At 41.7% G+C, this 142,802-nt stretch overlaps 8 protein-coding genes across 18 annotated transcripts; 3 read left to right on the forward strand and 5 right to left on the reverse strand.

The window, feature by feature from the left end:
* The first annotated feature begins 697 nt into the window (after nucleotides 1-697).
* On the forward strand, nucleotides 698-18,627 carry dqx1 (DEAQ box RNA-dependent ATPase 1). The gene is made up of 12 exons (XM_030434906.1): nucleotides 698-1,312; nucleotides 3,862-4,247; nucleotides 6,553-6,746; nucleotides 8,203-8,656; nucleotides 12,127-12,432; nucleotides 13,516-13,615; nucleotides 13,985-14,143; nucleotides 15,075-15,266; nucleotides 15,392-15,517; nucleotides 15,812-16,002; nucleotides 16,545-16,735; nucleotides 17,627-18,627. The coding sequence occupies exons 2-12, from the start codon at nucleotides 3,924-3,926 to the stop codon at nucleotides 17,832-17,834; spliced, it is 2,445 nt and encodes an 814-aa protein (XP_030290766.1). The 5' UTR covers nucleotides 698-1,312; nucleotides 3,862-3,923; the 3' UTR covers nucleotides 17,835-18,627.
* A 1,813-nt stretch (nucleotides 18,628-20,440) lies between these two features.
* Nucleotides 20,441-32,701, reverse strand: smyd1a (SET and MYND domain containing 1a). The gene is made up of 10 exons (XM_030434700.1): nucleotides 32,324-32,701; nucleotides 28,938-29,114; nucleotides 28,119-28,332; nucleotides 27,826-27,956; nucleotides 26,158-26,196; nucleotides 22,676-22,862; nucleotides 22,425-22,517; nucleotides 22,137-22,300; nucleotides 20,842-21,010; nucleotides 20,441-20,757 (listed from the first exon to the last, which is right to left on the reverse strand). The coding sequence occupies exons 1-10, from the start codon at nucleotides 32,458-32,460 to the stop codon at nucleotides 20,665-20,667; spliced, it is 1,404 nt and encodes a 467-aa protein (XP_030290560.1). The 5' UTR covers nucleotides 32,461-32,701; the 3' UTR covers nucleotides 20,441-20,664.
* Nucleotides 32,702-34,774: 2,073 nt separating this feature from the next.
* On the reverse strand, nucleotides 34,775-38,850 carry spra (sepiapterin reductase a). The gene is made up of 3 exons (XM_030434764.1): nucleotides 38,407-38,850; nucleotides 36,291-36,581; nucleotides 34,775-35,513 (listed from the first exon to the last, which is right to left on the reverse strand). Exons 1-3 carry the CDS (start codon nucleotides 38,732-38,734, stop codon nucleotides 35,323-35,325), a joined length of 810 nt encoding a protein of 269 aa, XP_030290624.1. The 5' UTR covers nucleotides 38,735-38,850; the 3' UTR covers nucleotides 34,775-35,322.
* A 5,881-nt stretch (nucleotides 38,851-44,731) lies between these two features.
* On the reverse strand, nucleotides 44,732-61,174 carry LOC115593325 (excitatory amino acid transporter 1-like). Its single transcript, XM_030436838.1, has 11 exons — nucleotides 61,046-61,174; nucleotides 60,614-60,814; nucleotides 58,584-58,726; nucleotides 58,355-58,492; nucleotides 55,044-55,248; nucleotides 54,910-54,952; nucleotides 53,542-53,822; nucleotides 53,214-53,447; nucleotides 51,422-51,616; nucleotides 51,193-51,327; nucleotides 44,732-45,868 (listed from the first exon to the last, which is right to left on the reverse strand). Exons 3-11 carry the CDS (start codon nucleotides 58,720-58,722, stop codon nucleotides 45,658-45,660), a joined length of 1,581 nt encoding a protein of 526 aa, XP_030292698.1. The 5' UTR covers nucleotides 58,723-58,726; nucleotides 60,614-60,814; nucleotides 61,046-61,174; the 3' UTR covers nucleotides 44,732-45,657.
* Nucleotides 61,175-66,660: 5,486 nt separating this feature from the next.
* On the forward strand, nucleotides 66,661-74,533 carry nadk2 (NAD kinase 2, mitochondrial). 10 transcript variants are annotated; one of them, XM_030436256.1, is made up of 14 exons: nucleotides 66,661-66,871; nucleotides 67,077-67,202; nucleotides 67,304-67,535; nucleotides 67,629-67,717; nucleotides 67,857-67,945; nucleotides 68,556-68,637; nucleotides 68,810-68,893; nucleotides 70,795-70,934; nucleotides 71,122-71,215; nucleotides 71,369-71,512; nucleotides 72,439-72,494; nucleotides 72,600-72,653; nucleotides 72,733-72,856; nucleotides 72,967-74,533. In XM_030436256.1, the coding sequence occupies exons 2-14, from the start codon at nucleotides 67,195-67,197 to the stop codon at nucleotides 73,103-73,105; spliced, it is 1,335 nt and encodes a 444-aa protein (XP_030292116.1). In that variant the 5' UTR covers nucleotides 66,661-66,871; nucleotides 67,077-67,194; the 3' UTR covers nucleotides 73,106-74,533. The 10 variants fall into 10 exon arrangements, with proteins under 10 accessions (XP_030292116.1, XP_030292115.1, XP_030292117.1 ...); XM_030436255.1 differs by having other exon boundaries at nucleotides 66,663-66,875; nucleotides 67,018-67,202; XM_030436257.1 differs by having other exon boundaries at nucleotides 66,663-66,875.
* Nucleotides 74,534-76,272: 1,739 nt separating this feature from the next.
* Nucleotides 76,273-82,640, reverse strand: skp2 (S-phase kinase-associated protein 2, E3 ubiquitin protein ligase). 2 transcript variants are annotated; one of them, XM_030434699.1, is made up of 10 exons: nucleotides 82,482-82,640; nucleotides 81,618-81,868; nucleotides 81,396-81,507; nucleotides 80,448-80,591; nucleotides 79,758-79,892; nucleotides 78,920-79,018; nucleotides 78,688-78,815; nucleotides 77,841-77,892; nucleotides 77,347-77,454; nucleotides 76,273-77,261 (listed from the first exon to the last, which is right to left on the reverse strand). In XM_030434699.1, the coding sequence occupies exons 2-10, from the start codon at nucleotides 81,865-81,867 to the stop codon at nucleotides 77,042-77,044; spliced, it is 1,248 nt and encodes a 415-aa protein (XP_030290559.1). In that variant the 5' UTR covers nucleotide 81,868; nucleotides 82,482-82,640; the 3' UTR covers nucleotides 76,273-77,041. The 2 variants fall into 2 exon arrangements, with proteins under 2 accessions (XP_030290559.1, XP_030290557.1); XM_030434697.1 differs by having other exon boundaries at nucleotides 81,396-81,510.
* Nucleotides 82,641-85,751: 3,111 nt separating this feature from the next.
* On the reverse strand, nucleotides 85,752-101,513 carry fpgs (folylpolyglutamate synthase). The gene is made up of 15 exons (XM_030436584.1): nucleotides 101,335-101,513; nucleotides 99,723-99,851; nucleotides 99,515-99,568; nucleotides 98,751-98,815; nucleotides 96,865-96,979; nucleotides 95,714-95,791; nucleotides 95,269-95,330; nucleotides 93,474-93,576; nucleotides 92,527-92,604; nucleotides 92,244-92,391; nucleotides 91,598-91,681; nucleotides 90,997-91,147; nucleotides 88,575-88,650; nucleotides 87,553-87,619; nucleotides 85,752-87,236 (listed from the first exon to the last, which is right to left on the reverse strand). The coding sequence occupies exons 1-15, from the start codon at nucleotides 101,479-101,481 to the stop codon at nucleotides 86,860-86,862; spliced, it is 1,734 nt and encodes a 577-aa protein (XP_030292444.1). The 5' UTR covers nucleotides 101,482-101,513; the 3' UTR covers nucleotides 85,752-86,859.
* A 2,306-nt stretch (nucleotides 101,514-103,819) lies between these two features.
* cdk9 (cyclin-dependent kinase 9 (CDC2-related kinase)) lies at nucleotides 103,820-109,723 on the forward strand. The gene is made up of 8 exons (XM_030436768.1): nucleotides 103,820-103,948; nucleotides 104,081-104,194; nucleotides 104,622-104,703; nucleotides 106,086-106,176; nucleotides 106,288-106,454; nucleotides 107,697-107,868; nucleotides 108,079-108,227; nucleotides 108,331-109,723. Exons 1-8 carry the CDS (start codon nucleotides 103,875-103,877, stop codon nucleotides 108,694-108,696), a joined length of 1,215 nt encoding a protein of 404 aa, XP_030292628.1. The 5' UTR covers nucleotides 103,820-103,874; the 3' UTR covers nucleotides 108,697-109,723.
* The last annotated feature ends 33,079 nt before the right edge of the window (nucleotides 109,724-142,802 follow it).

Here is a 142,802-nt window from a genome sequence, read left to right on the forward strand (position 1 = left end):
CATCATTCAGATCCCTTTATTACGGTAAGTTAAATGCACAATAACACTCTGTAGACACACTCCTTCACACAACATGTAACTTGGAATTATTAGCAAAATGCACATTAAGTATCAAAAGCAAAATTATACCGCAGGATAGCCACCGTATATATACTGTCGGGTATTTGGATTATCAATTGTTTGGTCAAATATTGAAGATTTTCCTCTGAAGTGTAGTGGAGCAGAAGTACAGTGGACAAACTGTACTAAAGCACAATTCTACCACTGCCACTATTAATGATTAGACCTGTGGTTTGCCTGGTATGACATATCAAAATGTCTGCCATGTATGAGGTCTGTATATAGATGATTATGTACATAATGCAATGACAATCTAAATAAAGCAAGTCCGTGTAAGCGCACAAAAGATGGGATTACAACAAAAGTCGACCCACTGACCTAAAGGATGATTGCTGTTGTTGTTATTGACTACAGTAATATGCAGGACACTCCTTTCATCAAACTACCAGTAGAACTTGGAACTAGATGCTCTGCTCAGAACTTCACTCTACCTCAATATTGTACATGAGACATTTAAAGTCTCCGGTCGTCAGTTTAACGTGTGTGATAACAGGTTGCTGCCTTGGGGTGGCGCTACAGCTCACACAAGGCTCCTATATTGGTATTATTACATAACTGTATGTCGCACTGGTTGGACTGACTTGATGCCAGTGCGGTACCACGTCCAAGATGTATGTAACTGATAAAGGTTTAACAGTAGTAAGCTGAGGATCATTACAGCGCGTTACTTGGATTGTAATAGAATGATTAAAGTTAATCTGTTGTTATGATATTTTTATATATATTTCTTAATATATTTTTATATTTTTATTTTTATAAATAAATAAAATGCAAAGATGTAACAAAAACTGTGATACATTTTATGTATAGAGAGCGTCTTGTCCGGTGCTCGTTGGATTAACATCTTAACAGATCTCAAATCAAATTCTGGGTTTTCCGAGGAGCCTTGAATGTAGCACGCGGTTTGACAGCTAGACAGCCAAACATGGCGACTGCTAGCTAAAGCAACCAGTCACCACCTTCGTCTTTTATTGTCATTGTCAGCGCACAGGAAACAGCCAGAGCCGGTAAAGATTCACGGACGGAGACTGTGAACGACTGTCGTTCACATTTAAAGCCTTTGCTGTTTTTATTCCGTCGTGGTCCGGTATGTGAAGGCGCTCCGTGAGCCACGCTATAAGGCAGACAACAGCGGAGTGAGGGCGGACTGTTGTGCCTGGCTTCTTCACCTGTCTGTTGACATGTTTCACAGGTAAGAGATCGGTCAGTTCTGCCCTGTGACATGTTGCTGCTGTACGTGCTCACTTCTCCGTCTCAGTGTTGTTGTTATTACGCCTTAGTACGCCAGCTGACACGTTGTTCGTAGCAGAACACAGACAGTACAAAGACATGAGAGATAAGAGGACAGCCAGTTGTACTGATGAGCTGAGCTCCTCTCTGAGAGGCCAGTTGTCACATCAGCCCGGACAGTCCCTCATATAACAGAGTGTATATTCAGGCCCAGACATTCATTTGATTAAAGAAAAAGTGTTTGAGCTTGAATTAATTGTGTAATAAATTATCTATCATAGTGATAATAAGAAAGACTTGTCGGTGATATAAAACCAGTCCACTGTCTTCCAAAGCATCCTTTGTTTTGTCGGAAGTGACCTGTACACGAAGCGGAGTTATGCCTCCACCCATGGGTGATTCATATGAGATAATCCTCTTCACTTCATACTCCTATCTCCGGACATAGCAAGGACACAAAATACTCACATTGTTATTATTGAAATGTGCATTTTAAGCTTGACATAGGTGCTACAGCACTGTCATAGGAGTTGGCCCTACAATTAATGTTGATGTCCCAGGAAAACAGTGGGCTGCATCTTTAATAGAAGTAGACTGGTACAGCTTTTTCAGGGATGATACTGATTTTTAGAAATCAAGGAAAGTGAAAACCTGTATTTTTGTTTGTAGTAAAAATCAAACTCTTTGTGTCAACATTTCAAACAAGTGCACTCTACTCAAGTACTGTTCTTAAGTACACTTTGCAGGTACTTTACTTGAGAATTTCCTTCTTTTTTTTTTTTTTTTTTTTTGCTACTTTACAATTCCTCTCCACTACATTCATTTGAAACATTTAGTTACTGTTTAATCTGAATCACTTTGCAGATTCAGATTAATCAGTGTTTACGGGCTGTTAGTGACATGTCACTGATCAGTTAGTGTTGTGTGTGACATTGTGTGAGAGGATGCTGCATCAGAGCCAAAGGAGCACATTTATAAATTAGGTTTTTGATTATGATTGATTGATTTGATTATTATTACCCAAAAAAAAACAACATCAACGATACTGATAATTGGAAACATGCTGAACTGATAATGGGTCAACCCCCAATCTTAAAAAAAGGTTAGTCGGGCTCACCATTGAGACAAAATTAGTAATTGAGCAAGAGGGTCCTTTTCTGTAACCTAAAGGTATATATCTACATAATTCCAGAGTTAGATTTTTTCCTAGTGTATTCATCTCTGCTGTCAGCTTATTAAATGTGAGTAGTTTGTGTTTTTTTCCTCCTCTATGACAGTAAACTAAATATCTTTCACCATTTTCTGAAATTTTATAGACGGAACAACTAATCGGTAAATAATCGATAGATTAAGTTGTAGCCCTAAGTGGCCATCGCTCTACTTCCTGTGTCTTTCCTGCTCGATAGTTGCTGAGACACGATATACTATTACGTGCACTCGTGTGAGGGATCAGCCTGCAGAACTGTCTGGGAACCTGCTGCTGTTAACCCACCCTGTTATTTAATATGTATTTTGCTATGAGTGTGATCTATTTCACATTGTCTGTGTAATTTAATACATCATTCTGTGGATCAGATCTTTTGATACTTGTCCAAGCACTGGTACCCGATGATACCCGCGTTTTGTCACAGATACTAAAGTGATGCTTGCTTTGAGAAACATAAATCAAATCTTTATGTGAGAACAATTAGATATCAGATTAAAGATTATGTCATTGAGACTACAAATCTGACCAGGCAATGAACAGATAGCTTTTGATTTCAGTGGTCTAGGGTAGGGGGTAGACACATTTAGTCTTACAAAACATATTTAGCTCTGAAACCCAGCCATATATTCCTTTTTATTTTGATTTTACACATCACAAAAATATTTTAATGCTTGATTTTTGTCCTACCAAAAAAAAGGTTCCCAAAAGCTGACACAAATGTTTCTCTATTGGATGTTCAGGAAATGCACCCGCTCAGTTACAAAATATATCAATATCAAGATATAAAATGACAAAGATTTCATTATTGTTATCAGTATTTCACCTGCGTTGTAGATGGCAAACCAATGAAGGAGAAGCTGTGTGTTTTCTTGGTGTTTATCAAATTTGCTGTCTTCCTCCAACACGAATAAATCAGCCTCTCCCAACAGTTCACGTCAGTTGCAGCTGCTGACACACACTCGGTGGCATCTGGGTGGAGAAAGCATTCCACAGTTAAATACCAAACATGCTGCAGGTTTCTGTGAAGGGTCCGTGTGGGGGGAGGAGAACATGTTGGTAGAGACAGGAGGCACTGTGGACTGAGATGATGTTTTCTTTGTTTTGTCTTGTTCCCAGCTGTTGCTTTATGACTTGTTGACTTTCGCTCGCTCTTCACTGTACTGTCAGCGCAGTGTCAGAGGCCAATTGGCACTGCGGGCAACTCATAACTTCAAAATCATTCCCAGTAAGGAATGCTGCTCAAACAATTTAGTCACAAAGTGTTTCTGATCACTACTGTCATTATTGTTGTTGCCTCTCTGCAGGTAGTCTCAGGCCTTTCTGTGAACCAGGCCCTCACTCCTTCCTCATCCCCGCCCCCCTGCTGATGATGTCATCGTCACCAGCAAAGCACTCCTCCACCTCCCTCTCCCCTGGGTCCCGGGTGCCACCCACGACGGACCTCGACTCCCTGTCCCTGTCCTCCCTGTCTGGAGATTTCGATGATGATGGAGGAGGGGAGGAGGAAGGGATGGGAGACCTAGAAGTGAACCCGTATGATGGTCTGCCCTTCTCTTCGCGCTACTACTCCTTGCTGGAAGACAGGCAGAAGTTGCCCGTGTGGAGGCTCAGGCAGAGTCTGCTGGAGCACCTGGAGAGCCACAACATGGTGCTGCTCAGTGCACCCAGTGGAGCTGGAAAGAGCACCCAGGTAACCAGGGACCAACAGGGCCAGCGGCAAAATAACATTTAGTGTAATAACCTGGATTTATGCAGGCCAAACTCTCACCAGTAGTGCTCTCAAATGGACAGTGTTGTTTCAACTATAGTAGCTTTAAGTAAATACATACAAAGGAAAACTGTAATATTTAGCCATGTTTTTAATACTATAAAATATTTACATGACATTGTTTGAAAGGGGCGCAGATGAGTGAAAATGGTGCATCCTTGTGCCCAGTGCTAGATGAATACTGATATGAAATAGAACGTAATGTACTTACATTTATTGAGTTGAATTTGTATTTTCATGTTACACAATAATAAGTGAGATTAATATTAGAATAATAGAATAGAATAATAATTAGCCAGTAGCCTAACTGTTCTGTGTATTGATAATCCATGACGCTGTCCGTGGCACTGAAGTAACAAGAGAGGTTCTTTCAGATTTCTCTTGGATCCCTAATGTTCTCTGAGCTGTAGAATATGTGGCTACACACTCAACTCTATACTATATTGTAGCCTATACTCTATAGAGTAGTGTCACCTTCATGATCAAAGTGAAAAAGGTTGTAATGTAGTTGGAAGAGCAGTCATAGCCTCTGCCACTATAGTATTTGAGGTGCAGTGTGACGTGCAGTATGTGCAGTATGGCAGTTGCCAAATGTGGAAGATGTTTCCATGCCACAGAAACCAGACATTAAAACAGATGAGGATTAACCAGGTTATTATAAGACAATTATAATGGGTTTATGTGTTGATCTTTCTTGTGTAAGTTTGGGTGTTTTGCCTTTACTTGACAGCGCACAGCAGAGAGTAAATAGGAGAGAAAGAGGGGGGGGTGACATACTACCCTGCCCTCTTGTGATCACTTGGTCAGTTAGCCGAGCTCAGTCACTCCACATGCATGCATTAATCTCTAAATACATAAAGATTTGCTTGTGTTCAAAGTGTTTTGATTAAAGACCAAGCTGATGGTTTGAGGGTGATACCGCTGACAGTGTCTAAGTGTTGGGGCCTTTCCCTGTGATGGCCTGGTTATCACTCCACCTGCTCCTCAGCTCCACTCCCCTCAGGCTAATGAATGACAGCATGAAAGCACTCCAGCAGAGTTGCACTGTTCTGCTGTAACCTGAACACTCATTTCATCAAGAAGCACTCTGAGCTCCCCTTTCCAGCACCCTCTTCTCTACCTGCACACTTAATGCTCGTGCCAAGTGTCGCTAAAGAAAACAAATAAAAACGAACACTTCTCACACTTTCTCCTTTTGGGTTTGAGCTGCTGGATAGTTATCATTGCGGTGACATAGACTTACACCCGCTGTTGTTCGGGCTCTGTCACTTTGACCTTTACACTTGTTACTGTTGCTAGCTGCGTATCTCACTTTTGCTGCCCTCACTCTCACTCAGAGTTGAATAAGAACAAAATTCAGATGTAATATTTATAACAACTGAAGCTACAGAGATAAGAGACTTTTATGCAGATCTGAATCCTATGAAGCTGTTCTTTATTCTGAAATTGAATCCACAGTGTCTTTGGTGTAAGTTTGACAATCAAGCCTGTATCTTTCACTGTCCTCATCATGAGATCTAATGCAGGCTTTGAGTTAATATTTATTCAAGGTCCATTGCAGGGCTGTGTATATTTGTTCCATCTGGTCATCCATGGATGGCAGTTTAGTCGCTTGCCCGCAGAGAACTTAATTTATTACCATAAGTCGTATGATCGACTTGTTTTCTTTTCTCTACATATTGTACCATAACCCTTTTTACCCACATTACCCACAATGCAACTGAGCCACTGAGCGACATCACCGGAGGCAATTTTTGAGATTACATGCAGCTTCCTCTGGAGTCACAAAAGGCTTTATACTACTTTTTATTATGTAGTAGTCCTCCCACTCAGCCGTAAACACAGTTTAACGTTGGAAACTGGCGGAGTGCCCTTTAAGATTGGTGAGAGGCACTTGGACAGTTGTTGGAAGTAGCAAGCTCTACTAACCAATACATTTTGTCTGTGGATTGAGAAAAGGGATGAGAGAGGGCTAAAGCAGCGCCCCAGTGATTGTGGATTCTAGACATCTTGACATTCTCCTGGTGTGAGTTTCACCACTCTGAACTTCCACTTTGAGTTGCCAATGAAAACTAAACATTGTAAGAAGTAAGAAATGTCTAAGACGTCTACGGTGTTCAGTAATGTACAACTATGTATCAGCTGTCGTGTCCCCAGTATTCTATAACTTTTCCCTCCTCTTGCTGACATCTGTCTTCCTTCTCTTCTTCCTCTGTTGTTCCTGCAGTTGCCACAGTGGTGTGTGGAGTATGCTTTGTCCTATGAGTTCTCTCAGGGCCTGGTGTGTTGCTCACAGCCCTACTCCGTGGCAGCAGTGAGTCTATCCATTCGTGTGGCTGATGAGATGGACCTCAGCCTGGGTATGGAGGTGGGCTACAGGGTGTCTCATGATGACAGCTGTACACCCGACACCCTGCTCAGGTCAGGATACATGGACAACAGACACTGGATAATAACATCCTAGTAATTTCCTCCTTAACTGACTTTCAGTTTCAGTTGTTTTTAACTATGGCAGCTACCAACAACAAATTCTCAATTTGTTTTTCTCCTTTAATCATTCACAGGAGAGGTCACTGAGATAAAGTAATGGTATAAATTGCTTTGAACTCTTTAATGGTGTCAAAACCACTTCCATTTCTTATTTCCTCTTTGCAGTGAAAACAGATATTATCTACATTATTAATTTACTGTCATTTCCATTAAAGTCAAATAATCAACATTTCATAAATACACAGTTGTCTTCATGGACCCAACCAACTCAATAAAACATTTACAAATAACATTCACAGCTCGCATTATTTTTATAAGCAATATTGTAAAAAGTGCCCAGTAAAAGTATAGATATCATCTCAAGTATTAGTTTGATTATAGTGAAAGTCATCCACACAAATAGTGACTGAGTGAAGATCTTGAATTATCTCACATTAAATGTCCTTGAAGTGACAACAAACACCTCTTCCCCTCATCCCCTTCTCCTCATTGAGACTATAATAGAAATGGATCACCAGTTAACCTTCCTTTTCCTGGCTGACCGTGTGCCTAGTGGCAGACTAAACTGTATGGTGATAATAAAGTTCATAGGTAAATGCTGCTGCTTCCATTATTCCTTATCCATCTCATTGTGCCATCAACATTTACTTCATAGTGAGTCACTGAAGCAGAAAAACTAGTCTGTTGCCAGTTTAGGTATCAAAAGTAAATTTTAGTTATACATTTACATGTATATACTGCATAATAGGTCACCCTTTTGAGTAGTGACTTTCAAGAAAAACCAGATCCCAGCACTGAAACCTTCAACTCACAACATCTCAAAAGCACCCAACCCCCAGATCGAGAACCAATGTATAAGGGGTCGGCCAATTATCAGATCCCACAATCTCTGACTCTGACTATTGTGATCAGTGTTTGTTTATATCTGATTGCGGAAATTGAATTAAAGATGTGTTGCTTTGGATCCGATGCAGCAATAAAGTTTAAACTGATTGAGTACAAGTACAGTAAATCATAAATAGATATCACTGCTCGGAAATGTGCTCTCCAAAACTGAAGAGAAAATAATGAAATTAGTCTGAATGATAATGAACTCTGTGTTCTCTGGTCCCTGCAGGTTGCTGTCCAGGGTGGCAAGTGGCCAAGTGTTATAGCAATGTACTCATTGACACTTGATCTCTGTGTGCTTTGCTGCGCTTGAATGATTATGTAAAGAATATACATCCATAGAAGTCGTAGCTTTAAGCCAATAGTCTTAAGTCATTTTGCAAGCCACTTCATTTCTTAATTATGAGTCAAAGCACATTATGACTCCTGGCTGCTGATTTCTGTGGGGTTTGGATACTGGCTCTTTCTTCAACTCTTGTTTCTTTTTTCCTCTCCCCAGGTTTGTCAGTGACACTCTCTTGCTGGAGGAAATGATGTCAGACCCTCTGCTGCATCAGTATGGTGTTGTGGTGTTGGACGAGCTCCAAGAGCGCACCGTGCCCACCGATGTGTTGTTGGGACTGCTGTGTGACGTCTGCCGACAGAGGCCAGATAATTTCCGAGTGGTTCTCCTCACTCACCCGACGCTGGCACCTCGCCTCTCTGCCTTCCTGGGACCATCAGTCCCTCACCTCTCTCTGGACAGCCTGCTCGCTGACCCCCCGACCAGAGACCAGGAAGATGGACACGAGGTGGAGGAGGACAGGAAGCCTCTTGCGATAAACAGGGTGGAGACGTTGTACCGGGAGCTTTCATCTGGGAAGGAACCAGTGGCTGCTGCCTCTCACATGGTGCTGGATCTGCACAGAAGAGGAGAGGAAGGAGACGTTATGGTGTTTTTGGCCAGTGCACAGGTACAAGTTTTGTACTTTCTTCAAAATATTTACACATACACCTTTAATGAATGAATGAATGAATGCTTTATTTCAAACATGTGGATAGTATATTACACTTGAAGCACTAGACGATAAAACCCTTTGTATGTTTGAAAACACAAGGGTTTCAAAAAAAATCATGATACTATTCAGTGAAGAGAGAAAACCGGACCACTGCTTTTGAAACTTCCAAGTATGGTGAAAAAAGTGTATGGTGAGATGTATAGGTTCTGCAGTCATTTCATGTTAAGATTTGTACTAAATTGAAACTGGAATGGGATTTTTCACAATTTTTTGACATTTTATGTAATGGAATCTAGAAAATAATCTTCAATTAAAAATGCACGGATGCAAGCTAAGGCCTAAGGTTAGAAATGTGCCATTAAAGTTCCTTTTTGGGTATGACATGAAAACATTTGCACACCTGGATTTTTTAACCTAGAATTTTGGGATTTTCCGCCATTTTTCTCTGCAGATCCTCTCAAGCTCTGTCAGGTTGGACAGGGACTGTTGATGGACAGCCATTTTCAGGGCTCTCCAGAGATGTTTGATTGAGTTCAAGTCAGGGCTCTGGCTTGGCCACTCAAGGACATTCACAGAGTTGTCCCTAAGCCACTCCTGCGTTGTCTTGGCTATGTGCAGGGTCATCGTCCTATTGGAAGGTGAACCTTCGGCCCAGTCTGAAGTCCTGAGCACTCAGGACCAGGTTTTCATTAGGGATACATCTGTACTTGTGCTCCGTTCAGCTTTCCTTCAATCCTGACCAGTCGCCCAATCCCTGCTGCTGAAAAACACCTGCAAAGCATGATGCCGCCACCACCATGCTTCAGCGTTGGGATGGTATTGGGCCGGTGATAACTATTGCCTGGTTTCCTCAAGACATGACGCTGAGAATGGCGACCAAACAGTTCAGTCTTGATTTCATCAGACCAGAGAATCGTGTCTCTCACAGTCTGAGTGTCCTTTAGGTGCTTTTTTGCAAACTCCAAGCTGAGGAGAGGCTTCTGTCTCGCCACTCACCCATAAAGCCCAGATCATTGGAGTGTTGCAGTGGTGGTTGTCCTTCTGGAAGTTTTTCTCATCTCCAAACAGGATCTCTGGGGCTCAGCCAGTGTGACCATCAGGTTTGGCTGGCCAGCAAGCTCTAGGAAGAGTCTAGTTGTTCCAGACTTCTTCCATTTAAGAAATATGGCGGTCACTGTGCTCTTGGGGACCTTCAGTTCAGCAGAACTTCTTTGGTAGCCTTCCCCAGATCTGTGCCTCGACATAATCTTGCCTCCGAGCTCTGCAGGCAGTTCCTTCAACCCCATGGCTTGGTTCTTGCTCTGATATACATTGTCAGCGGTGAGACCTCCTATAGAAAGATGTGTGCCTTTCCAAATCATGCCCAGTCTATTGAATTTACCACAGGTGGACCCCAGTCAAGTTGGAGAAACACCTCAAAGATGATCAAGAGAAATGGGAGACACCTGAACTAAATTTCAAGTGTCATAGTGTTGTTAGGTCTGGAGCTCTCTCAGGTTGCACGGGGATCAGGCATGAACAGCCCTTTTCAAGTCCAGCCACAAATTCTCTATTGGATTGAGGTCTGGGCTTTGACTCCTCCACTCCAGAACATTCCCCTTGTTGACTCTAAACCATTCCTGTGTAGCTTTCACTGCATTCTTCAGGTCGTTGGCTTGCTAGAAAATAAATCTTCTCCCAAGTCGTAGTTCTCTTTCAGACTGAATCTGGTTGTCCTCCAGGTTTTGCTTATATTTTGCTGCTTTTATTTTAGCCACTACCTTTACAAGCCTTCTGGGGCCTGCTGCTGAGAAGCATCCTCACAGCACAATACTGCCGCTACCATGATTTACGGTGGGGATGGTGTGTTTGTGGGGATGTGCGGTCTTTGGTGTCTGCCAAAAATAGCATCTTGTCTGATGGCCAAAAAGCTCCATATTGGTTTCATCAGAACAAAGACCCTTCTTCCAGTGGATCTTGGAGTCTCCCACATGTCTTTGGATGAACTCTAGTGGAGATTTAATGAGCTTTCAACTGTGGCTTTCTCTTTGCCACTCTCACATAAAGCTTTGACTGGTGTAGAACCCGGGCAACAATTGTTGAATGCAGAGTCTCTCCCATCTCAGCTGCTGAAGCTCTTAACTCCTTTAGAGTAGTTATTTGTGTCTTGGTGGCCTCCCTCACTAGTCTCCTTCTTGCATGGCCATTCAGTTTGTGTGGACAGCCTGCTCCAGGCAGATTTACACATGTGCCATATTCCTTCCATTTCTTTATGATGGATTTAACTGAACTCAAGGGGGAGGTTCAGTTACTTGGAAATCTTTTTGTATCCACCCCCTGACTTACGCTTTTCAATAACATTTTTACAAAGTTGCTTGGAGTGTTCTTTTGTCTTCATGGTGTAATTATAGTCAGGAACACTGATTAACCAGTGACTGGACCTTCAGACACAGGTGTCTTTATACCACAATCACTTGAGACACATTCACTGCACTCAGGTGATCTTCATTTCACTAATTGTGAGACAACTAGCACCCATTGGCTGGTATATACCGTATGAGTCCTATTGACAAAGTTCACCATGGAGTCCTATTGATAAGACCAAACTCCCATTTTAATCTGATAAATGTTGCAGCAGTCATCCAGGGTTTTATATTTCAAGGCTGTATTATTGTTGCCCTTTTTTCACTATGTGCCAAAATGCAAAATTAAGTTAGCAGTGCTGGACTGATTTTAAGTTCGACCAATTATTTAAAAAACAGAAGTCGAGCTACAGTAATAGATTTCACTTTCTTGTTGTAGGAAATGTTTCATTTTCCAAGTGAAACTGTCTTTTTGTATTTTGAACAAAGGGAATAACTGGTGAAACCAACATTCACTCTGTGGAGTGTTGTAGAGTTTCACCACCTTTTGTCTTATAGAGTGAAACCAGGACGGCTCAACCTGAGAGGCCTCTGGTTCACTACAGGTGTCTGGTGTCCCGCTTCACACACACGTACAGCACGTAGAGAACGCAGCATATTGGTCATGTGTTCTCTGTCTATGTGTAAATTCACATTCATATAAATGTACATATTGACCTGCAGTATTCCATGCGCATTTTCCTCCCTCTGTGTCAACATTACCACACCTCCTGGTCTCCACTGGGACAGAGCCTAGCGTGTGTGCCTGTGTTAGCTGAGGCTTCATTTGGAAGCCAAAGTCCTCTGTGATGACACTGATCTGTTCTGGTTAATCCTCAGTGAAGCGCGTGACCACACTCACACACACACACACACACACACACACACACACACACACACACACACACACACACACACACACACATACACACACAGTGTACTAACAGGACAAATAAAAGAGAAACACCTTTCAGGCCTCAGGTATGTGAAGAGTTTGAGAGTGGATGTAAACTGAGACATTCTCTGTCTTCCTTGACCATGTAGGAGACAGAGGAGTGTGTGGCACTGCTGGAGAAGGAGTGTGTAGCTCTGAGTCCTCAACTTGGTCCTCTCAGGATCCTCCCCCTCCATGCTGGACTGGATGGGCAGACCCAGCGGGTCTACGAATCTGATCCCGATGCTTCTACACTGAGGAAGAGCGACGGCTCCGAGGATGTGGACAGCTCGGTGCTGGGAGCTGGAGGTGCAGGGGTCAAAAGGAAGGTTATTATCACGGATAGCCTTGCTGAGGCTTCCTTCTCCCTGCCAGCTGTTCGCTATGTCATAGACACAGGCCGTCAACTCAAAACTGTGAGTTTGCGTTCACACATATCATGATTCAGTTATGGATTGTTTAAGGTCCAGTGTGTAGGATTTAGTGGAATCCAGCAGTGAGGTTGCAGAGTGGAACCAGCTAAATACCCCTCGCCTTAGCCTGCCCTACAGTGGCCTTAAAACACAACATCTGGAAAGCCCCTCTCTAGAACCAGTGTTCTGGGCCACTGTAGAAAGATGACAGTGAAACATGGCGGACTCTGTAGAGGAGGACACAATACCTCTGTTAATATGATTCATTCCAAGGGGCAGCTGTGGCTCAGGACATAGAGCAGTAGTCCACCAATCAGAAGGTCAATGGTTTGCTTCACAGCCCCTGCAGTCTACATGTTGACATGTCCTTCGGCAAAATACTGAGCCCCAAACTGTAGTAGGAATTCTACCAATAGCAGCGGTGTTGCCTGCCGCTGCTATTGGTAGGGGGGAAAGAAGAGAGTGTATAGAGGGCAAATAAACGCTACAAATAATCGATGTGAGTGACCACTAATCTGTGACATAAACCACATTTGGTTGATCCATGTTGATATAAAGACAGTATGTATTCCACATGATCCGACTGTTTTCTTCATCCTGGCTCCGGGCCTTAAAGTGCACGAGGGGCACTGGGACACGACAGCTGTCAATCAAAAACGATCGATAGATTCCCTTAGAGAAATTAACAATTATTTAGACAGGATTGGTAAAAGATAAACACGAATTTATGTTATTTTATCACTAAACAGTACAGTACAGTATATCGCTGTAAACACAGCTAGCAGTGTTTGCAGTTTTGATATAGATGTTCTTATCTGGCAGATGTTGGAGTGTCTGAGTTACATCACTACATTTGGTGTCCTCTTCAAGTAGCTGTCGAGAAAATGTTGTGTAGTTGTTCCCTCCAAAGGTGATATTTGACTTTCGCCTGTGCAAATTGAAATTTTCAGGTGAGTTTGAAATGGCTCATCACACCTCATAATTGAAGTTGAGTTATTGTTGAAAAACTAAGTTGTTCAGGCTTTCATGTAAAATCCTGACATTCCCATTTGTGACATTTTTTCTGACAATGATATTCTGCCACAGGTTTACAACCCACAAATAAGAGCAAACTCACAGGCGCTGAGCACAATCAGCAAACACCAGGCCGACATGCGAACCGAAAGGGTGAACAGCCATCTTCCTGGTAGGTCAAAGGTGTTTACCAGCTGCAGTAGTGCAGTGCAGACATTTCCTGTCTGATATTTGACAAGTCTGACTTTGGTGACTCCTAGTGCTACGAAGAATAGAGACAGGCAGCACTGCATGCCCAATGACTACTTCACATTTTTGCTTCGCACACATTTCGTGTCAACTCAGCTTGACAAAAACATTTTTAAAAATCCATATTACATTTCCATTTCAGGCACTTTACAGTTCAGCTACTATATTCAGTTGTTTATTGCTTTAGTTATTGGTGACATTTTTAAACAAAATGCTAGTAGGCAATCTAACAAATCCAGTCATTTTCTGTATCATGACTCTTTCCTACATGTGTTCCCCTCGTTCTCTTTAGGGCTTTGTCTCCGTCTTTACCCCCAGTCTCTATACGAGGAGGGGATGGGGGAGGCTCATTGTCCCGGGGTGGTGGAGGAAAACCTCAGCCACCTAGTGCTGCTGCTCAAGAGGCTCGATATTGCTGACATGGGACAGTGCAAGTTCCTGGACAGACCAGGTACCTTTATGAACTACTTTAAATAACATTGAGGATATAGGGACTGTGATGCCGCACAGAGTCATTCCGAAGCATATACTATATATATATAACTTTTTGTTGAACTGTATTGTACTGCAATTAACAAAAACTTAATGAACACTGTAGTTTTTTTTGACTCAGTACCACACACACTGTCCTGCTGTCACGAATACTCACTATAGCATGCAACCTAGTTGTAGGAACGGCTACCAATCAAAGTTTACTGTGTTACACCATCATCATATGATAGTTTTTAATCTTGTGTAGCCACAAATAGTTAGATTACCATCGCTATGCATCTTACAAACAGCTGTATGTAAAGAAGAAAAAGAGTATTAAAATGAAGTGGGATCAGAACAATCACACACATCTTTACGACAGGACTCCATTAGAGCTCTTACTGCTTTTGTCCACAGGATTTATCAGAATCAAAAAAATGAAAGTTCCTTGTAGTTGCTTTAAAAAGGGAAGGAATCATTTGGCTCTGGGCTGAGAGCCACAGACAGAGTTGGTAAAGCAGAATGAATTGATGGACGTACTAATTCATCGCTGGGTTTGGTCTTTTTTTCCTGGGATCGATTATAACAACAAAGAATAAGAAAAACCTCAGTTTGTTCAACACAGAGAGGGGTGCACTTTATCTGGTAAGGGTATGAAGAATCAGCTGTGCTGTAGAGTGTGTACTGTAGTCCATTGAGTAGTGTGTCTGCTGTTTGCTGTCCTTTTCCTCGGAAAATCTGCGCATCATTCCTTCATTGAAAGGACAGTGTGAATGGGGCTCTTGAATAACCGTGAATCACAGATGTGCACTACTGCAGTTTGCATCTCAGTGCCTCGCAGTTGGTTATATCAGCACTTCGAGGTGTTCTTACTCCTCCCTCTCACATCCGTATTTACTTGTCCTCCCCAGCCCCCGAGGCACTAATGCAGGCCCTGGAGGACCTGGACTACCTTGCAGCACTGGATGATGATGGGAACCTGTCAGAGGTGGGCATCATAATGTCAGAGCTGCCACTGGAGCCATCGCTGGCCAAAGCTCTGATTGCTTCCTGCGAGTACGACTGTGTGGATGAGCTGCTCACAATAGCTGCAATGCTCACAGGTAACACAAAACAGCACGTCATTTTACTGTAAACAAGACAATGCATAATGTGGTCATATGACATGTTTTCATCTTTCCTTATTTAATGTTAATGAACATTTGTTCTGATCTTTGTCTTGTGTCAGCTCCTTCCTGCTTTGTGACAGCAGAGGCCGGCAGAGAGGAGGCCGCTGTCACACACTGGAGACCTCTGATGCACACAGAGGGAGACCACATGACTCTCATCAATATTTATAACGCCTTCATAGAGCGTACGTACACTTCAGCCTCCATTACATAACTCCATTAGAAAGTCACTGGGCTCCCACTGATCAGCTCTAAGTTATTTCTTAAATCCTCAATGGACACTTCACATGTTTTTGATATTAGCATAAGCAAAAACAGTGGTTTGGATTTGGATGTGGAACGTGATAGAAAATTAAGCATATTGACAAATGACAATCAGTGGGAACTCTACAATAATGTCTATTGCAATGAATGGTGAGCTCTTATGAACACATAATGTATACATAAATTATTGATTGGTCTGTGTGTGGTATTTGCAGATAATCAGGACGAGGCATGGTGCATGACAAACTTCCTCAGTCACACGTCCTTACGATTGGCTTTGGTCATCAGGGCAGAGCTGCTGGAGGTTATGCAGCGAATAGAGCTTCCTGTTTCTCCTCCTGCCTTCGGATGTCAAGACAACTGCACGAACATCAAGCGTGCGCTCATCTCAGGCTTCTTCCTCAAAGTAAACAGCCTGTTCTCTGTTCTGTGTGATAAAAATGTAATCAGTTGTTGTTTCTTACCATCCCTTCTACATATGCCGTTATATTTATACTATATTATATTTGTTTCAATCTTGGAACTCCTCAACTATCATCTAACAATGATTCGGTCACTGGGGGCAACGGCAAATGTTTCAGTGCTTCCAGTGTGACCAGTGGGAGTCAAGACTTCCTCTTTGCTGTGCTAATCATTGTTTGAAAGAAGCAAAAGTGGAGTTGAACTTGAGAGATGACTCATCTCTATAAACAGATAACTGCATACATTTTTGTCAGATGAAAGCCAGTGGATTCTGAGATCATTTTGGTCCATGTGTCCATCCCATTTGCTCTCCATATAGACTGTTTACCTGCATGTAAACAGGTACTGCTCAGATTGGTTGGTCAATACGACTTGTGTGTCCATGTGTGTGTGGAGAAAAAAATAAGCTTTGTAATTCTGTTCTAGAGAAATACACCTCACACCTTCTCGCATATTGTCTCATTTGTTGTTGTGGTTCCTCTTAAGGTGGCTCACGATGTGGATGGCTCAGGCAACTATCTCCTGCTAACTCACCGTCATGTGGCTCACCTGCACCCCTTCTCCTCCTACCTGTGCCGCCAGCCGTGCCCCGACCCCCCCAGCTGGGTCCTCTACCACGAATTTACCATCTCCCGCGATAACTGCATCCGCATCGCTTCTGAAGTCCACCCACAGATGTGAGTCACGCTGTGAGATTTATCACAGATGGTTTTAGATGTGCAACTTAACATCCATTGGATTTTACACAGCACCTTCTTCTTTTTTTTTTCTCGACGATTTCCTTGCTCAAACACACAGATGACCAACAGTAGTCTTGTCTTGTCCGGTCATTGTGAAGCAGGACTGCATGCTAATTTTATCACTGCATTTTTTACTTAGATCATTAGTTTTGGTCACATTTTTAAATGTTAGTTTTAATCAGTACCTTTGCTATAGTTCCAACTTCTTCCAGTGTAAAGCAATTGGTAGTTTGTAAAGCTTTCAAAGTAGCTTCCCCAACACTGACAGTAGTGCAGCATCAAGCAGATGTATGATTCTAATGATGCTTTGAAGTCATTTAATTAAACTTGCCATTAAAACAGTAGTTATTTCATTAGTCTGTTCATACATCTTTCAGTTTTTATGAGTTGCCAAAACTGTAAAACATTTCATCATGGTTCAAGGTTATTGTATGTAGTTTTATTCTTGTTTTCGTAGTGCAAAAATGTATATTTTTCATCAAAAGTTTTCATTGACCATCTTATCAGTCACACTAGTTGGTCTGCAAAGAGTGCTCTCATGAACCTACGAGTCAGACTACCTGGTGGTGGTTGAGGGAGATGAAGCGGGCACTTCTTTTGAACTTTGGACAGAGCCAGACTGGCTGTTTCCTCCTGCTTTCAGTCTTTATGCTAAGCTAGGCTAATCGCCCCTGCACTCCAGTATTAGTAGAATGTGTTTTTTCCAAAAATATTCCTGTAATGAATTTTGCTGCCTCTGACAACCACTTCCGGGTCTTCAACTTTCTATTTTTTGTACATCAACAGCAATATGAAGCTGATATACTGTGAACGCATTCTCTGTTACAGGCTTGTGGAGCTGGCCCCTCAGTACTACCTGGGAAACCTGCCATCGAGTGATGGCAAAGAGCTGCTGATGGAACTGAGGCAGAATCTGGAGCCCCATTCATACGAACAGGACGGAGTTTCAGACGAGCACGGCAGGACTCACAGAGACACTGAGGGGATGGGAGAGACTCACAACCAGTCCAGCACTGAGCTCTGTGTTGTCCAATGAGAAGAAGACGTGACGGAGCATCTCAGGAGAAGACACTAAACACACAGCTGTCACTTTATTGCTTGATCTGAAATTGTGAGTTAGTCTGTGAAATCTCATCTGAGGTTTTTTCGATGTGTGATTCCAAATGGTCCTTGCCCGAAAACGCTAATGTACAGTAATGTAAACGTATCTTATATGCAGTGGCTTTGAAAAATATTCAAACCTCTTAATTTCATTTTCTCCCTGTTGTGCTTTGTATTGACTTAATTTAAAATGTTATTTAGAATATTTTCTTTATTTAATGAGGGATTTCTGTGTTTCTGTTTCGATAACTCTAAGTACATGTGTTATGATATATATTGTGTGTACAATGTTGGCACAATGCCACATCCATTGTAGCACAACAAAAACAGGAAAAAGTGACATGGATAGAATACTTGATCAAAGTATCAAGTTTTTGCTTAGATTTCTAAAAGCAATAAGCATTATTTCAGTGAGCAGAGACTGTTATTGGGTGACCTTTGACCTCTATGCAGATGCCCAGGAACAGATGCTGTTCAGGCTCTCAGGGCTCACTGTGATCTATGATGAGATGCTGTAGCAGTGATGCACAGAGCTTCTATTTTCAACTTTTTGATACTGTTTGTATGATGCATAGGTTTCCTGCTTTCTGCCGCCTTCTCTCCAATTTGTATACTTAATGGAAAAATCTGTATAAATTGTATTCTTATTGTCCTATTTAATAGGATACGTCTGTCTATACAGTACTTCAATACTTTAAATAAAAGTGTGATTTTTAATGTCTGAAATATCTCAGCTGAGTGACGTTTTACTTTACAGCTGCCCCGGGTAACTTCCCTGCAAATTCTCACATTCACTGTCGATAAAAGTGATAACTCTTGTATTCAAGACAATTTGAATATTTATTCCTGGTTTTGTCTAAGCCGAACTTGGTCATCAGGTGTATGATATGTTAAGAATATCCTTAGAGTTTAAGCACAGATAATAATTTCTCCGGGGAAAGTTTCTGTGAAACCATTGCATTTTAGTGAGGACTTTGCTCTTTTGGTTAAAGTTTTCTGTACATAAACAGATCTGTGTGCTTTGAAGCTGAACTTACTCTTGTCAGTATTATGAACTATGATGAACGCTGTCAGAGGTAAATAGTGCTGCACGCCATGAGTGAACTTTTTGTCCTTTCCAGTTTCAAAAAGCTCTTTTACAAACTGATTCGACCCATGCCAGAAACAAATCATTCCAATTCTGGTGTGCAGAAAAAGTGAATGCAGTTTGAGTCTATAACTGTTACACATTTAGATGCATCCTTTTCTCATTTGAAGAAATTCCATATAGGTTGACTTTGTAAGCAGCTCATAACGTTCCATATTTACATTTCATGTTAGGAAGAGACCTCTAACCACTGTAGAAATGAACATGTCTGCAGAGGGGGAAGTGAGGACAGGTATTGTACAGTATATGTGGGTAAGAGGTTGAGGACAGGTGGCTGGATTGAACAAGCGTAGGACTTTCATTCAGGAGACAGTTATTTAAAGTAACTGACAGTGAAGTTACATAATGTATGTGACTTACATAAGTTACTCATGTAATGTTGGTACATTTAAAGTTGAAGTAGCAGTAGTAAAGTAGTTATTATTAACAAAACAAGACTGTTTTCCTCAACCTAACCAAGTGGTTTTAGTGCCTAAACCTAAACAAGTAGTTTTAGTGCGTAATCCTAACTATTCACTATGAACAATGCTTTGACTGGGATGGAAATTTTGTACTTTGTGAAGAGAGATGTGAACTGAAGTCTTACACAGGAATGTTCAATGTAACTGTTTAACATGACCTGTAACCTGTGACCTTGTTTTAGGCTGTTTTATTATCTATGTCTGGTATTGAGTGACCACTGGAGCTCATCACTTCCTTCTCTGTGGAGTATTCCTTTAAGTGCGGGTCATAAATTAGAAACTAATTGAGTGAAAACACACCCACAAAGAGGGATATATACCATGCTTTTCTCTTCAGATATTGAGTCTTCACTTTGTAACAGACCTGCGTGTTGCTCTGTGAATGCTCCTCTTGTACAAGGTTAAAACCTTGTTTGAACCTTGAGCTGACTCCGATCGCCTTCCTCCAGTTCTAAATTATCGCAGAATTATTTCAACATTGACTTTACACAATTGTGTTGCCATTGTTAATCGAAAAAATATGGTTGCAGCTTCAAGTTTCTGTCAGCTGCTGTAGGTTATTCAATTCCCTCTTTGGTCTGCTGTGGCCACGACTCTTCACAGCACATGGCAGGAATTTAGTTTCACATTAGCCTGTCTTTTCAGGCTTGTAATTCCTGGCAGTTTGGAAAAAGGTTTGAACTGAACCTACTGTACATTTTTTTGCACAGAAATACAATTAATGGACAATAACACTGATTAATGTGCTCAATAAATAACAGAAGAAGAAGAAGAAGAAGAAGAAGAAGAAGAAGAAGAAGAATCCTAATAATATCTGCTTGGATGGAGGAGAGGGGTGGATGGACTCATCCACTCAGTATTATTAAACTCCTAGTCTGAGCCCCTTCTTGTCAGGAGTGCTTAATATTTGAATATAAGTAAGTGATAACAATGCATGTTGTATCTCCACTTTTATTGTAGGTACCGTACACACAGATACATGCAACCTTGTATCGTGAGACTGGATATTCAGAGACTCAGCACAGGGACTGGATGCAGTGCTTTAGAGGACATACATTATATGTTCATGTCAGTGCAGTTAGACATGTGTCAGAGCATCAACTTCATCGTCTTCAGTGGTGAAGGTGATTAATGCAGCGAAGAGGCCTGCGATCTTTTTATTTCTTCAGAGCAGCCTCCCTCATGGCGTGGTACTCATCCTCATTCTGCTTAAACATCTTCAGCTCAATCTCAGTCTGCCTGCGCATGGTCTGAGGGTTTAAAAGTGGTAAGTTAGACCATATAGAAAAAAAGAAAATCAGCAAAAAATGAAAGTTAACTCGTATATAACGTACCTCCAGGTCTCTGGTGATGGCGTGGTTGGGTCCATGAGTGACCATGAGGATGCGGTAGGCCTGGCAGATCATGCCGTGACCCGCCTCTATCTGCCCTGCATGCCAGTGGGTGACACCTGCCCGCATTATGGCCATGCCCAGCTGGGCGTTGTTGGGGTGGTATAACTTCCTGTTCAGAGAGAGGTGAAAGTCACAGTGTGCAGTGGCCTATAAAGCATTTCTAGTGGCCAGGTTATGACGCAGTGTTCCTTACTTTTATTTGATGATTTGACTGATAGTGTGAATGAATTGTGACCGTCCATGCTTATCTTTTTTTTGGGGGGGGGGCTATTTGTGGCTTTATTTATAGGACAGCTCAGAGATCAGATTCAGATTCATGATTTATTTATTGTCCCCGAGGGGAAATTCATTTTCACAGTTCTGCTCCAGACAAAGACACCACGCGCGCAGCACCAGAAAAAATACATACATACAGATAAACAAAATCACCACATCTACCGTCTGCTGTTTAGAGCTGTAATGGCAGAGGGGATGAAGCTTTTGCAGAAGCGGGTCGTTCTGCAGGACAGTTGTCTGAACCTTCGACCAGAGGGGAGGAGGGTAAAGTATGGATGTAATGGGTGGTGGGGGTCATGGGCTATGTGCAGCGATTTGCGGATGGTGGCAGTGTTAATGAGGGCTGGCAAACTTGGAGTTGGAAGGCCAATTATTATTTTTGAGCAAGTGTGAGTGACTCTGAGAAATGTGTTTTTGTTATTGAGGGGCAGCATGGTGAAATAGCAGATTGCACAGTACAGGAGAATGGATTCAATGATGCTGCGGTACAGAAGAAGCAGAAGGGGTGGTTTGATGGACAATGATCTGAGTTTACGGATGATGTGGGTTCTCTGCTGGCAGCGCTTAATAATGTCTGAGGTGTGTTGGTTGAAGTTCAGTTTATTGTCCAGTGTGATCCCGAGGTATCTGAAACTGTCCACGATCTCCACTGGCTGATTGTCAATGTGTACGGGTTCATGAGGAGTGGTTTTCCTACGGTTGTCGAAAAGAGATGGCAGGAATCAGTAATAGGGGGAGGTTTTCCATGCTTTTCTGTCTCCATCAGATAAATGGTAGATGGTTTTGTAATAACACCAGGGTCGTCACGTCACATTAACGCATGAGAAATGTCCGCTAATGACATTTCACATGGCATTTTGGAAAAGTCCAGTCTGTTAACATAAACGCCCTTGACATCTACTGATCAGGGTCTTGAATGGTCGGCCCACTTTCACAGTGTTCCCTCTGTCAACACTCACGTGTACCCCTCCACCATCCTGCGAGCGTGGTTTGCCGCCTCAGAGAAGTGATGCAGGTATGAAAGCACCTCACCGGCAATGCTGAGCACACGAAGCTTATACAGGTGAGTGTCAGCCAAGACGTTCTCCTGCTTCTCCAGACACTCACGACATAACTTCACCACCTGTGAAATGAGAAATAAAAAAGTGGGGGGAAGACTCAATGGACACAAGAAGGTGAAGCATAGACAGTAAAAGACAATGAGAGAGAAGGAAGTATGAAAAGAAGCAGAGAGCAGTGTTGTGTACCTCTGGATAATCCCTCTCAATCCGGGACTTTTCAATCTTCTCCAGACGCTCTTTGCTGAAGGCTGTCACCTCTTTCACCTTGTCAGCAGATGGCTGTGAGGGAGACACAACGACAGAACAGCTAACAGGGATATAATGTACTATTCTAATGAATCAGAGGAATCAAAGAGATTCTTTATGTTGTGTGGCTGTTATTATATGTAAAACCCATGTTAAATCAGTAGGAACTAGACCCGTGTCCCCTCACTCACTTTGCCCTCTGCAGTAGCCATCATTAGGTCATCCTTAATGTGCTGGCTACAGTGTTCGCAGGTGCACTCAAAGTGGAAATGCTCCTTCAGTTTCTTCTGGCGGTCAGCAGACACGCTGAGGAAGTCCACGTAGCTGACAGTCAGCTCTGCGCCCTCCGGGATCATCCCCATAGCTCGCAGCTCAATCCTGAGACAGAGGAGGACAGGATCTCATCTGGTGTTTTGGGACCTGATTGTACATGTTTCATAGTACCCCTCTTTATGATACCCCTCTTCACTATCTGGATGCGTCAGATCCCAATGCTGTGTCTGTGCATGTCAGCTTGTACCATTAAAGCCAGTCTAAACCAAGCACGTCATCCCTGTGATGATTGTGGAAAAAAAGGTTTTGATGCTCTCCTTTAATTTGAAAAGAAGATCCCGTCACATAAATCCATAGACAGTAAGATAAGTGGAGGTTTCTTCTGGGTCTGGAAACTGAAGCCAATGCAGAAGTGCCTTATACCAGCATTCTTACTACAGAGGAGCAAGGGGCGACTCTGCTGATTGCAAGAAGAAGTCAGATTGTATTGAAGTCTACCAAATACATCATGTAGACCGCCTTATGCTCGAACATGGTGTTCATTCTGACCACAACTGGTCACTTGATCATTTCTGACTTCCCGCCATTGGCTGTAGTTCTCAGTTTCAAGCCTGTTGGTTCCTTCCGAAAAAACAGTCAGTGTCTGGTGTCTTTTTAAAAAAATGGCTCAGTAATTTCCTAAAACTGCTTGACACTGTAGTGCTAACTGAAATGTTACTCAACAGGAGGAAATAGCACATTAGTTGGGGACAATTTTCAGTAATGGATTAATCCACATTGACACACTTGCGGCAGCAAGTTATTGTGTGTGTGGGATCAATTCAGCATAGACTACAGTGTGTGTGTGTGTGTTCATGATAATGAATGTCAGCCAGTGTAACAGTGTGGCTCACTGATGTGTATTTAATAATCCTTGGACAACAATGGAGCTCTGTCACACAGAGAAGGAAGATATATCAGACTTTGATACACACATATTGTAAAGAACATGTATATCATGGCAGTCTTCAGTTCCAGTGATTTCTACAGCTCTCAGTTCTCTGCGATGAAATGAGTACAAACTACTTTGTCACAAAAAAAATGTTCATGAAGTTTGGTTCAAAAATGGATTTATTTAGGCTTCTGAAAATGTGACCAAATCTGCTGGATCAAAAATATACATACAATAATTCATTTGGTTCAATGTCTCTTGGCCATTTTCACCTTTGTTTGCTACCTTTGATAGTATCCACAAGTTCTCTAGTAGTCCTCTGGCTGAATGTTTAACCACTCCTCAAGTTCAACTGGATGTGTCGGCTTCCTGGCACAGACTTGTTTGTTCAGCACAGTCCACATGTTCTGATGGGGTTCAAGTCAGGACTTTATGAAGGCCGTTCCAAAAGATCAATTCTAACCTGATTCAGCTGTTCATTACCACTTTTGATGTGTGTTTAGGATCATTGTCTTGTTGGAAAACCAAACTAAACCCAAGAGCCAATCTTCTGCTGATGATTTTAGGTTTTCCTGAAGAATTTGGGGATAATCCTCCTTCTTCATTATTCCATTTACTTTCTTTAGAGCAGCAGATCCACTGGCAGCATAACAGCCCCACAGCAAAACACTACCAGCAGCATGCTCGACAGTATGTGTGGTGTTCTTGAAGTTAAATGCCTCACCTTCTCTCCTCCTAACATACTGCTGCTCATTGTGGTCAAACATCTCAGTGTTTGTTTCATGTGACCAGAGTTTTTCCTCCAGAGGGTTTTTTCTTTGTCCATGTGATCAGCAGCAAACTTCAGTCCAGCTTTAAGGTACTGCGACTGGACCAAGAGCTTCTTTCTAACACGGCAGCCTCTCAGCTCATGTTGATGTAAAACACACCTGACTGTGGACACTGACACCTGTCTTCCAGCAGCTTCTAACTCATTGCAGACTTGTTTTTTTGATGGTTTTTGGTTGACTCTGACCAGTTTTCTCTCAGCAGCAGGTGATAGTTTGTGTTTTCTTCCTGATTGTGGCAGTGACACAACACAACTGTGCCATGGACTTCATACTAACAAACAGTTGTTTGTACAGTTGATCTTGGGACCTGTAACTGCCTTGAAATGGCTCCAAGTAAGTTTGCTGACTTGTTCAATTAAAAAATGAGCTCTTTCAGATCAAAGCTGAGCTCCTCAGACTTTCCCGTTATAGTGTGTGTGCTGAATCTAATGGCTGTATCAAACAAGCCCTTAATAAATGGGCTGAGAAAAGTCACGAGCTGTTCAGCTTTACAATCAGAATCATTCAGAAGAAGTTAAGAGGCCATGCTGCAAGGAACATTTGATTCACACAACTTTCTATAATCACCAAAACTGATCGTTCAAGTTGCTGTATGTATATTTTTGATCCAGCAGATTTGGTCACATTTTCAGAGGACCTATAATATATCAGTTTTTTAACCAAACTTAATGAGTGTTTTCGCAGCAAAGTGGTTTGTGTGCCATTCAATCCATTCCAGAAAACAGAGAACTGTAGAAATCACTCATTACTGAATACTGATTTATGTTCTTTATTAGTGGATGGAAACTTTTGACCACGACTGTATATAGTATCAACAGTCATATCTTTGTACTGCCATGTTTTTACATACTAAGTATGACATACTATAAATATTCACTTAATTATATGGCTCATTAAATTGTGCAATGAGCCGTTCGACTTTCCTGCAGAGTCAGATGATAACACTGATACGCCTCTGTTTGATAAGTATGGTGCTGGAGACAGCAGCTGGCTAACTTTGCTCAGCAAAAAGACTTCAAACAGGTGAAACAACCACATCCACCAACCAGCACCTCTCATTGATACATTATATATTGTTTGTTTAATTTGTACAAAAACTTATGTCATGGACTATTAATTCAGTGTCCAGTTGCAACCTCATGTGATGACAAGATTCCAGGAAGTCACTGCCCCTGGTCAGCAACCGTTTTGTTTATTACTCTCTATAAAAACACGCTTTAAACATCAACAACAAAATAATAATAATTTCCCTTTTTGCACGTTTTGCTGCAAATTAAACTAATAAGATGTAACACACCGATTACTGAACTTTCGAGGTGCTAGTTAAATTTGTGAAGAGCCAAGCTAGCTGTTTCCCCTGCTTCCAGTCTTAATGCTAAGCTAAGCTAAACTAACTCATACTGTCTTGTCCATTTCTCAGTGGATTACCTTAGTATTTGGTTATTTTTTATTCATCTGGGACATATATCATCACACTATATCATTATGCATGTTCATTCAATCCGACACATAACACAATCCAACACTTTGTGTTAAATTTAGGTGAGGGTTAGGATATGGGTGTGTGTCTGTGTTATGTAGCCAATTTACAGTGATATCACATGACAGAGGCTGAGGGGTGGACACCTGTGATACATACCTCCTCTGAGAGTGGAGGGTGGAACTCACAGCTGACTGGCTGTAAAAGAAAGGAACAATCATCGTCAATTAATTTAAACATTAATATGTGTGTTACATTGGCCTTCTGTTTAAAAAGTCCCCTCCACATTAAGACATACTGAGTTCTATGAAGTGTGTCTGGCCTAGTTTTAGGAGTACAAAGGTTTAATTGCCGTGTTAACTCTTAAAATGGCACCTGTTTGTTGTGCCTCATTAAAAACTCCAGACTATGTGAATACACAAATGTTTTACACTTCCCCGAGTCACTGCTGGACACGGGGTGTCTCCTCCTTCGCTGTGAAGTCAGTGCTCAGTGTCTGTGACCTAGAGGCTTTAAGTCTTCACATCACACTTGTGTTTGCTGAATATTAGACCAGGACATGCTTCCAAACTATTTGTGCTGTCAAAAATCCTGTCTGTAGCTCCGCCTCTCATTATCAGATTTGAATGAGTTCAGAGAAAATTTACACTTGAGCAAAGAACGTGAAAATACCTGACGTAACGTAACGCGACTGGAGAGGGACTATAAAATAAAGCTTTAAGTTCCACAAAATCAGTCACAATTTATTATTATGATTGTACTTCATGTTGTGATTTCACAATATACATTCCTAAATACAGCAGTGTTCAGTTCAGTTATCACAGACAGACTGACTCAACGCCTGGGGCCGGGCAGCGTGATTCCAGCGCAGGAGGACTGGTGGTTTCTGGGTCTTTGGGCAATTAATAAAACTGCCAGTTCAGTGTAAACCACAGATCATCAGCTACTTCCAGCTGCAGTTTACATGGATATACACAGATTTTTAGTCATCTATGCCATCTCTGCATCCCGTAATTCAGTCTCTACAGCAGTGGTGGTTCTATACCAGTTTTAATAGGGGGGCCAGATCGGGGCCGGCTTTTTTGTTAGGGGGCACATACAACCCGGGAAAAAAAGATAAATCCCTCATTCAGACAAAACAGTGTTTACAATTTCAGCAATTTTGATTGGGTAGTAAACTGCTGAGACACTTTATTTCAGCCTTTCGCTTCAAAACAAAATCATTGCAAGAAATCTGTCATTGTATTATTGATGCAGACTCCCTGTCAGGGGGGGCCACAGGGGGGTCCAGACTCAGAGTTACGGGGGCACTGGCCCCTGTTGGCCCCCCCCTAGAACCGCCCCTGCTCTACAGGCGCAGCCAGCTGTGCTGAAGGAGTCCTACTTACTGACGGGGAGGATGATGGAGAAACGTCCTCCTGACCTGTTGTCAGCCTCGTGTCCAGCTGGTCATCAGTGCAAGTTTTTTTTAAAGAAATTAAACAGCGAGCTCTGTCTCATTTTGACAAATTTGCGTTTCCTGGCATTAGCTGCAAGCATCGCATTGTTTACTACACCGCTAATATATCCCGTGATGCTCGCCTGGGACGCAGGTCAACTTTTACAAATTGTTTTGTTTGACATGCTGTGTATGATCATTTATCATTTTGAATTAATTCAAAATGAACCTATATTATGATTAGAGCACAATAGCCACAACTTTAGTGCCAGCTGCCTCTTTGGGTGGCACAGGCACACCCTGGTACACACCCTGGTACACACCCTGGTACACACCTGGTACACACCCTGGTACACACCCTGGTACACACCATTGCTTTGAATACGTACTTGCCATGGTTGAGGATGACAGTGCAGTTGGGCCAACAGTTATGGTTGACCAGACACAGGTTGGGGAATAGACCCACACCAACAGCCTGCAGGCCTCTCTGGTCACTCAGGGTGAATCCATTACACTTGATCTGCACAGACAGACAGACAGACGGAGGAATGAGGAAGGGAAGGAGAGAGTATGGGATATACAAAGCACCATGGTTTATTTCTGAGAATGTCTTTCATATTGCAGTTTATAACTCATGAAGCACTTGTTGAGTGGTAATGCACAAGGAGAAATTCCTTCTTACAATGCCAAAGATGCGTGAGATGTATTCAGCAGCGTGTTGCTTTCTTCCATACGACCAGTATCCCTGGAACGTGTGCACATCGCTCTCGAGCTTCTTGAGGTCTTCTTCAGGCAGGTCGGCCATGTGGTCCTCGAGCTGGTCCACCGACACCAGCTGACTGTCGGACGCGATGCCTGTGTCCTTGTGTATACGCCACAGCACTCGAGCAGCCAGACTGGGCAGGAGAGAGTGAAATCACTGATACTGTAGGAGTCACCTCTGAATCCTAGACTTACCACACAGACACAGTTTTGTTTAAATGACACCTATTTTATCAAGCTTACAAGACAACAAGCCTGATAAGATGTCATTTATGATGAACAGAAGAACAGTATTATGATAAATGCCTCATAAATACCTTCAAAATCATCACATCAAATCATCACAGACCGACACCATCATCCTGAAGGTTCTGTTTTGTAGAACAAAGCGACCTCTTGACAGTTCCTCTCTGACAACCACCATGGCAAAGTTTCAAGGGGATAGACTGGATCTACACAGCAATACAATTATTAAAGGGACAGTTCACCCATAAATCAAAAACAATAGTTTGATAATTGTATTGATTTACAGAATCACTTTGCTGTGATAGTCGTTCGAGAGGAAGTGTCAAGAGGACACTTTGTTCTACAAAACAGGACTTTGAGAACCTCATATTAATATGTTCAGCACAGAGTGACCGGTTGTGAGGTCTGGGTACAGTTTCATACCACTGTCCTTTGATTTATCTCCTGCAGCTTCCTCTCAGGTCAATGCAGGGTGGACTCGGTGTTTCCTTACCGGACATTCTCACTGGGTGCCTTGCCGAGCTTCTTGATGGCTCCACACTCCTGCTTGTGTTCGTCCCAGCATGCAGTCTGGCAGGTGCGGTCGCAGTAGTGGGCAAACTTACACTGGGCACAGCGGTGCAGATTGGCCTGGTGCCGGAAACAGCTGTGGCACACCTGAGTGGCCAAACTGAGAAGGAACCACACACACAGAACAGGGGAACATCACCGCTGCACCACAAACATGTTTCACTGATATCTCAAAAACTGCAGGCCGAGATTTTAAAGATGGACAACGAAAGACGACGAAGAGGCAAAAGACCTACAGTCAGTTCAGCTGGCTCTGAGCAGAACACTCATCTCTGCTGTGCATCCAACCTTTTGGATTTCACAGTCTGATGGAAAAACATCAGTATGCTTGTGATTAGTGAACAAAACTCAAACCTATCTACTTTGGCTGGTTTGGTTCAGCAGGAAGGCCTTCTAATGCAACACAGTGCATTAAAACAACACAAACTACAGCCTCAAAAATGACCTGAGAGACCGGAAACTTTTTTCCTCAACTGTGTGGAGAAATTATATTCTAAAAGTTCAACAGGGGGAGAGGAATTGTCGACATATCATCAACTAAGAACTCATATTTCATGAAATGTTCTGGTGTACAGATGACCAACAGCGGCGATGTTTGTTAAGTATAAGTACGTCTCAGGAACCTCAACAAAACCATTTAAAACTGCAAGTGAACTGGTCTGGATTTCTCCTGCACTATTTGTTTGTGCAATGTGATTTTGAAATTATCGTTATTTCTCAGGGAATAACTCATGGATCTTTGTGAAAAACATCAGGAGTATTAGGAGGCTTGTAGCTTTGAGTGAGTACAAAAGGGGACTGTTGGGACTTGGCGGAGGTAGGCGCTCTACTGAGTGGCATTCTAGTTTGAAAATGTAGAAGGTGCACCCCATTCTGACTCTGTGAATTTGTGGTGTCAGGGGCATAGTCGTCCACAGACGACACCATAATAAACTTCTTCACCCATTCACTCAATCACAACATGAAATATTGTTAAAGATAAAGACTGCAGAAATAAAACCCATACACATGCATATATGTTGTATATATTGCTCTGAATGTTTTTTCAAACAAATGAAAATCGTAAATCCACATTTGTTTACATGATTACGTTCTTCTCTCCTCATTTCTCTGCTGTTTGGATGCTCATCGCAGACGTGCAGTGTGTGAGGGAACACACAGCTGACAGCAGCATGCGTCTGTGTATGTAAACGGTTTCTTCAGCAGAGACCCTCTGCCCGTCCAACAGGACACTGAGCAGACCTGTTAATGCTTTTGATGGTTGTTGGAACTCAGCGAAGCTCTGTGCAGCTTCTCTCTCTCTCACACACACACACACACACACACCCACAGCTCTGTTCTGGCCGTAGTTTTGGACAGCTCCTGTCTTACATTGGGCAGATCATCCCAGTGCATGCCTGCTATGTTGGAAAGCCGTAGGTGAGCCAACATCCTGCAGCTACTAGCTCTTATAAGGCTCAAACATTACGCTACCAGATCTGAATCTGGCATTTAAGCACATAGACAAACAAGGCTGCACTCAGCTTTAATATCCACACCACTATTCACAGAAATACAGAATACTGTGTGCACTGCATGTGGTGAACATTTTGACGAGACCTTGCAAAACACTAGAGCTGTTCCTTGAAGTCAACAGTACAAATATCCATCCATCCATCCATTATCTGAAACTACTTATCCCTTTCCTGGATAAGTCGCCAGTTTATCACAGGGCTGATATATATATATAACAACAACATTCACACCCACATTCACATCTACTTACAATTTAGAGAAGCTGATTAAGCTCACTTTTTGTATGTCTTTGGATTGTGGGAGGAAGTCGGGGTACCCGGAGAGAACCCACGCAGACATGGGGAGAACATGTAAACTCTACACGGAGAGTCCCGGCTCCAGCCAGGTCTCGAACCCAGGCACCAGTGCAACAGTATGAAACAAAACCACTAAAGGTAATATCACATCAATTGAAGTATGAAAAAGGATATACATTTTTGAAAATGACAGATGCTTTTTTTGGGTAAAACATTATATATTGTTATTAATGTGATTACTGTGAACATCTTCAACTGCTGTTTAAATGAATACATGTTAACAAGTTTCCTTGGGGTCTCGTGGATGTTCAGGACGAGGAAGATGAGGTTTTGAAAACACATACCAAGAATCACAAAAATGCTGGAATTTTGTTTAGATGGCCAAACTTTAGCTAAAAAAATTTACAGCAACAGGATTACCAGTATAACATGGATCTTTTTTTTTTTTTTTTTTTTTTAAGTATATTTTTTTTTTGCCATTTTGGTAGAACAGCTTGAAGACATGACAGGAAACTGGTTGAGCGAGAGGGGGAGTGACACGCAGCAAAGGACCCCAGGCCGGGACTCTAACCCAGGGCCGCTGCAGCGAGGACGAAGCCTCTGTACATGGGACACCTGCTCTACCCACTGAGCTTAACGGTGCCCCAACATGGATTTTTTTGAGAAATCCATGATGTGATCTGGACAAAGGTCTGGATTCTGGGTGAGTTGGCATGGAATGACCCATAGGAAGGTAGTCTAGGTGAGAGGTTACACATGAGAAAAATACAATGAGTGGCTGCTAATCCTCACTCAGACCACTATGGGCTTATAAACCACTGAATGGTTTAGGGGTAAAAACACATTTCTTATCTGCTGCCACATGATGAACTTTCCAGACCTCTCAGGTCTGCCAGCTGTCCCTGTATCTGGCGCAAACTGCCACTTTACTGGCTTTTTTGTGTTGTTGAAAGGTGATATACAGATTACATTTTAGCAGTTGTGACAACATAATACTTGTAGCATGAAGAATATAAACTGTGTCTAAAAAGCAAGTGTATGACCAATGTCTTAAAGCACACATAGACTCAAGAGACCTGATGTTACTGCTTGTAGAGAGACACAAATATAATTTCTCTGCACCACCGCTGAGATTTCCACCCCTCTGGTTCAGACCCCATGTGAGCTCCCTGGACTCTCTTACACTGATTAATTCAATAGATTAATTTGAAAGGTGTCATAATCCTTTTGGTTGAGCCGTCTTTACTCCTGCAAACTGAATCCAAAACTACGTCAAGCTCAAGTTCACATAACACTTTGACAGCTTTCTCATTGCTGCTGTCATGAGAAATTGGGCACCTAGAAATGAGGTCACAGCCAGAGAAGGTTGAGGAAGCCTGACCTACTGTCCACAACACACCTGCAGCGTGTCGGCCACATCTGCAAAGACATGCTCAGTGACAAGAGATCAGTCCTCTCACCTGTGCAGCTAAAGAAATACAACCAGGGGGGCCCATACCTGTCGAAGACCACAGCGGCGAAACTGGGCTCAGCGAAGACCACTTCCCCGGTGTTGAGCTCTCTGGTGGCCCTCAGGCCGCGACCTTTCTTCCCTGCATCAAACAGCTCAACACTCTCCATGTTCCCCACAGTCATTGTACTGGCCAAACAAAACACAGGAGACAGAGACGAAGGAGACAGTGGCTGAGGGCGGGACGGGCCGAGGGATAAGGGACCAAACAAGTGGCAGGGAGTGCACACTTCTCATCAAATTCTCACTCGCATTCAGGAGCAGTCGCCCCCTCTCTCCTGAGCCCGACCCCTGCTGCAGCCAAAAATAAATTCGCCCCCTCTAGGGGTTGTACCACCTAGACGGGCTGGGGAGAGCAGGGGAGGCAGTGGAGGTAGAGGTAGTCTCAGGGTGTCGTGCTGGGTGCAGTCCCCTTGTTTGGGTTGGTTCCTCCTGTGGTATTTTGGTCCGGGGCAGCTGTGGCCGTCTGTCAGAGGCACATGACAGGAAACGGAGCTGCTCAGATTTAGTGGCAGCCCTTCTGCTGGATGTTTTTTTTTATATGTACGTAATCAAAGTGCTCATAGCCTGTCACTTTCCCCCAGACAGTAAGCCTTAAAAGCAATCTTTAAATGATTCTTTTGCTCACAGAAATTGTCCAGGCCTCCGAAAAGGTCCGGTGAGGGGGCCCTCCCCAGATCTGCTTCACTCATACTACTGTAGCACATGCACACAGTCTTTACTATTATCCACATCATCCTCTTTCACACAGATCGTGGTGGCTCCTTCACTGACACTAGCTGTCTCTTGGCTAGTATCATTCAGCCCGGCTGGAAGTAACGTTTTGAGTGGACTAAAGAAAATTGGTCATGACATTATTAATTCAGTAGGTGTTTTTACTATGAAACAGGCAAGAAATGTTTTTTATCGTATTTTGTTGTTTTAGTAAGCAAGTAAGTATTTTGGTTTAAATGCACAATATGTCATTTTTTGCCACTAAGGGTATCTCACTTAGTGTTGTGTGGGAAGGACTGGCACGTCGAGGGCAATAGCTGCTGCAGCATCTCAGAGCCGGCCAGCTCTGGAGAGAGGAGACTGGTGTGGAGCCGGATGCTCTGGAGGAATAAACACCCAGAGTCACATCAGATTCTGATCTGATCTGATCTGATCTGATCTGGGGTTGTTCACCGACAGGAGGAGAGCTCAGAGATGACTTTTTAACTTTTATTGATTAAAAAGTGGATTTATCTTCACTCCTGTTTATCAACCTGACTGCAGCAGTGATCCCTGGAGGTGGGGTGTGTATGTTCTGTAATGTTGACTGCTGACTGGAGCTGGAGGGGAAATGTACTTTCTGTCATGAAGGTAATGTTACAGAGAGGAGAGGGGAAAGAGAAGTCTCTGCTGAGTGCTGACCTCACTCAGGAGTAAACATCATTTCTAACACACAGACACAGACACCCTCAGTGTGTGCCATTGCTACGGCTAATGTGCAGTAACCTCGGAGCGAATAAACACATAATCCCGCAGTCCAACTCATTACACTGGTACTGAACACACCATTAAACAACCACCGCTGATGTAATTCTACTTCCGTGACTCTGGCACAAATGTTCGCAAGGTCAAATTTGCGAAAAAAGAAAGGAAAAAATTAGGTTTAGTCTCTGTCTCGAACTTCCTTCCTTACTCTCTGACTCTCTCCTGGAAGTTATAAGGACAGGAGAACAAATGAAACGCACCGTCACCTGGAGGACACGGATGGATTTCTCTGGTTTGAACATTGTAGGAAACATTTGGGATGATGTAAGAACACAACTCAACAACATATAGAACAAAGGTTGAGTCGTTTTCACACATTTGAATTCATCAATCTTACATATCATATCTATAAAATAAAATGTGGTTATTGTTGCTTATATTAAGATTTACATGATAATTGCTGGCCCCAGGACACTTGCCACCCTTTATCCATGTAAGGGCGGCCCTGTGTGTGGCAGCAGAGCAATCTGTAATCACAACATTGACATATTACCATCATGTAATGTTGATATGTTGAACAGGTGTCTGTGTGCAGAACACGTGGCCCAACATCAGCATTTTTTTTTTTGTCACTATGTTCCGCGGCTCACTGCGTCTGCTGTTTAATGCTTTTTAGTTTCTACTTAAACACATAAAACTATTTCAACCTTTTTCATCTATGAGCCCTCTCAGGACACATTTTTACAATTTTAGCTGCAGCGCTGGCAAAGTGCTACGGTGTACAGTATATACTGTTTCATTTTGAATGCACACAAGGGAAATTTTTGACATTAAAGAAATAAAAATAGAAACAGCGCACTGTTTTAAGTTTCTCTAAAGTGGTAACTCTGCGTAATCACTCTTATATATACTATGATCTTTCTGTATGCACAAACGTCTTCAGTCAGTGGCATGGACTAAAAGGCAAAAAGACAAAAGAAATACAAAAATAACCTCAGTATTGTATTTCTGGAATACGCTATAACAATATGTTCACAGTCTGATTTGAAGTATTCATTTCTCATCAACATTTATACAGATATAAAACAAGTCAAACATAGAGGAATGTGTGAAAAATTATTTTAGGTGAGAAAGACAAAAGAGAAACGTATTTTCCCTCACACATTAAAATGCCTATGTTTAGCTTTACAGAAGCATTAATTACTGTTTAAGTCCAAGTGTTCTCATTAACATACTGTACCAGGCACCTTAAAACTAACATCTTCAGACTTCACCGGATTAGGATTTATCAGATAAAAAGTAGGAACATCAGTATTAAAATATAAATATCAACCGATGAGTTAAAACATACAGTAAACAATTTATAGTGGTACAGTTTTGACATTACAAGCACTCGCTGACATGACTCGGCATTTCTTTGTGAAATAGGTCAGGGCAGTAAAAAGGTCTTAAAGCTTTCAATCAAAAATTAAGGCACACACATTAATAATCTGGCCCAACGCTAACGTCTGTGAGCGCCTAGGCTGCATCTACAGCTCATAGAAGTCGACGTGAGCTCCTGATGTGTAGGTGTCTTCAAGCAGCAGCTTCGTCAGCTTGGCACAGGATGTCTCACAGCTGAGCAGCTGGCTCTGAGCAAACATGTCTAAGTAAGACTTCCTGAGGCTGGGATCAGCTGTTCTGAATCTTGCCTCCGTCTGCATTGCGGTGTCGAGAGGGCCTGGTTCAGTACAGAGGACAGAACTTAATGAGGTTCAAGAGACAAGACAAAGAGATCATGGTTGGAATGGACAGAATGCACACATTTGTCTGCTTAGTACAGAGGAGCTGTGGAGTGTTTATTACTGGTTATTGTCTGCTTGAGGTGTACATTTTTTTTTTAATTTGTGATTAAGTTCACAAAACAAACCAGTGCACACAGAACAACAACAAAAAACAACTTTAAACAACAGTGAGGAAGACAACAAGGCATACAGTGGGCAGTAGGCAGATGATAACAAACAAGTTAACATATTGTGGTAAGCGTCTACCAGGAGTATATAGTATGTGAATTAAGTGTGTGTCAGTATGTTTGGATATGTGTATGAGTGGCAGTGACATGTATTGGTGTTTGCAGTCAGGAGAAACAAAATATAATTTCATCATGGGAAAATAGATATGATAATATAAAAGTGATAAATGGGTTTTTAATTTGATGTTTTTTTTAATGTATTCATTGTTACAAAAATATTTTAGGGCGCCGTTTAGCTCAGTTGGTAGAGCGTGTGTCCCATGTGCCGAGGCTCTGCAGCAGACCTGGGTTTGACTCCCGGCCCGGGTCCCTTTGCTGCGTGTCACTGCCCCTCTCTCTCCCCCTGTTTCCTGTCATATCTTCAGCTGTACTATCAATAAAAGCCATAAAAAAAAAAGGCAAAAAAAAAAAAAATATACAAAAAAATAAAAAATAAAAAATTCTATCAATCTTTAATAACTGTCAATTAAATCTAAACATCCTCACCTGGAGCATAGTTGAGCACCCGCAGGTCCGGCTCCTCCTCCGCCAGGACTTTGAACATCATGTCTCTGGCCGCCTTGCCAGTGCAGTACAGCACCCAGGAGCGGAACGGCTGCAGGGCGCACAGCGAGCTGATGTTGACCACAGTCCGCCTTACGCCTGGACGCTGAGGGAAAGCCTGCAGGACTCGGGCAGTGAGGCACAGGGAGGAGCTGACATTTAAAGACAAGTAAGAGTCCACCTCAGCCATGTTGGTGAAGCTTTGGGTGTAGCGGGACACGTCACCCAAGGAGGCTGGGGTGAGAGGGAAAGAAGGGTTACAGTGTGCCTCCATCCTCATACTCCAACGTCGCAATCAACTAGTGTCACACAAATAACAACTAAAGAGGGTTAAAAGAGAGCTTGACCATGATGAATGATGAGACAGCTACCTGTGCAAATAATCAGGTCAAATCTGAATATTACCACAGAACAGGGTGCCCAAACTGAAACTTAATGCTGGGCCACAGGCGGAAGAACTTTGTTATACTGTTAACATGCAATATGATACTAAGATCCAACCAACCTGGATGAGGCAAAATCCAACATCAGGACAGGCATGAAATACTGTATGTCTAAAATATTTACACAGAGATTTAGAGAGTCCTCTCTCTGATGAGCCCTCTTTTGTTGATGAAGGTCATATACACTGTGTGCACAATTAGGCCTTGTGCTTGTAATTAGGCAAGTCAGTGTTTTGACCATATCATCATGATGAAGCACATTTTCCAACCCAAGTTGTAAAAACTGTAAAGTTTATTGGATTTAAGCATTACAGTTGACCTTTCAAATGATAGTCAAAAATTGTGAGGTCTTTCGGAGGGAGGCAGCACTCTTGAAATTGCTTAGATATTGAGGCGTGATCACAGAACCATCAAACGATTTGTTGCAAATAGTCAACAGGGTCGCAAGAAATGCAAATTAACTGCCAAAGATTTGAGAAGAATCAAACATGAAGCTAGCAGGAACCCATACAGCTCTCTGAACAGTGTCTGGGAGACTGTGGCTGCTGCTGAACGAGAAGTTGGTCGTCAACAGACTCCATGAATGGACTGTTATTGAAAAGAACGGTGGCTATATTGGTCATGGATTTTTAAAACATTTTTTATTTCTTTTAATGTCAGAAATGTATACTTGCAAATTTGGAGTTGTTTATTATTCTCACTTTAACAGATGAAAATAAACAAGTGAGACAGGAAACCTTTCGTTTTTCATTTAGTGATATAACATAACAATTCTGCACACTCAGTGGTGTGCACGGGGGGGGGGGGGCAGTTGCCCCAATTGTTGAAAAACACGCGCTAAAGTGCCCTCCTGGGATCCAAAATGTACGCTAAAGTGCCCTCTTGGGAGCCAAAACGCGCGCTAAGGTGCCATCTTGGTTGGCAAAACACACTAAACTGCCCCCTTGGCTGGTTAAAACATGATAAACTGCCCTCTTGGCTGGTTAAAACATGATAAACTGCCCTCTTGGCTGGTTAAAACATGATTAACTGCCCCCTTGGCTGGTTAAAACATGATAAACTGCCCTCTTGGGTGGCAAAAACGCGTGCTAAAGTGCCTTCTTGGAAGCCAAAACGCACGCTAAAGTGCCCTTCTTTTCGCCCCTGCCCTTCAAAAAGTCTGTGCACGCCACTGTGCACACTTATAGTTGACAAATAATTGTGCACACAGAGGCTTTGGCCGGACTGTATCCAGGGAGATGTCTCGGCTGGTGAATATATATTCTCTGCTATATATTCCCCTAAGAAAGCTACTCACTTTCACTTTCTCAAATATTCAGGTTTGAGGTTTATTAACATTTTGCCCTGACCAAGAGCACTGTGGTTATACAATAATAAAATTAATCATCAAAAAAATACATGTTGCCAAATTGCGCACACAGTGTAGAAGCCTCAGTATGACATTGAGTTTTTCCATAACCAGATAACCAGATGAATTATTATGATTTGTATTATCTGCTGCATCCGGTGGGCCAAATTAAGGCTGGCCAACTGTGGTCAGAGCATTTAAGTGTAGGCTCGGTGATGCTGAGCCCTGCTGTATCCCACAGTGACGAGCTCTACAGGTTTCCTCTTACCGGCGTTGTTGAACAGTATGATGTGGTCCATGTGTTCACTGAAGGCCTCCTCGGATGCTCTTACAACACTCTCCAGTCCTCCCACCTCACCCAGATCTGCCACCACGCACTCGACCACCAGGCCAGCTCTGCCTGCCTCCGACTCGGCCAGCTCCACCTTCAGAGCCCGCAGATCGTCAGCGGAGCGGGCCGCCAGGACGAGCGCCGAGCCCGGCTTCACCAGCCGAGACATCTCCCTGGCTACAGTCCGGCCAAAGCCTCTGGAGGCCCCGGTGATGATACAGAGCGCCCGGCCCAGGTCTGTGCGCGTCAGCTCAGTGGAGGACATGGTGTGTGTGAAACTGAATACAGCTGTTCAACCGGTGGCTGTCACACTGTACACTCTCCCCATCCTCCTCCTCCTCCTCCTCCGTCTCTTTCTTCTTCTTCGTCACACATTAACAAGCGGTGTGAATCCATATGTTGTCTTGTCGCCATCTATCGGATACACACTCAATTACATGCTGTGGGAATGAAATGGTTTGGAATTCAGAAATCAATGTATGGTAGATAACACATGAACACGTGAGAGGAAGGGGAGATTCCCCTTCACCTGAGGTCTGGTTGTTTGTTAGTATTAGAGCGGGTCAGGAAGTCATATGAGGGGAAGTTGCCTTTGCCTGAGGTGTTCACAGGACGGCAGATAGGATCACATTAACTGTCCAATAAATCATCACAGGGTCACTGTCCTGGGAATAGGCATGATCAGCACAAACATCATGGGGTCATTGTTCTGGGGAGGAGTGATTAATAGCTGTCATAAAAGTATGCAACCACTGTTCTGTTGTATGGAAGTCAGAAACATTTGGAACGCCATGCTGCATGTATTACAGAGATCTGAGTCGTCACAGGGAGTCTAAAATTCTGTCTGTCTGTCTGTCTGTCCAGCTCTCTGCTTGTCCATCTTACTGTCTGTCACATAAAATAGTAAAGACAGAACCAACTGATGCAGGTGGCTACTCATAGGTCCCACACCCTTTACAGTAAAACTTAACGGCGATATCTCACGCTGCTTTTCTCAGCCTCTATGTTCCCACCTGTAATTTTGACTCTTTTGGTGGAAGTGTTCTCGGGCCTGCCTACACAATCATCTGGAGACATTTTTAACTTTGAATAGAATAAGGAATAAAAATGTAGTTTCTTTACGGTACCTCAGAAACTACAAGGGGGACAATCAAGTATTTGAAATGTCTTCATTTTTTTCCCTCTCATTTTTGAAAATAATTCTGATTCTGACAACACTGATTTTTAAATTGATCTAAAAAATTATTGTTGTTGGAGAATGGCCCAAATTCTGTCTCACTTCAAGACCAATCGAGCAAATGTGTGGCATTTCTTTTACTCATCACTCCAAATTTATTTTGGGGACACAAATGGGTTCAATTCCAGATGCCCTCTAGACATGTTCTGTAACAAGTAAAAACAGATTGCTTTTAATAATAGTGTCTGATATGGTTTTTCCACAGAAATAGCCCAATAACCCAGTTACAAATACAGAAATTAGCATCTCCTCCACCTCCCTCACTGAAACATCCAGGATATATTGTTATGACACTGGTCATAAGTGTTGCTGCTGAGCTCCCTCTCCTAACCTCAGTGAGTGTGTGTGTACTATTGGTGTGTTTGAACTGAAGTGGAAACAGGTTGAGTCTCTTGATGGGTCACCTCAAAGTGCTTGCTCCCTCTGGATTGGACCAGAAAGGTGACAACAGCCTTCCTAAACGCCAACACATGACCCTCCTCCTCCCTTCTCTTCCACTCCTAAGGGCAGTTGCTCTGTATGGTGCCAAAGCATGATTGTCCCGTCTCACAAGTCCCCTGCTCGCCTGTACTCACACTGCTCTGGCCACAACCAGGGATGAGCGCGTTTACCTCTTGTACACACGTCATCACAAGCAACAAAGACATGATTTAACTGATTTTTTGGTGGCTAATTTTTTTGGTTAATTTTGGTCATAGACGGCCCTCTGACATTCCTTGATGTTTTGATTATGCAAGGCGGCATAATTCACATGATTATACTTCATGTCCATCTTGCATACCCGTGTTTGTGGTATGCATACCTGTACCGTGCCAAAGTGCACCTCTTCCAACCGTGCCAGGGCCAAGAAAGTGTACCATGCTTGAGCATGGTACGGAGCGCTTACACTACTAAAACGAGCTGGACTTTGGGGGTCAGACGTGCTTGGGCACCGTATGGATTGCCTAGTGTGAGTTCACCCTAAGAAACAAACAGCATGGTGTTCTGTGCATTTGTGTGTTTAGTGAATCTGTCAGTAAAAAGGAACAAGCCTGTTGTTCGATGTGTACAATGTGAGGTAAGTTTTTTACTAAGCAGTGGTTTGGACAATCCGGTAGTGAAGAGCTTGTTAACTGTATTCTGTAATGTGTAAATATTAACCCGTAAATAGATGGTGTAGCAGTTATTAAGAGAGAGAAGCCCTTTTTGTTTGCCTTTATGTTTTCGCTTCTTTATTGGTCAGGAGATCAGGCAAGTTATTTGTCAATTATTTACATTTCTGTTCTTTCCTGAGCTATCTCGGGCTGATTAGCACATTTCAGTTTTTTTTCTTTCAGGCATTGCTCTTCTCTAAAGTCAATAAACTGCTACATTTGAACCTTGATTCTAATTGTGCTGCTAGCTAGTGTTTTTGCAGCCTGTCAGCTCCTTCCCTGTTTCCAGTGTTTTTTGTCTTTCACCTAACCCTCACCTGTGTTTCTCGGCCTCTCATCCCCCCTTTTTTTAGTTTGGATTGAAGTCCAGTCTTTTGTCCAGTTACTGTCCAGTCATCTGTTGTGTTCTTGTGATCCTGCTGTACTGTTTCCTAGATGCTCCTTGAACTACCTTGATCCTGATTAAAACCTCATTAGCTGAGCTTCCTGCCTGCCATCTCATGCATTTGAGTCCACCTTCCCTGCTCCAGTATGACTCGACCAGCCATGGACCCAGCAGATACCTGTCATCCTCGGGTCTATTGTCATGGTTTTCCAATCCATCCATGAGGAGGATCAAGCCCTGGCCACAAGGATGATGGCAGTTCGTTGGGACATCTTGGAGTTTGTGTTGTCTGGCTACTAGTCTAAGTGGCACAAGTGGAAAACCTGAAATTCCTGGGTGTCACCATATTCAATGAGCTGGACCACTAATAACTCAGTGTTTGCAAGAAAAGCCCAACAAAGAAATTCTACAGGAGCATATTTGAAATCACATTGTTGGAATAGAGCTCCCTCGACTGAGCACCATCTGTGTCAACAGACTTGGAAAGAAAGCAGTGTAAAAAGAGACAACAAACAACCCAGCCACTCCCTGTGTGACCCGTTTCAGAGCAATAAAATCCAGGACAAATAGATCGAGAAACAGCTTCTATCCAAGAGCTGTGGCCTCCATCACTCCCCTCCCACAGAACAGCCACTAACTAACTTCACTGGAAACACTTTGCACCAATGCTGCTTTTTATTATTGATGCTGCATTTATGTATGTTTTTCTGTTTTATAATTATTAGTCTATTTGTCTCTTTTATTTGATTTACATTTACTGTAGAGTGAATTCCCTATAAGATTTTTTTGTATCGAGGTATAATAACAATAAAGAAATCTTGAGTCAAGCCTGTTCAGCCCCCCTGCTGACGTCCTGCTAGCTCAACACCCCTGCCGCTGTCCTGTCAGTTCTGACTGCAGGAATACCTGGTCCAACTACTCGTGTTAATCGCCACTCAATACTTTCTGGCATCCTTACTCTGTGGCTCTCAAACTGAAGTCTGGTTTGTGATGAAGCTACACAGCTTGAAAAGCATATCATACACACCCGGAGAATAAAAACAGCTACATCAGTATGCTGTTTGTTGTCTTCAGCTCAGCGTTCAACACAATATCACCCATGAAGCCGATTGGAAACTAAACACTGGGCTTGAGTACAACACTTTGCACCTGGATATTGGACTTCCACACAAGCAGACCTCAGAGAGTTCAGATTGGCAGTCACAGCTCCTCAACGTTAGTGCTCAGATCCGGAGCCCCCCAGGGCTGTGTGCCCAGCCTTCTCCTGTTCACATTGTACACTAATGACTTCACTCCCGATCATACAGAGAACTTTAACTTGAAGTACGTGGACGACACCACTTTAATCTGCTGACTTATAAACAATGATGGCAGTTATTGATTCATGGGGTAATTCTAATTGCCGTATCGTAGGAAACTGGGTGTGTTTTCTTGAAAATGTTTCCCCTCTTATCCAAACATTGGTCCATGCATTCCTGGCTGCATTGAACAGCATAAACTACATTACACTACATTACCTTATGCCTGTGTGCTTTGTCCTTAGGATGCACAAGTTTCTGCTCAGTGTCTTGTGGTGGTAGGTTTGAAGTGAATCGAGATGCGATGTTTATTGAAGATCTTCAGATATTCCAGCAACATAAGGAATGATGATGTTGTTACATTTTTACGTCCCATCCTCTGTATCTGCTCTGGATCTTTTAGGGGTTTCAACAACACAAAAGTGATTTATACATGTAAATTGCTACAAACTGTTACATAGAGCTCTTAAAAAGGTTAGTTTCCTGTGAATGTTCTTGTTAACTTTAACAGAGGGGCAACTGAAAGCATACTGACTAAAAGCAACAGGCATGGTTGATGCATCCGGCAAAAGATCCAAAAGTATCCACTGCCATATCACCAGACCAGAGCAGCATCTTTATTCAGGCTATGAGACTTTTGAAGTAATCCTCAACACTCCACCGTAAACAGATTTTTTCTGCCGGGATTATTGATTTATAAATCAGTCTTTTGTGTGTGTGTGAGTGTGTGTGTGTGTGTGTGTGTGTGTGTGCGTGTGCGTGTGTGTGGCTTTTGGTTTTACTTCTGCTTTGTATGTATGTGCTTGTAGTTTAGGAAATTACAGCATGAATTGAATTATACAATTTAACATTGTGCAATGACAATTAAAGGAGAACTTCGGTCGATTTAAACATGCAGCTTCATTGCTCAAGCTACCCTTGACTTGCCAGTACCGAAGACGCGAACACATTTGGCCATTACAGAGCTCCGTGAACGGAGACTTAGCATTGACAGCTAACAGCATGGGGTCAGAACTTTACACTGTGTTTTAAGCGTCTTAACATGCTCCACATCTCACACCAAAAGTTATGCAACATCAGCAGACACCTTACAACACAGCACTGTAGCGTGTATGACTCAAAATGAATAAAAAAGTAGTTAAAACAGTGTGTTTGTGCAAGGAGCTACATTACCTGTTTGTTGACATCTGTGTGTTCCGGTAGCTAGACCAAACCAGTATATCCATCGAGTGTGCACTTAACAGTCTTAACAGGCTATTGTAAGGCTCATGGCTCATGACAGGCTGTAACATGGACATGTACATTATGAATAGAAACACAAAAATGCTGGAATACGTTTCCGTCTCCGCCAGTGAGGGAGTAAGCGCACGCTCGACGGATTGACTAGTTTGGTCTAGCTACCGAAAGTTGCCGATGTCAACAAACAGGTACGTGGCTGCTTGCACAAACACACTGTTTTAACTACTTTTTTATTCATTTTGAGTCATACACGCTACAGTGCTGTGTTGTAAGGTGTCTGCTGATGTTGCATAACTTTTGGTGTGAGATGTGGAGCATGTTAAAACGCTTAAAACACAGTGTAAAGTTCTGACCCCATGCTGTTAGCTGTCAATGCTAAATCTCCGTTCACGGAGCTCTGTAATGGTTGGACCAAATGTGTTCGCGTCTTCGGTACTGGCAAGTCAAGGGTAGCTTGAGCAATGAAGCTGCATGTTTAAATCGACCGAAGTTCTCCTTTAAGTAAATCTTGAATATTGAATCAGTTTAGGACTGTTAATCAGTTAAGGGTAGTGTATGTGGGACTGACCCAAAGTGAACTACAGTATTTGTTGATGGTAATGAAGGAACATTGCAATCAGTGCAACAGTGTGCTCTCAATGATGTGTCTTTCATAGTTTGTGGACAACAATGGAGCTCTGTGACACAGAGGAAGAAGATACATCAGATAATCACTATACTAGGCCACACTGTTGCCAGTCTTTGGGACTTTCCCTGACGCTAGTTGCTGAAGGAGGGAGAACAGTGTCACTTTATTCTGATATATTTAATATACTGGGATGTACAGCTATTTTAATGGACATATATCTTATTTTCAAATAAAGTGATACAGGCAAAAACAAATCTGCATGCTGTATGAGATCAATTAGAAAATACAGTTTATTTATCTGACTGAAACAACCCCCTGACTTTTCAACAAAAGAGAGACAGGTCAGAAATGTTTTTTCTGTTTATTTCACTGAAGATATAATAAACAAGAGCTAAGACAACTGTTCTCACAAAAAGTTGTTGAATTTCAGTCAATACTTTTCAACCTTCATAGTGAAGTCAGAGGCTTTAGCATGTACAAATAACCGAACATATTTACTTGTCTCATGTCTACAGTGAATTAGTAATGTTGGTAAAAAAAAAATCAGCAAGTTACACATAGTCAACGTGTGAATGTGCATACACACATGCATATGCAATTATAGGTGTGTGAGAAAGAAGCTGTACCACTGAATCGTAAAATGTCTGTATTCACCTGTAATAACCACAATACTAACCAACTAATGTTGGGCAAAATGTATATAGAATTGGAATTTATGCCGAGTTAATCATGTCCTAGTGACAAAATGGTAAAAGTCTGAATGTATAATTTGTTCATATGATATCTTCAAAAGCAATCACTTTGCTCATGACACCATGACTGTATGGGACTAATTGTACCCTGCAGTCTTTCCGTCTGTGCTAACTGGCCTTAGATGCTCTGTGGTTTATTTCCAAAACACCACTTTAGTTTTTAAATCCTTCATCCAGCATGTATAAAAATCTACTTTCACCCCAACGTTTGCATGAGGTTGATATGAAGTTAAAATATTTGATATAGTAGTGCACATACACGGCAGAATCTACCAGTCCTATTTGAAGATGAATGTATTAAAGGATGTCTTCTTGGTAATTTTAGGAGAAATAGGAATGTAAGAAATTCACCTCTGGGACATGACAATAAAGGCATGTTAACAAATCCAAAGTGTGAAATAATGACAGTTAACTATAGTTGACAACATCTCACAATTAGTTCCCTACTCCCCAAAACAGTACCAGTTGCAAGTGTTGGTATGTGTTAACAGATGTGGCAGCTGTACAAAGTTTGAACTACATGTTTGATTCACTGTGAGCACGTTTGTCATTTTCAAAATCACTATCCTGGGAGATGAGCTTGTAAGGTTTCTTCCTCTCCTTCTCCTCCAGCACTGAGTTCCCCATCTCCACGTCTTTGCTGCGAAGCTCATGTCGAGACAGAAACTCCACAATGCCGGCTCCAATCGAATCCCCTAAAACATTGGTTGTGGTACGCAGGCGGTCCCTACAACCCAGGGAAAAAACAGAATTTAAGGGGCAAATGAGTGAGACAACACATGGGGTATAGGTAAGTCCAGCTGTTTTTGAGGGTAACATTATCTTTGACATATCAAACTGAAATTAGATAAAATACTCACAAGTCACAAAACTGAACAATTTTGGGACTTGTGAGTATTCCATCTCATTTCCCTAGGTTTGAAAGGTTAAAACTGTTTGAAAGTCTGAGATATGTTATTAGCTTCGGATAGCTTAAGCTTACTAACGAACATGTTATATCTTGTTTGTTTAATTTGTGTCCACACTTGGTCAGCTGTTTCCACACAAATGTCCTTTATAGCCCTGGGAGGATATGACTCTAAAAAACTCTAAAACTGGCAGATAGATTGTAACACTTTTAAATTGTATTTTTATTCTATTTACATTTAAGGAATGCACACTTAAATATATATTTATCCGTTTAAGAGTGTGTGATGTTTTGAACATTTCTGGTGCTTTAAATTTCCATCAAATAGCCCTTTCCTTTGGGACTAAATTCACTCAACTGTAAAATGTCCATATTCCTGCACAAGTACGCGGCGGTCTGTAAGTCACCAAAATGTTCCATATATATATATATATATATATATATATATATATATATATATATATATATATATTATTAATATATTATCTATATATTCTCCACACAGGAGGAGAGCTGATGGTCATCTATTGCATGTAATATACTGACTCAGGATAAGTACCTCATATAATCCCGAATCAAAAGACCCTGTAAGGTTTCAATATTAATCTAATTCTCATTCAGGTGATACAGCACTGTATATCGTTCATCAGATTACAGCAATGTGAACACACTTAGGCTGGGTGGGTGCTGCCTTTTAATAACTTTGGGCTCTGTGCAGACATCTCTCTTCACTGATGTCTGATGCTCTGTAGATGGTACCAGTGATGTCCTTGTGGTTTTAATACCCGCTGTAGAGCCTTTCTGTCCTGGGCTGTGATGAACCATGTCAGTATGTGATGTTTCCTGTCAGGATGCTTTCTGTTTTTAACCAGGGTGGTGATGTGTGATGAACACTACAGATTCTCTGAGATGATAATTCCAAGGAACATAAAAATATTCAGCTCTACGTCTCTGTTTTTCTAAAATCAAAAATCTGCTCCTTGGTTTTACTAACATTGAGGGGCGAGATTGTTCTCTGAGCACCGCTATGCAAGATTGTTGGTTTCCTCCAGATATGAACTCTCATCAGTGTTCATAATGAGGCTGATGATGGGGGTTTTGTCCTCATACTTCACAATAGAGTTCTCCTGATGTCTGGGAGTGCAGTCATCAGGGTACAGTGTGAACAGGAAGGGTCTGAGCACACAAGATTTCCAATAATATCGTTTGCTGTTACTATCTCCTCTGATAACGAGTGCAACACGTTTCTTAGCTTTTTTGTCGAAAAGATAAAAAAAACTTTCAAACCAACATCATTCATTCCTCTTCCCCACAAAAACCCTGCCCCTCCCGGCCAATTATCTTGGAGAGGTTTTCCCAAGTCACATCACAAGAACGAGAACATTACAACAGCTCATTAAAAACTGGTATTTCAAATTTCACATTTCAAACAAGCGGCTGTTCAACAACCTCTCAAAAGAATAAAATAAAATCTGGATTTTATGTAATTTTTGCCACATAACTACAGATCTATTTCCAAAGTACCTTTCACAGCTGTATTCTACAGGGACAGCTCTTCTTAGGATCTCTAGTGATCTGCTATTGCGGGCTGATGCGGATTGTTCTGTGTTGGTATTATTAGATTAAAGTGCTGCTTTTGAAACTACTGACCAACAGACTTAGGCAGTGGGTTGGTACTGCAGGATCAGTGATTCCCCATACCTGTCAGCAGCTAAGGCTTTTTGGTTACAGTTGACAGTAAAGCCTCATGTACTGAGTTTCTGTTCTGTGGGGTTCCCCAGGGTTTTGCCCTGAGGCCAATGCTAATTTTCCTGTATTTGCTTCCTCTTGGGCAGATAATGATTAATTGTAAAGACATCTCATACCATTGTTATGCAGATAATATTCAATAATACATTTGCATAACCTGTATAAAGGGTTGGATGGCTAATAAGTATTTACAGCACAACTATGACAGCACTGAATGTCTTATTTCTGCCCCCCATGTATTGGCCCTTTATCCTCTCAAGTTAAAATTACTCTCAGCAATCTGGGTGTTTTAATGGGTCAGACTATGACTCTAGACCAGCATGTTAACACTTTGGTCCATTCTTGCTTTGATCAGCTGAGATTCATTGCCAAACTCAGACCCACTGTCCCAAGACCTCAGTTGAACATGATCATTCATGCATTTATTTCCTCGCAACTTGATTACTGCAACTCACTTTTTGCCTGTCTAAGCAAAACTTCCAGAAACTGTTCATGGGTTGTACAAATTGCACATAATATCTGATGTAACACCAATCCTTATGTCTTACACTGGTTGCCCATACAATTCAGAATTACTTTCAAGATCCTAGTAATAACATTTAGAGCCCTGCATGGTGAGATACAAACCTACATTCAAGATCTCCTTATGCCCTGCAACACAAGTAGGACTCTGAGGTCCACTGACCAGAGTTTGTTTTCTGTTCCTTGCATCAGGCTTAAGGCAAAATGAGACTGACTGTAGTAGCTCCTAAGCTCTGGAACTCCCTTCTATTGAACTTATGTAATGTGAACACAGTTGACACATTTAAAAAGCAGCTAAAGACAAATTTATTCTAACTTGTGTGTCTGCCATTTTATATTTTCTGTTTGACCCTAGCTTGCTGTCTGGCGGGCTGTTTTATGTGTTTTGCTCTGTTTCTCTGTAATTTTGTTGTGAAGCACTTTTTTTCTGCTCTTGAAATTATTATTATTATTATTATTAACATAGAGGAGGTGACTGCTAATCTGATCTGAATTTAGTTTTCCAATAAGCTGTGTGGATGAGACTGTGTTGAATTAGGGTTAGGGGTTTATACCCCAACACCATAATTCCACAACAGCTTATTAGAATACTACATCTCCTGGGCCTCAGCACCTCCCTCTGCAACTGGGTCCTGGACTTCTCAGGGAGACTACAATCACTCTGGATTGACAGCAGACATTCAGCCACGGTCGCACTGGAGCCCCACAGGGCTATGTGCTCAGCCCACTGGTGACCACTCTGCGAACCAATGACTGTACTGCAGGATCCAGCTCCAAACACATTATTAAGTGTGCTGATGACAGTGGTGGGAAAACAAAAGGGATTATCATTGCCTTCAGGAGAGACCACCAATACAATCCATGCCCCCCGCATCGACAGCTCTGCGGTAGAGAGAGTCAGCAGCGCTAAGTTTCAAGATTCAAACACTTTGAATCTTAAATCTAAGTTCCTGGGGGTGAACATCTCGGATCTCATGACCTCTTCTGGACCCTGAACTCTATAGCACTCACCAAGAGGGCACAACAACACCTGTGTTTCCTACAGAGGCTGCAGAAAGCACCTACACCAATCATGTCCACCTTCTACAAAGGAACTATCGAGAGCATCCTGTTGAGATGCATCCCACTTTGGTTGGAATTGGAGTGGTGAGAACGGCAGAGAGGATCATGGGCATTTTTTCTTTTGTTATATTTCTTTCTGTTGCACTAGTAGTTGGGATAAGGATGGAAAATATTTCACACCTCTGTATGTTTTTAACATATTGTGAAAGTGACAATAAAGTTGACCTAATGCTAAGCTGAAGTAAACAAACAGCACCCTGACTCATCAGTTCTTATTCTGCAAGTGCGTGGAGACTGAGTGGATGGCAGTAGATATGGCATCCTCTGTGGATCTTTTGGTTCAGAAAGCATACTGGGGAGGGTCCAGACTGGCAGGGATGTTGTCTCTGATGTGCTGGAGAACCAGTTTCTCAAAGTACTTCATCAGGATGGGTCCGAGAGTTACAGAGCGGTAGTCTTTAAGATTAGACACAGCAGCCTTTTTAGGAACAGGGACAATGATGGCTGTCTGGAGGCAAGAGGGAACAGCCTCTTGTTAGAGTGAGATGTTAAGCTAGCTGATCGGCACATGTTTTAAGTAAGCAGCCAGGTATTATCTGGACCAGCAGTCACATCTATATACAACTTAGCAGGATTTCTCTCACAATGGCAGTGGTTACTGACAGTGGCCAGTCCTCTGGAGGCGGAGTAGCAGGGGCGGTTCTGGGGGGGGGGCCAACAGGGGCCAGTGCCCCCGTAACTCTGAGTCTGGACCCCCCAACAGGGAGTCTGCATCAATAATACAATGACAGATTTCTTGAAGTGATTTTTGATTTTGAAGGGAAAGGCAGAAATAAAGTGTCTCAGCAGTTTACTACCCAATCAAAAATGTTGAAATTGTAAACACTGTTTTAAGTCCCATTTATCCCGTGTCTGAATGAGGAATTTGTCTTTTTTTCCCGGGTTGTATGTGCCCCCCAACAAAAAAGCTGGTCCCAACCTGGCCCCCCTATTAAAACTGGTCTAGAACCACCACTGCGGAGTAGGATTCACAGCTGAGTCTTTGAGCATAAAATGATGTATGCTTCCTTGTCACTTGACCGAAAGGCATCTTTTTCAGCTCTGGATCGAGCCCTCACTTTTCCATTCATCCAATCCTTCTGGTGGAGGAGTGATTTTATTCTCTTTTTTCAATTCTAAGGTGGGACAACGTCTGAAAAATAGCATGACTGCAACATGCTAGTCTTGAGGGAAGTTTATATTGTAACTTAGGATAGGGTTATTTAAACCTCCATTATCAAGTGTGATTTTCTGAATAATAAGTCACATCCACTAGCCTGGTTTTACAGCCCTCAGCTTTCAAACATACTGCTCTTTATTCATTAAACGTTGTACTTTGTTCTGTTCAGTGTAAGACAGGCTTGTCTTCATGAAGGAAGTCTGACAGGCACTCATATTTGGTCCATCCTAGTTAAAGGAGAGAAGGGTTTTTTCCTATTACCCCAGTTAGCTGAGTAATTTCTGGGAAGGGTATTCTAATTGAAATGATTAATTTGGGAAACCTAATTATGTTTCTATGTTAAAACTCATTGCAAAAAATATTCAATACAAAAGGGAAGATGTAGAACAAGACTCCAGGGAGACAGGAGAAGTGTGTCACTAGGTGGTAGTAGCTACAGAGCTGCTTCTGACTGTTAAGCTGACATAGATGATTGATGTAGGGAGGTTACAGTTACAGCACTACACAGAGCAATGTGTCAAATATAGCTGTGTTTGAATCGATCATTTACAGGATTACTGTCCACATGTTCATGATACAAATAGCTACTCACAGGAACCAATCAACTGCAATGATAAGAGTGATGTCATCAGTGGGAAGTCCTACAGAGGTCAGTACAATCACCATGGTGACCAAGCCTGCCTGTGGGATGCCAGCAGCTCCAATACTGGCTGCAGTGGCTGTAATACTGAAGAGAAACACACAGGCATACACAGATGAAAGATTTTATTTATTGATTTCAGAATAAGTCTTTATCGTCTTCCAATTCTGTTATTTTTTACCTGATGGTAATGATTTGACCAAAGTTCATCTCCATATTGTTAACCTGGGCGATGAAGATGGCTGCCAGTGCCTCATACAGAGCTGTTCCATCCATGTTGATGGTGGCACCGACAGGCAGCACAAAACGAGTGATTCGCTTGTCAATTTTGTTGTTTTCCTCCAGACATTTAAAGGTGACTGGCAGGGTGGCTGAACTGGGAAAGAAAGAATTAGAACAGTTTGAGGGAACAGTGATACATTACTGTGGAGTTTATGAATGACTATTTTCACATAATTCTGTATAAAGATTTGTAGTCTGACTTGGATCCCTTTTTTCTGAGCTACGTGATTGCATCTTGTTCAAATACACTTCGGTGTATCAGTGGGTGCTCATATCACCATTTGTAATGCCATGTTCTGTGCAGTTCTTCTACTGTCAGATTAGTTTTACTGCAGCAGCCAACATTCTGACAATTATCAGTGACTTTCATGGTCATTTAGTACGCTTTAAGCCATGAAGTAATGTCGGCTACGGTCTATCATAGCTGACAGTACTTTCAGTTACCACTGAGGACTCCTACTGTTAAAGCTACTGTTTCAATCAGTGATGATTATTTAGTAGATTAACTTAGTCTGAAAACCAGGACAGGAGGCACAGATTTTGTTTCATCAATACAAACCCAAATTCTGTATGAAACTGATAATTCAAAGAAACTCTGTGTGCGTGTTCTCCAGTCTCTGTGTGACCCGCCCCTCCCCTGTTATCTAATAATGTTCACCAATCACATAAAGAGGCAAAGTGACCCATCTTTTAAAACGACACACATCATATGTGTAGTTTATGCCAGAATTCAAATGAGATTTGAAAAAAAAGAACTGTCTCTCACAATGAACCACCATGCATATTTGATGCATATTATGCATTTTTCTGAAATCAGGTCCCATGTGTGCTCTGTGCACTTTCTTCATCAGCAGTACATTTTATAAAGTGTGCATTTCCAGTTTGGACATACCGTAAAAAGCTTTTCTAGAGAGCAGAGTATAGTTATAGGTGCACAGTAGGTATAGGCATACAGGTTTAGGTTGGCAGATTGACCACCAGTCAACCCAATGCAAATGAAAAAATAAAAATAAGAAATGCGAAAATAGGTCACCAAGTTAGCAGCAGTTAACACACCTGGTTGGCCTGCCCAAGTAAAGTCTTTGTGGTGAAGCAATATGTCATGTGTATGTGAGAGAAACAGAACACGCTGTGCAGCTCCAAAAACTGAAAATCAATTTTGGGCGGCAAATGTTGATATTGTAGCTTGCTGCCTCAAAAAATCAAATGTATAAAAGGTATTCAACTGTATTCAATATCCAGTCATACCCAGGATCCATGGTAATATGTTAAACATCTCAGTAATAACAGTAAGTCGATCAGCTAGTTGGTGGTAAAAAAAAAAAAAAGTGAGTGTTAAATTACGTAACTGTGTGCATAATGAGGAACAGTTTTAGAAATAAGTTCAAACCCTACATATTCTCACACATTTGATGCAGCTCAACAATTCTAACACCAAAGCGTTAAGGCTGTTTGACAATTAGGCATTAAGGTTGAAGCATATTAATGCTTTGAACAAACCCATTTTTATCTGTTGACTGACCTAGTCTTGCTGTCTCCAACTGCTTTATGTCTTTATTCTAAAAACAAGAGTAGATATCTAACTTTGAGTTTGGCTGCAACCAAGTGTAACTCCCAAAATTCAAGACTAGTTGGTCCAGGAATGAGTGTTATTCATTTGTTGAAGTGTGATAGTGTTGGGTATGACTTACCTTGAGGAGGTCCCCAAAGCTGTCACCAGAGCTTGCAGTAGCCCAGCAATGAAGATAAAGGGGTTTTGCCGAGTGATAGCAAAATAAAGAGTGGGCAGAATAAGAATGGCATGGATCATCAAGCCAATGATAACTGTGATGACATACATGCCCAGCTGACCACCCATCTGTGTCAGATCATCCATCTCCACAATCTTTCCTGCAATCAGGAACAGAATACCAATAGGAGCATACCTGACAGAAGAAGAGGAACAGTGAGTTATTGAAGAAACATGTGATGGTAACATTTATCAACAAGAAGCTCCTCCCATTGAAAATGAACTCTTACCACATGATGATGGCAACCAGGCGCATGATAGCTTCATTGAGGCTATCAAAGAAGTCTCTTAGGAGCTGGCCCTGCTCCTTCATGTTGCCAATTATTAGACCAAAGCACATGGAGAAGACCACCAGCCCGAGAGCATTGACCCCATTCACCTGACCCGGCACTGGGATCGCTTCCTCCCGGGTGATCTCCATGACCTCCTGGGTGGCATTGGTTGAGTTGAAGAGGGTGTCATTCACCGTCACCGTCACATGGACCACTCGCTTGCCATATTTGGTTTTGAACTGGGGAATGAAAGAATTACAGGATCATGGTTGTACCACCGGAGTTTGACAAAACAGAAACAGATACTACTTGACTGTTTCGTGTCCTCCTGGCTCATCCGTACTACTGGGGAAAAAGGTTTCTCATTCTTTAAAATCTCCCACTCAACATTTTCTCTCTGGGACAACCAGGCCAGTATTATGACGAGGCATTTTTCACCCTCGGCTTCACCAGTACAACGTTGCATAATCAATAGAGATAACAATGTGTTCTGCTTAGAAAAATAATAGCTTCAAAACATTAACTTTAAGATTGGTGAGTTAAAATGCTACTTAGAGACTTAAGGATCCAGAGCATAAAGAGAAAAGAGGAGGTGGCCTACAACATCATTTATCACCCACCTACAATGCAGTACCGAGTTCCCTCCCCACACAGCTTAACAGCCATTCACACCTGGGATCACCTAGCCATAACAACCCACATGAAGGCCAGTTGGGTCAATAACCCACAAGTGGCCCAAATGACTCTGACACTCAGAGCTCACAAGTATTCTTAACGACTAAGGGCACTCACACACAGCCTGCAACTCCCCTCCAGTTAGTTAGAACTGAAGAAGCCTCTTGGGCGAGAGGTGAAACCTCTTCAAGAAACTGGAACACAGTCGGTTGCCTACAATAAAGCACTTAGAGGAAAAGACTAGAGCGTCTACAGTAGATTTTGCAGTATATGAACTGTGGGGGTTGGTCGAGCATCTAAACCTCAGTGTCTGAGTTCATGTGTGTCAAGAGGAGAGAGAGAACAAAAAGGATAAGGGGAAGGAGAGAAACAGAGTTTTGGAGCGAACACCTTGACTTTGGGTTCAAGTGAGGTTCAAGCTGAAACATTCTGAGCTGTCCGGCTTTAGGATTGCTGGGGCCTTCATGAATCAATTACAGTCAGTGTATGGACAACATTTCAGACCTTTACTCTGACATGTTGTTGGATCTGTTATTCATTGGGATGAGAACACTGCAGGGTTTCAGAGCTGTTTGCCACAAAATTACCAGTTTTGAGAGTTCATGAATATAAAGCACTGTAATTTTAATATGTGTCGATTGTAAAACTCACCTGCTGTGTGCAAGCTTGGACCAGGTTTGGTGGAAACATGTTTCTGAAAAGAGAAATCACACAGTGGTTAAGAGAGGATGCTGTGCAGTTAAAGTCAGAATTTGTAAACATGATTGCTCTTCTACGCAAGCTACCTGATCAGATCTAAGAAGGCATCAGCAGGACTGACTTGCTCTATCTTCTGCTGTTTTCCAAACTCTTCTTTGGATCCTTTTCCTGGGTGGATGATGAGGACGATTATGATACCAATGAAAACGGCGATAAACGTCGTGGTCATGTAGTAAATCACAGCTCGCATGCCCATCTTTCCCGAAGCTTTGCTGTCCAAAGCTGCCATTCCTAATGGACACAGGATGGAAATAAAGTCAATATCCAAATATCAAAATATGAGAAGACAGCCTGTCAGCACCAAGTCCTGTGGCGAAATTACATGTTGCATGCCTGTGTGTATGGCGGTTCTTTACCACCACATATTCCATAAATATCTTATACATCTGAACAGGCTGAATGGATTGTGCCAGACTTTTTAGGTGCAATATGTCAGAATTCTTATTAAACAAAACAAAAATTAACAAAATTATCTACAGAATGTGAAAAATAACAGTTTTGATGTTATGACGTCTTCTTATTGCATTGCAGATATTTCTACTATAGTCAGCATGCTAATGAGCTAGCCCCATCCCAAAAGCTCCTGTCAACACATCCCAGGTTCTCCAATATTCCAATCTTGACCACTAGCTGCATTGCTAACAGAGCTAACTAGCCAACAGAACCTACAGTAAGCAGCAGTAAGCTTGTGATATGCTGCGCCATTTTTTTGTTCTGAGTATGATTTATATATAAAACCTACATTTAAAAAAACGTCTGTTATGATAAAACATCGATTTTTGTCACAATTTTACTTATATGTAATTTCACCAAGCCATACGTTTGATAAAAAGTTGCAAATGGCACTAATGAATAGGTGGAGGCAAGGACTTTATATTAAATCTGCACACAGCAATGGAGGTGGATCTGCATTCATTTCTATGAAGACAGCTCAGCATTGAGTGAAGCTCAGCTTCCTAGGTAAGAAAATACCTGGATCTTCTGTATTGTGGGGCCCATAGAGCGTGCACACTAGACTTCCACCAACCAAGCAGGCTAACTTAGCACCTAGCTAACTTGAATGTGGAGAAAATAATGTAATCATGCGGCTGACACATCTTTCGCAATGTAAGCATACAGAAAAACTTCTTTTTGGGCCACAGTGTGTTACATGAACTACACATTTTGGTCACCACAAAAATGTGCTTCATAGCCTGATGCTCTCCCTAGGGGCTTGGGTGGAAGAGAAACTGCACTAAAAGGGTGAGATCATAATGTTACTACTGCGACAGGCTTATGAGGCTTTCCCTTTCTTTTTCTGTTTCTTTTCTCATGCTCTGAATTGCTGATTCTACATGCTCAGTTGGCCAAAAAAGGCGCCAACGACGGTGCTGGTCACACCACGATAACCAGGGCCACAGATGCACAGGCCCATCTTTAAGTTTGCTGTTTTACTTTTATATCATGTAAGCTGCCTTTGAGCTTCTTGAAAAGTGCTATATAATTAAGATGTACTGTTAGTATTATTGTGATGATAATTTGATGTTTTTCTTACATGGGTATGAAAGATGAGCCAGCCAAACAACAGAGCTACTGCTGCTGTGACAGACCTTCAGCAGTCAACGCAGCAACATGAGCACACAACACACAGCCTGTTCAGACTGAGGTATGTTCATTGACGGCTATTTTTCTTGTGTTAATATGACTGTGGCATTGAAAAAACAGTTGTTTATTTATTCCTTTATTAGACTAAAAAGCTAAGAGAGCTTGTGAAATGCAGCAAAGTAGCCGGTAACACTGCTCCCTGCTGACAAGCGAGAGCTGTAGGGCAGCCTGTGGATGTAGTCAGGTAGTACACGTTTGTCTCCTGGAGGAGTGGAGAGGAGTGAAGGTAGGTGGTTGGATTTTTCAGTTGGACATCAATTTAGCTTACTCTTAGTGGTTTCTACAATCAAACCAAACCCCCAGCTTTAATGGTGAAGTATTTAGCTCCCTCTTGATCGACTGATTATCATCTACAGTTCTGAATTCCAGCTATATTCAGTATAGCAACCATGCTAGGGTTTTTTCTCTACACTCGAAACATATTCAGAATGTACAGTAAAGTTTGTCTCTTTGAAGGCTAATTTAGACATTTGTAATGCTTCGGCTTTTGAGAAATATCAATGAAGTCCTTTTTTCCAAATAAGAAACTGAAAAAATTTTCACTTTCTTATGCACATTGTTTTCTTAAGTCTCTGTGGCAGAGTGCACTGCCTTTAAAATGTGAATGTCAACTGCTGCAAACCATGAATAGAATGGAAAATAGAATAGAATACAGCCAGTGTAGCTCAAGGCCACAAGGATGAAACATCCTCTGTAATTGATTTGAACCAAATCTTTCTTATCACAATCAGCTGGAGTCTCTGTGTGAGTGAGCTGGAGGCGAGGCTGACCTCCTGATTACTGGGCTGTACAGATGACCTCCTTGTGAACCATTTCTACCAAGCTGTCCCTCTGACCCCGGCACACAGCAAGATCAATCTTTTGTATGTAATTACACCAATCTGACACACTCTGGATCGTTTCACAATATGAAAAACACAAAGGTTTGTGTCTACAAGAGTTTGTTTGTGCATCTCATGTACCATTACCATTACAGTTTAGTAAAATAGAAAGCCTTAGATTTTCCCCCCCAAAAAAACATTACCCGGTGAGCTTTCGGAAAACCAGAAGGTTGTTGAACAAAGACCACCTGAATGAAAAATAATTCTGTCTGTGAAAAAAAGATTCCTAACAATGTCCCAAGTTCCACCACTTTTTCTGAAAATGATATACTGTTTCTCCCTGCAGAGTGTGTACAACCAAAGCCTATTCAATTGATATACTATGAAAATACTTTCTGATATTTTAAATCTTCTTTTACAAAATGTGCAAGGACAAATGCAACCCGGCTTGGGATATGCAGTCAGTGTTTGTGGTGTCGCCGCAAACATAATGTGCACAGCCGAACAAAAAGTTGTAATTAAAAAAATCCAAATTTTGCATTTAAGCCTGCTGTGGGAGTGTGTGGCTGAAACCAGATCACAGCTGTCGGAGCTGCTTTCTCAGATTTACTTTGACTGCTTAGTCACCATTTCATATCCAGTGCAAGTTAACAGCAGATATGAGGTGGTGCTTGCTGATTAAGGAGAGACATGAAGCACCAATTGACCCGAAAAGTGGTTATAAACACAATATCCATCATGTTCACATCACCTGAATAGAGAAAGTTTGACTGAAGAGAAGCTGAATCATACCTCTGAGAATAGAGAAGACATGTCCTCTCTCCGTTGACAGATCAATAAAATGTTTGTGAGAATGTGAGGATGTGTCGCACCTGTTATGAGACTGGAGACGAGTAAGGGCAGAACCAGCATCTGAAGCATCCTCATCAACAGCTCTCCAGGGAAAGAGAAGTACTTCACTTCTCGATAGGTCATCTTATATGGGCGAAGCGTGAATCCCAGAGCGATACCTGCAGAGAGAATGGCAGTGCGGGCCTGTGTGTTCAATGTTTGTGTGTCTAAATCTCATTGACAAGACTCTAACTGCAGAGGCATACACACCTACAACAACTGCGGCGACTGTAAACAGCACAAAGGCATTCTTCTTGAGGAAAGCCTGGATGTCCTCTTTGGAGATCTCCTCCACTTTCCTCTTTGCCTTCATGGTGCGTATGTGAATGCCTTCCCTGAGTCGCTGCATCCTGCTGCAGTGAACCCAAATATGTTGATTAGTGCAAATAGAACGTGTGTCGACTTACCATCACACCTGAAGGAGAAACATCCAGTTGAACTTCTGTGCAAAAATGTGTAAACTGTGCAATCTAAAGTTTGTTTAACAATCTCTTCAGTACACAGTGGATTTTCTTTGCAGTCAGACTTCATGTTTTTCCTGCGGAGCCCTCTGTGTCGGCACCACTGCTGTGTAGTGGACTGACCTCATTCAAATGAAGTGGGATGAGTTCAACTTGTACAACAATTTTGGGGGGGGAATTTTTTTAAAATGCCTTTCCTGCCTCTGGAGCAGCGTGTCCGAGCGCTGTGCTTGACAGAACTGGACACCACGCTGAAAAAACACAAAGGAAAGCCTCGAGAAGTCGTTATTGCCAAAATGCAAAGCTTGGTTCATGAAATGGTTCAATAAATGTCATTTATATAAACATGAGCGCCAAAGCCATGAACACTCCCAGTGTTGTAGCAAATAAATTCCCCTGCAACCCCAAAGTATTTTCCCACAGGGCACCATTATAAACGAGATGTCTGTCAGACGGTTGACCGGACACGTCCACCTGCAAACAAGCGCAATTATGACTCTTTCTGCTATGAGTTTTTCATCCGTGGAGGTTCTATATTTGTAAAATGCATTTTACCTTATAATCACCACAAACATTTTTGCGGTGGAAATGTTTTGTTTTTTTTCTTTTGTCTGATCAAAGCCAAACTGCTTTCTTTACAACAGGGGACCATTCGTCCACTTCCTACTTCGAGTTGTACCGATGGCTATACAAGTCCTTTACAGTCGATCATTCACCCTCCTGTGGAATGAGTGATGTCCAGTCTCTGTTAATCCTACAAAGATTGTAATTTCTACATGTTAGCATGATGTCAGCTCCTCAAGGATGTTTCCAAAAGATACTGGCGATGAGTGGATACTTTTCACTGATGTCCTTTGAGTGATCATGAATGGACAAAGATGAGACAGCTGTCCACACGAAAGCGGCTCAAAGTTAGTTCTTCAGGATCTGCTTTGGGGAAACGCAAAGTGAATTTCATACTAACTGCTGAGCCTTTAAAAATTTACTTCAGCTGAACTTGCAAGTTTATTTTTGCTCAGTATAAAGACTGCGGATGTGTCCCCCTCTAACACTGAAGTTCCATTGGAAATGGATCTCTTCACGACCCTTTAAAGGCACAAATGGGCATATATGTACTATTTTCTATATATCTATAGTATATCAAGTTGAACAAATCTAAATCCAGCTTTTAATATACATGCAAGTGGTGTATATTTCAAGCTAAAATGTATGTGCCAACAGCCTTTTGAAGCAAAAAATTTTTTTTAAATAAATAAATAAACATACATTTAAAAAAACATAATGTTGTACTAAAACTGGATTAAAGGACCACTAAGAAGATGGCTTTATAAATTCACCGGAGGTCTAGAGCACAGAATATAACAGTATAAAGCATTCACTTGGCTATTTAAAGGGTCAATTCAGCCAAATAACAACATTTTGTCTCACTTACCTTTAGTGGTTTCGAGTCATGCTAAAGATTTCGAAATATTTGCTCCATTTATATTTTTTTCTAATGTTGTGAGCACTACCAATGATATTCCATTCAACTCCATTGTATTTGGGTGAAAGCAAGTGTCTCAAAAACTGGACTAATGACAGCAAAACTACCTGTGCATTTCATTTTTTCTTTTTTGATCAAGCGAGCTGATACTTTAATATCCATGTTTTCACCTTCTGTCATGTTCTGAGACCAAGAGTCCACCAAAGAAAATCAAACAGCTGCTGCAGGTAAAGCAACCTGTAACCCTGTGTATTTTAAAGTAGAACATAAAGAAAGATTGTTTGTTTGTCACTTACCTGTTTGGACCGACGGTTGATCTTCTTCAGTGGTGCAGTTCGTCCTGGAAGCAGCAGCAGGGCAGGGTGAGACGTGCTGGGATTCTACTGGAGCGTACTGGGAGTCAGGAGGACAGAGTGACTGGGAGATGGAGCTCTAATGTGAATCACTCTAAGTGTGTGGGAAAGAGCGCTCTCCTGCAACTGCTGTAACTGGAAAACCTAGGAGGAGACATCCAGAAGAGAGACAGGGAGGGAGGGAGGGAGGGAGGGAGGGAGACGAAGAGGACGAAGTAGAAAAAGGTGCTCCCATAATAACACTGTTAGCCCTGTGACACAGATTCAGGTAAAGCCCAGATGTACGTAAAACTTTGTTGAGAGTTGTTATGAAAATCATCATAGAATTACTTACTGAGGAAGGATAGTTTGATATTAGTTAGATATTCTCCTCACCTCTCATCTCATCCGTGCTTCTTGTCCTCCTCCCTTCCCTTCCTCTTTCCTTCTCTTTGTGTTTTAAAGACTTTTCTTGTTTTAATAGAGTCTGCACATCGTAGAGACATGTGAGGAATTGTTTCTGGCATCAAACAATAACCGGGTTCAGCCGATACGCATCATCTCACTTGGGATGTGTTATAGTTCAGGGTAATTCCGCAGAGTAAATGACACACCACAATTAGCAGAAAAAAGTGGAGCTTGTGCAGTAATAAGTGACCTCACTGTATGGAAAAATATTCCCTGGTGAAGTTCAATATAATTAGTGAAGAATACCCCTAAAATCAGGTCACATAGCCTTTTACAAACACTATTCCCTGGTCACTGTCACACTAATGAATGAAACATTTCTGTAGATGTATGTAATGTGCTCGTGTCAGTACTTTAAATTTAGTGAATTTTAGAATTGATAACTTATAGTTATCCTTCGCTTTCAGTCTTCCTTTTTTTTTACCTGAAATATGTTCTATTTAACGAGGATATTAGAGAATATACTCTACTCAAAAATGTCCTTATAGCTGTATCTGTTAACTATTTGTATTGCAATGAATCAAATTAATGTGTGTAATGTAAAATGACTCATAGGGACAAACCAACATGGAATTATCTGCCAACTTTGCAGTTCTCCCAACTCTATGAAGCACTTTAACCTCATTCAGCCCCTTGTTTTGGTGTTCGGTCTCACCGTGCTCTGTCAAACCCACTGTGCACCATCTGCTCAGCAGCACAGACACAGTTAGAGACTGGCTGGTGAACATGGTGGAGCATTCAGCAGCTAAAGAACCGGAGTGACTTCAGACTTTTTTTTACTTTTTACATTTTTATACAGTCCACAATTAATGTATGGACCAGGATGGATGTCACATCAAGTGTCGACTTGCAGAAGAACGTAGAAAATAAAAGTAGAAGACATGAATTAAAGCTGCAAGCAGCATGTGCATGCGTTTACTGGACGTGTTCTGAATTTGTGAAATAACACTGCCTGTGTCCACTATGTGGTGCTAGAGATCCCCCATCAATTATGTGTCATGTTGTAATGTATGATGTGGAGAAAACAACCTGTAAATGTCATGTAAACTGGATGATGTTTGTCCTCACTGCTAATGGTTGAGAGTAAGATAGCTCTTCAGTTGCCTTCTTTCAATAATGTATTCATGTGAGAGAGAAAGTGTGTGTGTGTGTGTGTGTGTGTGTGTGGCTTTTGGTTTTACTGCTTTGTGTTGTTTGCATTCATTGTGTAAAGCACTTTGTGCGACATGTGTTTTGTATGAAGAATGCTATATAAATAAAACAAAATGAGGCTGACTTCCTGTGTCCAGTGGGTGGCGCTATGGATATGACACAGTGTTGATGCATAGACGTATTCAAAGCAAAACCCTCTACATGTGTGACCAATGTTGTGAAGATGGGAAAGTATATGTTGGAGTTATAAGGACTTCCTGCTTTATGGCGAAGGTTTGAAATCGACCGCACTGCCACGCCTACCAGGTATAACGGAGGCAAAAGATTTTGATAGCTTTTCATCTTTAAGGTCTGAGGATGATACTGACTGAACGTGAAGTCTGTGGTGTTGAATCTGTAGGAGGAGTTCTTCAAGGTACAAGGCAGGGAAATGGGGCCAATTGGCAGCAAAATCTCAACTGTGAATCAAAATGGCAGACTTCCTGTTGGACTGAGGGTATGGGTCCATAGGGGTTTTTCTGCATCTGGTCATGATAGATATGCATACTGAATGTCGAGCATGTATGTGCCAGTAGATGGCATGGCTTCAAGCTTGAAATCTTCCAGGAGGCGCTGTGGAGCCATCTTGTGACTGAAAAGGCCCAGGCCCTTGCAGATATCCATGTTCGTGACTTGTGATGAATATGCAAACTTTGGCGTGTGTAGGAGTTTGTCTGTACATACAAAATGGGAAAAGCCATTAGAGGGGCGCTACTGAGCTGTTGTGCCACACCTGAGGGCAGTTGTGGTATCAAATTAAAGTACTCATGAGTTTGAACCTACATGCCGAATTTGGTAAGTCTGTTAACATCCTAAAGTCCTCTAAACAGTGTCGGCAAAATGAAAATCGGCACAAGCCATTCAAGATGGTCAACTTCCTTGTTGGGGTAAAAAAATTCCTCAAAATTAATTCCTGGTTATATCGATGAGACCTTTGAATCCTGCAAATTTCATGAAAATTAAAGGTTTTTGGTCACATGACCAGACGCTATGGAGTCCCCTGGTCACACCCACACCCAATCATGTGGAATCATAAAATTTCACCTGATATGACGTGTGTACAGAGTTGGTGAGTTTTGGGGTATGTTTCGGCCACATAACATGTGCTTTTATAGCAGACGAACATTTTTGACTACAGAGACAATAGGGTCCTTGCACTGATAGTGCTCAGGCCCTAATTAGCTAAAGATTAAAAAAAATGCATTAAATGAATTTACTTATTTAAAAGCCACAGTGAACTGTTATGTTTTATTCCCTGTTTAGATGAGCTGACATTTTTTCCTCAATTACGTTACTGACTACTTTTTTTTATCAATAAGTAGCTGTCTTCCACCGAACAAAACATAACATTCATAGTGGATTTTTTTCTATGTAATTTAATGATTATGTCAATTAATAAGCTTTCATGCTGACTTTACCAAAAATATTCACTTGTTTTGGCAAAGCGTCCCAAATTGAAGTTCCTGTGGCACTATTCTGGTTATAAACACGGCAGAGAAAAAACATTCAAAATCACAGTGAGGTTTGGTGCACCGATCAAAACATAACATCGATAATGCATTTAATCCAATGTGGTCAGAGGAACATGTTCTGGCTGAATTTACCGCAACACTTTTCAGTTTAATGACACGTCTCTAGCTTCGTGTTCAGTGTTAGCTCAGAAACATTTAAGGCAAAAACAATCCTCTCTGATATGAGAGGGAGGCTGGCTCTCTTACTGTGCTTAGCCAACACATGAAGGTTATAATTAGCCTAAACTCACTGATATACAAAGATAACGTTAGAGTTAATTTCACCTGGAGAGAGGCAAATAATAACTGATCTAAACACTCCTGAGTTGACGTCCCACACAGATTAAATATACCTTTACTGAGCAGGTAATTTTACAAATAAAGCAGATTTACACAGAATAGTTTACGGACCTTGTTGGGTTTCTCTGGGAAGCGCTGTTCTGATCAGAGTGAGGATCAGACGGCGACATTTAAACCCCAGTCACCAAGTTGTGGGCGGGTCTTATTTTGCGCGCCAAATGAGCGATACAGCATCTTTTGGTGCGCACAACCTGCTGTCGTCACCGAGTCTGTGGGCGGGGCTAATTTTAGATGCCATGTTCTGTAAAAACTATGTATTTGGGGTGCCATGTGGCTCAGTTGGTAGAGCGGGTGTCCCATGTACAGAGGCTTTGTCCACGCTGCAGCGGTCACAGGCTTGAGTCCCGGCCTGGGGCCCTTTGCTCCGTGTCACCCCCCTCTCTCTCATCCTGTTTCTTGTCATCTGTCAATCTGTCCTGTCAATAAAGTCATATAAAGGCCAAAATTTCAAACAAAATTAAAAAGTGTGTCTTTTTAACTAGAAATTTTCTCATTTGGATATTTAGACATAATAATAAATTGTGATATACAAAAACTATTGCCTCAATTTAAAGTAATTAACATGATAACTTTCATGGTAATTGTGTTTTTTTACCTTATTCACCAGCTTTATCTAAGAATGTATAAAATATTGCATTTCAGATCTTTTAAAGGTTGTCATCTTAATAATGATTTTTTTCTCAGTCAAGTCTCACTTAAATCAAACTTTTTATTATATTATTTTATGATTTATACATGGATAAACTCCAAGAACTCCAAAAGTCTCTTTGTAAAAACTCCATTATGTCACCAAATGAAATGAGGATTTTGAACCTGACTTTCTGATTAATGTTCTGTAAATGTATGAAAATGTATGCATTTTGTGCACATGTTATGTGGCCTAAACATACCCCAAAATACAGCAACTCTGTCCACATGTCACATCAGGTGAAAATGTTAAGATTGGGTGTTGCCAGGGGACTCCATAGCGCCCCCTAAGTACTTTAATTTGATACGCACAACAGCTCAGTAGCGCCCCCTAATGGCTTTACCCATTTTGTATGTACGGATAAACTCAACATTTGCATTTATCACAAGTCACGAACACTGATATCTGCTAAGGTCTGGGTCTTTTCAGTCACAAGATGGCTCCACAGCGCCTCCTGGAAGATTTCAAGCTATTGCCAGTATTACTGTAATCGCTGACACCATAGCCTTGTGGTTAAAAAATAGAACGAAACATATATCAAGCAGGGGTCTTTACTTGTCCAGCAGAAAAGCGGCAACTCGCATCGCTCTTGAGTCCTTACAAATCCCACAGCTCCCTCCATCTCTGAAATGATGCTCCGATATTTATCCTAGTTTTCTTTCTGGCACCGTCCAATTATTTCTTTTTACACTGCTTTTCTTCGTCAGTCTTCTTATTTATTCTCTTTGACGTGTGCAATGGTGGGGCATTTTTCTGCTCTGTTGCCTCTCCGACTGTCTACACTTTGAGATGTGCTTGAACCTGACCAGATGAGAGCAGGCACTGCGCAGGGGAGGGGGGCTGCTAGCAGGGTACACCAGCATGATTGACACTTCTCAAACACTCCCCTTGGCTCTCATTGGTTGTGTTGATTCGGAGCGGTGGATACTTGCAAATCAAATTACAGCCACTGGGTGGAGCCACAGACAGTGGATTTTTACACAGCTGACCTGTATTTTATTCTTCTGTCAGATGACAGTTTTAGCAGATATGACAAACATTTTTTAAAGAATACAACTTCAAGATCATTTTGTTCATTCAGTTTATTCATGTCATGAAAACATAGAGAGATGGTTCATTTAATTTCTATATTCAGAGAAAAATCTGTAAACTACAAACTGTTCCTTTGAATTACAGACTGCTTATTTAAACTGCACACTGCTCCTTTAAACTACAGACTGCTCCTGTAAACTACAGAGTGTTCCTCTAAATTACAGACTGTTTCTTTAAACTAAAGACTGCTCATGAAACTACAGACTGCTCCTGTAAACTACAGAGTGCTCCTGTAAACTACAGACTGCTCCTGTAAACTACAGAGTGCTCCTGTAAACTAGAGTGTTCCTGTAAACTACAGACTGCTCATTTCAACTACAGGCTGTTCCTTTAAACTACTGACTGCTCCTTTAAACTGAAGACTGCTCCTTTAAGTGTTTCCCAAGCAGAATTGTATTCTGGATGTGTGCTGAGGGCTTTGGAACTGCCTTAAGACCCTCATGTTGGTAAATAAAACTTTAAGAACATGTTTGCCTGATTGAATAGTTTCCTTAAAGAACATTTTAGGTGCCTGACTAATTTTTCAAACACGTTTGGGGTCATTTATCACCCACTTCTGGGTTGAACGGTACTTTCTGGTTGTGATGATTTCTCCAGACTTTCACGTTGTTCTGAACGCATCAGGATCACGAGCCACAACAAAACGTCACCGCCGGAACTGACAGCGACGTAGCCAATCAGATTAAACCCAACTCGACGTAGCGTACGTACAACGTACAACCGGAGTACGTGCCATGTCGCCCGGACGTGCAGTGTCGCTGGGATCCTGTTGTGTTGGTTTTTGTTCACTGGCCGTGTATGACCTGGGTTGAGACACCTGTCCGACCCGAGGACGGTGACGGAGTTGTGGTGTGTTAGTTCTCAGAGCAGCAGTCGGAGTTTGTGACATTCAGGAGCCCACGCCTGCGGTTTGTGAGTAAGCTGCTAGCTACTTTTAGCCTTTACAGCTCAGCAGGTAACCGTACTCTAGATTTAAATCATACCAAATACGGTTAGCAGGACAGCTAGCTTACAGTGTAATAGCGAGCTAAACTAACTGTTGCTTTCACTGTTTTGAGGACACGCTGGACGTGGAAAGTTAAACCTGTAAGTAAAAAACTGTTCACCCCACGGCTAGCTCGGGAAAGGCTCGGTGGACCTGGTGACCTTCCCTGACAGCTGGGTCTGTGTCTGACTTCTTGACTCCCAGACTTCTGTGAATGGACAGTAACTACACCTGGCCAGAGGACTAACACATGAACCGGTATGTGAGCCAGTAACAGCAGCACCGAGCAGGACCTCACTCAACACTTGATTACTAACTGGACATGTGATTGAGTCAATGGTTGTGTGTTCACTTGTAAGAATGACTCGCCGCTCACTGGGGAACTTGGTATGCTTCGGAAATCGAGCTGTCAGTCTGTTGTATGGACACTCCCTTCGACCTCTCCACACTTCAACATGCAACAACTCGTCGCAGCCAAAACCTGTATTCAAACCAGAGAAGGTAGCAGTGGTCACAAAGACTACTCGATATGAGTTTGAACAGCAGCGTTATCGGTATGCAGGGCTCTCTGAGGAGGACCTCAAGCAGCTGGTAAGGACTGCCCTCAGGTATGACTGTTACATCCTAAGCCAAACCAACATTTGACCTCATTTTCATGAGCTTTTCTGTGTCTGTGTTTTGCAGCTCGCCATGAAGGGCTCCAGCTACAGCGGCCTGCTGGAAAGACACAACATCCATACTAACAATGTGGAACATATTGTGAAGAGCCTGCGGTAAGATGGCTTGTCACTGAAATAACACACACAGCCACATTCCTATGCCCAAACTGGTAATGTCTGTTTTTTACCTTGTGCAGCACATGTAAAAGACTGTTTTGTGTGTGTGTGTGTGTGTGTGTGTGTGTGTGTGCAGGAAAGAAGGCATCGATGTACGAGTGGTGAAAAGAGGAGAATATAATGAAGAAGTAGTGCGATGGGCAGATGCCATTATCTCTGCTGGAGGTAAGAATTTAGATCATTTAGTTTCACTGTTCTCTGTTCTCTGTACTCCAGCTGCTGTGATCTTAAAGAACCAGCCACAATGTTTGTTTGTGTCAAATTAGCGGTTCGTCTGAGATGTTACTCTTGTCCAAATATTAAAGATGCTAGCAAAACAACACGGTACATGGAATGAGAACAGCATAAATGTCAGATAGGCTGGACCACTGTGTTTAACTCTGTTCTTCAAATATTGATGTTACAGCCGAAAATGATGTCAGAAATAAACCTAGTTGGCTGATGTCACACATCTCCAATGCAAATAAACCATGAGATGTCCGCCAGGAAGTAACTGTTGCTGTTGGCACAACGTGATGGTGATTTGGTCGCACATTTAATTAATTCCAGGACAGTTAAGATTTGTAAAGTTGGCTTTTATGGTAATTGTATCTACTATGTGTTTGAATAAATGAATGTTGAATAAGATAATCCTCCTTGAACACCAACGTTTGTGTCCAGGTGTGGTGCACAGAATGGACAGGACTTTAACTTATTCAACACAGGGCAAAAAGTCACCTGAACAAAGGCTTTAGATACACAATACAAGTTCTCTAACTGCAGTTTGTTTTGTTAGGTGATGGGACAATGCTACTTGTTGCCAGTAAGGTTTTAAGCAAGGACAAACCAGTTGTTGGCGTAAACACAGACCCTGAGAGGTAAACCACTGAACAGCACTTTTTGGGAAGAGCTTGGATTGTTATATGTGTAGAGAACAATTAGAGCTATCACTAACTCTTAGGATGTTAGTCCAAATTGTCATGCTGTTACTATTTAAAGGTCCTCTTATAGTCAGCAGAGTTCTTTTCATTTCTCTCTTTTATAACAAAGGTCAGAAGGTCATCTGTGCCTGCCTGTGCGGTATACTCATGCCTTCCCAGTGGCACTGGAGAAACTCTGTCGTGGTGAGTTCAGGTGTGTATTGGCCCACAAACAATCTGAGTGCTGCAGTTTTTCTCTGATAAACACGCAGTCTAGACCATTGTTATATGTTTTGTTGAGTTGTGTCTTACATTCTCCCTAATTTTTCCAATGACGTTCAAATCAGAGTTTACTAAAAGTGTAAAACAGTGTGTCTCAGTTGGTTGCCTGTCGCTATAACTTCCTGGAGAGATTCAGAGAGTGAGGAAGTAAGTCGGAGAACAAGACTAAACATAAGATGAATTAAACTTTAAAACATTACTTTATCCCTAGTTTTACATCAGCAATGATGGTTGTGTAACGGTTCATGTATCACCAATGAAGCAAGCCTTTATTTGCCCCAAACAGCCGGATCAATGTGTGTAAGCTGTAAGATAGCTCCCAATGCACCCACTGAGTGAACCTCTGAGTGAACTCAGCACTCTCTCTTCTTTTTCCCCTCTCCTCTCTGTAACGTGACGTTCATGAAGTAAAGAACATTTCCCCTCCAGCTCCAGTCAGCAGTCAACATTACAGAACATAACCAATCAACAATGGAAGTCAATTCTGCCGATCACTCCTGCAGTCAGGTTGTGAAACAGGAGTGAAGATAAATCCACTTCTTAATCTCAAAAGTTCCAAAGTCATCTCTGAGCTCTCCTTCTATCGTAGAATGGCTCGAGATCAGATCAGAGAAGAATCTAATGTGACTCTGTGTGAATTCCTTCAGAAGGTCTGGATCTTCATCAACACCTGGCCAAGCATTTTGTTTTGATACAGAGACCCCTTATTGGTAGAAAGTAGAAGTTACTATCTAAATACTTTGTGTTGTTTAGATAATGTGGGAACTGCTTCCCACGTCATTTTAATAAATGAACGTGAACATGAAGCAGGTTCTTATTTTTAAACCGAACCATGTTTAAACCTAATTTATTCTCACCACACTTAGTTTTATTGTTAGGATGCATTTCCGTTGCTAATGCTTTTATAAATGAACATCTTACAGTATGTAGGCAGTTGGGACGATATCTTTAAAATAGGTCTTGATCAAACATGATATTGTGACATTGATACATTTAAATTGTACCAGTTTAAAGAATATTTAAAAACAAAGAAAAGACAGGGTCATGAGTTATATGATATACTGATGACCTCTCATTTAATACTCACCACAAGTTCAGTTAAGTAAAGACGATGAGTAATCCTGTCAAGTTTTATAGCAAATAAGGCATGTGAATCAGATAACGGAGTCACCTGAGTCTACTAACAGCAGTTGTTAAAAAAAACATAAAAAAACAGTCCTCTTTACAAAGCATTTAGCTAACTCGCTTTGTTCAATGGCATACTTATTGTTGGTTTCAGTCTCTGCATTCCCACGACCTTGTGTCCAGCTGCAGCAGGTAGCTATAAGAAGGCAGTACTATGCCCTATGTTAGACACAACAACCATATAAAGTGCCAACATGTCAGGGCTGTGTGTCCATCAGCTCATAGTGGAGTTCTTCTTCCCCCTGGTGGCCAAAAACTGACTTATGCAGCTTTAGGGTCATGTCTGGTCAACTGAAAATACAGCTAAGCTAAACAAATATGTTATTATGTGCCAGATGATAGATAGATAGATAGATAGATAGATAGATAGATAGATAGATAGATAGATAGAATTACTTTAATGATCCCAGACTGGGAAATTATTTTGTTACAGCAGTAGTAAATAAAACACTGTGTTTTATTTGCTTAGAGCAGCATTTGTTAAACACGTAGTGACGTGTAAATGAGGTGATGAAATGATGAATTGTGAACCTTTCAGCTTCCAGACTGTAGTATGATATTTGATAGATGATCCTCTGGTTTAGTCGATGCCTAATGATGCTGTGTGCAGCAGATCGTGTCCCCTCACCTCTCCTGTGTTGTGTTCAGGTGGCTGTGGCGTCAGAGGATCCGTGTCCACTTAGAGGGCACAGGTATCAATCCCACCCCTGTGGACCTGCACGAGCAGCAGCTGAGCCTGGAGCAGCACAACCAAGCTCACCGTATCACCACAATGGACATCCAGCGGAGTAAGACTCAGACTGCATCCCCCGCCATGTGTTCCTGTCCCAGTCCTTCCGTCCTTCTGTCTGTTTGTGTCCTCCGGTTTGGTTCACTTGATTTTGCACAAGACAATAATGGGCAGTAGTCACCTCTAATTTGGAACTTGATCATTATGTAAGATTTTGTTCTTGTTCTCCCTATACCTTTTCTCAGGGACAGGAACACTAAATGAAAGTTTCTCCAAGCCCAGTCTCCTCCCCATCAGAAGTCTCAATGAAATCTTCATTGGAGAATCTCTGTCCTCCAGGTATCACTGTCATCTGAACTGATGCATGTAACTCCATCTAAACATGATGGACCTGTGTCTGTTTGCATATTGTAACCCTCATTGATCCCCAGCCGCTTCGCCACCACCATGCTCATCTCTCTGGCTCATCAGTGGAATCTCTTCCCACCACAGGGTGAAGTTAAAATCCTTCAAACCCCATGTTAACCTCTTGCTCCATAGGGCGTCTTACTACGAGATCTCTGTGGATGACGGCCCGTGGGAAAAACAGAAGAGTTCAGGACTCGGCATTTGCACAGGAACAGGATCCAAAGCCTGGTAAATTTCAAACCGTTCAACTTTCAGCTTGACAATTGCTCTGTCACTTTTGCTTAATCCTCACCCACTGTGTATCTAGGGTTCAGATTGTGTGTTATTTTTGTTAGCTGACTTTCAGTACAGACTGTCAGTGTGGAGAGAGTCTTACGAGATTTACTCGCCAAACAGAAATTATGCCCACATTTGGCACCTGGCAGACTCTGTCTCTGACTCAAGACATATTCTTACAACTACATGTACATTAGTTGTAGAAATTGTTAATGGGGCAAATTAGAACAATAATTCATCTGTGACTTAGTAGCTGACAGCTGGCAAAACTTTAGTCAACTTGTGACTTTCGCCAGCTGTCTGCACCAAATATTACGCTTCCACGTTATTATTTCAACTTACGGTGTGCATGGAGGGGAGGAGCTCTGTGTAGACGCATGAGTGACAGAGAGACGGAGGAAGAGAAGGGAAACAAAATGCAGCTGAACGGATAGGCTGCATTTTTAAGTAGCGCTAAATATGATACGTGGCAATCGGTCTTGATTCTGTGGCGCACCGCCACAAATTATTCAATGAGTCCCTCCATACTGATGGAAAGACAGGTGTTTTGTAGTCCACAAAACATTTCTGAAGCTTCACAGCAAAACAGTGTTGCAGCATTCTCCTATACAACTGAAGTAGCTGGAGATGGAAAACAACCAACATTTCTTTTTCACCTTTGGTTGTGTTCCCTTAAAGACACAGGCACTAAAGTGGAGGTGCTGCAGCATAGGACAGTGTAAGAACATATGTGTTTTATGAATGTTAAAGCATGTAAACTTAATCTAATAGACACCCCCCAATATAAAGAGTGAAGCTTGAAATGAGCAGAACAGCTTTAAATCCTGTAGTTATCCACTTGTCTGCTCTATGATGGTTTTCCCTCTTGGTGTCCACAGGTCTTACAACATCAACAAACTTGCTGAACAAGCTGTGGAGGAGGTTCTAAAAATCGGTATGTGTGGTTGGAGGTTTTGACACTGAAGTCTAAAGTAAAGCAGGTTTCACTCCAGATACCAGACCACCTGACTTCACTGACAAACAATGTGTCTTTCTTCAGGAAAGTCCCAAACAGCTCTTGATATCCCACTTGATCAGAACTTCATTCAAAAGGGTGAGTCGGTACTCCTCATTAGTTTTGTTGTTGTATTTTTGTGCAGTGTATTTTATTTGATGATGGTTTCTGTGTTCAGTTACTGATGAATACAACGAGTCTCTGGTGTTCAGTCCGGACGACAGACGTTTGCTGTACAGCATCAGGGAGCCCATCGTCAACAGAGTCTTCTCCAGCAGTCGGCAGCGAGGCTTCGCCAGCAAGTCAGTGAATGTTCCTCAGTCTCAGAACAGAAGCTGAGTAAAAGTTCACACGGTGAACGAGCCGTAATGATGCACCTGTTTGAATGTTTCCATGTCCTCTGCTGCTTCAGGGTGTGTGTCCGCTCACGGTGTTGGGATGCCTGCATGGTGGTCGACGGTGGGACTTCATTCGAGTTCAATGATGGTGCCATTGCTACAATCAGCATGAGTGATGAGGATCAGCTCCGCACAGTCCTTCTTGAACACTGAGATGAGTCCAGAGCGCTCCACACTTAACTGGTTTCTCTCCAGAATTTCAAAAGGATGTGGTCAAAGGGAAGAACCAGTTTTTAGCTTTTAGTCTTCACACGTGTTGAATAGTTTTATGCCTGTGAAAAAAAGGTATTATTGTTACTATCGTTTTATTAAATGTGTGCATTGTGGATTTCCCAGAATTATTTTGAAATCAGACATTTTTTTCCTTTTTTGATTTTTTTTTTTTAACCTTCATCCCACCATCCACCGGTTATAACCAGTTGGTATCCACTGGGTTATAATGACTTTAATCCACTTTGTAGCTACTGTGTTAAACAGTGTTTAAAGTATAACACTACTCACCGTCTTTCACTGCATCAAATCAAAAGTGAGTCTGTAGGCAGAGGAGGAGATGTTGGATCATGTGGACGGAGGGCTTATGCCAATAGAAAATGAATAGTTTAAATCAGTTCCTGATTAGATGTTGGTCCTTACTTAAAGGATAAGAATGAATTTATTCAATTTTTATCATATTTTTAACAAATCCCAATCAGTCCAACTTACTTTCTGAATCTCTGAGTCAGTCCATTGGTTCCTTCTGAAGATGTAAATCTTTAAAAACTGCTCACAAATGTATAGTTTCCTCCTTTTTACCAAAGGAAATGGTGAATTTGTTGGGGACTATTTTTAGTGGCAAATTAATCCACAGTCGCTGCTCTTATGGGCTCTTGTAGCAGCAGGTCTGTGTATGTGGGAGTGAGTCATATCAGCCAGTGTTACAGTGGGGCTCACTGATGTGTTTTAATAGTGTTTTGGACAACAATGTAGCTCTGTGGTACACATCTCATGAGCTCCGCAGACAACAGGAAACACATCGAGTATCAGCAGACACTCTCTTTTGCAAATGATATGTTCTCAAAGTATATAAAGTGTATTTGGTGAACTCGATGCACAGTGGCTGTTTGTTGACTAAAGATATTTTTGGAGCATAGCGTATATTTTTTCTAGCCGTTTGAGCCACTCTGATTCTAATTAAGTTTGCGATGAAAAAATGAAGTGCGCTAAAAACAGAAGTCCATGCTTAACGAGCATGTTGCTCCATGTTTTAGGTCAAAAGTCTGTCTTGTACCTCTCCTTTGGGGGCAGGACAGTGAGCTGTTGAAGTGCCTGAAGCGAACATCCTGACATTTTCACAAAACAAACTGAACAGTTAGAACTGTATCTGAAATAAAGTGATCCAGACATACAATTTCAGATCAGCAAAGCCACAATTCCTGCCCTGGACGGTGAGCCAAAAGGGGGCTGCGTTTGTAGTGGAGCCTACAAAATGATCAGGACATTGTAATATGCAGCGTGCCAAAGACCGCGTTCCTCATGACAATATTGTGTCAGTGTGTTAGGAAGTGTTTTGTTTTTGAATCAGATAAACACATCAAACAAAAAGCTTCTGTGTTCTTATTTTGAGTCATTACTGCCTCGTTGTCACCTACAGTACCTTCTTTACTAATGTACTGTCAACAGATTACTTGAAGGCAGTAAAATGCCGGTTTGTGTGAATGTGAATGGTTGTCTGCTGGTTGGGGCACGGCCGTTTTGTGTGGAGTTTGTATGTTCTCTGTGGTTTCTCTCCCCAAGAAGGGTTAGGGTTAGGGACAGCCCGATGGACAGCTCTAGTATCTAGTAATTCAGTTATGGTTTTGCTCAGGTGTGAGGTATCTCTTTCACACCACCAGTGCAGTACTTCCACTGTTTGCAGTCACATTTTATATCCAGAGTACTTAATTCCACACTGATCCTGAAAACATGTTAGGCTGCTATTACATCTTTGAAATTAAATTCCATTCACCTTCATTGAATGTATACAATGGTGAAATAGAGTGAATCGGGAAACCCTTTGCAGAGGAGATTTAAACACGCAACATGTTTAAAAAGAAAAAAAAAGTACATAATGAAAGTTATGGTGGCTGCTTCAGTTTCAGGGTGGTGGTGTGTTCATGCTGACTAGCTGTCATGACTTGCTTGGACGAGCCTTTGTTGACGTTGGGAGTAAAACCTGTGCAACAAGACCAAATGTGAGCTTTGAAAAAAGCCTTTTCTTATTCTGCAGATTCATCCTTTCATTAATCCCTGCTTCTGAGCCTTCTCCGGACTGCTCAACAACTCAGTTGTTGATTCAATTGGACTTTACATAAATCCCATGCTTTGGTTACCTAAATTAATGTACAATGACTGTGTGTTACAATCTAGAAGTTCTGTTTTGTTTTTCCTTATTGTATTGAGATGACTGTCGATCATGTTGCTTTCTGTGCTAGGAGATCTTTTACCATTTAACCGAAAACAATGTTTTGATGATTTTTGATTGGTTGCGCAACCATCATGCCTTTTGTGATATCAAAACTCTTGGATCGCTCTTTTCCCTGTTTTTCCATTTCCTTTCATATTTCTTGGTCCTGTTGTAATGTATGGTGTAACGCAGCTGTGGAAAGTAAAACTAATTAACTCATCTGTACTTTTGGAGGTACTCTACATTTATTTGACAGATATTTATTTTACAAATTCAGATTTTTCATTCTAAAGAAAAACTCTTGCTTACAAAAAAAAAAGCACACAGTTAAAGATGAAACCAGTGGATCCCAAACATTTATCAATTTATCTGATATTTTACAAAAGAAAAGAAAATAACATGCATGTTTTTCCTCTCCCACTAATCATCTGACAACCCCTTAGATATATATGGACCCAACAGTTATACAGTATTTATATGTATAGTAGCTGTAGCTTTGACAGTAACTATGCTATACTATACTGCTTACACACTGAAGCATCAGTCACAGAGACCATTCTACTGCTGAGTCTGACACCTGCTATATACTGAGCTGATAATACTTCCCACCCTTTGTTTACACAGTTGTATTGGTGCAGATGGGCGACACGTAGGAAAAACCAACAGAGTGCTTTAGTAAGGTCTTGGGCCCCCCATGTGCTGCCACAACAGCGGCTCTGGGACTCTATAGAAAGGATGAACAACATTTTTCCCAACTTGGTCCAACACCTCAGCCCAGAATCTTCCATGTACAGTATGTTCTGCTGGGTTGATATCTGGTCACTGAGGACCAGAGCATAGGATTCATCCCATGTTCAATTTAAATTAGAACCCATGAAAACAAAACCGACACAAAGAGTTTGTGTATTCAGCTGTTTACTTGTTCAGACTCAGATGAACAGTTTACAAATCAAAAGTCATGTTCAGTTACAGCTCAGTCTATGACTTTTAATTGAAATGGTAAAAAGAGCACTAAGAATACAGCACACGAACAGACACAACGAGCTCATAGTAAAGCAGCTGTAATGATAAACTCCTCCAGCAGCACACGGTGACACTGGAAGACGGCAGACATTCAGAGATGGTTGATCCATGTGCAGCTGGTTTACACGTCATTTTACATTAAAAAGCACCTCGCTGATTCAAATCATCTCATCATTACAGCTGAGAACAGCACATTTTGACATCAGTATTATTAAAATGTCTGAGGGATCAATTGCCCTTCATATTTACAGACATCCTACATCAATTCAGCCTTTAAAAAAAACATTTCCCTTACAAAATATTTTAAATAAAACACATTATTTGAACCAAACAGATTCAGAAATCCACTAAAACATTGTGCTAACACATTCCAACAAGAACTGGATTCAACATTCAAATGTGACTTTCCTAATTAAAAAGTATAACATTTCTCTACAAGCTTGCATGTTCAGTACTTAAAGGCTTGGTCCGGTAAGTGACCCTTCAGTAATGTTAATGCCAGCCACCGCTAAAAGCATCTTCTGTAGCAGCACCAAACGCTGAAACGTGGCTCCATCGCGTAGAATGGGCCGACTTCCTGGAGTGTTAGAGTAAGGCAGGATCAAACACTCGGCAACAGAAGCTAAACTCAGCTTAAAACCTGGTTACAGTTTGAACCTCAGCCGGCACCTCCTGCTCCACATGGTGCGGTCGCTGAGGCAGCCGGGGAGCCTGCTGGTGGGCGTGGGCCGGGCGATGCTGGAGAAGGGCCTGGAGTTGATGGAGACGTGAGGCATCTCCTTCTTCAGAGAGGGCAGGTGGCTGTTCTGTACGATGCCAAACACATCCAGCAGGCACAGAACGGGGAACATCTGACCCAGGTCGCTGCAAAATAAAAAAACACCCCCTTCAGTTTTTGACTTCTAAACTCAGTCGGTCAGAAGTGAACAACAGCGGCAGGGGAACTTACGTGAGAGCGGCGAGGTGAATGTGGTAGCAGCGACTCAGGGACAGATGCCGCAGGTACTTCAGTTGTTTGAGGACAGGGAAGCTGTCGGCCATCAGCAGAGTGCTGTCACTGTAACAGAGTGGTCTGAATGAATACTGTGCGACAGTCATGGAGATGTTTAATTACAGTAAAGTAATTTGGCTGTTTAGGTGAGAAAAACACACCCACTTGTATAAAACCAAAAGATCCTGCAGTCAGACTTGCACAGGTAATGCCCTTTGTTTAACCATTGTTGAGTTGTGTCTTTTTATCGGCCTAAATGTTTCTAACAAAAGAGCATTCTACTGGACAAATATAGACATTGTTTTGTCCATGTTTACCATCCACACCCTTAGAAGACGTAATGTTATGTGAAACAGTTGGTATGGAACAGTTCCCCTGACGTGACAGAGCCTCTGATTACTAGTCACAGGTCCAGTCCATTTTAAAACAGTTCACGAGGAATACAAGCTTACCTTAAATCTAGAGTGTGAATGTTTGGGCATCTTGTCACCAGCACCTTCACATCTGTAAAAACACACAGTACGGTCATCTGTGATATGTGAATGGAGAGGTGAGGGCTCTGCCTCAAGTCAGATGACAAAGAAACACACAACACCACCAGCGGAAGACTGACAGCATGTCACAACAAGAAACTTCATAAAAAGAGCAAAAATATCATGTTTATGTAAACTGCCGAGCATTGTACTTTCCCTCTGTGTTGAAAATGGAAGCTTAAAAATTAAAGCACTCCAATGGACCACAATGAGATTGTTTTTTTTTTTACCCATTGATCCCGTTATGGTAAATTTAGGGTGCTCAGATAATACTGTTCATATGAATTCCCTTGTGAATAATCTATGTCCTGTACATGAGCTGTCAGGTGGGCTGCCTCCACAGGTACCTGTGAGGAGCATCTCTACTTATTTCATGTCTGAGGAAGGGCTTGAGCCTGAAGTCACACAGGGAGGTAATAAATGTTCATGGGAGAGTCTTCTATCTCCATTTTTGTATTTCTCCCTCTGCCTCAGCAGACCTAATTGTTGCCTGAACTTTCATTCTCGGGACAACAACAATAATTTCATTTTATTGCTTATTGGCCACTCATGCATCCCTAGAAGCACACCACCGAGTCAGCTAGTGTACAGACTATGTTGAGGAAAACAATCTAGAGTAGCATCAACTGGAGTAAGACCGTTTGACATATTTGAATTTGAAGACACTGGAAGCAGCCTGCTCGGAAATAAAAAACAATATGCACGGATATATGAAGCTCTACAACACTGAATAATGGCTGGTCTGGCACCATCATCCCCGACTTACCATCCAGCGTGAGGCTCTCTCTGTACCCGCTGAGGTTGAAGTGAGTAATACCAGAGCTCACATTATGAACAACACTCTTCACATGATCATTGTTGAAGTCGCACCATGATACGTTCAGCTGCTCTATACTGCACAGGGAAAAACAAAAAAACAAAACCCACACAGCATTAGTCACTGACAGAGGGTTTTTTACAGTGGGATGTGAACGGGTGAAATGGACAGAGGAGCTGACCTGGAGCAGGACTGCAGCATGTCAGACAGAACTGGAGCAGAGAAGCCGGAGCAGCCACTCAGGTTGAGCTGCAGCAGGTTTGGGTTCCTGGACAGAGCGCTGAGGCAGAAATAACAACGTTCAAGTATCATCCAACTGGATCGGTTACTAAAAGACCACAGACGCTTCAACAGCTTTAGAGTACTGACTAGTTATATTTACTCCATTACATGGACATGGAGTATCGCTGCCAAAGAGCTGTCAGTGTGTCTGTTGAGGCAATACGGTTGATATTTTGTGATCACACTTGAGAGATACAGACTGAATACTGCGCGGGTGTAAATGTGGCCCATTAATCAGGAGATGATTTGTTAATGTGTTGGCTGTGGATGAAATCACTCCAGTCAGATCCACAATCAAATTTGGAGAAAACACAGAAGTGTGTCTGTGTTTTTCTTCTTTTTTCAAATTCTAAAGTTACTCACTACTTAAGTAATGTTTTCAGTACGTGCTCTCGTTTTGTTACGCATTAGTTATTTTGATCACTTTTACTTCTACTTGAGTGTTTGACAAGTTGCAGTACTTTTATACTTGAGCACAGTTTTAGCTTGCTCTACACACCTCTGCCCACACTTTGATAATTAATTCATCATTAAAATAATTTGCCAACAGAAAATGCAAAACTTAAGGTGATTCCAGCTTCCACAGGGTAAGGATATGCTGCTTTTCTTTTTTATGCAATATAAATCAATATAAATAATTAACGAAGGTATGAGCTGCATCACAAAAAGATTCCCAAGGGGATGAATGAGTGACACATCTCACACCCTGATCAAACACAGGAAATGTTGAAAAGTACCTGATGATGGAGTCTGAGAGCTGCAGGCCCTCCAGGCTCAGACACTCCAGCAGCCTGCAGCGACAGATGATGCTCTCCAGAGCCGACGTGGGGATGATGGAGCTGGACAGATCAAGATGAAGGATCTGCAGTGGGCTGAGCGACAGAAAAACAAGCTCAATACATGAACACAATACATGAGTCTGCGTTTAGTGTTTGTTCATGCATTAAAAGTCCTGTTAAACACTACTACACACAACACTTACACACTACACTCATCTGGCAAACATTTATGTATGAAGTGAGATACTTAGGCAAATATATAAAGTGGCAACTACAACAGATGGACATCAGCACCTCAAGATTTTCCAATTTGACCATCAGGGTTCTCACTTTAAATCCACAGTCATTCAGATGTTTAAGGAAAAGTTAATATACAAATTGTAATGACCCATTTGAATTCAAAACGTGCAGTCTGTATGTTCAACTGAACTAGAGACCTTGCATTTCATGTTTTATAGCAATTTAGTGAAAAAGAGGAAATGCTGCATTTGATGGGGACCATTTCCGTCTGAATTTGTACACATCAGTATATCTTGCAGCAGGAAGAAGATCTTAAAATCACCACTTATACTTGAAACAACAACTTAAACATGGCTGGAATCAAATCGCTGAGTTAAATGTGGCGCGAGGTTATGCTGCTGGACTCACCCCGTGTCAGTGAAACGCAGCTCTTCCACGAAGGAGCGAGGGCAGCGCAGCCTCTGGACTCCAGTCTTCAGAACCTGCTGCAGAGCTGGGTCCATGTGGGTCAGCCCCTCCAGGTCCACACTGCGCCACAGAGACTCGTCCAATCTGGGACGGACACACGGGCAGAAGCAACGTCTCAGACAGTCTGCAGCAAACAGCCTGCACTGCCTGACTGAACCCCCCTTTGATCTGGTCATATTGTAAAGTATCAATATGTGCATTCTCTGCAGTCACGCTTAAACTTATATTTAAGGTGTGGCTAGAAGTCTAACAGTAGATGACCATCCAAATTCTAAACATAACTTTCTGCCATCCTCTGCTACAGAACAACAGATGTTATATAGCTCACTCAAACCAGGGGAAAACACAGGCCATCTGGCAACAGAATATGAAGAGAAAGCTGCATTTGGTATTATGAGAAAAATTTCATAAAATAGTGATAAAAATAGTGTAAACAGTTTTATGCGATAGATGGCCAGTAAATGTAGAGGAGAGGGAGTATTAAGTAGCCGAAAATGGAAATACTGAAGTACTCGATACATTTAAGCTCCATCACTGGTTATTCTGGACTTTGACACCAAGATTTTACTTTAACTATGTTGGCTCCAATTATCAGTCATCGGTCTCCTTGATTACTAATAATTGTTATCGGCCCTGAAAAACAAAAAAAAACAAAACAACAACACATTGGTCGACCCTTAATATTTACATCCCGACCTATGCACTTCTGAGTCCTGTCTGTTCACACAACTGCTGGAAAAGTGAGGGGGGTTAGTTCTAAAGCCCCGGTAACAGGTGTGCTTAGGGTCAGATCATGGTTTCACTGTTCCAATGTGTCGAGCAGACTGCTTGGTGAAAGCTTCTCACTTCTGAAAACTCACTGGTGCAGTGTCGTGAGTGGAGACTCACCCTAAGCGATGCCAGCGCTTGCAGACTGTGGACATCCTGAGGAGGTCCTGCAGAGGGAGGTAGAAGAGGACTCTGAGAAGCAGCTCGTCGGGCAGGTGGTCCCATGAAATGCCTGCTGAGGGAGATGATGATGATGATGGACAAGAGCAGAATATGGCAGTTATCATATGTGCACAAACTACAACGCGGCTGGATACAGGTGGTCAGAAAACTGTTTCCTACCTGATGTACACTCTTTTTTCCTCCTCGACCTCCTGGCCAGGACAAACTGGCTGCCATCGTTCTCTTTGCCCTTGCTGAGGAGCCGCTGGTGCTTGTGGGTAGGTGACCACTGCTGGATGAGCTCTGTCGGGGTGCATTCAGTGTCCAGGCCCTCACTCAGAAAGCCTTTTGACTTGCGTTTGTTGGTCCTCTTGGACTGAGACAACATGGAGCCCTGAGGACTCAGGCAGGGCAGATCCCGCAGTGGCATGCTGGTGGAAGGACAAACTAATCAAACACTTTCATATCAAAATGTATGTGAGGTGACCCGACAATTAATCCTGTACCCTCGCAGCAACGTCTCAGATAACGATGTGTTAGCTAAGTTACCTAGCTTCCTCCAGTGATCAACCTCGGTCTGCCCGCCATATTGATGCAGCTACCAGCGGTGTGCCCCGCCAATTCTGACTCCAGCAGAACAAACAAATACTCTGTCCTGTGTTTCTGGAGATGTGTGTGGACTTAATCTGTTTTTTTTTATTCTCACATTCAGTTTATACTTTACAGTTCATTATGCAGGAAGGAGGAACAGACATGAGGCCTGGCTGCGGTGAAAGCGCGGTATCGACGAGACGAGCTTCAGTTTGAAGTAAACCTGCTCACAGCAGCGACTCACACACAGACCTGGTGGAGATAAAGTCTCCACATCTGCAGTTTGATTCAAACTAACTTGGAGAGACAGAGGAGCCATTTCTCGAACGAGAACACAACAGATATGAGTAACCAGCAAGTGTTGGCACGTTTTCACACGGACGGTAAGTTGAACGTTAACTTGCTCGCACAGCTTCTTGACCTAAATAAAGTGTAGAAGAAGAGTGACAGTACCTGAGTGTGGCCGGATCCTCCGCTTCTGATCAAATAAGTATGATATGAGTTGAGCGGCACCGAGACCACCGGGCCGACTGCGCTCTCCTAAACAGACTCTTTAAACTCAGCGCCAGCAGCACGGCGCCCTGTATTCATCACGTTACTGACGTCTCTTTGCCGTACGTCCTGCGTCATACGTTTCACTGGCTGGTGACGTTCAGGTATTGCTCGTTTTTCCGCCTTTTCATAGTTGCTGAGAAAAGCGTCTGCATTTTTTGTTTTCAAAAATAGATGAATATGAGAGGAAATGTCCTCTCATCAGGAGACACTTCACATTTGCCCATGGGCACAAAGGCACAAGATTTAATAAGGGAATAAAGAGGACAACGTTTATAATCAAGAGAACGAAGACAAACTTTTCTCAAAGGCCTAACTAAAATGCCAGACTCAAACTCTCAAAAACTAACTGAGGCTTTGGTTAAGTCAAGAAGACACAAGAACGACCCCAAACTATGAACTGTTGATGTCTCTTCATTAAATACTTTTTTTAAAAGAGTACAGGAACATAGTTACTTTAACAGTCCTGTTCCCGGTCAACGCAAAATAACATGCATCTACTTGCAGTTCACTCACTCTCACACACTCTCTCTCTCTTTCTCACACACAGATGATCAGACAAAAATGTGTAGTTTCCTGATACTCGCTCGCGGCTCTCTGCGTGTATGGAGGGTTACCAGGGCCAAAACACTATTCATTAAATGCAGAAACAATTAAATATTTAACTAACATTGCATTTAAAAATGAAATGCCTAAATAAATGAATCAATAATTAATAATGTAATTTTATATTTCATTCTCACCCTGAATAATTAAAAACTCACATTACATCAGATATCAAATATATACATGTTAAATTCAGTAGTGTACGTATATACGCATTTATTTATTTAATACATATTTATAATCATTCATTTGTATTTATTTATTCCTATTTCAATACATTTATTTAGTTATTCATTTATTCATACATTTAGTCAACTATTTATAACCAAGTTATTTTATACACAGTGCACTGATGCCTGTGTTAACACACCACTGACTAAATATACAAATAAATAAATATACAAATAAATACATTTCATAATTATGCATATGTTATTTAATTTGTGATTAACTTAGTTGTGGTGGTAATTGAGCAGTACATATTACATGTATCATTTATGTTTTTATTTATTTATTAAGAATTCAAATATATAATTTTATATTTATCAAGCATTACATTATTTAAGCATTATACAATGTTATTGTAGTATTGTGTATTAATTTATCTAAGCATTTAATTATACAAGTATTTACATTTTTAGTTTTAAAAACCCTCTTAAATATGTATTGCTGGACTGTCATGCATGTTTTTTTCATCCGAGTCCTTATGTCTCCACCACTCTTCAATACAAACCGATGGTCTTGGTCAACCAACACACAACCTTGGAAACTGATCACTGAAGAAAGACAACAATCATATTCAGGTGAATGCCTAGAGACACTAGCATCACAAAAGCCTCAAGTATACAGACAGAAATTACTTTACTTCAACAAAGTTGATGTATATGTAAGCAGAGCACCCTGCCATTCATTAAACTAGACTCAACTTCACTCTCATGGTCTGTTTGCTTGCAGGAAGTTGGGTCCGGGTGTCTCACTGCTCTTCCAACCAGGTGGAGGCTTGCATTTGTTTCATCCAGATTTTTTTTTTTTTTTTCAGCTGATACAATAGCTGATAATTACCTGACTCTTGGCCAAATACCAACAAAATAACCATTAATAGAAACAAACATTTTAATGTTATTTTATGTACACCTGAGTGAAAGAAAGGCTAAGAGGCAGTGCATAGATGGTTTCCTTTATATTCCACAGTTGTGATAAGATTTTTTGGTTGAACTTGAAGACAAGTAAAAAAAAAAAAAAGCAATTACATTGGCTCTACAGAACAGTGTGTTTATTGTTCCTCTATTTTTATTTGCTTTTCACAAAACAACTGTTAAATATGCACAGCACCACCTACTGTATGGCTAGATTTACCAGCTATAATTTCTCTATCTGTCAATAACCAATAATGTAAATTGTCCATTATTTGCTCAATAATTTATCTGTCCGAAATATATCGTGCATCCCAAATAACAATATGTGTGAAAAGTGAAAAGTGGAATGCTTGAAAAATATCAGTGAATGTCAGAACATCTCACCCTGCCCTCATAAAAATGTAATGTGGTTGAGGTCAGGTGACTGAGGAGGACAGCTCAGGACAGTCAGGACTCCTTGGTCTTCTTTGGTCTTCAGTAGTTGTGTGGAAGCTTTGAGGTGTTTGGGCTCATTCTGCTGCTGCAGGATGAGTCTTTCTCCGCAACGATCAAACCAGAGGGTGGAGCATGTCTCTGAACAATGGAGTGGTGCTTCTCCTCAGTCAGGGAGAAGTCAGTTCTGTGCAGGAGTCTGAAAACATCTTCCAGCACCATGTTTCACTGTGACTGTGAAACACTGTGGGATCATTCTCTCTCATGTTCATCTCTTTACATACACCCTTCTGTTAGTGACACTAATCTATAAATGGGATTCTTCAGTAAATAGACTTTTTTTTTCATCATCGACTGTGAAATTCTGGTATTTCTTAGCTCACCTCAAGTGTTCGTCCTCATTTCCTTTCTAAGAAGTGGTTAAGAAACTGCTCCTCATCCTCTCAGTTAAGTAAATTCTGTATCACCGATGAAGTTTTTTTCCGATCTCTCAGTGAACCGTACAGCTCAATGTGTTCATTTACTAGTGGCGTGCCCTCTTTGGCTCCGGCTCATCATGCAGACTTTGTAAAGTGGCTCAGAGTTCCAGCACAGCGCCCTTAGAAACTTTTAGTTTAGCCGTGATTTGACACTGAGAAAACCTCTCTGCTTAGAATAACAATCTGAATTCTGACACTTTCACTTACCTTCTGAATCTTCAAACCTTCTTGCTATTTCCAGGTTTATATGACAATTTAAGCGATCTTTAATGTGGCCTCAGACTTTTGGACCCCACTGTCATTTATTTGACTCAATCCCACTGACACCATCCTGCTGCCCCAAGCACTCAGAGGAGCTCCAATTGTGTTTTAATCACCTGCTGAAAATAGTCCTAAGCCCCAGCACAATTAACCCTTTTTTTCTGGGCTGAGTGCCACAGAACAGAAAGACATCTTATGAAGTTTTTTAAGATTCTCAAGGGAGTAACCAGGGCAAAAAATCAAAACAGTTGTGGGAATCATTTTGATATCTGTATTTTTTTTTTATTGACTCATAATTTAGATGCGAGCAGATTTGATCTTCTTTACTTACAGTAAGTAATTAGTTCCATTCCAAGTGCATTTTTTGTCTTGATGGGTCCGAAGGAACATTCAAGTGAAGTCACTTTCAATTTGAAACACATTTGAAGTTACTCAGTGAATGGATGTGGCTGAACCACCTGTGAAACTACTTTACATACATACAATAACAATGTATTACAGTCAGATAATGTAAATTTAAATTAAAGGATAATTTAATTATCACAATTTCAGAGTGACACAGAATTTGATTGACAGTTACATAACTGAGGCCAGTTATGATGATAACACAAGTGTTAAAATATTTGCACATCTACAACCAAGAAGAGTCAGCACTGTGTATGAAGCACTTTGTCAAATCCTGATGAAATGTAGGTAGAAACTGTGCAAAATGTCTTTCATTTAAAAACACTGTGAAACGTAAGAGTCAGGTTCTCCAAACACATAAATAAAAAAACAGAAAAGTCGTGACAACATGTAGCCCATGAGGCCCCTTTGGGTGCTCGTTAATCTGCAGTTTTTGTACAACTGTTTGTATGATAACGTAATAACCATCCCAGCCCTCTGGTCATCCACCTGGCCTCACTGAGTGCTGAAGCACACATAGTTCCAGTCGAGCCAACTCAATGCACATTGTGGTGTATGTAGCGTGTTAATGTAGCCTCTGCAATTCATTATGTAAACATATTTGGCTTCAAGTTAAGACTAAAGACATGAGTTCCCCATGTTTATGTGATCATCTGTAAGGCTCTGGGTGAAGCTGGGGCTGCTGTGAGGCCCTGAGCTGCCTTGGTCAAAACTACAGGTTTCCAACCATCAGCCACTACAGTGAGGCTACCAAGACAAAATCAATACCTGGGTGCAGCTAATCCAGTTCAGGTAAACACCTAAAAGACATTGTTCAAAAACCTAGTTTCTCAAATGCCTCAACTACATAGACAGAAATTACTTTCCCTCCACAAAGGTAAGTATGTGTATATAAGCAGAGCTCTGACCCACTATTCAGACTGCTTTGAAATTCACTCAACTAAATTTCACATGGTCCATTTACTTGGAGGAAGCTGGGTCGAGGTGTTTTAGTGCTCCACCAACCAGATGGAGGCTTCCAGTGATGAGGACGTGGATCTCGGCTGCATCACAGAGAGGAGCAGCTTTGGCCATGATGCTGGGTTTAACTGGTAAGACAGTCTTGGCGGGGTCTGCCACCACTGAGTCCCTGCCCTGAGTGATCCAACGGAGGGCACTGAGGATGCAGGGGAAGACCAGGGTGTCATCTTTCTTTTCAAGCACCAGGGGCAGGCTGTCCTCGATGAGCAGCTGTGTACCTTCGTTGTCCCCCGGGCTGTGGTGGAGACGCCAGCTCCTCTCATTGTCCAAGCAGCGAGTCAACATGTTCTCAACTGAAACATTGAAGTTCTGCTGGTCTGAGAGGATTGGAACAAAGAAGCACTGATTAAGTTCAAAGTTGTTCTGTTTGTTTGTTTTAACAATTTCTTCTTGCTCTCAGGAAGAAAGAAAAAAATAGTGTTTCTTAAAATGTTCCACTTTTCCTTTAAATGAACCACTGGCTGTCTACAGGCTATCTACAACCTACAGAATGTTTTGAACACTGACAGTCATGAAAAAAAAAGACATGATTTGGAGTTCATGGGCCAAATACAGCTGGTATAGACTTTTGTTCATCTTAGGAGTTAAATGTTCACTACTAACACACAAAAGGAAAAGGCTCATTGATCTCACCTGCATTACAAGAAGCGATGGCTTCAGTTATGTTTGGGCAGAACACAGCAAAGTCAAACTGACATGGCTGAAAAAGAAACAAGTGAAAAAGATATAAGTGTCTGCTTGGACAGGGAGAGAAGATGTTGCCAGAGATAAACAAAAACATTTCCTGGTACTAATCTCCAAACCAGGTTAAACAGGGAGGTGTTTTTAAAAAAAAATAAGAATGTGGTTTAATTCTTACTTCTATGGTGGCCTTCAAGCTCCAATACAAAAATAATCAAAACACAAGCAAATTTAGAAGAAATCTTCTTCAGTTTGACAACACATGCTTCCTATTAAGAAAAACATGCTGCAAAGTGAGAAACATAACTAACACAGAAAAGTTGCAAGTGGCACAGATGACAAGGCGGGCTGCTGCCTTTGTTTAAAATTCCTGGTACCTGGACCTATAACCAATAAATAATTAAGAATTTGTACACGTTAATGGAGAGTTTCTATATTAACTGGCGCCACTCTTCCAGGCTTAACAGTACTGGTTTAGTGGCCCATGGAAACCCACAGACCAATTGTATGTGCTGTAAATTATCTCACGTGCCGCAATGTAGTCAATAAAATCAATGCATCTGGACAAGCAGGACATCTCCAGTGAGTGAGAAAATACACATAGATGTCTGTCGGCGGAAATGTGAGTCAGAGAAGAGGTATTTTACATGTCGTACACCTTGTATACTTTTATTTTGTTTGTTTAGGCATCAAAAAAGTCAGCCAATGAAGAGCTTCGCTTCTCATTGACCTTTCTTCACCTAAACTACAGACTGCTCCTTTAACATGTAAAATAACTGAATATATTTCTAAGATATTAATGTTTACTGTATATAGGGATGAAAAAATAGTTAATTGGCTGAAATGTAAAAAAATAAAATTAGTTTCTACATTTCGTCTGCAAGGACAACCATATAAACACTATGATACCCATGACAACATCATGCAAAGACAATAGCCTCGTTCTCTGTGTTGTGGAAGGCAGCTGTACTCACTGTCAGTAGTTTAAGCATTGCCGCTGAATCTCTCTCTCCTGTTGCATTGAACAGCAACACTCTGGCCACAGGTCCACTGCAACACAAACATGACAAGGTTTTACATCTGTATCGTTCAGCTGTTTTAACCGTATGTGTTTAGTTAAAGCAACGACCAGCCGGTATTAAGACACAGGGAGGTGCTCCGGTGTCAGAAACAACGAGTAGGCCTGTTCCATTTTAGTTGCTTCACTTAGAACAACACATACAGTATGAAATATCACTGCCCTGTGTAACCTGACTCAATACTAGAGGTGTGGAAATTTCTCAATTATAAGATGCATCGCCAGCGGCCTCAGCTGGACAGTAGAGTTACTTTGCAATATTGCTCCCATGCTTTGAATTGTGGGCAGACATTAGGCTAACGTTACTTATGTAGGAGGTATGTTGGAGGGAGACCCATGCTGAGCGTGACTTTTGCCACACAACAATTACTAATCACGTTAGCCGTTTTCAGCCAAAGCTAACAGCCATAAATAATAACTGTGACAGCAAGCCCAGCTAATCAGCCAAGATCTGAGGAGGCACTGTCAACTCTACCGTCCAACTCAGAGAGATGTATGCCACAGAGTTAATAAATGCCTAATTTTAAAGCTGCCAAGTGAAGACTATATTATTGTAGATTACCTCTTAATCGTAATCTGATTGAATTGTGAGGCCAGCGAAGACTCACACTGCGTTAAAACAGCAGAGGAAGAAATAATGCAACTCAGCCAGTTATTTAGCTACAGCAGCCGTCAGTGACTCGTTGGTGATTGTAGCACACGGGAGTGGGTGCTGATTTGCCTCCGATTTGGGGGTTCTTGTCGGAAATGTCCAAAAAACTGTTCAGCTGTGGGCCGTAAAATCCAAGAAGGTGAGATTAAAAGATGCCATGTACTTAAGAAAACACTTTCACTTTCTCCATGTCCATCAACAATTCCACTGTTCCTCCATCACCTCAGGTAAAGAGCCTGGGTTTCATCCTGGACTGCATACTTCCATCTACGCAACATCAATCGCCTCCAGTCCTCACTTACACCAACCTACCCCGCTATCCTTGTAAACGCCCTGATTACATCCAGTCCGAACTATTGTAATTCTCGCACTCTCAGATCCTCTTCTGCCAACTTAACAACCATGTGGTCAAGAGCTCTCAGCCGATCTGCACCCAGCCTCTGTCCCACCAGACATACGCACTTCTGACACTGTCTCCAACTATAAATCGTGCCTGAAAACGCACTTATTCGGAGTGGCATACTCTGTCTCACACCATGTATTCACATTCTTGTCTTTTTACTGTACTATTGCACTATGTAGTCATATTCATATCTATTTATTTATCTTTGCAAAATTGCACTGTGAACTTCCACATAAATGTTACCTAATTTGTATTGTTTGATGTACTGTTGTTGTGTTATGTGTGCCATGTAAGGTCTCCTTGAGTGCTTTGAAATGCACTTTTAAATAAAATGCATCATCATCATTATTATCATCATTATTAGCTCCTACCATGCCTTAGGGCCCATGACCTGTATGAGAGGCCCTTACTGCACGAGAGCTGGACCTGAATATTTGACTATTCGTTTGTTGGGCTGGTATACAGTTTTCAATTTTAGCATTCAGGCATACATTTTTTTCATGTAGGCTATCAAGTAACTAATACATTAAAACACATTTATGAACAGCAGTGACACTATTTCTAAAAGATCACCAGTCAGGGTTCGAACACATTTTTCAAGGTCAAATTCAAGCACTTTTCAAGCACTTATAAGGGTCATTTTCAAGATTTTCCAGCACCTTATTGCTGGGGTAAAATACGTATCTACAGGAATATATATACTCATGATTTTTTTCTTCACTTTTTATCACAATTATGTACATTGTATTATGCTGTAAACATCTAAAATTATGTTTCATAATAGTAAAAACTTCAGAAATTAATTATCCAGTCTGATCCCAATTTTGTGAAAGACACAGTTATAATGTCAAGCACTTTCAAGCACTTAAACTAAAATCCAAGCACTTTTCAGACCTTGAAAACGCAACATTGAAATTCAAGCATTTTCAAGGATTTCAAGCACCCGTACGAACCCTGACCAGTGTGTTTTGTTGCAGCAAAGTAAAGTACGTTATGCAAAACTTAATTAGCTTGTTACAGTCATGTACATCTTAACCTATACATATAACACTAACAGGTTCTTCATTATTGTGTGAAAGTTAATGTAATTGTACCTCAACAGCCAGGCTCAGAACCATGAGCACCTCCTGTGACAACTGTGCCTAATGTGACCCTCATCCTATTAGCAGTAGATAGGACTCATCAATCATAATCATTCAATCAATGAATGCAGATATCGAAACCCGCACTGTGAGTGTCATGTGATCAGGGAGAAAAGTTCACCTTGCATTCCTCTCATGCTGGGCTGCAGTCTCTCTGAACCAGTGTACACAGGCCTGCATACTGCGCATGGTGTGAGCTCCATCTAAGAAGTAGGTGACTGCTCCGTGCTTCAGAGTCTGAGTCCTGCCTGGCCACTCTGTGTCTGCCAGCCCTGATACCACCCACACACACACACACACACCATATTGGATGACGTCATATTTAGCCTATGAACTGTTAAATGTTTGGCTTCCATCAATTCAGATTCACAAATAACAAAACTACCACCTACATGACTACTCTCTAATTTCTTGTTTAAAACAAAACAAAAAGCAGCACATGACATTTCTGGATAACTGAGTGTTGTCAACTATGTGTTGGCTGCTAACTTTCAAGCTGGAAATACTACAAGCCAGAGTTAGCTTTCATAGCTGCTGATGTTGCAGAAACAATTATATAAATATATATAAACACGTACATATGTTCTAATTTGCCTTATTGGCTGACACCATTTTGGCCCTACTCCTAATAAGTCAGCATGTTGAATTAGCACAGAGACACAAAAAGAAGTAAAGTAATGACCATTGTCTGATTTTGAGCTTGTGTGTTCTTCAGGACTCACCTTTCAACATGATGGGGCTGGGCTTGAAGCCAGTGGCCTGAAGTCGACCCGTGTTCTCAACACTGGTGGAGGAAAAGCTTTTATCTGTTGAAAGAGGACATGATGAAGCCAGTCCTAAATCATCTACAGTAATACACATCATTTTGCCCACTTTTGCCCATTTAGAACTAGGTGAAAGTTATGTTTTTTCAGACATTACGTTTGTGGGAGGAGCGGAAATGCTGGCTAGTTGACTCTAGCAGCCAGTGTTCTTGGGTCATTGTGTGAAAGCAATGTGGTACATTATACAATTAGTTTATGGAGAACCCAGTGTCTGGAGGTGTGATACGTGCAAGTTAACATTTGTGATGCAGTTCACTGTGTATCCTGCATGTTGCATGTCTGTATGAGTGTTTTGAGTGCTTCTTGAGAACTGGTGTATAAGGGCAATTGGGGCAACCCCCCAAGGGATCTACCGATGTGATCGACTGTTGTGAGAAGACCTGTTTTTGTTTAGTTAGCCACTACCTTCAAGGTCTTTTTTTTAATATAATGCTGCTTCCTGGTCATATATGTCTTTACAGTGAAGCCAATCACTCTTTTGAGTGAATGACGTCCTTTCTGCCACTGACATACAGTTCAAATGTTGATTCACATCCTGTCCTACCTGGTAAACATCTTCTCTGCAGCCAAGTGTGACTCAGCTGGAGGGCCAATGAGGCGTTGGAGCGCTGGTGCTGTCCTGCCAGGCCCAGACGCAAAGGTCCATCATCGGCCTGGTAGTCTTCCAGCTCTGGACAGACCCACAGAGGACACTGCAACAACAAGTCATATTGTATTACATCAAACTGGACAGCTGGAGGAAGGATTTCAACAACCATGTTTATTTTAAATATGACATTCTGCTGAACAATCTTTGACAGATACACCAAGTCTGAATGGTCACTTACCCCAATCTCTTTGCTTCTGTCCCTGAGCACAGACATTGCATGTTCTGGCTGTTTCACGGTGAAGGCAGGAACCCCTGGCTGAAACCACATGTACATGATGAACAGCGAGTGAGTTGACAGAGCAGTGGAGTACAAAAGTACTGAACAATGATGACTAGCTTGATTTTAAAGGGCGTCAATATCCTCCACTAAGTTTTAACTCAAGTGTTATGCTCTGCTGTAAGCTATTGTTAGCATTAGCTCCCTTAGTCAAACACAATCCAGTACTCTGCTTCTCACCAGCTGCTAACAGCTAACAGCAGCCTCCTGTTGACATAAGTACAGATTTGCAGTGCTCTCTTGTTCTAAACAATGAAATATATTTTCCAGTCCTCCCAGTGAGTGTTTCTGGCTGAGGGGATAGATGGACTGGTGCTGGAGAGTATTTGAGAATCTTTATATCTTTCTCTGGTCTTGCACCGAGAAGCCAGCAAGTGGCTAAATGATGCTGACACAGCACTGTGGTGAGAAAGATGACAGCATGTGAAGACCAGCTCATTGTAGTCAGCATGGTCGGTAGCAGTCACAAAAATTTGTAATTTTCTAGGCAACAGTCCGTCTGTCCCAAGCACATTTTCTGTCGTCCCCGACTGGGGGACATGGGACACTGTTAGTCTCCAGCCCTGCAGCACACTATGGGATTTTAGCAGCGATTACAGAAACTGCCTCATGTTTATTTGATCAGATCTTCTGATTGGCTTTTACCACCAATTAAACCATTTAAGAACAAACATAGGTCCATTGTACAGTGGCCCATCAACTGGAGCAACTATTAGTGTATAATTCAAATCTATTTAGTCTGAAAAACCCTAATAAGTGTCCCCGTCACATTTTTGGGCATTATTACTTGCATATTAATATTTAGTCCAGTCACAATGTCACTATATTGATGTTTACAGCCAACACACCTTAAAAATGCCTCCTTTTTGCCATGCAATCTTTTCAAGGGTGTCTCCAAGAATCTGAGTGTGGTCTATACCCAGAGAGGAGATCCCACACACCCAAGGCTTCCTGTTAATACAGAACCACATCTTGTTATAACGCTGAAAGGTGTAAACAAGTAACTCCAACAGTACACCTCAATCCGTATCTGGCAATAAGTGATCAAGCCTGCTGCATGTGTACAAAGATGTACAGTTACCTGGTTTAAAGCCCCTGTACAGACTTTTCATTTAGTGTTGATTTTGGCGGCCCCGCTGGACAAAAGCGGTGGTGTTTTGCCGGAATGAAGACTGCATTTCCCATGAGCTCTAGCGCCCACTGTCGTGAAGACGTTTGTCTGGACGGCGCGTGTAGATTTGTTTTGGAAACGTCGGAAAGACGACGGGACTTGCTTTGAAAACCTTTTTTTTTTTTTTTTTAGCAGCTATCTGCAGCGTGCATATGGACGAGGAAATGTGTCTATTTGTATTTCTACTTAATATAATATGCCGCCGGTGAAACAAAGTAATGCTGCTGTTGCGCTGCAATTTCCCAGCTATATATATTACCCACGGTGCTACAGAGCTAGCGTTACAGCAAAGTCACAGTAATTGTGATGGATGTTTTGTTCTAAGTAAGAAACTGAATCATTTATAATGACAGAGGATATTACCGATGCATCGTTGTAGGTCGGCTGGGCTGATACACACAGCTGAAATGGATGCGTGATCCAAGACGTTTGTTGTCGTTTTCACGAGTGTAGTATCTAGAGCTAATCTAGTGGTAACGTTAGTCAGCTTTGTTGTAACAACATAAATTCATGTATTGCTGTAAACTACGTCCCGCATTACATTTCATAAATGAAATACAATTTACAAACCTGTCTAGGAGGAATCGGGCAAATTCTGGATCCGACCCTCCCTTCAAGCCCCGCAACTCTCTCCATCTCTGGAAGGAATCGCCAATGTTTATCCGTGTTTTAGCCCTAGCTCGATCGGATTCCCTCTTGGCCTTTCGTTGGTCTTCGGTTCGAATTCTTTTTCTTTTCTTTGTCTCATTATCAGCCATGACAAAAGTTTTAGCTCGGTTAGTACTGGCTAGCGTAGCAACAAAACAGCTATGCCGTATCCTGAATGTCGTCAGTTCCGGTCTGACTGCCGTAAATCGTTTCGTCAGTGGTCCGACCCGACCAAGGCCTTTCAGAGGTATAGAATTAGACTACATAGAAAAAGCGTATCTTCACGCTGATGGGCTCATTTGCTGTTGTAGGTAACAGAGACACATCAGCAGAAACCAGAGACTTTTCTATATCCAGTTAAAAACTCCGTACAGGGGCTTTAAATGCACTGCATGAAAGTTACTAATTATCTAAAGGCATACATCAGGACAAAATCAGCTGCTTTTAAGTGTTCTCAGTTCTCTGATAAAATTGGATAATGTTGATCTGTTATTGTGATACTAAAGTCGCTCTTTATAGTCTCCAAGATATTGTCATAAATGATATTACAGCTATGTATATGTGTATCAAAGATACCGCTCTTTCTCTAAGACAACCCTGATTCAGAAAGGTTGGGACACTCAATGTTGTTAGCAATCTGTTTATATTCACAGTTTACACAGCATCCCAACTTTTTTGGAATCAGGGATGTATGGAACCCATTGAGTATTGTACATATTGGAATGGATATCAAGTCTGACCAAATGAGTGATCATGAATGTAAAATTAATCTAATAATAGTTCTGCTTTAAAGAGGTGTGTCAGTCACAGAGTTCAGTTCTTACCTTATAATGTTGGTGCAATCATATGCTCCACCAATCCCAACTTCAATTACTGCTAAATCCACCTGGACAAAGAGCGGGGTGGTTCAGATGGGAATTTGTTAGTCAAGTTAGTCAATTAAGTTTCTTTCTTTTTGTGGGCCTGAGGATCATGATATCAGTCGATCAACTGTTCCATGACTTTCATACAAAGTAGCACATTATGATAGCCATCATAAATTAATAGTAACTGTATAGTTAATTATACTCTACTTAATAGTAATTTGACAGCTAAAAACCAATGAAATGGTTTATATAACATGTATTACCGTTATCCTTAGCAATTGTTTATTGTAAAGTTGCAACTGATGTTTGTAATACTTAGTAAATGGTCAATACTGTGTAGTTCTTCAAAAAGCAGCCCTGTACCTGGCTAGCAGCTAGTTGCTGCACTGGCCTTTTAGCTTACCTTCTCCTGAAGAAACACATGGAAGGCCAAGATGGTGAGGAAACGGAAGTATGCCGGCATAGTCCCTCCATGGGCATCCTGAAGAGGTCAAAGAGAAGAAAGAAAGAAAGAAAGAAAGAAAAAAAGCTGCATCACCCAGTCTCTCTGCAATAATATACATTAGTTAACGCAAAGGCTGCATGATGATGTTTGTTTCTGACATTTTCAGTCATAATCTCAGCACTCTCACTCTATGTTAACACTCAAGCTGTATCAACAAGCAAACATATCCAAATTAATGACTATGATACTCTGTGTCTGATGGATGGAAATTGTGATAATAGTCACAAAAAAATGTATAAATTGTAGTGTTCTGCACTGCCACTACATGTTCCTAAATATCCTAAAAACAGATCTCCAATTGGATTCAGCTTCTGAATGAACACTCCTTGGACTGTATCTGCTCAGATGTCCAATATAAATCAAGTGATTTATGAAGAATATTTGACTGTGACCGTTTTTTCCATCACATCTGCCAGTCTGGTTCTACCCAGTCTAAATCAGTGCGGCTGGGATTTGCATTTCCATCACAACTGGGCAACCTGCTTGAAGGTGTGTCTTGAACCAATGATGCCCTTGTTCCAATCCCTGCAGTACCATAGAAGAATCACCACTAACAAAGTGGTTTCCTTTAACTTCTTCAAAATAAAAGCCCCACACTTTTTTGTCATTTAAAAGCTACTATTACGAAGCAGCATCATTTGAATCATTGTGTCTATCGCAAGTGTGGTTCTGCTCAACTCGAAACTGGTGATGAAAAGCAAATCGCCAACTGAATGCAAGTAATGTGACCCAACTGCGCTGTCACATGAGGGTCATGCTTATCCTGACATGATGGGTCTCATTTTCTATTAGCCTCATTACAACCTGTGACACTGATAATACACAGTGGAGGCTGAAGTTCTACTCAGGCTGGGAAGCAAACAGGATGCACATCAGGTTACAGAATGCCACTCCTCAGAATGCCAAAGATTACCTTAGATGAACAAAGGTTAATCCATTAAATCCTTTCATTGAGTCAAGTGAATGAGTAGCCATGGTCAGATAAAGACAACAGCTCCATTTAAAAGTGAGAAGAGCTATGCTGTAAAACTAAAGATATCATCACCTACCTTTGTTTCATCCAGCCGTCCATAAACCTGCCAGAAGTATTTAGTGAAGAGCTCTTTTCCAATGGGCTGTCCATTGATTCGAATCCTCTCCCTGACTTGGACCAAATGTGGGGAACTGTATCCAAGACGGAAACATCAATAGAAAAACATTTATAACTGATGTAATACATTAAAGGAGAACTTTGGTCCATTTAAACATGCAGCTTCATTGCTCAAGCTACCCTTGACTTGCCAGTACCGAAGACGCGAACACATTTGGTCCAACCATTACAGAGCTCCGTGAACGGAGATTTAGCATTGACAGCTAACAGCATGGGGTCAGAATTTTACACTGTGTTTTAAGCGTCTTAACATGCTCCACATCTCACACCAAAAGTTATGCAACATCAGCAGACACCTTACAACACAGCACTGTAGCGTGTATGACTTAAAATGAATAAAAAAGTAGTTTAGCTGTCAATGCTAAATCTCCGTTCACGGAGCTCGGTAATGGTTGGACCAAATGTGTTCGCGTCTTCTTCGTTTTATTTGCACATATAATGCTTGGATAATTCAAACTGTAGGATATCTGGTGCTTAATGACCACATGTGAGAGGTCACTGCAAACAATTTCACTGCAATTATGACGGCCGATATGTTAAAACAATGTTTTAACTTCATAATTTCAGTATCAGCATTGGACCAAAAAAAAGGTTCTATTTGGCATCATCTCCTGAGCAGTCCCCATATTTTGCTACTGGAATAGTGGTGGACATCAGCAGAAACAAAACCAGAACCACAAACAATGGATGCACTCAAATCCTGATGGCATGAACTGGCTTTGTGCCAGTTGGCTTTGGTTTCCACTCCATTTCACTTAAATGGTTGTGAGGCTGGTTGGAAGTACCACCAAATTCTTGGAAACCACATTTGAGACAGTTCATGCCAGCTGCACACTCCCTCAAAACCCATCTTATCCGTGATAACGTGTTATTTGATAAAGTTCACCTTTTATTGTGATCATCCCAAAGCACACCTGTGTAATCATTATATTGTTTAATGAGCATCTTGATATGCCACACCTGTCAGGTGGATTGAATATCTTGAATAATATGTAGCAAAGTGCTACAAAATAGTGTGGCCAATTCTGTGGTCCGCCCACTGACCATGGTCGCTTTACACAGAACACTGGTCACTCCTGCAAGGGGCGCTAAAGCTAGTAGTGCAATCGAGTAAGAGAGTGGCCGATGGCATGGTCTGTGTAGTCCACAGTAGGTCCATGGAGTGGTCTTTATGGTCCTAATCCACACTCTCCCATCTCCAACCATTAAAAAAAAAAGTCAAGAATCATGATTCTTCAATAAATATAACCTACATTAATATCAAGATGTCAGCTAATAATTATTTGAGTAATAAATGTAACGATTATGCCTGTTGCACCATGTATCCCTTTTTCTATCCATCACCAGTAAGTGAGTTGTCTGTGTTGTCCTTCAGATGTTTCAGGTTGAGCTCATCTTAACTACATAAGCTATTGTTCTACAGGTCTCCATGTTTGTAGCCTGGCTCTTCTGTGAGAACGAGCTATCTCTAAAAAATAAACTTTTCATGGTCCACACGGACCATGCCACAGCTGGTCTAGACCCTAAAGAAGAGCAGGTCTTGAATACACGGACAACACCACCAAAAACTCACGTTCTGGTCTGCACCACTAACTTTAGCAGCTATGTTCAGTTGACAGACCTCTGTTGCAAATTTATGCTCAAAATCTGAATAAATTAGCATTCTCTGTGAATAAAAAAAATCTTAAACTTTAACTTAAGCTTGTGAAAAATGGGAGCTAAGTCAAAAGTGTCGAATTATAAAGTGTAAATAGTGCATATATTACTCATACACTGCAATTTTACCTGTAAAATCCTGTGCGAAAGCCATATCCTCTCAAAATCTGCTCTGCGAACGCACATGTTGAGCCCTGAAAGATAAACACAAACACTCCGAGAAATCGCACAGCTGTCGCAATCGTATGTGACACTTGAAAACATGTTTGCATGACCTTAGTCAAAGCTTACGTAATGGGAGTTCAGAGGTCCATACCATATCTAAACACAAGACCCGGGTGAACATGACGCATTATCACCATCCGGTGGTGGCTAATGAATAAGGAAGGAATTTGGGATGAATCTATCCAAGGACATTTATTTACTGGACACAGTGCTGGAGGTGGAGCCCTGTCATTCATATAAAAGCTGCACAGTGGTGTTTGAAGCCAAAAAAGCTCCCCTTCCCATCTATGAAAATACCTGGAACTTTCGGTTTAGCAACGGCTAACTTGAATGGAGCTATAATTATCTAATCACTTTGCAGGTGTTGTGACGCTCTAAAGAATTTGTACACCCTTTAACAGACACTTTTTCCACAGTGGGTCTACTGTTTTGTTTTCTGTTAACACACATTTGTGACGTTTTTAAAAAAAATCATAGGCCTTGCCGGAAGTGGGAATGGGGTCAAAAGGCAATTTTTAGCAGGTTGACCCCCATTTAAAAAACCTGTGTAGACCCGCTAATTTTGGTGGGAATGCGGTGTATGTCAAACTCCTCAGTGCTTTGTGTGAATGCATTGATATACTGACTGGGCCTTACACACATGCAGCTTGTGTGTCTAGTGTGCTCACCTTGCCCTTTGTTCCTGTCACATGAATGATATTGAGATGATCTAGATTCTCCACCTACACACACACACACACACACAGCAGATAAGATTAGAATAAATATTATTATTCAATCACATTAGACAACAATATCATTTTTAAAACATAGAGTAGACAAAGCTATGTGCCAAACCTGCCCTGTGTACTTTGTGACCTGCTATAAGCGACTCACTGTGAGGCCAGCTCGTTCCAGGAAGCTTCTCATGGCCTGGAGCTGTAGCTGAGGGTGACTCCGCTCTCGCCGTACCTGCTCCAGAGCACTGGCATTGGTCTGTAGTGTGTTCAGAGTGCAAATGGCATCCTGCAGCAAAAGCAGCAAGCGAAATGTTTACTCCCACAGCAAACGCTCCAAAAAACCAACCACCCATTATCTCCACACAGCAGGACAGAAGCTTGGACTGGATGTGCACATCCTGCCAAGGACATATTGCTAGGTGTAAAGCACACATGACCGCAGAGCTACCTTTTCCATTCTACATTCACGAGTTGAGTGAAATGAACAAGTTAAATAAAGTCGGGGACTAATGACTCTCATGTCTGACAGTAGCTTGTACTGAAGTCCAGCCCTTATCCATCCGTTGATGAGATAACTACCCTAGCTTGGTTAGCCAACAGCAGATCACATCATGTAGTTTCCTTAAACTGGATCCTGACTGGACTATTGGTCGAACAAAACAAACAACGTGAAGATAAGCTAGGAATTTACAGAGGGCATTTTCACTATTATCTCACATTAAAACATCATTAGTTGCAGCCTTTGTATTAGTTCCATCGGCAGGCTTTGTATTAAGTATCTCATTACAAGGTAAATTTGATAATATTATTCCTTTTTCTTACTATCAACAGATGAATGTATCCTGCTAACGAGTATTTTGTGCGTGTCACATCCAAATACATCTCGTTCCTTGATTTCATACAGCTCCAATGTTGTGGAAAAATGATTGAAAACAGCATGCCACACTGTTGGCTGGCATGTACCTTCATTACCATTGAACAAACAAACACTAGTTTGTTTCGATTCATGTCCATACACCTGAACATCCATTATCAGATATTTTATATTTTATGGATCAAACCGGTCATTGAGAAAATAACAGCGAGATCAATGGTTAATGATGACTATTATCTTTACTAGCAAAAGTCAATCAGTCAGGTCATATGGAGAAATACAACTGTAATAGACATGTTTACTAAAAAACCACCAGCCTTGATGAGGAGCAGCAATGTGACATTTATACTTAATACTGTACACACTGCCAGCTAAGTTATAATATGTTCATCTACAACAGACGAAGGCAAGCCAGTGATTTTCTTGAACGCACAGAGAAATTTAAGATTAGGTAGCAAAACGAGCTCTATAACATTAAAACGAATCCCAACCACCAGAATAAACACGACGAACAACGTTAGTCTACATTTTGGGACTATCCAGTTGTCAAGTCAAACCATCAGATATGGCATCAGAAAAGGCTTACACCACGTGTTAACGCACAGGCTGCACTTTGACGTTTATCAGTCAGGAGCTGCAGTCACAGACCGTCCGACTGACTGTGAGCTCTGTCCTCACCGGGACTGACACCCGGCAGCCAACAGCGAGACTGCCATTCGACGACGGCTAGAGTTCATGAAGTTTCGCATGGTCCTGTCAGCCATGTTTCTATCAACTCACAACTGTGCAGTCACTCACAGTTGTTACAAACTTGTCAAACTAGCACAGGTGGCTAGCTAGCTCGCTAGCAGCCGGTGCGAAGACGCGTAGGGGAAAAGACTGTAATACCGCGTACCTGGTATTCCATGCCTGGTATCTGGGGAGCCGTCTTGGTGCTGTAGTGTTTGAGCGAAATGCCCGCCAAACTGCACGCCCAATCCTTCTGTCGGAGCCGCGCGGTAAACGCGGAGCTCCTCTGTAACACGCGCGACATGCAGCCCATGATGAGCGTCGTGTTGTCACAGGAAGCTGTAGCCAAATATGGGAGCGTTCTTTCACATGCGTAATGACATCACGCCACGCCCCTTCTTCAGAACAACCGCTGTCTATTTTGGGATGATAACAAATGTTACTCGGTCACGTTTGCATTTATTAGCAAATGCATTTTTATTTGAATTTTATTTAAAAGGGGACGATGCAGTTTAACGGATATGCTGCACAGCGAGTTTATAGCTGAGGCTAATCTTCAACTCTTGTCCCTCATTGTGCTTTTACATGATTAAAACATACAGCTGTCAATGTTCATTATCATACAACCACGACACAATACAATACACATACATCAACACCACACTATATTAACGTACAGATACCCTACATCAAATTACATTAAGCCAAAAATTGTTACAGCTTTGATTTTCTTACAGCCAGCACTTAACCCTTGTTGTCAAGGATTTTATATCAGGAATTACTTTGATTTCAGTTGCTAATGTAATTTTATTAGGCCTTTCATGTCACAGTGTACTTGATATTAATTCTGGTGTTTTTCAAAGCCATATGGGCTGGGCATCTGGATATGAATGAATTGCAACTAACTAACCAGCTAACTGTATTATTTTTTATATTGATTGAATATTAGATATTATATAAAACATATTCCAAATGTAATGCAGCTCAAACTATTTCACATTGCTAAAATTAACACAAAAAATATCAAACAACACCATCAGTTCATTATAAAGGGAAGTTTAATGTACTTGTAATGCCATGTTTGCCTTTCATCAAGATCACCAACGGCCTCCTCATCGCTGCGGATTCTGGCCACGTCAGTATTCTGATCCTCCTGGACCTCTCTGCAGCCTTTGACACAATATCCCACACCATTCTCCTTACTCGCCTATCTGACTACCTTGTTCTTACCGGTACAGCACTCTCCTGGTTCCGGTCCTATTTAACAAACAGGAAACAGTTTGTCACCGTTGGAGACTCCAGTTCCACCCCAGCTCCAGTCAACCAGGGTGTGCCTCAAGGCTCTGTGCTTGGACCCCTCCTCTTCACCATCTTCATGCTCCCCCTTGGTCAGATAATTTGCAAACATGGTCTCAACTTCCATTCCTATGCTGATGATACTCAGTTATATCTCTGCACCAAACCATCCACCCAGCTACCACCACAGTCACTCGTCAAATGCCTGCATGATATAAAACTCTGGATGACATCAAATCTAATCAAACTACACACCAATTAAAAACGAGCTCATGGTTGTGGCATCAAAGGTGTTGCTCCAGAAGGTTGGAGATCTTCTCTTTGACGTGGATGGCTGCACTATCTCCCCATCCACAGAAGTCCGCAACCTGGGTGTCATCCTTGATTCCACACTATCTTTTCAATCACACATAAAATCCATCACTAAATCAGCTTTTTACCATCTCAAAAACATCTCCAGACTCCGGCCCTCTCTCTCCGAACCTGTGGCTGAGACCCTCATCTATGCCTTCATCACCTCCCGCCTGGACTGTAATGGAGTCCTGTCTGGGCTCCCTTCCAAAACCCTGGACAGGCTCCAGTATGTGCAGAACTCTGTTGCCAGGGTTCTCACCCACACCAAGCCCTGGCAACACATCACCCCTACTCTCATCCGCCTTCACTGGCTCCCAGTTAAATCATGTATCAATTACAAAATTCTCCTCCTGACCTATAAATCTCTCCATTCCCTCACCCCCCAATATCTGTCTGACCTCCTCCGCCCGTATACCCAGTCTCGGACACTGCGCTCATCAGGCACACACCAGCTCTCCATCCCTCACACCAAACTACAAACCCTCGGCGACACAGCCTTCTGTGTGACAGCCCCCACTTTCTGGAACACTCTCCCAGCTGAAATACCCAAACTGACTTCTCTGGAGACTTTAAAAGGAGACTTAAAAACCCATCTTTTTAATAAGGCCTATCAGCTCTAGGTCCAGCCACATCAATCAACTTTTAAATTTCTTTTAATCTAATATGTATATATTTTTTGTTTATCCATTTATTCTTTGTTTTGTTTGTTCCACTTGTCCTACCATCAAACCATACCATGAAAAGGCGCAATAAAAATTAAATGTATTATTATTATTATTATTATTATTATTATCATTATTACATGTCTGTTAAATCCATAGCCATAAGGTAATAATATGATAAACAAAAAACAGAAATCATGATATTTGGTTGGTCATTTTATTTTAAGTCAAGAGAAAGTCGGTTGGAAAAAACATGAACGATACACGGCTCCGAGCCGCTAGGTGACGCTCTCAGGTCATTACATTATTGTAAATACTCAGTAATGAGACGTCTCCGAGCACGAGTTGTACCGTGAATGCATCGCAGTGACATCATAGGGTCGCGCATGCGCCGATGCAGACACAGGCTCAAATGGAACGGGAGAAGATGCAGCGAGACAAAACCAGCAACGCCGGCGGGGCTGAAAAGTAAGAAAATAGCCACCTACAGTTTTATTCATAGGACATTTGTATTGTCATTAATTTACAGAAATTCAGCATGTTGCTTATAGATCGTGTTTTAACGTGAATGCCCACATACTAAATGAAATGTCTTTTCAGGCCCGACCGGGAGGCCGCCATAATGTCGAAATACTACGATGGAGTTGAATTTCCTTTCTGTGACGAGTTCTCCAAATATGAAAAAATGGCAAAAATAGGACAAGGGACCTTTGGGTGAGTATACCGGTAACATTTCGTCGCTAGAGTGTATCTGGGAATTCCATTTGTGTGTTATTTGTGGCGAACATTAGCAGTGCTAGCTAACATGAGTCATACGCAACACGGTAACGGTACAAGACAGGTAAAGATGGCACGGCGGCGTTTCATGACCACATCTCTGTTTCACGTTGGGGGATTTGGGGAACTTACTCTTTAAAACGTAAGTTAGCTGTTAGAACTTAATCTAGTTTTACCTGATATCATCTTGTATAAAAAAAAAAATCCATGTGGAAATTTTACTTAATATTCTATGATGACCTAGAAATTATTACCAATTTACTTTAAATTAACACCCATTCTCACTGTTTGTGTGATGAAAATCAAGTGGTCAGCTACGAGGAGGTGTTCATTTATCTCTTGTGTCTTCAAATTCTCTTCACAGCGAGGTGTTCAAGGCAAAGCACAGACAGACCGGGAAGAAGGTCGCACTGAAGAAAGTTTTGATGGAAAATGAGAAAGAAGGGGTAAGAGTCCATACAGAGTCTACTGTAATAGTTTAGTGTATGTTTTGACATGTTGACTGTCAGTATGATTGGGACACTTGTGTTGCACTGTGAGCACTTGTCAATGTCTGCTGAATTGTGCAATTGGAGCTACATGACAAGAGGAAAACAGTGGGTGGTGTATTTTCCCATCTGTTGACAACCTGAATGCACTTCACTGCACCTGACCAATAATTACTCATGCTGTTTGGTGACATACTGCCATTTCGGCGGTGCTTGTTTTTGGCTCTGATTTGAAACAGGAAACCGTAAGGTGGCCAGCTAGTGACAAACAATTGGTGTTTCATCTAAACAGCTTTATCGAGATGTGTTTCTGAAAACCATTTAGTAGAGAAATGGACAACGAACAGGATCATGGTTCATGTTAGATCAGCACTGTCTTGTCACCATTTTCACAGTTAAGGAACAATGTGGTAGCCACATGCAGTTCAGTCTTTCTCTATTGTGGCTAAACTAAAATGTTCCTGAAGCATTTTAGGTGAAAAATGGGCAGTGTAATAAGACATGCTTGGTTTATTTTTTATCAGCACTAACTAATTTTGACTGTGTGATCAAAGTCTCACAGGAGGATATCGAAAACAAGATTCAAGTTGTAATAAAGCAGAACTGTCCTTTTTTAACAGGAGTTGTGTATCCTATGCCATTGCTACACTGGCACTTTTAGCCGTGCCAAGCCAAATAGAGCTGCGCTGACTTGCTTTTCCATCATCTATTTTGATGTAGGGCAAAGCTGGCTGTAGTGACGTCTTGCAACTGCAGTCAACCCATAACGAACACCAGTTTCCCCCTCAAGTTATTCTGGCCAGCTCCTGGCCAGAATAACTTGGCTTCAGAGTGGCACTACATTTGCTAGTCTAAAACAATGAACCACATCATGACCAAGGACAAACTAATTATACTTCTGACTTTCCTTTTCTAGAATCCAGAGCTAGTTCTGCATGTTCTGAGTCATTCACAATAGAATAAACTAGATTTGAAGTATTTTCACTAACCAGAGCAACAGTGATCTGAGGACCAGTCATGTTTCGGTGCCAATGATGGCATGCAAAGCCAGGAGCAACACTTGTAAAGAGTCAATGTATTTCGCCATAGTTGTTCCTGGCAATCCTGGGAATGTATACAGTGACTGGATGATGTGTCTCTATGGCGGCTCTCATGCCCGTGGAAAAGCAATCCAGCTCTTAGAAGGGTCACAGGTTGAACCACCCTCAAACTAGCTCCAGCCCAGAACCAGCACTTGTTCACTTTGGTTGAATGGGGGTAATGGTGTTGCTTGTCTTTGCTCTACTGTGGCTGCATAAGCCTAGGTATTCATATAGTTTCCTTTGGTTGCTTTGTTTCAGTTCCCAATCACAGCTCTGAGAGAGATCAAGATCCTGCAGCTGCTCAAACATGAGAATGTGGTCAATCTGATTGAGATTTGCAGAACTAAAGGTTGGTGTCACATGTCCCCAGTCCATAACTTTGTGTGTGTTTTCTAGGTCACACGTTTGCCTTAGAGACGTTGATGGTTTTATTTTTTTTTTCCTGTCATTATTCTTGAAGCTACTCAGTTCAACAGATACAAAGGCAGCATCTACCTGGTGTTTGACTTCTGTGAGCATGACCTGGCTGGCCTGCTGAGCAATGCTAATGTAAAGTTCACCCTGGCAGAAATCAAGAAGGTCATGCAGATGTTGCTCAATGGATTGTACTACATCCACAGAAACAAGGTGAGGCACTGATGAAGATGAACAACCACTGAAGAAAGCTCACACTGAAAACGTATTCATTTCAAATAATACATTTAGGGAAAAAATGCATATAAAAAAAAAAATAACGCAGACCAATAACACTCTCTGATGCCCCTTGACCAGAAACTTTGTAAACCTGATGGAGCCTCCCCGCTCTGCTGGATAATCTCTGGGCAAGGGAGAGCAGACGGCTGAATGTTTGAAGGGCAGACTGTCCGAGCAGCCCGCTAGCAAACGCTGGCTTGCAGAAACCAAGTAATTCAAGCTGATTTTTGATGGAGCCCTGCAGACACTCTGCCTGTTTACTCTCCCTAACCCAGAGACACAGCTGTGAGTCAGTGTGTTTTTAAAGGGGAAGGTCAGCTGGCAACGCCACTCCCCAGTACACACATGAATGTATAAATGCTCACTACATCGTAGGGTACTGTGTAGGTTATGGTGTCGGCTCTGTCTAGTGCCTGCCTGCACCAGTAAATCAACCTTTAGGAGCACTTCTTTATGCAGCAAGGACCTTTTTTAGCCACCAGAGAACTTCACGCTTAAATTATCACCTTCTTTTGAAGTATATGATGTTTATATATTCATTGATTCACTCATTGACCAAATCCATTTGGAGTGAATATTTTTAAGTGCTTACAGCAAACTTTGGCACATACAACTGATTAATCACAAAGCCTGTAATTAGAATGATTTTAATTAAATCGTTTGACAGCCGTAATCATTATACATTGAGGAAGGAATAGAGGACATGTTTCTCTGCTGCTGTCCCACTCTTGGATTGGATCAGAAATCTGCCTGGGATTATGTTGCCACAGAGAAGAAAGTAATGTTACAGCCTCACTAGCTCTGGAACTCCCAAATGGAAAGAGACAGTCTTTTAGTGGGGAAAAAAACCCTGGTCTGTTCATTATCACAATTTTATGTTTGAGTCCTGTGACTTGTCTCCAGAATGAGTGGGCAGGAGGAATATAGGTGTTTTTAGTAGAAGCAGGTACTGAGATGAAACATTATCCTTTGCAAGAAACACATGGTGCTCATATTGAATACTAAGCTTTGGAGCCAGCCTAAATCTAATTCCTTCACGGCAGAAACCTTTAAGCTAGATGAATGAAGAATATTGACCATATCACAGTTAAAACCAAGAAGTACCTGCTGGTTTTTTATGTATTTTTGTCCCTGTTACAAAGGCTTGTGGTCTAATGTTGCCCTGTCTTGGCTCAGATTCTTCACAGAGACATGAAAGCAGCCAATGTGCTCATCACTAGAGACGGTGTCCTGAAGCTGGCTGACTTTGGTTTGGCTCGAGCCTTCAGCCTGGCTAAAAACAGCCAGGGAAACCGCTACACTAACCGCGTGGTCACACTTTGGTACAGACCTCCAGAGCTGCTGCTGGGTAAGAGACAACTATCTCAACTCAAACTCAGCGTACAAAGGCAGAAATATGCCCGTGCACTCCTTCGCAAATATCTAAATTAAACAGGACAAAGTCAGTTTTCCTTTGAACATAATTTTCTGAAAATCACTCACTGAGATGGATGACCAGCCAACTCTGCTGCTGATTAATTTAAAGGTATTCAATATTGTTTTTTTTTTTAATTGGTAGGTGAGCGAGACTACGGCCCCCCCATTGACCTGTGGGGAGGAGGCTGCATAATGGCAGAGATGTGGACCAGAAGTCCAATAATGCAAGGCAACACTGAGCAGCACCAGCTCACTCTCATCAGCCAGCTCTGTGGCTCCATCACTGCTGAGGTAAGATTAAATCATGATGGGAACACAACGGAAGGTGCATTACTTGGAATCATACTTGTCGTCTTTGTCGACTAAGTCCTGACTAATTTTGTGTTTCCATCAGGTGTGGCCTGGCGTGGATAAAAAGTACGAGCTTTATCAGAAAATGGAGCTGCCCAAAGGCCAGAAAAGAAAAGTGAAAGATCGTCTGAAAGCCTACGTCAAAGACCCGTACGCCCTGGATCTGATAGATAAACTCCTGGTCCTAGACCCAGCAACACGCATTGACAGCGACGACGCGCTCAACCACGACTTCTTCTGGTCCGACCCCATGCCGTCAGACCTGAAGAACATGCTCTCCACCCACAACACGTCCATGTTTGAATATCTGGCCCCACCCAGGCGGAGAGGCCACATGCCGCAGCAACAGCCCAACCAGAACAGAAACCCAGCCACCACCAGTCAGACAGAGTTCGACCGAGTGTTCTAGTGGTTGAAGACATTAATGGACGAGTATTTTGTCTGGTGGGACTTTGTGTTTAACATAAAATGACGATTGAATTTCCCAACGCGCCTAGTATCAGGAAACTACACATTCCTTTTGTGGTTGAGGTTTCGTGGACATTACCTGAAGATCTCTACTGTGTGTGTGTGTGTGTGTTTGAGTGTGTGACAGTGAGAACTGCAAGTGGATGCATGTTATTTTGAGTTGACTGGGAACAGGACTGTTAAAGTAACTAAGTTCCAAGTCTGTGCGCTTTTAAATTTTATTTTTTTTATTTTTATTTTTTATATTTTATGAAGAGACATAAACAGCTCATAGTTTGGGTTCATTCTAGTGTCTTCTTGACTTAACCAAAGCCTCAGTTAGTTTTAATTTTGAGAGTTTGTGAGTCTGGCATTTTAGTTTTTTTGCATGTACATGCTGATTTTATCATTTTCTTTTTACGAAAATGGCTGTCTCTTCAGGCTGTGCAGTGTCTCCAAGTTTTTTTTATTTACTATAAAGTGAGAAACTTTTAAAGTCAATGAAATGGAAAAATGCCTTGTCAGATCACATCTGCGGTCATATTGTGCACCTGTTTAACAATATAAGCTATATAAAAAAAAAAACGATTTAATTTTTTGTGTTCTCATACAGCAATATCACATTGTTAGTGTGACTATATATCGTCTTAGGTTTTGGATATAGTTTCATCATGACATGACAAAAGTGGTATAAAAGCTGCTTCATTTTGTGAACTTACCAACTCATCAATATCGAGCTATTTGGACATAGATACAGCACAATAGTTTTTGTGTGTGTGGTTACATATGTTTGAACCAACCATTTTCAACCGACAATATCGTGACATCAGGCAACCTTTACTCATAGCAGCACAGAGCTAAGATTCACTGTGTCACGACACAGAAGCTACTCTCGAGGAACCATTTCATCTGCACGTCAAACCATTTTATAAAGACATTGCCTATATTGACATAGTTCAAATAAAATTTTTATTTTCCCAGAACTTAAATGACTGTGTGATCAGGGATTTTACTGGGAGTTGCACTCAATCACTGAATATGTTGCTCCTTTTGTGAGCTGGTGTGTTCTGTATTTTAGTTTCAAAGAGACATGAGGTTTAAGAGCAGTATGTTCCGACTGGTAAGATTACAAGGATGAGGAAGGACTCGTTCCAGCTTGTATCGGTATTGATGTGAGGAAAGGTTCAGTAAGAGGGAAACTGTTTTATCTTGGAAGATTTCTATTTTGACACTAAATGATACTAGGGATGGAGAAACACTGAACATTACAAGATAACAGAAAACGAGTTTTGACCTGGATGTGTTGAAAGCACATTGTTAAACTCTTACTGGTTTCTTGTCAGCTTTCCCTCAAATGTTGAAATAACATATTATGAGGCTCCAAATTGTCCTTAAAGTAGCCACTAAAATAAACTTTATGGATTTTGTTAGAATTGTAGATAATGTTTCAGCTGTTTTTAAATAAAGGGGGCAATGCAGACCAGTGGACCCTTTCAAATTCTGGTGACTACAATACCCACAATGCAACTTAGCCACTGAGTGAGGTAAGGGTAGTTTATCAGATTACATGCAGCTTCCTCTGGAGCCACAAATGACTTTATACTAGTACTGTTTTCACATATGCAGTAGTCCTCCCCAACACCTGTAAACACACTTTAAAGGTCCCATGTTATACTGTTTTTCATCAATTTCACACAGCTGTCAGAGGTCCAGCAACACTGTATTTGATATGCATTGCCCCAAACCCATCCATGGTCCTGAATTTCAGCTGACTAAAGACCGCTCAAGTGAGCTCTACTGAGAGCAGGCTGTTTCTGGGCCTGCACCTTTAAATGAGCTCAGTCTGTCAACGCCTGCCATGCCTGCTACACGCCCCTCTCAGGGAGAGAAAGCTGCTTATGCTAGCGGTAGCATATGCTAAGGTTTACAGTGGATGTATCGCTATGGCTCACCAAGATGCTGTTGTTCAACCATACCAGTCTGACCCAGAATTGGACCCAGAAGAAGAGGCTCCTGAAGAAATACAGACACTGTAGCCGGCACATTGTCTTTAAAAATGAAACGTAACCACTGTGTATTCTGTTCTCTAGCTGGGACAGAATATAGGCACTGATGTTGATTTATACAACCAACAACAGAGCAATTTGCTTGTCTAACTCGGAGTCACGACATTGCGAAACACTGCTAGCTTACCGCTGGACACACTGAACTTCACCACGGGGATGGACGCCCCCCTCTCGGATATCTCCTATCATCACACAGAGGAGGCCGGCCTATGAACATCTCTCCTTTCATCACGTAACGTCAGGAGCTGAATCTGAACAGCCTGTAGGAACGCCGTTTTACCAGTGGTTTCTATTTTGACACTAAATGATACTAGGGATGGAGAAACACTGAACATTACAAGATAACAGAAAACGAGTTTTAACCTGGATGTGTTGAAAGCACATTGTTAAACTCTTACTGGTTCCTTGTCAGCTTTCCCTCAAATGTTGAAATAACAAATATTATGAGGCTCCAAATTGTCCTTAAAGTAGCCACTAAAATAAACTTTATGGATTTTGTTAGAATTGTAGATAATGTTTCAGCTGTTTTTAAATAAAGGGGGCAATGCAGACCAGTGGACCCTTTCAAATTCTGGTGACTACAATACCCACAATGCAACTTAGCCACTGAGTGAGGTAAGGGTAGTTTATCAGATTACATGCAGCTTCCTCTGGAGCCACAAATGACTTTATACTAGTACTGTTTTCACATATGCAGTAGTCCTCCCCAACACCTGTAAACGCACTTTAAAGGTCCCATGTTATACTGTTTTTCATCAATTTCACACAGCTGTCAGAGGTCCAACAACACTGTATTTGATATGCATTGCCCCAAACCCATCCATGGTCCTGAATTTCAGCTGACTAAAAGTCGCTCAAGTGAGCTCTACTGAGAGCAGGCTGTTTCTGAGCCTGCACCTTTAAATGAGCTCAGTCTGTCAACGCCTGCCGTGCCTGCTACACGCCCCTCTCAGAGAGAGAAAGCTGCTTATGCTAGCGGTAGCATGTGCTAATGTTTACGGTGGATGTATCGCTATGGCTCACCAAGATGCTGTTGTTCAACCATACCAGTCTGACCCAGAATTGGACCCAGAAGAAGAGGCTCCTGAAGAAATACAGACACTGTAGCCGGCACGTTGTCTTTAAAAATGAAACGTAACCACTGTCTATTCTGTTGTTCTCTAGCTGGGACAGAATATAGGCACTGATGTTGATTTATACAACCAACAACAGAGCAACTTGCTTGTCTAACTCGGAGTCACGACATTGCGAAACACTGCTAGCTTACCGCTGGACACACCGAACTTCACCACGGGGATGGACGCCCCCCTCTCGGATATCTCCTATCATCACACAGAGGAGGCCGGCCTATGAACATCTCTCCTTTCATCACGTAACGTCAGGAGCTGAATCTGAACAGCCTGTAGGAGCGCTGTTTTACCAGTGGGTGGGCTGCAGAGACCATGCAGAACTTGTTTGCTTTCCTCATTCTGGGACTTGGTAGGCTCACGGGGAACCAGCTTATATATGTAGACACCAGAGAAAACATGTTTTTCATAATATGGGACCTTTAACGTGTTAAACTGGTGGAGTGACCCTTTAAGCAGGACACTTGAGAAACATGAGGCCAGTAGGAGTCAGGATCTCCTAACCCTGTGATTATTGAACAACCAGCCACTCAATGTAATGCAGTCTTGTTAATGAGGAGTTTACACTCTCAAACCTCATGAGTCTCTCTGTGTAAACAACATATCCAGTGTTTCAACACCACCACAGAATCAACATGAAGAGGATTGGAACCAAGTCTAAGACACACTGATTAATGGCCTCCAGTAGGTGGCAGCATCACATTACTGTAACATTAAATAGCAGCTATACAAATTGTGTTTACTTGTCACTGAAGCCTTGAAATCTATATTATTCTATCAATAATGAAACTTTCCCTTCATGTCTCTCTCCTTTATCTCCTGCTAGAAAGGCAACTGTTAAGAATAACAACACAATAATGTTTTCAGGTTTCTCTGCGTAGAGAAACTACATTCCTTTCTGAAGGTTACAACTGTAACCTTATTTGAATGTTCTATAAATCTACTAGCCATCTGGGTTTCATGAACAGCCTCCATTTATGGTAGCATCCTGAACCTTATGACAGTCCAGCTGGATTTTAATATTGTATTCATCAATACCTGTCCCCTTCTCTGTCTCACCTGTTTGTGGCTTGCTGAAGTTTGTTTTTGAGTGTAGAACAGGCTCATTGTCTCTTGTTGCGGGGGAAAATCTCCCACTACGGCTGCGGGTCAGTAGGTGCTTTATCTGAGTATAGTATCTGACGGCTTTTGAACAGTTTTTGGTTGTTAAAGAAAAAGATCAAGGCTGAAGATTAACCAGAGCAGCGCACACGAGACAATCCTGAACGAGGCTACATGTGCCCACTTATGTGCACTGGATTCAGACAAAAAGCGGACTCCCTTGTGAAACAAATAGTTATAGTTAGTTATAGTTATATAAATACACTTACAAGGGGTAAATTATTTGTTTTCAGGAAAATGTTATCATGGCTTGCATGAAAATTCACAAAGGTGATATAATTTAATATACACAATTCATACACAATATAGAACTGCTATTGAATAAACATTAAATTTATCCTAAATTATGCCAGTTGATGATTATTATTCTATACATCTACTGAAGGAACTTTCACTTATATCTAAATAATTAAATTAGTAAGACTCAATATATTTATGATTTGATCATTTAGTCAATATAACCCTGTCACATTACCCAAATGATAAGCACAATGTAAGTATGTGCACATGTATTTCCTATACAGTATGCATATGGGGTTGATTTCTACTGATTATGGCAGGTGCTAGAAAAGACCAATAGCTTTGGACAAAAGTGAATGAAGCAAATTTATTTTAATTTTAGCTTTGGCTTGATCGCCACCAAAAAGAACGTCTCTTTAGCTGTTAAATGCTCCACTACTTTCACCAACTAGTCACTGAGTTGATTTCAGATTGCTGTTTAGTACAGAGCAGGTAGTGCACAGTAGGATTTAATAGAATAATGGCTAAAGACGACTGCTGTGCGAACAGTGAGAGTCAACCAGAACAGTGAAGTTGCGTGCGGTGAAACCAAAATAATGAGCTGAAAGATGCCAAAGTGCTGTGGAGCTGAGAGGGACTGCAGTCAGCTGATACATCTCTGCGGTTTGCGGTTGGTGACTACAAGCGGCCACTTTCACATTACACATTTACATTTACATTGATCCCACTGTTCACAAACTTGAACTCCCACAAGACCAATCAGAGCAGAGCAATCCCCTAAATGTTTTTTTTTAAATCCAATTAGTGAATATAAAAAAAAAAAAAAACATACAGCATACAATACTGCAACAAAATGTGAATAAAGTGAAATGTAACGAGGTTACAGGCGGGAACAGAATGTTTCGAGCAGCCCTGTTTAAACTGGAGTTGACGACGGTGAACCGAGAAGTGCTCGTGGCTACTGCAGCAGCTGATTGATCCATTTATCCAGTGAAGTTTTGATTATAGCCACTTTATGGATGCATTCCTCTGCAAGTGAAAGAGCAAGTGATGCATTTCATTCCAAGAGTGCTTCATCAGTCTCAGAGCACGTGCTCGTACAGTGACAAGTTTTGGTGTGTAATCATGCTTATGGCATTTAACATAAGTTGTTTTTGAAATCATGCGTTTCACTCTGATGCTCTATGTCCTGAAAAAAAACCCTCTTATCTTCAGCGTTCAAAGAGTGACAGACTCGAAAAGGTAATAATCGTGTTTTTGACATCTGCGGTTACTTTTTTTTAAAGAACCATTCCAGAGAGTGCTCTTTTATTCTCTGTACTATACATTCAGTGGATAAAATCTAAATGTGTTTTTTTTAATATTAAAGAAATCATATGGAGGAGATTTTTATGAATATGTATATATTGTCCATGTGCATGTATTTGAATGAATCACCTCAGGCTCAGTTTTTCTCGTCAGTCTAACAACAGTCTGTGTCTGGTGTCAAACTGGGGCTTTACTCACATGATGGATTGCTCTTTTAGTTCCAGAGCTCCTTCGCTGTCACTTCTACTGAGGAGGAGAGGGTGTGTTTGTGTGTGTATGTGTGTGTGTGGAGAGTGACGAGGAGGTGCTGCTGTGTGTTGACAACGATGACAACAACAACTAACATAAATTAGAAAGCGCTCCATTGGACAGATGGGCCTCCCCCCCTGCACCCGCCTGCATGCAAATGGACTCCCAACTCTTTTCCATAGAAACGGCGCTGTTGATTGTCTGTGCGGATGAGATGCCGGGATGCAAAATGACGCTCCAAACCGTGCCAGGTTTGGGCCACAGTAGGGCACGCTGTGAACTGGCTCCAAAGGGCCTATTATGGTCTTCTCTCTGACTGATGCGATGACACTCGGCTTCAGGCTTTGTTTGGGGCAAATGCCATGTCAGATTAGGATAAATGTCATTTTAGATTCTCAGAGGGTTTCTCTCCTGAGAGCCAGGAAACATTGCTGCTATATTTGGTATGGCTCTGCTCTGTGGACATAATTTAATCTGAACAGCCTGATACATGCTATGCATTCCTGAAGTCTGTTGTGATATCCTCAGAGGATTGAGAAGAAAAAAGTACCATCTATCAGCTACATGGATGGAACCTTTCATCTATTTCCTCTTTCCCAAAACCATCACCGAGGCAGCGAGTGACCTCAGGCCACATCCAGTGATTTTGGTACTACTGTTGCTGACTATTTACCGTTTTTGTTCTTTTGTGTGAGTTCTTTTTACACAGAGCCGCATCCGTGAGTTTTTTGCATTGTAATGCCGATGCCGCAGACATACTGGAGAGACCTATGGATGGTATGTCTTGGCTCTAAGGCTGGTAGTGTAGGCCCAGTGCAGACTAAAATAGCCACTATTGGTTGGATTACCAAATTCATGCTCCCAGAGGATGAATCCTAATGTCTTTGGACTTTTCATCACGTACAACATCACGTCAGAATTTCCATTTTTCCAAAACTTAACTGTGACAAATGACATCTCCATCAACATCATATGTACTGTGCTAATGAGCAAATGTAAGCATGTTGGCATGTGAACCTAACCTGGTGATCATTGCTTACATTGCACCTGCTAAACATCAGCATGTTAGTATTGTAAGCATGTTAGCACGGTAACTTCTGTATTACGCTCAAAGCACCACATGGCTGTACACATTGTCTTGTAGAATTAACCAGACCCTTCAGAAAATAGGGTTAAAGCCTATTTCTAGGAGGTAAGATGTGATCGTGTTTGTACATTCAGCCGTAGCTCATTTGATCAGAACCGGAGATCTGCGATGTGGCCAACTAGAGCTTGATGATCATGACAAATTGATGAGTTCTACCAAATCATATGACGGCATATCTTTGGGATGCTAACAGACCCTTATCACAGCAGACGTTTTGACTGGAAAAGCCCAGGTGTGTCCAATAGCATTAACGATGGCTGCATCCTAGTTAGCGTCCGAGTGAGCCATGTCAGTGAGTGAGCATGCTCAGTACCAGAGCCCCGAAAACCAGCTCACCTAAATGGAATGCAGCCATCATTAATGTTATAAAATCCACCTGTTCTTTTCCTGCTTAGACAGGTCCAAACTGATGAGTTATACACAGCATCAATGGTCTGAGTCTCAGTGTAGACCTCATTGATAAATCACACAGTAAGTTCTGGGCAGGCATTGGATTCATTCATGGTCATGACATCTCCCAGTCATCATCATGTGGGTGGGGTTTGCTCAGTCGTTATGAAGCAACTGATGCATGGTAGTTTGGTCATTGAAAGGGATATTCCGGTGTAAATTTAATTCCTGGTCTAAATCACCGTGAAACTGTGTTAGACTCCGTCTCGAGAGATCAAGTTAGCAGACCGCTAATTTACGGAGTTTTATCAACCTCAGAAATGACCGCATGACAACAATACACTGCAGTAAATGGATCCAAATATAAACTGCCACCAAAAAGCCACAAATAATGCTCAGAACAGCACCAAACTTCAGCAACAGTACAAATAGGGTCTCAGCACATAGTCCGGAGCATCTAACCTCCACTAGTTTAGCTGGATTTCTATTGTGAAGCTAAAAATAGATTTCAACTCTCCTCCATCAGCTTCCGGGTCGGGAAGTCCCCACACGACAATTACCAAGTGCGATTAGAAATGCTCAATTCCGTTCTTTTTCCTGTCAGCTCTCGATAATAACTGTTATAAACTGGCAGGTAAGACACATATGAACTTTGATTGCTTTTCCGTGGAGTCATAGTCATAAATTTTCATCAATGAGCTGTGGAACTCTACTGCACTCGGTAATCGACTCGTCGGGACTTCCCGTCAACAGGAAGCTGCTGCAGAAGAGAGGTAAATTTAGTCAGCTTTTCAGTAGAAATCCAGCTAAGCTAGCGGAGGTTAGATGCCCCAGACTACGTATGTGCTGAGAGCCCATTTGTACCTTTGCTGAAGTTTGGTGCTGTTCTGAGCATTATTTGTGGCTTTTTGGTGACGGTTTATAGTTGGATCCATTTACTGCAGTGTATTGTTGTCGTGCGGTCGTTTCTGAGGTTGATAAAACTAAATAAGCGGTCTGCTAACTTGATCTCTCGCGAGGGAGTCTAACACAGTTTCACGGTGATTTAGACCATGGATTAAACTTACACCGGAATATCCCTTTAATTGCACGTTCAACACCTTCCCTTCTCATGTTGCTACACCCTAAAGACAGGACACCTCTGTGGTGCAGTGTGAGATGACATCACAGCTGTCCCTTGCTTCCACACAGTTGTCGTGTTGTTTTTGACCCATTCAGTCGTTTAGGTGTAAGGATATATTGGATGTTTAAGTGTGGACCAAAGTGACGCCACCATCTATAGAGCTACACAGCGAGCAGTGCTAAAGGACTGGGCTTTATCAAAATATACGAACATTATGGTAAAAGTGTGATTTACATTTCGTCCAGCAAATGTCTGAGTTACTTCTCCCAAGTATTCATATTAATTATCAGATGGACTTTAGTCTTACAGTCTTATGATGTATCAGTGTGTATCGTGTTCCGTCCTCAGATGCTGATTTCACTCCTCACAGGAGCTGACAGTGACACTTTCCTCACTTATCACGTTGTATTTTTCTTGAAAGTTTACTTTAAGGAGACCAGGAGGACGAGCCAATCAGGTGAGGCACAATAATTCTGGTCTACTCTTTCTATGACTTTCTTCTTCCTCTTTTCTTTTCTCTTCTTCCCCCTACACCACTGTTCCATTCCTCGCCAGCGGCGGCTGTATGTGGCTGATGGCATCCGCCGTGCAGGGCAGCACACATGAAAGGGGTCCTGTCACTCACTTGAGGCGACCATATGTGTGCCTGCATGAGCTCTGTGCCAGCGGCGGGCTGCCTCTGCCAGAAGACATTAGGGAAGCAGCAGGGTGTCATTAAGGCGGCACGATGATTGATTAACCGTAAATCGTGAGCATGAGACCTACCAGTCCCAGCTTCTACCTCTCCCTCCACACCACACGCACGCACGCACACACACACACACACACACACACACACACACACACACACACACACCTACCCACCTACACACAAAGTCACAGAGAGAGCAGTGGGCTGAGGTGGAGATGGAGACAGAGGGAGCCCCCTGCAGATGCAAGGGTGTAATTGCATTAGCTGCCCAGTAGGGAGAGGATGAGCTTGGGTTGCTCTGAAATGAACACAGTCAGGGGCCACATCGAGCCATTAGTAGCACTCCAGCCCTCTGCTTCTCTCCTCAGGCGGATTTCATATGCAGCTTTTCTGCAGCAGCTCACAGAGCTGTGGGGAGTTAATGGCAGCTCCCGGTAGCTTATCCTGTGTCCCTGGAAGTCTTTCTGTGGAGGACGACAAGATTTTACACCAGACCTTGAACAGTGTCTTTATTTCTGTGAGGAGAACTAAACAAACACTGCAAGACATGACATTCAAGAGCATCATCAGTGATGTTTTAGTGTTCACTCAGATGTATGGAACAAAATAGTGTCATAATGCACATGTTTGGGTGGAAAAAGTTCTCAAACAAAGTTAGCCAGCAACTCTTTTCCAGTTGGGAACATTTGTGAAAGGATAAAAAAAAAACGCGACAGAGAGCTGTGGAGACTAAATCGGGATGCATCTGAAGCATCGTCCAGTGACGCTCCAGATGAAGAGAAGAAAACATCAGATCAATGAGGAGACTGTAACCTCCCTCACATTAATAGTTTCGTGTATTGCCAGAATCATCTTCATGTTTGACTGGAGTTCTTTTAATTACTCATGTTGCCCTCTTCCTCTCAGTGGTTCAATGGCACCTGACTGGTAGGCCCCGCTCAAACAGAGTCAGACAATCCTCCCATTCATTTGAATTAGGCTTGCGTGTTAATGCAGGGGCTGCTGGATAAAACCACAGCCAATCAAAGCAGAGAAAACAGGTCTAAATCAGGTTCAATTTGTGGAGGCCTTCCTCTACTAGTTGCATCTGAATTCAGCTTTGCCCCCCCAATGTCACACTGCAGTGGCCAATCACGTAAGCTCACTCCATTTGGACTTGTACACGGTGCAAGCAGTGTGGCCAGTGATCTGCACAAGGGGGGGGCAGTTGCCCCCCCTCGTGGCCCAATTGTTGAAAAACGCGCGCTAAAGTGCCCTCCTGAGAGCCAAAACGCACGCTAAAGTGCCCTCCCGAGAGCCAAAACGCGTGCTAAAGTGCCCTCCTGAGAGCCAAAACGCACGCTAAAGTGCCCTCCTGAGAGCCAAAAGCATGCGAAAGTGCCCTCTTGGTTGGCAAAACACACTAAACTGCCCCCTTGGCTGGTTAAAACATGATAAACTGCCCTTTTGGGAGCCAAAACACGCGCTAAAGTGCCCTCTTGGGAGCCAAAACGCGCGCTTAAGTGCCCTTCTTTTCGCCCCTGCCCTTCAAAAAGTCTGCGCACGCCACTGAGTGTGGCTAAATGCTACAACTGTTTCTTGCCCTTGCCATTCTTGCCATTAAGAAGTAACTTGTTACTGTGTTATCTACTGATAAAAGTAACCAAAAATGACGGTAAAAGCCCTTTGCGACTTGTTGCACATGTGGGTTATATCGTCCAGACAGCGTCTAGCTAACTGTACATGTACCTTTGAATGTAATGACTCTACCCTCAGTCTGTAGCCTTCTTTACGGCCCACAATCAGTAACTCTGCAGTCTGATAACAGGAATGACGGATGCAATGTAACTTTTACATCTTTATTCTACAAAAAATCTGACAGTGAACTGGGAAGAGGCATGCATAGTTAGACATAGCTGTTTACATGAAAACAGGGCCATTACAGCCAGTATATGATGTTCACACATGCAACTGATGAACCTGTAATTATTAGTGCTGAGGTAGATACCACAGAAGCACAAATACCATGAAAATGCATCGGCTTCTTTTTTTTCTTTCCGAAACACATTCACACATACCAACGCACTTTCTTACAATTTTTTGTTTTTTTTACCAGTAATGGATTACTTTTGTGAAAAACTAATAACATAACGGATTATTTGAATTGCAGAAATAACGGGTTATGTGACTTGTTACAGTTAAAAAGTAATCTGAGTACTCTAATGGATTACCTTGTAACAAGTTACCCCCAACACTGTCCAGTTTAAAACTCACCTTAACGATGTGCCTCACATCCTGGTTGTTGACTATTATTATTATTCGTCTGTGGAAATGGACCAACAGGTATGAGCAGGCCCAGCATGCTCGCAGCAGAGCGACACAGCAGCTTCTGCTTGTTGTTCGATGGAGGCTGGCACACGCCTGGTTTGGTCTGGATGAGGCTGTAGTCTCACGTGGCCACACCGATCTTCACAGTAGTGTGTGGCGCTGGAGAAGCCTCTGACTGCACCTGTCATCATTCTTCCATCAGGGGAAAACACTCTGACATGTTTGCATTTCTTTAACAGTCCAGCCTATAAGAAAGTTGATTTTTGAGTCTCATTCCCAACCCCTACCCTATGGGATTGTAGGTCGGCTCAAGTCCGGGCCGCAGTTTGTTTCTGTTGGTGATGGGCTGGATCTGACCCAGACTTGGGCCACTTCTGGCTGACACGTGAGCATGATACATGGCTCGGATCTGGCAAAGAGGAGTGGACCGCTCACGTATTGCTATCTTGTTGAGGTTTGTACTGTGAGAAATCGGGTTAGTGCTACGCTAACTAGCCATTTTCAGCATGTTGGTTTGCTAGCTGTTGCTGTGTCACGTATCGACTGGGATTTTGAAGGAAGAGGCGAATTTCAACTTGACCCCACTCAGTGGGGGAGGCAGACCCCCCTCCCCCACTCAGTGACAGCTGATAAATCCAACACGGCCCAACGCATGCCAATTAAATCAGCACCACATGTTTTTATTTTTATTCATTATTTTTTATTTTTATTGATATAGCCCAACATCCCAGCCACATTGCCTCAGTGGGCTTTACAGTCTGTCCTCAGACCCTCGATCCGTCACAATCATCCACGGTTTCTCTTTGTCTTCATCCTGTCACCAGTTGGTCTCCACATAGGTCGGCCACTGAATGTTGTAAGAAATGCATCACAAAATGTTAAAGACAAATCCAGAGCCACTGACAGAAAACAGATAAAATGACAGTTTGCATAAAACATGTGGAAGTCTCATAGCAGCATGTGTGTAAAATTACCAGCCTCTAATGTGTCTGCCTTTCATTTTTCCCTTCACACCCCTCTGTGTCCTGGAGTCCCGTGGAGCCACAGAGAGATGACTGATGAAATCAGCAGAGAGGGAGTCAGCGATTGGACCGCTCGGCTAATGTTTTGTTTGGTATTAACATGCACAAGGCACTTAAACTCCCACTGATTTGGATGAAAAAACATTTGGAATAGGCCTCATCAATCAAAGGGCACACACACAGAAGCTGTCAAAGTCCTGGGGTGCTCGCCGTGTTGGTGTGTGTTACATCGCTCAAAGGAATTGGTTTTGTAAAGGAGAAACTGTCTCTCTCCACTACAACTTTAATGATCCATTTTATTCTCTTCTGTCGTGTTTGGGACCGGAGGAGGGTCATGAGCACATGGGGTGCACCTAGACAGCCCTGGACTCCTGGTTTCTGAACTACATGACCCCACCAGCCCCTCATTCTCTCCACCTTCTCATAATGGATTTGAGAGCGGGACACACTTCATTATGTTCCCGTATTGGAGTGCTAACTGCAAATAAATCTTCGTTTTATAAGCTCACTGGTTAGAAAAAGTGAGTGATGGGAGGAGGTCCGACCTGCCTCAGGCCTCCAGAATACGATCGTATGTTCACACCTGCTCATGTCACTGGTGGAAGAATACTCAGAACCTTTTACTTAAGTCAACAGAAAAAAGTCCTGCAATCAAAGTCCTGGTTAGAGTTCAGAAGTATTATCAACAAAAAGTATGAACCACAAGAGTAATCACTGCAGAAAAATGACTTGTTGTATATTTTAATATCAGATTGTTGTATTTTTTGTAGTAATTGTAGTAATAATAGTTTTTTTTTTTTACTGCTGTAGCTGTTTGAGGTGGAGGAGCTACCTGTAACTACGTCACCGTCAGTTAGGATAACGAGATACATGTGAGGAGATCAGAGACGATTAAAGGGTCTGGAGAGAAGAAGAAAACTGAATTCTACTGCTTCTCAAACTGAAGCTGTCACCGGCCCACACACACACTCACACACCCAAGTTCATACAGGATGGGAACTCCTGCTTTCATTTCTAAGCCTTGTTTGGTTTGTCTGAGTAGTGGAGTAGAGGTGGAATGCAAAATGAAAAATACTCCTCAAAATGCGACTTAAGTCCAGTACGTCATTAGATGTTTGCGTCTTTCTGTTGCCTTCATCTCGCTGCCTCTAGAATTAGCCCCTTGTTATCGGTGAATGCAGCTAAAGGTCACCAGTCCGGGTAAGAAGAGACAGAGAAATGCATTTTTGCTACACACAGCTACATTTTGTTTTCTCCAATCTCTGCATTTTTGTGAAGTATTGTATGATTTGACCTCTTCACCCACGTGATATAAATGATACTTTTAGCATAAAGTGTGTTAAAAGTTTATATATCTACATTTCTGCTTTGTTAGAGTGCATTTCTTGGTACTATGTAGCATACTAGGATGTGACTATTTCAAGTGTGTTCAAGGTAAATTATTGTGAAGCACACCGATGAAATAATACATCTTAATTTGTAAATATAGAGATTTTTGGTAGATTTCTTTTGGATTAAAATTCAAATATGTAAAGAACCAGAATAATCGTTCAAAAACAGAAAAACAAAAAATACAGAAAAAAGTTATTTACAGACGATGAAAAGTATGAAGTAAAATAACTGTATAACACTTAATGACTTTGTTTTACATAATGGAAAAGGAGTGAGTAGAAGTATAAACTTATTTAATCCATTGAATGATAATTAACCAGCTTTAATGGTCTAAACCTGTACCCTAATTCATTTTCATATCGTGTGTATATTTTCAATGGATGGCTTTTATCTTTGTCATACAAAAACAAAAAAGTTAAGTTAAGTTGCTGATATACTTAGTAAAGTATAAACTAAAGTATTAATTCATGAATAACATATTTGTATCAGTCATAATTATCTTAATCATACTGACTGGTTATATTTTGTATATGAGTATATTTATATATGTAATATACAGTTTATATATGTCATAACATATACAATATACATATACACATATTTAGACACACACACACACACACACACACATACAATCTCTGATTATGTGTATAAAATATAATAGATAATTTAAGTATTAAAATTATATATATATGTATACACACACATTTTTTTTAAATAAAATTAAATAAACAGTAATCCTTGTAAACATCTGGTGATTGTCAAACCACTTCTCCATCCCTGTACCTGGTGAAATTGAAGTCTTTATATATAATTATCTTTATACCATATTTTGAACTACTTTATGTTTGGACGTGGATTTAGCTCTACATTAAAACTGTTCCAAAGTTTCACTCCACAGATTGACAGAACTTTTCCTGGTCATATGAACACTGTCATTTTTAAAGTTGTATTTTCCACCTTAAAAGTACCCACCACGTACATGTCTAAAATGAAGGAAGGCCGGTGACACATCCCTCAGAGGAATATTTGAGGAATCCTTGTTCAGAAAAAACATTCAGTTCCTATAGGATTTTATTTTTCACCGTGTGTCTCCATGTTGGTATTCATGCTGCTGTTCAAGGGTTCACCAGCATGTTGAAGGGTTCACACTCACGTCTCCAAACTCCACAGACCCAGTTTGTCACACAGGATTTCTGTAATAGAGAAAAGGGATGCAGCCATGAACCAATGTCACTGTCAACCTAAAGTGCAGCATAAACTATCAGCAGGAGCATTTTACATTAACGTTCACTGAAACAGCTGCGTAAGACGTGTTCTCACTTCATTTGTTCTCATTTTTTACAACAACTTTGCACTTCGACCTGGCTTTTTTCTTCATTTTGTATTTATTATATTGTTGTTCTGTGCTTTTTGGTTAATGTAGTATTATACTGTTGTAAGGCAGCAGCTGTTTGAAAAAAAAAAAAAGCCATAAAAGAAATCTCATGGGAATAAAATACATCAAAATACCCAATGGATTTTATACATCAGTAGTGTTGTGAAATAAATAAGTGCATTATCATCATGAAATTGGGTATTTTCCTGACTATAATTGTACCATCTAAATGATAATAATCGCTGCATACCAAACTGAGATCACAGAGAAAAAAACACCATGAGCCCTGAAAAAACAACGACTGATGATCAGGGTGGGTGTTTTTTTTTTGTCAGTAAAATGACAATTGTGTATAAAATCTGAAACAGAAAGAAAAAATTTATGCATTTCAAATCCCTGATTTTTAGCTGCCACCTGAATGTAGATATTTAAGGCTTCAAAGGCTTGCCTCATACATAGGTAATATGTGTAGTGAAATGAAAGGTGGTAATGATGCCTCGCTTTTCTCACCGGTGTGTGTGCGTGGATCAGATTCTCAGTGGTGGTCCTGCCAGTCACTGCTGTATCCCCCCGTGACTCATTCCACTGGGGACTTCTCATGTCCATCATAAGAGAGTGGGATTGGAATGAAACACATTTTATGAATGTGGCTGGAAGGATTTTGCAGCATTTGCCTTTTTAGAAATCAGTTGTGTCATGTAAGACAGCAGCCAGCATCGCCACACACAGTGAGGAGTGTCAGACGTGTTGGACTGACATTTCTTGAGCAGATCTATCACCGATTCGCACATATCAGACATATCAAATTTAAAGAGATAGTCACAGGCTTGAGGTACGCAGGCCAGCAGCACAATACCACTACCGTATGTATTTCCAGTATGTTTATTGAGAAGGTGGAAAACCAAGTAAGACACAATAAAGAAGTGAATAACTGCGCCTGCACCGTGTCGTGGCCACACTCCTCACAATGCTGGTGATTCAGCAGCCTCTGAGGATGTCTGCTATATGTCACTCATGTATAAAACCATCACGACTTTGCAGGTGAGCTCAGTGTAAACAGACTGACTGACTGACTCCTTGGTGTTGCACCAGCAGAGAGCAGCATGGAGTAACCTGAACAGAGTCAGTGTGTCAGTGTAAATGTTACAGACAGTTAAAAGCTGTAGGGGCCTATGGAGCCTCTGCCCATACATCATATGATGGGTTAGCAGGCTGACACAGCAGGCACGGCCCTCTGTGCCTCAGCCTGAGATCTGCATGAGCTGATCATGTGTGTTGCTCCTGACTGTGGTCCAAGTGCCTTCATACTGAGTCTCTGCTGATACCAAGTCTACATAGTACAGCTGCACGACTAAGGCTACTGATGTATTCAGTTGAACTGAAATCTTGAATTCTTGTCATTTTTTGTGTAAGAGAATATAAACTATAATAATATAATGGGATTTTTTTCCTCCATTTTGACAGAGAATATTTATTATGTTCTATATCATATTAACCTTTTAACAAGCCCACATACAGAAGCGATGGTGCTGTTGGTCATCTGTCCTTTTACAAAATGTAAAAACATTTTTACAGTTAAGTGGAAGCAACCTAGCCAGGTTACCGAAAGCGGAGGCTAGTTAGAATTGTTTTATAATGTTACCAATAATTCCCTTCAAACGCTGCCTTAGCCCACTTGGATCAAGATATAGAACAGCAGCTGTAATCCTGTAAGCTCAGAACTCCATACATCCTTTTTCTTGTATTATAGACAAAGAAGCTCTTGTGTACCACCTTGGTCAGCACCACGAGCAGCTGGTGAAAGGCATATTCATTTGGGGAAAATTTATCTGCTGTGCCAAAACATGGAGAAAGCTCTCTTTGGGCTTCAACCACAGGGTGTAGGACACTGGCCTATGACCTTGCTACAGGAATGGAGAACCCAACAACCATCAAGTGAATCCAACAGCAGCATGCCTCTCTTTTCACACCTCATAGGGCACCAGCTCTGCCTGGGCACTAGGGGTGTAACGGTATGGGATTTTACAGTACGGTACGGTGACGGTGTTAGTACAGTATACCGCAGTATTTCACGGTGACAGTATTTTTTTTTTTTTCTTTCTCTTTCTCCTTCTTTCCTTCAATCTCTCTCTTTCTTTCGTCTTTTTTTTTCTTTGGCATGACGTCACTGCCATGCGCCAAACAAACAACTAATCTACAAGTGAACAAAGCGTTGCAAAGCGACGTAGTGATGCCTTGTAGATCTGCATATTCTGTAGACAACAAGACCATGCCGTTCCACGGAGAATGAAAGCGACGTACAACAAGAATAACCATGCTCTTTGAATGAAACATCGTAGACCGGCTACAGTGGGATTTATAATGATTCATCTTACCTGCTTGGACTTAAGCTGTGCATATTCTTTTTTATGCCACTCGCGGAGACGGGACATCATGTTAAATGTATTCGCCGATCTTGCAACTACTTTCCCGTTGCATAGTTTGCAAGTCGGCTCTCCGTCGTCCTTTATGGATCCACCCGGTTGTTTTGGGTAGCCAAAAACTCCCAAACAAATGAACGGAGTCGCTTGGCTGGAGGATAAAGAGGTGGTGAAGTAGGGGACATCGGGTCAACCGGGCCCGCGGGTAAATCTGCCTCTGGTTCGGAGTCTGCCATCATCATGCCATGCTTTTTTCTAGCTTCCTGGATCATGTGGGTCTTGCGTGTGTTTACCAAAGCTACCTTTTTTGATTTGACTGTCACTGAACCAACTAAAAGACGCTGACCATGCAGCCTGCCCTGAACTAAATGGAATATAGGCCTACATTTGAGCAGCACACAGGTGAGAAACGCTTTTTCAATCGACTGCTGCAGCTGTAAAATTAGATTATACTGTGACTGATGACGACTGAGCACCACTGATCTTAATGTGAACGTGAAGTGAAATGTTTTATTTGTGAGTTCCCTACTCATGTAAGTGGAGTTGCGCCGGCAGCGCCGCATAATATTGAAATAATTAATTATTACTGTCACCGTGAGCTTGGAAATCTCACGGTGTCACCACCGTGGCTTTACACCACCGTGGTATACCGAAATACAGTATACCTTTTCACCCCTACTGGGCACGACATAAAAGTAGGTGAGTTCCTTAATGAAAACAAGTCTAAGAAGCTGAAAAACATACTGAATGTCCCAGCAGACAAGGTGTCTGACAAAGTGGGTCCACTGTGTGCATGATGAAAGCAGCAAAGCAGACTGTGAAAGAGAATGATCCTCACAATCTCATACTCGATGTCCTCCAATCACATACACATCACATTCTTCTTCTTCTTCTACTTCTAAACAGTGCAACAGTGTGTTCTGTCATAGCTGGCCCTTCAGTGTCAGGTCTCATCCTGAAACTCACCGCAGCCAAAGTTAAAGCGAACAAGGCCCAGAGACAGGAAGCAGTGCTCAAAGCTGACAGGAGGGCTGCAGGTCGCAGGGACCGATGTCCCTTCACAGAATTTTAACAAAGTCTGTTATGATATGATTATCCTTTAAATGTGTTTACTTAAGCATAATTCAGTGATTGTTAATTTTCATATTGAAAAATTAAAATAGACATCTAACCCCAGTTACTCCATTGTCTAAGCAACTGAAAACACTGTCCCCTGGATTCAAATTCAGTTTTTCATTCAATTTGTGCATTGTCAGCCTCATAGCATAATTGCCTAAGTCATATTTTAATGTTTTTGGAAAACAAGAAAAAACATAATTTTTAGAAAACATATTGATATTTTTTATTGATATTGTAACAGTACATTCAACCAGATGTGTGAACAAGTATGCAAAAAGAAAAAGACCCATCATCAATTCCCTAACAAATAAAAAGTGACTTAGGCAGAATATGCCATGACTTAGGCATTTTTCGCTCTTACATATAAATGCAAACATCACATAACCAAAGTTGTTTTACTCTCCTAAATATAACCAAGATGTTTAACTTGTCAACCTTAACCAAGTTGTTTATTAATGTCTAACCTTAATCACTGTTATCCTTTCCCACCCTTAATCAAAGTTCCACTCAGGTGCTGTGCAAACTCATTTTCACACTGTCTATTGATGAGGGAGGTTGTCATAGTACTGGTCGGGCCACTCTTGGTAGTACTGGTTTCATTGCCTGCAAGTCATTGAATTTCCTGAGAGTAATTGGCAATTGGGAAGGAAAGAGTGGGACCCAGTGGAATCCCAGAGGAAACGAAAATTGGAAAAGAGATCTCACTAGTGTCTCATTCATTTCTCCTAGACAACTATGAGATCTATGTGAGACCAAAGTGAGGCTGTGGCTGATTTCTTCTGTTTCTCAATTGTTTCTCCTGAGAAACAGGTGCAGAAAATCTCAACTTGGGCTCCCTGTAAGTTTCAAAGGAGATCTCATCAAGCTCTCAATGAAGTTTCAGAATGTCTCCCCATTGCTGGAAAGGAGCAAGGTTTAAGTGGTAAAGTCTCAAGTCTCACCTATTGATCCTAAGGAATTTTAGGAGAAACAAATGAGAAATGTTTGAGACCAAAAAAGACAACAACGAGACTGAAATGAGAACTCTCATTGAGCTCCTTTATGGCCATGGAGCCATAAAGGCAGGATGATGCAGCAGTGGTAGGAGAGTAAAGTTAGGCAGATATCACAATTTGGCCAAAAAATGACTTAGGCAATTATGCTATGAGGCTAACGACATGTTTGACAGCAGACATATAAAACTATTAGAGTTCTGCTTTGACAAAAAGTGAAACTGTTTCCTTTATCTTTTTTTGGGTTGAAATCAGACTTTTCGTACTGTCCTCAGCATGGACACCCACATCCAACGAAAACACTATCTGTAAAGTTCATTCCTCAATCCCAAATCTGTCAAAGCCTTCGCAAATAGATATTTTGGGGACTTTTTTCAATTGGACACATGCGATTATGGAGCTCACAAAGTTCACAGAGGTCTTGGATTTTCGGTCACAGTGCTTCTATATTGCAGCTTCCTCCCTGCTTTGTTGAAAAGTGTTATAGCTCTTAGATACTCCTTGTCATCTCTTCTTTTATATGACTCCCCAAGCCACGGGTCCCCAGAAGGCCGGCCTGACTGAATATCAAAAAGAGCAATTTGACTGGGCCTTTGAAATGCTGAGCTGTAATGTCAGTCCTGGGCCCTTTCAGATAGAAAGGAGAGGGAAATGTCATTGCAGATCTCTATCAGCCAAGTCATAAAGAGTGCCCTCTCAGTGGCCAGCTGGGCCTGCCAACAGGACAACTGCCCTTTTATTGGCCATGTTTTCAGAGCTTTAGCCAGGATTTGGAGATGCTTTTTAACATTCAACATGCACACGTTTCCCCCACAGGGAAAAGACTCCAGGCCACCAAAACAGAAACTTTTGTTTCCGTAATAACATTTACTTGCTTGAAGGGTAAACTTCTTATCTTTGGTTTATGTCCATCACTGCTGGGTATGGACCGATATAACATACAGCTGTCATCTGAAATGTTTGTCTCTCTATTGGAGTCACAAATGCACAGTGAACCTTTACATGTGACTTGTAAGACTGTATAATAATATATGATAAATGCTATTTCAAAGCATATTTTTAGACCTTTTAATTATCACGTGTTTTGGCAACATGAATATTATTAGGCAGCCATCATCTCATTTAAAACCAAATTCTGTATCTGTGTGTGGATGTCCTCCCTGGTTGATATCTTGGATATCAGCCTGGTGCGTACGGCGTGAGCACTGAGAAGTAAATGACAAGACAGTTTCCTTTATGACAGTAACTACGGTACAAATCCAGGTGGTAGCATATGAGGTGAGGCCTGGTAACAGAACAGGAAATGCGGAGGAATCTGGATTTTAGCGTAATGAAATTAGATATGGTACCATCTGTTCTTGTACAACAATGTATGAAAAAAACAAAAAACAAAATAGGTTTTATAGAATACTTGAAGCATGTGTTCGACATAATAATGGCACAGTGCAATGATGGGTTTACAATGTGTGTATGTGCACCCTTTTACTGGAAAGAGAAATTATAGTATTTCGGGTAAGTTCTCTCGCATCGTCATGGTAACTGTGCGGCAGCAGCTACTTTAGGCTTCATACCAGCAGAGTAGCTTTGAATTAAATTTGATTTTGTGCAGACAAGCTGAAGGAAACGTGATTTTATGAAGCATACTCCTTTGAGTGTGTGTGTATGTGTATGTGTGTGTGTGGGGGCGTGTGTGTGAGTGGCCTCCTCAGAGTAGTCAGGTAGCCATATGGCAACAGGCCAGCATTTTCTTCAGAATGCCTTCAAGGCTTTCTTCTTCCACAGCCCAGAGTGTGGACTATGTGTGTGCATGTATTTGAATGTGGATTAAATGAGTTGATTTTTAGTAAGTAAAACCACACTTTCACTCTTTATATATCCTCTTTTCACATAGCATCTATCACAGTAGGGTCAAATCGAACAATCGATGACATTTGCTTGACCGTCTTTCTTTGTATTGCTCCAACAATAACACTGTAATATCCTGCTTCACAGTCAATGCAGTGTTTTGATTGGATGAGAAGTGGAGGTATTTCAAGCTGCCCACATAGGTTCAACAAAGGCGACACTGCTGCAGCAACCAGGACAAGAGACTGAGTCTTGTTTACGTCATTTTGTCTTTGTCCTTTATTCCTCATTCACTCCTCTGTGATGGTCCACTTGTGTCTGATGAACAACGACCCGGCTATGTCCCGCCCAGCAGACCGCAGCTTCATGCAGCTGTGTGCTGTGGCGGGGGATTTGTATTATTTTGACATCTTGAAAGGATTTATTGTAAGATAAGACTAACTCCAGTGTTTACACATCCTTTACTGTAGAGGAAAAGAAAATTGAACTTTCAAATAAGTTTCACACTATTGCGTTAGAATCCCTTAAGAGTTTTAAGACATAAAAACACTCGGCTGGGGTCTGATGTGGTTTAGAAATCTATCTCTGAATGTATGTGTGCCGAATATTTAATACTGGATCACAACTGGCTTCCAAACTAGTTGTGGTGTCACAAAATCGTGTTGGTACGTCTTAAGCTGAGATTTAAACTGAGTTCAGAGAGACAGATCAATATGAAAATCCATTTCAAGGAAATGTGTTTCTTTACAGTATGTCCTTTTGAATGATTTGAAAGATGAAGATAAAAAAGAACAACTGGGATTCCAACATGTGTTCCTTTATTTGGTTTCGTATCTTGATAACATAATCATCTTTTGATATGTCCTTTCATAGAGTGAAGCATTTTTTCAGTATTTTAACATAATACAAATCAGACAAAACATGGAGTGTCTCAAATCTGAGAAAATGTATAAAATAAAGAGAAGTTATAAAGAGGTCAGTAAACATTTTTTAAACAGGGGAAGGGTGTTTCGAGGAAATACACATTTTCCATGTTTCCTCAAATTTGTATTCCTCGAGCCTCGATGAAAAGGTAATTCTTATTGTTACAAAAATGTCATAAATAATACTGTACCAGTTCTCTATAGATGGGGCATCTGGCTGGAGTCACGTCATCGTCTGTAACCACTTTATCCCTTTTTTAAGGGGTTGCTGGGTTTGTTGCTGGAGCTAATCCCAGCTGTCTCCGGGCGAAGGCAGGGTACACCCTGGACAAGTCGCCAGCTCATCGCAGGGCCCTCAGGAGCAATTTGGGGTTCAGTATCTTGCTCAAGAACACTTCGGCATGCAGTCCAGGATGAAAACCAGCAACCTTCTGATCACTAGCCGACCTGCTCTACCCACTGAGCTACAGCCGCCTGTTCGCTGGAGTCATTTCCTTCTAATTGCTTTTTTTTAGCAGAAACACTAATATCTGTAACATAAAAGACCAAAGAGGGGGTCATCCCACTTCATTTTAATTTTTGACCCAAATAAAGTTAATAATCCTGTTTAAATGTTATGCCAAAAAGCATTTACTTTTGAGCAGGCCCAAAACAAGTGGTAGAGCCAAACTTTTTGAGCCCTGTAATAATAACCTTTAATACGTTATTTTCAAATGCCCTTTGTTACATAAAGGTGTTTATATGGCGACGTACTTGTGAAGAAATCTAAAAAAGCCACTATTCCTTAATCCATGTAGTCTCCTCAGTGCCTGAAAATCACTCAATGTCCCCTGATTGAAACAGGTACAATATGAGGAGAGGCCTGGATGAGCCCATCACTTATAACTCGCATCCAGTTTGTTTGGGGTAAAATCAAGGTCATAGGAGCTCTAATCCAGAATCTTAATCTCTTCATACAGGCCACTTCTGTTAATAACATTAAGACAAGTTTTCAGAGATAAATCAATCCATTAAATTCTTAATAAGTCACCTGGTAATCACAATTGCACTAACAATACAAAATCTGGTCCTTCATTCCAGGCGAAATGAGTATGATACAGCTCTGTTTGTTTTTACTCCTGCCTTTGGGTTATTATGTAAGGCTTAATTAAATAGTTTTAATAAAGTTCTGATGAAATTCAAAGTTCCCTAAGAGACTATATAAGAACTCCCAACTAATTGATAAAATGCCTTTTCTGCATCAAGACAAGATAGTACTGCCTGAAGAGGATTTTTAAAAGATATATTCAATTACATGTGGCATTGGGCTAATGTTATCTTGTCTCTGCCTTTGCTGGATAAAGCCTGTCTGGCTTAGACTGATTACCTGGGGGAGGATTTTCTCAACTCTTTTTGCCATTATGTGTGTGAAGATTTCGTAATCTTGATTCAGAAATCACTGCATCTGTCCAAGAAGGAGGAACAATGCCAGTCTTGAGAAGGTGGTTATTTGTGTCCACCATGGGAAACAGCAAGTTTTTATAAAAGGTTTCAAATGATTTCTGTTTATCTTATAATTTGTATTGAATGGAATTTGTTTTAGGGTCCTTTCTTTTATGAATTGTGCTTTAAGCTTGTTGCCTTTTTAATTTGTAAGCTAGCGGTTTAGTTGATTTTCCTGGGATACTTATTTCTGTGTTAAAATTAACATAGTGTTGACCTGAGGAGTTTTCTTGTAAACAGTAAGTTGTGAATACATCAATAATTTCACAACAGAAGCATCACGTCCTTCATTATACATATAATATCCCACTCAGACATTTGGAATATCTTAAATGAGGGCTATCATAATGGTTAACATTTAAACAAAAAGGACCTTAACACAAGACACAAAAAGGCAATTAAGCAAAAACAAAAACAAAACAAAAATCCAACGTGCGGGGCGCCGTTTAGCTCAGTTGGTAGAGAGGGCGTCCCATGTGCTGAGGCTCTGCAGCAGACCCGGGTCCGACGGGTTTGCGCGTCACTTCCCCTCTCTCTCTCACTGTTTCCTGTCACCCTCTTCAGCTGTACTGTCAATAAAGCCATAAAAATACTTTTAAAAAAAAAATCCAAGATACAAACAGAATCAAATAAGAGAGGAAGGAGGCAATGGAGAATCCAGAAATGAAAAAATAGAAACCAAAAGGGTACAAACTAATGAAGAGCTGGGAACATGAGGACAAGGACAAGGACCAGGACCAGGAGACACATGACAAACAGAACAGAACACACTAACTGATAAAGAGAGAGGGGAGACAAGGACTTAAAGTGGCAATCTCGAAGGTCTCCGGAAGGTGTATTTTGGACCTCACTGCTCTCAGGAGATCCAGTGTTGCCTGTCAGTCAGCTGTCAGTTGGCAGCTTTGCTATGCCTCCATAACGACACTACATGAGAGCGAAAAGGGAATTATGTCTTCTGAGACAGTGATTAAAAATGGTTGCAATAAAGGTAACGTTATGCATATACTAGGGTTGGGCGATGTCTGGCGAATTGGCATATGGTGAAGTCTACAGTAGCAGCAGTTACGTAGTAGCTCACCACTGTAGCTGCCTCCATTTCCCACTGTTGCTCTAAAATATATCTCCAACTGTCTCACCCTGCAGAGGGAACCCTGTTTCCATTTACACTGACATACATCCCTGTGCCAGATTTAAAGGCTTCCACGTCTCCGCCCCACATGTCCGTAACTTAATTTTTTTCAGCCTCATATGCATAAAACAACGTTGGCCGACTAGCCAAGGAAGCTAAGCTGAGTACTGTGTATAATAACAGCATGACTGAGAGAAACAGCGGCGCGTGAGAAATGAAACACTGCTGCCACGAATTTGACCGAGTGTCTTGGGTTCTCCTTGATAAGCTGGTTTGGTAAGGCAATAATAAACGGGACATGGAGACGTAATGTTGCACTGAGCAGCGACAGGCTTCTTTTTGTTTCCTCTCCCCACAACTCACAAACAACACATATCCTACGGCAACTCTGAGGGGACACGCCCCCTGATTGTGCTCTCTGGTGGGGAGCCTTTCAAATCACGATGTTACGATTGTCAGGAATTAGTAGTCTGTGGCTGTCAGACATCGGCCCACCCTAGTATATACTCATTAATTGTCTAACAGTAGGCTAACTTATTTCAGTCATTATGATGCAAACCACCTACCCTCTCTGGCCGACCAACCACTGCTGGGTGAATGCGTTACTAATTACGCGCCGGTTGTGATATTTTCCAAGGGCATTCATCAGTGGGCCACAGGCTCCGTCATCATTGTGTCACCTCAATCAGTGATAGATTGTGACATAACAGATATTTATTTTCATGAAAATCTTGGAGATTTTTACTTTAAATACACTGTGGGTGGTTAACATATAGGACACAGGTGAGGAGCAAAAACAGTGGGAAAACAGACAAAGGGAGGAACTAAAAAGCAAAACTGTGCCCCCTTTCAGGGGACGGCTCCCAGATGTCGCAGAAAAAACAAAACAACAACCAACAACAGAACAGTCCAAAGGAGGCTAGGTCATTAGAGGGGTCTGGAGGGGGGACTAGGAGGCAGGGGCAAAGTGCAGAGCAGGTCTGGAGGAAGTTGGAACGAGGGGCAGAGGAGGACAGGCTGGAGGCCAGCGGCAAAGGTAGAAACCAGGACCAGGGCCTAGACACTCAACACCAGAGCAGCAGAAGTGGATGTCTGCAGGACCAACTAAGTAACAGGACCCCCAATCAGCTGCCGACGGGGAACCAGAGGCTGATGTTGGCCGGACTATCAGCCCAGAACTTGGAGTGACGTCTGCGGGGACCCCCAGCACAGGTATCATTTTTGGGGCTTTGAAGTCTTGTCGAGGATGATCTCAGTAAAGCAATTAGGGTCATATGCATTAGCTAACATCAGCTGTAATGTTGGCAGTAAAGTGATTTGGGGCACACAAGTCTAATTGAATTGTGTGCATTAAAGAGCTGCTTAACACTGCAGAGAAAGAGGACCTGCACATGCAACCTTTTTTTCTATGGCTTCTATTCACTGGATGTTGTGGTGGTCTTATCATTGTTTTTTGAGCTGCAGGCAAACTACTATTCTCTTCTCACTGTCGTCAACAACACAATCCTGAATCCTAATTGTATGGGTTTTGCATTAGCCCCTCCATGATTTCTGTGTCACATGTTAGCCTCTGCTGGTCTGCTGTGTCTGAATAGGTCGCCTGGGCTGCATGCATTACACTAAATATCATCTAATCATGTTATAAAGACAAGACATTATTATATCAATACATCAAAAACTAAATATATTATTAAGTGCAAATATGCAATTTAAAAAAAGTCCTTTCAGATCCTCTTTCTCAAGTCTACTACAGTCACGACAGCAAATACTGCCCAGTTTGCTGACACCAGGGTTACAAATGCAGCCAGATTTAGAACTTGTCCAAACCAAACTCTCACCACTCAAATACATGGGCTAAATCATCCTCAGTTGCCTCAAAGTTGAAAGCTGCACAAACCCACCAAAAGAGCCAACGCAGGGCCCATTTAAGCCTCATAATAAACACTTAAAATGTAATGTCAGTGGTGAAAGGGGGATTTGGTAAGTCTTGGTATTCAGAGTCAGTTAAGCCTAGAAAAGCAGTACGTTGAGACCTTCTCGTAAAATGTGATCACTGTGGACACAGTTGACTTGTAAAGTCTTCTAAATTTAGAGACTGAAGTGCACTCCAGGCTAGATGAACATTAGAAGAAAAAAAACTTTATTCAATCCCTGTAAAGCCGCAATAGGGAATTCAGGATATGACTAACAGGACAAATAAAAGAACTGCCAGTCAACTACTGACTGCAATGCTTTTGAGAAATCTTAACTTCTCTGAGTAAACAGATGTGAATGTGAAATGGTTATTTCGTTTTTTGTGGATAGCCTCAATCCAACAAATGACTCAGAAATGTAAGTCAGAAGTTTACATTTTATTATTATTATTATTATTATTATTATTATTATCATTATTATCATTATTATCATTATTATCATTATTATCATTTGCATCAATATGGACAGGCCAAAACAATGTGTTGAATCCATCTTATAATACTTTCTGATTGCCCGACTCTTGTCTGTGGCAACACATTGGTTCTTAAAACAGATTATAAACTTCCCTTAAACAGATGAGCAATGTAGTTTTTGATCAATCAATCAATCAATCAGTCAGTCAATCTTTATTTGTATGGGACCAATTCACAACAAAAGTAATTTCTTCTAGACCATCCTCCTTGATTCATTTTACACGACATGACATGATAACATGCCCTCTCAGAGTGATTTTTATTTGGCACATTCAGCTGATGTCAGGACTGCTGACCAGGTTGTGTCAGCTGATAGCATTGTAAGCCATGCGAGGCACCCCACCCGGGTAGGAAGGAACGTTCCAGCTGTGGGTGAAAAAAATCCCATCCATCCGTTCGCCTGACAATAAGAACGGGAAGCTGTGCTGCTATGAGATGCAACCTTACAGCTAAGGATGGGCTAGGGTCATTAACTACTCCCCACCATGCTTCAACTGTAGATGAGTGGCTATGGTGGCTGGGGCAACCAGGAACAATCAGTTTTTGTTAATATTGTCTTCCCCTGGATAGCCATATTCCAGGTTTTCTGACTGGAGGGATGATCATGTTTGAGTGGATTATGCTTTTTCATTCTGGAGCTTTGCATTTTCCATTATTATGGGGCTCCTTCGTCATAATGATGGGGAATGTCCGGTATATTCAAGAGACATTATAAGAGAGCACACCCTAGTGGCAGCAGCAGCAGGAATACACCCCCCATTGCTTCAGGTCCGGAGGCCATTCAAGAGAAGACTGCAGAGCAATGTCAGAAGTCAACTCGTCCACTGATCATGCTTGGTGTTTTCCTCAGTATTCTCATCATGTTCGCACAGCCCTATGAGCAGCCACATAATCTGTTACAAAGTCTAATCTGTTACAGATCAGTAACATCATATTCTTCGTGCTGCTGGCTCTCAGTTGGGCATTTTTGGACCGAAACAACATCTTTGACTTTGTCATTGCTATCATCAGTTTGTGGGAGCAGATCATCAGTCGTGCGTTTGTTCCTTCGTGTGACCATAGAGAAGTCAGCTTTACTTTGCAAGCTGCTGTTGTTTGTCACTTTGATTTTTAGTGTACTAGGTGTGCTGCTGTGTGGTGATAAATTGTGCTTTAAGACATAGAATGGTGACAAAATCACTGACAGAAAAAAACTGACAACTTTCTCTGGTCTGTGATCACTGTTTTCAAGATTTTGCCTCTGGAAGATCTGTTGCTATGAGACAGAGGCCATGGCTGCTACCTCCCCATGGCCTGCTCTCTACTTTGTCGGGCTCAGTATGTTTGGAAAACATACTTGTGGGCATTGTGAACAGCCATTCCACCAGTTACGATCCAGCTCCAGTCCAACCAAGTAGACAGCTTCGCAGACATCGACACGGAAAATTGCCTCCTTAAACCCCAACCAAGACTGCTCCCTGTCACGCAGTGGGGCCCTGCAGTAGATCTTTGAACTTAAGCCAAAAAGTTCTCCGCTGGTGCAAAGAGCATGAAGAAGTGCTAGGTGTTGTCTCCACAGAGATACATGTCCAGGTGATTCTGCTTTCCATTCTCTTGAGGTTTGTCACTTTTGCTATGGAAATGCCTGGAATTCACCCTACAAGCATGGAGTGATGGATCCTGAATATGTCCCTTTAAGTATTCTCTGCTGTCATCCAGGCAAAGATGCCTTTGAGGTCCTACGGTCCTGGAATGCCGTGGATGGTTTATTGGTGACTGTCTGTAGACCACGCGATTCTCTGGCAAATTCAGGCAACATCTACATGCAGGGCATTCTCAAATTTGTATGCCTGCTACGCACAATTCTCCCACTGAGGGTGATCAATCAAGGCCCAAAATTGAAACTGGCTGTGGAAGCTCTGATTTCCTCCAGTAAACCCATTGGGGACATTGCTCTTATTTCTTGGGGTGCAGCTGTTAAAAGGGAAGGTCTGCTGTGTGGATCAAGACACAAGAAACATCACCAACAACTCTGACTGTCATATCTGTCGGTCAGCCACAGCTGGGTACGAGAGATGAACAACTTTGATAACACGACTCAGGCTCCGATTTTCTTGTAATGTACTCTCAGGATGGCTGGGTGAACGTCATGTATGAAAAACTGGATGATGTGGAAGTGGACGAACAGCCTGTTTGATGCTCCTTTTCGTCATCCCTTTCATGATTACGAGCTTTGCTCTCATTGACATGTTTATTGGCGCAGTGGTGGAGACCTTCACCTCTTGTCAGCAGGGCGCTGTATGTTGGCTGCCCACTGCTCCCTCATGAAAGGTTAAATGCAGAGAACCAGGGTTTACTTTATATGTGATCAAATAAAGATTATCCGTCCTCTTCTCTGGAGGACAGCAGCAAGAACAACCTTACTAACTTCTGTCCCCCCCCTTTTAAAGGAAGAATACCAGGAAGCTGAGCTCCTTAGAGCTTCCCATTGTAGTGCTTGTGGCTGAGTCTAAGGGCTGTGTCAAACAAGCCCTACTAAAATGGACCCAGAAAGTCAGCAGCTGTTATTAATCAGAATCACTCAGAAGAAGTTAAGAGGCCATGTAACAGGGAACATTTGATTCACACAACTTTATATAATTACCAAAACTGATCGTCACTGTATGTATATTTTTGATTTGGTCACATTTTCAGAAGACCTATGATAAACCCATTGTTGAACCAAACTTGATGAATGTTTTTGTGACAAAGTAGTTTGTGTTCCACTCATTCCATCACAGAAAACCCCGAGAGCTGTAGCAATCACTGGAACTGAAGACTGCCATGATGTACATGTTCTTTATGAGTGGATGGAAACTTCTGACCGCAGCTGTATCTGTTATTTAAGTTCCACCTCAGTATTTTGTCGCCATGATTATTTCACACCCTGCTGATCAGTAAAGATCCAGGACAGGAAATATGATAGAAACTGAACGCTCTTCCTGAGCGGCAGACTCATCTGGTCACCCAGCTGCTTTCTCTCATAATGCTTCAGTGGCTTTTGATGCTCACAAGCAATTTCCTACAGATGACTATCACATTACATCAAATTAAACTGCATTACCTCACACCCAATGAAGAGGTTTATTTACTCAACAGATGGCGGCCTCATCCTGGGGAAATGTGAAACGTGCCTCTTTGGATCCTGCAGGTTTGCTCATTTTGAATTGCTTTATAGAGTCAGGTTAGGTCACATAGCTTTCCGTTAACACACAGAATTTGAGTCTGAAGGTTAAGCAATAGAAATTGTATGTTGTTGCTAGAAATCAGGCACTGTAGGGGGTTTATGCAGAACAATTCAGCTGTGATACTATGTGATATAACGTTATTACTGTCTGGAATGGGCTGTGTCAGCATACCCACTAAATCTAATAAATCATAATTCATTTTGATTTAATGCCTTTGGAACTACAGCTAATAACCATCTTTGACTAAGAATCTGGAGAGGTAGAATAGATAGAATTAATCCGACATCAGTAACCCAAAAGTGATCTGTTTGCATGAGAAAAACAAGGTACAGAAATTCATCCCCGGGCTTCCAGGAGGAAGCATGATGGTATGGCTGCTTCCTGTTTTGCTCTTGTGAATGGGCTCTTTGTGCCCTCGGCTCTGCTGCAGTTGCCCTGAACATGCCTCTGAAGTATCCTGAGCCCAGAGTCCTGGACTGTGTCTGAGATTCTGCTGACAGTGGAGCAGATAAAAACAGAGGTGGTCAGTGTTGAAGAGGGGAATGGAAATAATGACCTCTGTTTGGCAAAGATATCCCCTTATCATTTGGCCTTTAACTCTTTGACACTGTCATTAGTCACATCAGAGATGAATGGAACAGTTGTGCTGAGCAGGAAGAGCCGCAGTGATGATACATGACAACTGTTTCCTTCAAACTGCATACAAGTGTTACGGCCCCGGTGTTGTGGGTGTGTTGGCAGACTTCAGTTCCAGTGATTCCTACAGCTCTCAGTTTTCTGTGATGGAGTGAGTGGAACATAAACTGCTTTGTCACAAAAACCTTCATGAAGTTTGGTTCAATAATTAATTTATTACAGGTCCTCTGAAAGTGTGACCAAATCTGCTGGATCGAAAATATGCATACAGTAATTGTAATTGTCTCTTGGCCATTTTCACCTTAGATTGCTGCTTTTGATAGCATCCACAAGCTTCTGGTAGTCCTCTGGCCACATTTTTAACCACTCCTCTTTACAAATCAGTGAATTTCAACTGAATGTGTCGGCTTCCTGGCACAGACTTGTTTCTTCAGCACAGTCCACATGTTCTGATGGGGTTCAAGTCAGGACTTTATGAAGGCCATTCCAAAACCTGAATTCTAGCCTGATTGAGCCGTTCCTTTAGCAATTTTGATGTGTGTTTAGGATCGTTGTCTTGTTGGAACACCCAACTAAACCCAAGAGCCAATCTTCTGCTGAGGATTTTAGGTTTTCCTGAAGAATTTGGAGAAAATCCTCCTTCTTCATTATTCCATTTACTTTCTTTAGAGCAGCAGATCCACTGGCAGCATAACAGCCCCACAACACTACCAGCAGCATGCTCGACAGTATGTGTGGTGTTCTTGAAGTTAAATGCCTCACCTTCCTCCTAACATACCGCTGCTCATTGTGGTCAAACATCTCAGTGTTTGTTTCATGTGACCAGAGTTTTTCCTCCAGAGGGTTTTTTCTTTGTCCATGTGATCAGCAGCAAACTTCAGTCGAGCTTTAAGGTACTGCGACTCGACCAAGAGCTTCTTTCTAACATCACAGCCTCTCAGCTCATGTTGATGTAAAACACACCTGACTGTGGACACTGACACCTGTCTTCCAGCAGCTTCTAACTCATTGCAGACTTGTTTTTTTGATGGTTTTTGGTTGACTCTTGACCCTCCTGACCAGTTTTCTCTCAGCAGCAGGTGATAGTTTGTGTTTTCTTCCTGATTGTGGCAGTGACACAACACAACTGTGCCATGAACCAGTGGCGGTTCTAGACCAGTTTTAATAGGGGGGCCAGGTTGGGGCCGGCTTTTTTGTTAGGGGGGACATACAACCCAGAAAAAAGGATAAATCCCTCATTCAGACAAAGCAGTGTTTACAATTTCAGCAATTTTGATTGGGTAGTAAACTGCTGAGACACTTTATTTCTGCCTTTCCCTTCAGAACAATTTCAATGTACTCTCCTGTACAATGACAATAAAGACTATTCTATTCTATTCTAGAACAAAATTGCAAGAAATCTGTCATTGTATCATTAATGCAGACTCACTGTCAGGGGGGCCACAGGGGGGTCCAGACCCTGTTGGCCCCCCCTAGAACCGCCCCTGCCATGAACTTCATACTAACAACCAGTTGTTTCCACAGTTGATCTTGGGACCTGTAACTGCTTTAAAATGGCTCCAAGTAATTTTTGTGATTATTTCAAGTCAATAATTGAAGTTTTTACATTCTATTTTTGCCATTTATATTGTTCTTACTGCTGTTTCTACTTAATTTTTCTCGTACATATTTTCTAGTTATTTATTATCATTGGTTTTAATTGATTCTTTCTATTTTTGTTATCACCTTTGCTGCTGTGATAATGCAAATTTAACCAAGGTGGGACTAATAAAGATCATGGTTTAGGGTTATGGGTGTAAACTTTTGTGCGCTACTGTACATACCCGCCAGCTTGCATGCATTCTACCCATCACACTTTTACGTTACAATAGACGACTTTAATTAATGGTACACAAAGAAGCTATAGTGAGGAAGCTCTACTTTTCCGGCAAAACTTTTGCGCTGGAGACTGAGAGAGCGCCTGTGTGTGTACTGACTGCGTCCCTTGCTACTCCTATAGATATGTTATGGTACAAAATTGTATATGTAATTCTGTTATGTACTTTATAAAGGACTGCATAGTTTAACAAAGTGAGAATAAGCCATATATTAAAGGTACAATTAATTTTTCTCATAGAGGAACTATGTTTTATCTATACTGGAGTGTTAGGCACTTTGTGAGAATTTAATATTTTGTTTGTTTTGTTAACTTCTACTCAATACTCCTGTTTTATTTGTAATTTAAGTAAATTAAAAAAATCAAAAATGTCATCACTAGAAGGGCACACA

This window comes from Sparus aurata, chromosome 12 (assembly GCF_900880675.1).
Source record: "Sparus aurata chromosome 12, fSpaAur1.1, whole genome shotgun sequence".
Classification (NCBI taxonomy): Eukaryota; Metazoa; Chordata; class Actinopteri; order Spariformes; family Sparidae; genus Sparus; species Sparus aurata.

What these genes read in the sequence shown, in the direction of transcription:
- cdk9 (XM_030436768.1), top strand. Translation starts at nt 103,875, where the DNA reads ATGCAGACACAGGCTCAAATGGAACGGGAGAAGATGCAGCGAGACAAA. An exon ending in TGGAAAATGAGAAAGAAGGG is followed by an intron (nt 104,704 to 106,085) that starts GTAAGAGTCCAT and finishes GCTTTGTTTCAG; the next exon opens with TTCCCAATCACAGCTCTGAG. An exon ending in TGAGATTTGCAGAACTAAAG is followed by an intron (nt 106,177 to 106,287) that starts GTTGGTGTCACA and finishes TTATTCTTGAAG; the next exon opens with CTACTCAGTTCAACAGATAC.
- smyd1a (XM_030434700.1), bottom strand. Translation starts at nt 32,460, where the DNA reads ATGACTGTGGGGAACATGGAGAGTGTTGAGCTGTTTGATGCAGGGAAG. An exon ending in GTCATCCTCAACCATGGCAA is followed by an intron (nt 26,197 to 27,825) that starts GTACGTATTCAA and finishes TTTCTTTTACAG; the next exon opens with CCAGTCAGCTGTGAGTTCCA. An exon ending in AGGATGGTGGAGGGGTACAC is followed by an intron (nt 21,011 to 22,136) that starts GTGAGTGTTGAC and finishes CTCTCTGAACAG; the next exon opens with GAAGTTATACCACCCCAACA.
- dqx1 (XM_030434906.1), top strand. Translation starts at nt 3,924, where the DNA reads ATGATGTCATCGTCACCAGCAAAGCACTCCTCCACCTCCCTCTCCCCT. An exon ending in TCTCAGGCTTCTTCCTCAAA is followed by an intron (nt 16,003 to 16,544) that starts GTAAACAGCCTG and finishes GTTCCTCTTAAG; the next exon opens with GTGGCTCACGATGTGGATGG. An exon ending in TCTGAAGTCCACCCACAGAT is followed by an intron (nt 16,736 to 17,626) that starts GTGAGTCACGCT and finishes TCTCTGTTACAG; the next exon opens with GCTTGTGGAGCTGGCCCCTC.
- skp2 (XM_030434697.1), bottom strand. Translation starts at nt 81,867, where the DNA reads ATGCCACTGCGGGATCTGCCCTGCCTGAGTCCTCAGGGCTCCATGTTG. An exon ending in AAGCGCTGGCATCGCTTAGG is followed by an intron (nt 80,592 to 81,395) that starts GTGAGTCTCCAC and finishes TGTCCGTCCCAG; the next exon opens with ATTGGACGAGTCTCTGTGGC. An exon ending in CTGCGTTTCACTGACACGGG is followed by an intron (nt 79,893 to 80,447) that starts GTGAGTCCAGCA and finishes TCTGTCGCTCAG; the next exon opens with CCCACTGCAGATCCTTCATC.
- nadk2 (XM_030436248.1), top strand. Translation starts at nt 67,281, where the DNA reads ATGGTTGTGTGTTCACTTGTAAGAATGACTCGCCGCTCACTGGGGAAC. An exon ending in GGAGGAGGTTCTAAAAATCG is followed by an intron (nt 72,495 to 72,599) that starts GTATGTGTGGTT and finishes GTCTTTCTTCAG; the next exon opens with GAAAGTCCCAAACAGCTCTT. An exon ending in TCAGAACTTCATTCAAAAGG is followed by an intron (nt 72,654 to 72,732) that starts GTGAGTCGGTAC and finishes TTCTGTGTTCAG; the next exon opens with TTACTGATGAATACAACGAG.
- LOC115593325 (XM_030436838.1), bottom strand. Translation starts at nt 58,722, where the DNA reads ATGCAGCGACTCAGGGAAGGCATTCACATACGCACCATGAAGGCAAAG. An exon ending in TCCAAGCTTGCACACAGCAG is followed by an intron (nt 53,823 to 54,909) that starts GTGAGTTTTACA and finishes TTCATTCCCCAG; the next exon opens with TTCAAAACCAAATATGGCAA. An exon ending in ATTGCAGTTGATTGGTTCCT is followed by an intron (nt 45,869 to 51,192) that starts GTGAGTAGCTAT and finishes CCTGGGTTGTAG; the next exon opens with GGACCGCCTGCGTACCACAA.
- fpgs (XM_030436584.1), bottom strand. Translation starts at nt 101,481, where the DNA reads ATGGGCTGCATGTCGCGCGTGTTACAGAGGAGCTCCGCGTTTACCGCG. An exon ending in CAGCCCCATCATGTTGAAAG is followed by an intron (nt 91,148 to 91,597) that starts GTGAGTCCTGAA and finishes GGGTGGTATCAG; the next exon opens with GGCTGGCAGACACAGAGTGG. An exon ending in CAGCATGAGAGGAATGCAAG is followed by an intron (nt 88,651 to 90,996) that starts GTGAACTTTTCT and finishes TTTGTGTTGCAG; the next exon opens with TGGACCTGTGGCCAGAGTGT.
- spra (XM_030434764.1), bottom strand. Translation starts at nt 38,734, where the DNA reads ATGTCCTCCACTGAGCTGACGCGCACAGACCTGGGCCGGGCGCTCTGT. An exon ending in CATACTGTTCAACAACGCCG is followed by an intron (nt 36,582 to 38,406) that starts GTAAGAGGAAAC and finishes CTCTCACCCCAG; the next exon opens with CCTCCTTGGGTGACGTGTCC. An exon ending in GGTGCTCAACTATGCTCCAG is followed by an intron (nt 35,514 to 36,290) that starts GTGAGGATGTTT and finishes GTACTGAACCAG; the next exon opens with GCCCTCTCGACACCGCAATG.